Raw genomic sequence first — 124,723 nt, forward strand, 5'->3', positions numbered from 1 at the left:
TTGCAGCGAGTGGGGGCCACTCCCTGCCGCAGTGCTCAGGATTCTCATTGCGGTGGTTCCTCCCATTGTGGAGCACGGGCTCTAGGCACGCGGGCTTCAGTAGTTGTGGCTCACGGGCTTTAGAGCACAGGCTCAGTAGCCGTGGCGCACGCACTCAGCTGCTCCGAGGCATGTGGGATCTTCCCAGACCAGGGTTCGAACCCGTGTACCCTGCATTGGCAGGCAGGTTCCCAACCACTGTGCCACCAGGGAAGCCCCACTAAATTTTTTTTTAAAAAAAGAAAAGTGATAATGGAATTTAAGATGTTTGGCTCCAGTTTCAAAGGCCTCACCTTTTCATTTCACATTTCTGTCTTACTTAAATATTCATGGAGGATATTTTTTTATTCTTGAATTTGTTCCAACATCAGTGCTTAAATATAGAATCTCTGATGAGTAAGCATTTCACCACAGTTTACTCCTAAACAATCCCATATGCCCTTATTCATTTTTAACATTGAAGCTGGGTAATATATTTTTCTATTCCTTTCCTAACCAAATAAAATGGAACATTTTAAGCTAGAAAGTGTTTGTCCTTCACAAATACTTCTATTAGGGACCAATGTTGCAAATCACATTTTTTGAAAAGTTTTGCCTAGGCAAAATTTTCACTAGATGATCCATTCGTGTAGCAGGAATTGGTAAAGTATCTATTATCAGCATACTGTTAGGCATGGAGAAGCAAACAGAATAAATATAAATATAATCCCTATACATCAAGAGCACCTTATCTTACTGAGGAGAAAGAGGAGACAGGTAACAATAAAAGGCTGTCAGTCATTCTATGACAAGAGAAAGCATGATATGTTAGTTTCCTACACTTTCCTAACAAAAGTATTATCTCCTGGAGGAAATTTCCAGACTCCTCCTCTAGAGAACTTATTGATTAGGTCTGGGGAAGAGCCAGGGAATCTGAATTTACAAGAGCCAGATATTGATTATTATTAAGATAAAAACAAAAGCAAAGTAAGCTGGTGTGCCCAAGGAGTATTTCATTAAGAAAATAAGCACCCAACCAAAGCTAACCGGATGGAGAGGATTTAATTAGTTTTGAGAGGTGGAACAAGGTTGTGTGTGTGTGTGTGTGTCTGTGTGTGTGTGTGTATTTTAAGAAGTGTGCTAAATGATGTGGTTGGCTGGTGCAAGAGGACTCGTTTTACAAGTAGCAAGCATTAAAAGTAGAAAAGGATTTTATTCAGGCCAAGGACATTTTTACTTTGTAGATAATGCAAGGGTATTTGAGCTGAGGAATGACATGATGCAGTCAGCTTTTTAGCAATATTAATGCAACAGAGGCGTTGAGGATAAATACATGGTGAAAGCCAGGAGACCTAGCCTACTCATTCATTCATATAGCAAGTGTATACTGAACAACCAAATCATGTGAAATGCCCTGTGCTAAGTGGGAAGAATGCACAGTTGTAAACACGAACGGCCAGAACTACAACACCAATTCAGTGAGTTCTCTATGTTTAATCATTTTTGTTCACTAAAATTTCTTCTTGTAGCCCGACTTAATTTAGGACCATCCTAACAGCTTTCAGTTCTGTATTTATGCTAATTTGCCTAGCTATTTGGAGTGGCTGCATTTGCAATTAAAATGTTCTATGTGGTTGTTAGAAAACTACTCTGTAAGTGAGATGAAAAACAATTTTGCTCCAACCAAAATATACTTAAAAGACTCTGAGGGAAAAAAAATTAAAGCCCTATTGATCGGTAGCCAGATCTTGAAATACAGAGAACAGTTAAGGAAACTGGCTTAATGTTATTGCACCTATCAGAACAGAGAGGAATAAATCAGTATACATAATAATGATTACTGAAAAAGATTTCAGTTTAGAAGTTTGGTCAATCACATTCTGACTGGAGGTCTTGTCTCTGGGATGCAGCTTGGTAAATGTCATATATCTTACTGCAGAACTTTTGAACTCTTAGTAAGAAGAGACACCATCAGATACCAAAGTATTATTTGTGTTATGAGTTACTGTGAGTATCACACATTCCAACCTGTCAGAAATAGCAAATTTCTTCATTTTTCTTTCAATCAACTGAAATCTCTTCCTGAAAACCTCATCCCACCAAATGATGGGAAATTTAATCTGAATTATCTTTCCTGGTCAGTGTCAGAAGGTATTAAAGTCATGTAACTGAGGTCACAAACTGGTGCCCACAGACTGCCCTGGATTTAGCTCGTTGGTGTGTTGTATTGGCCTACAAAGTATATATATTATAAATAAATAAAATGTGTAACTACTAAAAAGTTTCTAAGTAGTCACCAGAATTAATACAGGAAGTATCGTTGTAAAATTTGTATTTGGAAAGACCTGGCAATATTTGGCAACAATTCTTGGCCACAACTGCCTGGAGTTGGAAAACCCCATCCCTCTTAGAAGCGGTATTTTCTCGTAATTGCCAAAAACCCGATCTTCTTTATGAGTTTACGCACAATGCTTCAGTCATTTTGTTTTACCTCTTGGCCCCTACAGGCATTTGATTTTTGCCACTCTGGCCCAGTGAGTTTTTTGGAGGAAATGTAACCTGAGTTCATTAACCCAATAAGCCCACTATGTTTGTGGTTAAGGTGGTCTGAAAACAGGACCCCATTGCATGAGAATTGTTTTTGAAATCTTTATGTTGTTAAAACACTGAAGTCAGCATGAGAAATGTCAGGATTGTACTGGGTTTTCTAACATCTATTTTACAGTTTAGGATTTTTAAATTTTTAGTTAAATGGAAAGGGGGCATGTCAATGGTTTTTCAGCACCAAGACAATAAAAATCATGACACGGACCCTAATTTGGGATTCAAGAATTTCCTCCCCCCAAGATTTTCAGCTATGTTGAATCAGAAATTATAGCCTCTACAGTTCAAATCACTTGGAATACTTTGCCAGAGATCACAAATAAAATTAGCACTGTAGCCAGTGAACTCTCATCTTCAGTGGTAAGGGTATAAAAATACCCAAGGGTTGGTGAGGGGAAGCTCCTAATTTTGTTCTTCGTTAATTGGGGTCAAAGCAGAATACATATGAAACACACAAAGCTATGGCAAATCCCTTTGATCTTAGCCTGTAGTCACTACCTTTCCTCATATTTTAGTAGGATTTGAAGTTCATTTTTGCTTCGTGCCCAGACAAAGCAGACCTCAGGGTGCAATAATGAGTGGTGAGAACTGAAACAAGTTAAAATATGCAAAAATAGAGACCTTAAGTTTATTATAAAACAAAACAAATATTAAAGATTAATCTCAAAATGAGATTAGTGGATATTAAAAGTACTTTTTAATTTTATTATTGTTATTAATTATTTTATTATTAAATGTATATGAATTAATTTAAGATTATATTAGAACAAGAGGAAAAGGAGGAAGAGGGGGGTGAAGACTGAACAACTTACTCTAAAACTGCTTGCCAAAAATAAAAAGGTTTCAAAAGATTTTGTCTCACTGTTGACATTGACCATTACAGAAGTATTGATTAACGACTGCTTTTGAAAAAAATTAGTGATCAATGGTCAGAGACCTGAAAAAGTATTACAGATGAATTTAAAAGAGCAGGTGGGCTTCCCTGGTGGCGCAGTGGTTGAGAGTCCGCCTGCCGATGCAGGGGAAGCAGGTCCGTGCCCCGGTCTGGGAGGATCCCACATGCCGCGGAGCGGCTGGGTCCGTGAGCCATGGCCGCTGAGCCTGCGCGTCCAGAGCCTGTGCTCCGCAGCGGGAGGGGCCACACGGTGAGAGGCCCATGTACTGCAAAAAAAAAAAAAAAAAAAAAAAGAGCAAGTACCCTACATCAGCAAATTTTAAGTATCTTTGGAATATTTATAAAATGTTCCTCTTAGGCCATAAAGAGACTCTCATGGTATAGGCCAACCTCCCAGTTCTAGAAGTGATAGCAAACAACTCAGGCTGCAAGCTCAGCTCTAAAGGAAAATGGAGCATTAAGACTAACAATATAATCAAGATACAATTCTTTTCTTTTTGGCAGCACCCCACAGCTTGCGGGATCTTCGTTCCCCCACCAAGGATCAAACCTGTCCCCCAAGCAGTGAAAGCGCTGAGTCCTAACCTCTGGGAATTCCTAAGGGAAATTCCAAGAAACGATTTCTTTCTTTTTTCTTTTTTTTTTAATCACAAGTAAGATCTTTTATCTGTCACCATTAAAAGCCTGAATTTTAAACAGATCCTTGGACTGGTGGCTCATATCCATCAGCCTGTTCAACTTTAGCACCTGTCTCATCCCCAGTAGCTTTTCCAGAACTGCTACCTTCACCATGTAGATCCGTGAGTTTTCCCATTCAAACTTGCCATGGAAATTAGTTAGGCAGTTTTTTCCCTGAACATCCTCAGTAATTAGCTTGAATTTTCTAAATGCACCTTTATCATTCTGCAGATTAGCAAGGCTCACTTCTCCCCTTATCCAGCGGCAATTCCACAGTCACTGTTATTATCCTCAAACACTTCATCCTCGGTTTCCTTGCCCTGCTCTTGCCCTGTGATTCCTGCTTGGTTAAATCACAACCCTGAGTAAGTCCATCAGATGCGATTTGGGTTCCTTGAGTTCTCGTGACTAGTGTTTTCCCAGTATTTCTTCCATTGAACATAGCTGGTGTTTCCGCATCATACCAACCTTTCTTAGAATATGGGTCAACCACTTTCTTCTTGGCTTCCTTTTGTCACCTTTCGTAAGGTGCTTGTTCTTGCCGACCGCTATGGTATTACTCAGAGAGCCCAAAGAGCCCAAGAAACAATTTCTAATGCCTTAAAAGATTTATAGCAATAACTGTTAGAATTACAGGGGGAGATTGATAAATTGATAAATGTAGCTGGAGATTTTAACAGACCCTCTCAGAAATTTAATGATAAAACATACCAAAAGTAACTGAAAATATAGATTCTTTAAGTAACATTATTAATAAATTCACATAAATAGCTGTATAACCAACCAACAAACAAAAGTTCTTTTGGAACATATGTGAAACTTGGACCAAAATTCCCCCAAAACACCTTCAGCATACTTTTGCCTACACCTCACTGACCAGACTGGTGTCTAATGGCCACTTCTAGCTGCTCAAAGTGTATAAACAAGCACTGGGATTTACCAGCCTCTGTTGGAGAGGCAGGCAGGGGAGAAGGATGTTGGGAATGGAAACGGGTCAGCCAACCTTTGGTGTCTATCACATCTTGGTTACGTTACTGTTTTGCCCTAACTTGAGTGATCAAGAGCAACAGGACCTAAAAATTCACGTCCCAAGTTTTTACACTCAGAATTTCGAAGGCGTTGCCTGCCAGCATCCAATCCATCTAAGAGAAGTCTTATATCTGTCTCTTCCAAACTCCTTTGTAGTTGTCCTAACTTTTTAGTCTCTGGAAGTTCTTAGGGTATTTATATTTATTTATTTTCATGTGTTCTGAAATTGCATATGAATGTGTCCAGAAGCGGGTCTTTTTAAAATTCCTCCTACTCAACCCTACTCAATGAACTCCTTTAATCTGAAGACTTTCCAATTCCAGAAGTTTTCTTCTGTGGTTTCTTTGACATATTTGATCCATTTTCTCTTCTTGCAACTCTAATTAGTTGCATATGTTGGCTCTCCTAGATTGTCTTTCACTCCTCTTTCTTGTTTCATAATTTTGAACTCTCTTGTTTTTAACTTCTATATCTATGGGCTTTCTACTCATAGTATGTCCATGGCCCAGCAGCACTGGCCTCACCTGGGAGCTTGTTAGAAATATAGAACTTCAGGCCTCACCTCAAAACTACTGAACTAGACTCTTTACTAATAAGATCCTCAGGTGATTCTTATGCACATTAAACCTTGAAAGGTAACATGGGATATTTTTCAACTTTATCTTCTAGTTCTATTGAAATATTTTTATTGTCACATTTGTATTATTATTGTAGCCCTTTTTTATACTGTTACTGTTTCAAAGGATTTTATTTTGTTTTATATGTATAATATTTTCTTGAGGCTATTTTATTTCAAGCCCTCTTTTGTTTCTTGAATTATCTATTTCTTCTGGGATTATTTTTTTCTTGTGTATCTTGGTCTAGCTCTTTCACATTGTTTTTTTCTCCCCGATGCATCTGTTGAACCTTGTTAGTTCCTTTATTTTTTTTATTTATTTATTTTTTTCGGTACGCGGGCCTCTCACTGCCGCGGCCTCTCCCGTTGCGGAGCAAAGGCTCCGGACACGCAGGCTCAGCGGCCATGACTCACGGGCCCAGGAGCTCCGCGGCATGTGGGATCCTCCCGGACTGGGGCACGAACCCGTGTCCCCTGCATCGGCAGGCGGACTCCCAACCACTGCGCCACCAGGGAAGCCCTAGTTCCTTTATATTTAAGAATAAAAGATGTGATGGATTATTTCATGTAGTTGGTATGAGTTTCTCCTTTTACTGCCTCCTGATAAGCCTCTTTCCCCAGATGGGAAGCTGTTATATGCTGGAGGGACATTTAGTGCAGATGCAGTATTTCCTCATGAGGAAGTCAAACCCAGTACTCGCCTTGGAAAACATAGGCCTTCAAAGTGTTTAATTTCCTTAGAAATCAGAACTTTTCCTCTTCTGTGATGCAGCCTCTGGTGGGTGAGGCAGGAAAGATGGGATTAGATTAGCACAGCTCTTCCGTATACTCAGCCCGACTCTGCATTCCTACTCTCTGATCTCCAGATTCTGGCTGGTCTCCTAGCTACGCTGCTATCTCACTGAACTGCAGTTTGAGCTCCATCTCACCTATTAACACACTTCTGTCCCACTTTGTCTTCCAGATTTGTTTGAAATTTCTTATCTGTGGATAAATCCCCTCATTAACTTCCCTCTTCCAGTGTTTACATAACTTTCTATAATTCCAGAGCATAATATTAGTGGAGTTTAAGAAGGAACACGAGACAAATATTTGTGTTCAGTCCATTATCTTGAGCCAGAGACCTCTAAAACATTTTTGTGATGCTGTATTTAAATCATAAAAGTGTGGCCTTTAACTGTAGGATTAAAGCTATGATACCCACTATGGAGTTGTACTTAAAGATGATTTATGAAACGCATACTACAGCATTTAGGGGGAGTGTCAAGCATTGCGCGATGCTTTTGTAGACAAGATGATGTAACGTGGGTGGATTTGTACTCAATGAAGTAATCAGAAAAGACTGAAACAGTGCTGTTTGATGTCAAGCTGGGAAAGTGCTTTAAAACTGAAGAACAGACTCCTTAGTAACCAGACTTTTTTTTGTAGCTATATATATAATGACATTGAGAGTATATTGATTAAACCTTTAGATGAGGTAAAACTAGAAGGCTACTAGATATGACAGAATCACAATCAAAAAGGTAGTAGGTTGAAATGATGGGCTTAATCTAGGAGAATCAAATTTAATATAGACAAATGTAATGGCTGGAACTTGGCCCAGGAAACCAACCACACAGGAGTACAGCTTAAGTGCAACAAATGCCATGTGATATAGATACTAAAAATAGCAAATGGAATTTTAAGTTATCTAAAGAGAAGTATAATAGAGGCCTTCATAGGTCAGATCCTCTCTGAGTTGGGCTGTCCTTATTTGTAGTATTTGAATTGTAAAACAATACTCTGGAGCTGATCTGGAGACAAGGGTTTGGCTGGTAGAAGATCATATGAAGAATGCCTAAAAGAAGTGGGAAAAAAGTATAGCTGTTTATGTCGAGTAAAAAACATGACAGTTTTTTAAAATGTTCTTTGAAAGATTATATTGTGGGAGAGGAATCAAATACACTTGGTGTGACTTTGGGTACAGGTCCGAGACAAGAGGGTGAAAGTACTATGGCAACATATTTAGGCTCATTTTGACATAGAACTTTATAGCAAACAGAGCTGAAGTCAATTGGATAATAAATTGGACTTCCCCATCACTGGCACCACAAAAGCAGAAACTGTATGACCCCTTGTCAAAAATCCACATAGGAGCTAAGCACTGGTGTATGCTTGCATTCTTTTCAACTCTGAGATTTTATGAAAAATGAGTGAGGGGGAAGGAAATATAGGTTTGATCTTTATTGAGTTAGAAATGAAAGAAGTCAACTTAGCTGTTTCTGGATAGTTAATCAGTACTTTACAAATCATGGCCTTGTTTTCAGCAAGGCCTAGGATTTGTCCTATAGCCTACCATTTTACTTCTCAGATCCCTTGTAAGGGAAGAAAGAAAATATAAAATGGTGGTTAATCGGATTTGCTATTCTGGTGTATCAAAAATTGAAAAGGCTTAAGCATCCAATGGAACACTTAACAGTTATCCAAAACTTTCCCATTTTCTGTGAATTTTAATTATTCATTCCATGTCTGTATTTGATACCACAGATTATGGATAATTATTTGAATGCTACAAGGGTGAAATTTCTTTTATGATTGATGTTGAAGTTTAAGAACAGAGTCTTTAACTATTGTTCCATTCTTGGCTATATGATAACTTTTGGGAATGGAAAAATGTTCAGGTTTGTAAGAATACTGTTAATTACGTTCTTTCATTAATTAAAATAATGAGGTGATCTCTTCACAGATTTATAGTTTGAAGAATAATCTCTCAAAAGCTAGTTTTACAATAAATTTTACAACGTAATTTTGATGTGCTATAGCTTATAAGACCCAAGAAAGGTCACAGTCCCTTGCCCCCTCCTGCCCTCACTTCTCCCCTTATCCAGCGGCAATTCCACAGTCACGGTTATTATCCTCAAACACTTCATCCTCGGTTTCCTTGCCCTGCTCTTGCCTTGTGATTCCTGCTTGGTTAAATCACAACCCTGAGTAAGTCCAGCTCTTGCGCCCTCCAAGCCTTTACCCACGTGGCTGACTGTGGCTAGAGAACCATGCACAGCCATGTTGACAGTCCTCACTGTGAATTCACAGTCACTATTCTTTTTTTTGTGTGTGTGGTACGCGGGCCTCTCACTGTTGTGGCCTCTCCCGTTGTGGAGCACAGGCTCCGGACGCGCAGGCCCAGTGGCCATGGCTCACGGGCCCAGCCGCTCCACGGCATGTGGGATCTTCCCGGACCGGGGCACGAACCCGTGTCCCCTGCATCGGCAGGCGGACTCTCAACCAGGGACTGCGCCACCAGGGAAGCCCACAGTCACTATTCTTGAATAGGCCCTTAGTGCTGCCTGCTATTAACACCACCGTCCCCTTCTCCTCTTAACACTGCCTTCCAGATCCTCATTCTGTGCAACTTCCTATTTCACTAAGAAAACAGGAGACTGTCTACCCCAGCCTACCATCGCATCTAGCCATTGAACTGCATCTAGGTGGGACACTCTGCCTGGCCTCCTGTTACTATGGGTGAGCTGTTTGTGCTCTTAGCCAAAGCCAATTCTTGAGGGCCTTTGAACTTGCCAATCCCTAGGTCTAGAACATGAACTGCATCCCTCACTTCATTAGAGTCTATACTAAAATATTGGTGAGTCTCTCCTATTTAAAATAGCAACCTCCAGCCCCACCTTCCAGTCTCCTTCCCTGCTTTATTTAGCACTTATCATCAAAAAACATTTCATATATTTAGCTTGCTTATTTTGATTATTGTCTATCTCTCCACAGAAGACTCAATTTCAAAAAGATGTCAGTTCTTTCTAATTTATTCGTAAATTAGTAGGATTCCAGTGAAAATATCTAAGGCTATGTATGAGAATAGGCAAATGGATTTTAGTTTCATATATAAAAAGAATCAAGAAATAAGATAAGAAATCTTTTCAACAGAAGAGCAATAAGATGGAACCAACTATACCATATAATAAAATATATCATAAAAGCCTAGAATATTAGAATAGTGTTATAGAGAAATATTAATAGACAAGCTGATAGAGTAGAACAACATGTGGGAATTTAACTTACAAGAAAGGTTGTAGCGCAAACCTTTGAGAAAAATATAAACTTTTCAATAAATGAGTTGGAGAAAATTCAGTAACCATTTGGGAAAAAATAAGAGTCAAATCCAGAGCAAAATGTAAATGTAATGAGAATCCCCTAAGATAATTTTGTTGGTTTTTGTACTATGTACTATGCTTCTAAATTCCAAATAAGAAATTAGATGAATTGGAATTGTCAAGAAATTTGGAAAAATAAGACAATTAAGAAAACTGATATTATCAGATATTAAAATAATATAAAACTATGGTAATAAAAAACTATGGACTTGACACATGAACAGACATATACATCTACATCCGTGCTCATGCCTTCCTAGAACATAATGGATTCTCTGTACAAGTTTGTTGAAGATAGAATATAATCCTCAATTCAGTACGGTATTATCTTTAAATTATCTCCTGCCGCATAACTTAAGTATTCATTATTCTATTGATATTTGCATTGTTTTCACTAATATAAATAATGTATCAGGACTTCCCTGGTGGCGCAGTGGTTAAGAATCTGCCTGCCAATGCAGGGGACACAGTTTCGAGTCCTGGTCTGGGAAGATCACACATGCCATGGAGCAACTAAGCCCGTGTGCCACAACTACTGAGCCTGCCCTCTGGAGTCTGCGAGCCACAACTACTGAAGCCCACGTGCTAGAGCCCATGCTCCAAAACAAAGATGAGCCACTGCAATGAGAAGCCCACATACTGCATCGAAGAGTAGCCCCGCTCGCCACAACCAGGGAAAGGCTGCGTGCAGCAACAAAGACCCAACGCAGCCAAAAATAAACTAATTAATTAATTAAAATTAAAAAAAGAAATCAGTAAAGTTATTAAAATAAATAATGTATCAATGAGCAAATTTAAAGATAATGCTTTATTGAGTTGAAGATTATATTTTACCTCCAACAGATGTGTATATGTATATGTACACACACAACACATACATACATATAATTAAGCTTAAACAATAAGGTATGTGTGTATACATACACATACACACACACTAGGAAATGCAGATATTAACATGGATGAGCATCACAAGCATTATATAAATGAAAAATTGAAAGGTACATTATTCTAGTTAGATGAAGTTCAAAACATTGCAAAACCAAAAATAAATTGTATAGGCATACATACATATAAAATACATCTGTAGGAAGAAAAGCAAGGTCACAGTAAATATTCATTAATATGGTGGTTACTTGATGGGTGGAGGGGAAGTGTTTGGGACTTGGGATGGGCATGAACAGGAAGTGGGTACCAGAATAAGTAGCAGGCCTGAGATGCTATCCTTAGAAAGACCTGCTTGTACGTTGAGACCTTGGCTAGTGTCTGGGAGCTTAGATTTCATCTTGGGAGGGTTCCCACCATTGCCTAATAAGAGTGGCTCACAGCGCCTAAACAATATGGTTTACGCCAAACACCTGCTTTCCATCCCGAAGTCTTGAATTTTGGTACATGCCAGGCAGAGGGAGCTGCATGTCCAGGTCCCAGCAAAAACCCTTGGCACCGAGTCCCTAAAGAGCTTCTCTAATAAGCAACACTTTACACATGTTGTCACGACTCATTGCTGGAAGAGTTAAACACGTCCTACATGACTCCCCTGGGAGAGGACTCCTGGAAGCTTGCACCTGATTGCCTTGTGCCTTTTCCCTATGCTGATTTTGTTTTGTATCCATTCACTGTAATAAATCATACTGTGACTATGACCATATTCTGAGACTATGAGTCCTCCTGGCTAATATCAAAGCTAGTGCTGGTTTTAGAAATCCCTTTCAGAGAGGGCTCTACAGGTGTTCTTTCAAAAATTTTTATATCTTTCATATATTATAAAGATTGCGTGTATTTACCAATTAATCAAAAGGAAAATCAAAGGTGAAATGAATAGGAGTTACCCAAATAAAGATGAGATGTAATTGTGTAGAAAGTGTTCCAGTAAAATGAAATAGCATGGCAATGTCTAGAATCAAACCACAGAATATCTCATTCAAGGAACTGAAATGATGAACAGAGGAATCGGAGGAAATGGTAAAACTGGAGAAGTAATCAGAAGTAGCCGTGGTTGTGATCTCCATGAAAAAGTCTTCCCAGTTCCCCCCGACCCATCTTCCCTCCATGCACTGCCCTTTCTTCTCCTAATTTTCATCTATGGTGTGACGCAAACGTTGAGACACCTTTTTCTCCCATATGGATCCCCTTTTTTCCCCCATATGGATTCCCTTTTTTCCATTGCCATTTATTAGAAAGACTAGGAACTACCTTGGTATGTTTTTGAAAGTGAATAAACTATATATGTGTGGGAATATATACATATACGTGTATATTTCTGGATTTTCTAGTCTTCTCTATTGATACATAGATTGATTCATACTCCACTACCACACCACATTGTCTTGAAGCTGTAGCTTTATAATAGTATTTTAGATCACATAGAAGTCCTTCCAATTTTCCTTAAAATTGTCTTAGGTATTCTAAATCCTTTTCATCCTCATATATTTAGAATCAGCTTGTCTATTTCTAAGGGGGGAAAAACCTGCTTTTTAAAAAATTGCACTGAACATTTAAAACATTTTGAGAAAAACTGACATCTTAACAATATTGCCTTCACGCCATGAATGAGGTTATCATTCTTGCTTGGATTATAATTCAGTAATATTTTATTTTGTTCAAATTGTTTCTGCTTTGGCACTGGGAGCTCTTTCAGTTGGTTCCTGTGCTGCTTTGATACACACCATCATTGTGTGTGTGTGTGTGTGTATGTGCCTATAGTTCTTCCCAGGTGTTCAGTGAGGATTTCTCCACTCTGGCTGATGAGAACTCAATATCTCCTAGTTCTGGGAATTGTTCAGCTTTGGGCCCCCAAGTGCTTTTCTTTTCCTGACCTTGTAGAATTTTCTCTAAGCATGTGCTGCTTTGTAGTCAGCCAAAACTCAAGGTGACCTCTATGATGATTTCTGGAGCCCTTTCTTTAGGATAGACATTATTTTAAAATATTTATTTATTTATTTACCTGCGCTGGGTCTTAGTTGCCATGTGCAGGACCTTCCTTGCAGCATGCAGGATCTAGTTACCTGACCAGGAATCGAACCCAGACCCCCTGCACTGGGAGCTTGGAGTCTTAATCACTGGACCATCAGGGAAGTCCCTGGAGCCCTTTCTCCACATAGCTCTCTCCGCTCTAGCATCTTGTCCTCCAAATTCCAGCCACCTGTCCAAAACCTGATCTCTGTCTCCTCAACTCAATAAGACTCTCATGCTCTGTTTGGGTTCCTCCTCCCCACCTTGTGGTCCAGAAAGAGCCACCAGGAAGAAAGTAGAGGTACTGCTGGGATACAGTTTTTATTATCCTTCTCTGTCTAGTGCCCAATATCTGAAAACAATTGTTGCTTATATTTTGTACATTCTCTAGTTGTTACTATAAAAGGCCAAGTGCAGTACCAGTATTCCGTCATAGGAGGAAGCACAACACCCTCTACTAGGGCTGGCCAAAAAGTTCACTCAGGTTTGTCCATAAGATCATACAGAAAACCCAAATGAAATTTTTGGCCAGCCCAATATTTTGGTTGCTATTTTACTTGGTAAATATTTCTGTAATCGATTACAGTTACTAATATAATTTCCATGTATGGGCATATAGAAATGCAATTGTCAGGAATTCCCTGGCGGCCCAGTGGTTAGGACTCTGCACTCTCACTGCTGAAGGCCTGGGTTCAATCCCTGATCGGGGAACAAAAATCCCACCAGCTGTGCGGGGAGGCCAAAAAAAAAAAAAAAAGAAATGCAATTTTCTTAAACTATTAATAATTCTATAACTTATCTGTAGATGTTTTTAAAGTTTTATATTCAGACAGTTGTGTTAAAATAATATTTTGTGTGTTTTTCTTTTCAGTTCTTAGAATTTTTATTTCTTTGTCTTGCTGCATTGGTTTGGGTTTCTGGGATAATGTAGAATAGAACTGGTAATAACGGACATCCATTCTTATTCCTGGTTTTAAAAGGAATGTTTGATATTAGCTGTAGCTATTTTTTTAAGATCCTGATTAAAATACAAGTTAAGTAAGCTGTCTTTTACAATTCCATTGTGGTTTGTTTTGCTGTATGCTGGAAGAATGTCCCCTCCCCCCAAGTTATATTTACTTCCTAATCTCTGGACCCTGTGAATATCACATTACACAGCAAGAATGAAAATTAATTTATATGGCAAATGATGTGATTAAGTTAAGGATCTTGAGAGGAATTTATCTTGAATTATCAGGGTTGGCCCTAAATGCAATCATATGTACCCTTAGAAGAGAGAGGCAGAGAGAGATTTTTATACAGACAGACACAGAGGAGAGGTCCAGGTGTGGATAGAGGCAGAGATCAGAGTGATGTCACCATCAGTCAAAAAACATCAGGAGGTGTGTCATACAGAGTGAAGTAAGTCAGAAAGAGAAAAACAAATACCGTATGCTAACACATATATATGGAATCTAAAAAAAAAAAAAGGTCATGAAGTACTTAGGGGCAGGATGGGAATAAAGATGTAGACCTAGTAGAGAATGGACTTGAGGACATGGGGAGGGGGAAGGGTAAGCTGGGACAAAGTGAGAGAGTGGCATGGACATATATACACTACCCAATGTAAAACAGATAGCTAGTGGGAAGCGGCCGCATAGCACAGGGAGATCAGCTCGGTGCTTTGTGACCACCTAGAGGAGTGAGATTGGGAGGGTGGGAGGGAGATGCAAGAGGGAGGGGATATGGGGATATATGTATACGTATAGTTGATTCACTTTGTTATAAAGCAGAAACTAACACACCATTGTAAAGCAATTATACTCCAATAAAGATGTTAAAAAAAAAAAAAACAGACATTAGGAGAAGCTGTGAGAGGCAAGAACTGACTCTCCCCTAGAGCCTCTGAGGGGAGCCTGACCCTGCTCACATTTAGATTTTTTATTTCTAGCCTTCAGAACTGTGAGAGAATTATTGCTTTAAGCCACCAAATTCATGGTAATTTGTTATGGCAGACATTGGAATCTAATATTGTTTTTATTTAGCTGTGATATTGAATCACATCAAATGCATTTTTTTGCATCCACTGAAACAGTCATATAGTTTTTCTCTTTTAATCTCTCTCTTTTTTTTTTTACTCTTCGTTTCAGTGCACGGGCTTCTCATTGAGGTGGCTTCTCTTGTTGCGGAGCACAGGCTCTAGGAGCACGGGCTTCAGTAGTTGCAGCGTTTGGGCTCAGTAGTTGTGGCGCATGGGCTTAGTTGCTTTGTGGCATGTGGGATCTTCCTGGACCAGGGATGGAACCCATGTCCTCTGCATTGGCAGGCAGATTCTTAACCACTGTGCCACCAGGGAAGTCCTTCTTTTAATCTCTTAAAATGTGAATTACATTAATGAATATTTCTAATGTTAAACCAACCCTATACTCCTGTGATAAACCTAACTGGTTTATGACGTATATGTGTATGAATGTATGTTTCATCTGTCTTTTCTGCTGATTCTCATTTATGGTATATAATCTTCAAATGTTGCCTCTAGAGCCTCCAGCTAGAAGAAATGCAGCCCTGCTGACATCTTGATTTTAGCACAGTGAGACCCACTGTGAACCCTGACCTCCAGAACTGTAAGACAATAAATTTGTGTTGTTTTAAAAGCCGCCAAGTTTGTGGTAACTTGTCACAGCAGCAATGGGAAACAAATACACTCATTTTCCTTAAGAATTCATTTGCAGGATTTCCTTAAGGCCTTAAAGGAAGGACCAATATTTCAGAGAGGACGTGTATTTCCTTCTCTTAGTTGTCTAGGGCAGGGGTCCCTAACCCCGGGGCCACCGACCAGTAGCTGTCTGAGGCCTGTTAGGAACTGGGCCTCACAGCAGGAGGGCAGCAGCGGTGGGCAAGCCTGCGAAGCTTCATCAGCCCCTCCCTCTCGCTCGCATCACTGCCTGAGCGAGCCCTGCGCCCTCTCAGCCCCCCGCATCACTGCCAGAGCGAGCCCTGCGCCCTCTCAGCCCCCCGCATCACTGCCTGAGCGAGCCCTGCGCCCTCTCAGCCCCCCGCATCACTGCCTGAGCGAGCCCTGCGCCCTCTCAGCCCCCCGCATCACTGTCTGAGCGAGCCCTGTACCCTCTCAGCCCCCCGCATCACTGCCTGAGCGAGCCCTGCACCCTCTCAGCCCCCCACCCCAGCTCCAGCTGTGGAAAATTGTCTTTCACAAAACCAGTCCCTGAGGCCAAAAAGGTTGGGGACCGCTGATCTAGGGGCACTACTAGCCCAGGAACACTTTGAACTACATTAAGGGCTAGAGGTAACATGATATTGAACTGCAAATCCGTGTAAAGGCTAGGCTGTGTTATACTTTTCACTATTCCCCTCTCTTCTTGTTCTGTAAGACAAGGAAAATTTTCTCAGAGTCCCCTGGGTGGAGAGAGATGTGAGTTTACTTCTGTTTCACCCTAATCCTGGGTTGTAACGCTTTGCAGGTCTAGCTCAGTGTAAAGAGACCCTCCTGTTAGACTTTCCAACTTGGGGGCTCCCAGGCTTTGATTTCTGCCCCTTTTACCCCAGAAGGCTGTCAAAACCCAAAGTTCAAGTTTGTCTGGACTGGAAAATGCACCCAAGGCAAAAGCAATTTCAGGGTCTCTCTGATTCTCGCTTTCTTTAAGTTTTGCCCTGTTTTCAGTGCTTTCAATGCTTTTCATATTTTTCTTTCTTTTAGCCAGCATTTGTTGTGGTTTTCAGTAATGGGACTGATCTGAATAACCTAGTCCAACATATTCCCAGGCACCTATTAAAAATTTTGTCTTCTGAATCTGTCGATTCTACCATCTAAACTTTTGGATGATCTGATTTTGCTGTCTTGTGTTTCTGTTGGCTCCCACTCATGATGTTTTGTTTTTCTGTTCACTTATTTGTTTGTTTAATTATAATCTCATTTTCAATAGACCTTTATTTGTCAAACTTCTTTGAAGGTTAGGTTGAAGTCACTTTCCCCCAGAAAAAATTGCAGTTGTACTTTCTGTTGCCTGGAGGCATGCCAACCCAGTACCAATTTAAAATAATTCCTTTGCTTGAGGTTTTTTACATCACCCAGATATTATGAAGTGGACCACAAACATGCATGAGGTCTGACTTGTGGTTACACACTCTTGTGGGAATTTCTTCCCTTTCTTTACTCAGTTCTGATGTTGATACAGGAATTTCTGTGCCGCTCCCTCCTCCCACATCCGCCAACACCTTTTGTTTTTGTTTTATTCTTCCCTTTACACTTTAACTACTTTGCTGATGGCTCCCTTTTGACATTTAGCTTTGTACAAGGTTCTTTTATAAGACTAAGAGAGTAGATCTTAAAAGTTCTCATCACAAGAAAAAACAAAATTTTGTAACTATGTATGGTGATAGGTGTTAACTAGACTTACGGTGGTGCTCATTTTGCAATATATACAAATATCGAATCATCATCTTGTACACCTAAAACTAATATAGTGTTATTTGTTTAATTATTTAAATTAAAAAGACCCCATAACTTGGCTATCTCATGTCCTACGTACATAGCAAAATCAAAGCTTAGTGACACCAGGGATTGGCAGGGTTCGGCCATTACAGTGCTTCCTTATTTCTCTAGATTTCTGCTTCTACTTTTTCTGGCTTCTAAGACTGCTTTTACTCTTTATCAACACAGCAATACATTTAAAAAGGAAATTTAAATATTTTAATGAGTATCGGTAGTTGCTATGCAATGGAGGTGTTTAGGAAACTGCTCTGTCATTCTGTCAGAAATTCATCATTTTAGAGTGTCAACAGTCTGCTGGAATTTAAGGGACTAAGGCTATAGTTCCTAAAGTAGGCATCATGGTGTCCTGACCTCCAGAAGTTCTCCCTGACCGGGAGGATAAGATTAGATCCCATTTCACCACCATTTTATGCCTTGAATGTGAATTCTTTCTGCCTTCATACTCAATTCTCTTTTATAACTCATCTTGATTACTAACCCATTCCTCTCTACAAACAGTTTATGTGAAGTAAGTCAAAATAACATGACAGGCATATGATCGTTAAGAACTTTTTGAACTTTACATAGCTCTCTTATCTCTTCTTATTAGAAGCAGAACAAAACAATAAAACAAAATCTTAACCCAGGGTTTCTCAGACAAAGATGGGCATTACATAGTAATAAAAGGGTCAAGCCAACAAGAGAATATAACATTTGTAAATATTTATGCACCCAACATAGGAGCAGCTAAATATATAAGGCAAAAATTAACAGACTTAAGGGAGAAATAGGCAGCAGTACAATAATAGTACGGGATTTTAATACTTCACTTACATCAGTGGATAGATCATGCAGACAGAAAATCAATAAGGAAACGTCAGTCTTAAATGACATGTTGTAGCAGATGGACTTAACAGATATATACAGAATATCCCCTCCAAAAGCAACAGAATACACGTTCTTCTGGAGTGCACATGGGACATTTTCTAGGATAGATCTTATGTTAGGCCACAAGACAAGTCTTAATAAATTTAAGAGGATTGAAATTATCTCAAGCATCTTTTCCAACCACAGTGTTGTGAAACCAGAAATTAATTATACAAAGAAAACTGCAAAATTCACAAGTATGTGGAGATTAAACAACATGCTACTGAACAACCAATGGGTCATATAATATTGTACATCAACTATACCTCAGTTTTAAAAATATATAAAAAAAGAATGCTCAAAAAATAAAATAAAAAGAGGGAAATCCTGCCATTTGCAACAACATGGATGAACTTGGGGGACACTATGTAAGTTAAATAAGCCAGACACAGAAAGACAAATATTGCATAATCTTACTTATCTGTGGAATTTTTTTTGAAAAAGGGTAAACTCATAGTAACAGAGAGTAGAATCTTTGTTACCAGAAGCTGGGGGTGGGGAGAAAGGGGAGATATTGATCAAAGGGTACAAAATTTTAGTTATAAGATGAATAAGTTCTGGAGACAACATGATGGCTATGGTTAATAATAATGTAATGTATACTTGAAATTTGCTAAGAGAGTAGATCTCAAGTGTTTTCATTTCCCAAAAAATGGTGGTAACTATGGGAAGCGATGGATATATTAATTAGCTTGATTGTGGTATGCATTTCACAATAGACATCTAAACATCACCTTGTACACCTTAAATGTATATAATTTTTATTTTTCAATCATATCTCAAGCTGGGATGCAGGGAAGACCCTGTCTCCAAATACAGTCACATTCTGAAGTACTGAGGGTTAGGATTTCAACATATGAATTTCGGGAGACACAATTCAGACTATAACACCACCCAAAACTGATTTTTAAAAAGTGCTTTGAAACCTTCTGACTTAGATTAAAATCTATACAAATTAACATAAAAGGAATAAACTCAAATCTTCAGAAAGCCATGATTTTGCTAGTCTTATTATAGGCTTCAAATTGAGCCAAAAGATATTAGCATAAAAACAAAATAGGTATCAGAGAGATGTTTGCAGTGTTTATTCAATATGGTGTAGGAAAAAGGAACACTGAAGCTTGGGTATATGTCAGGGGGAAGGATATAAAAGTTCTAGTCACTAAAAGTTTCTTTTTACAATTTAATAACTCAAAGCAACTGTCAGATTATTAGTTTCCCAGCTACCTTGGTGTAGAAGACTTTGCCTTGAATAGTAGACATGAGAATTCCAGTCACTTGAATGAGATATATTATACAGTAAATTAATAAACTTGCATTCTGGGGGGCATATGTCAGTATCTTGTGTTTGGTTATTATTGGTTTGTCCATGAGGCTCTGATCTACTCTGGATGAATTAAATTGAGTTACTAATCCATCAATATATGAGGAATACAGTGGTCACAATGTATCGTCAACATGTGAGGCCTTATTTGGACAGCCACGCTGATGCCACTTAGCACAGTGCCCTCAATTTATAACAGCTGTTTTTAGCAGAAAGGTAGACAGAGTTTAGGGATATAAGAACACGCCTTTTGGGTGATATGACCTCTTTCATCATACCCTGAGTCTTCTCTCATTGTATTGCAACAAAATAATTTGGTCTCCTTTTCAATGATCTGAAATGAATGAAAATTCCTATAGTCAGAAAGTTCCTCTGTCATTTCACAATAGCTGCATAAAACTTTAAGGCAGGCAAAACAGCTCCTTCTCACCAGCAACTTGAAGTTATGTCCATTTGGAAAGTCTGGGGAACAACTGAAGGTTGTGTCTGTGGGTTGGGCATAACTTTGGGTCAGGAGTGTGTGTGTGTGTGTAAGTAGTAAGGAAAGATTCATTGTGAAGGAGAAAGACACGAACCTGTTGGTTTACTCATTGAGGGGCAAAGGTTAAGTTTAAATCAATATTCAAACTACAAAGCCTGGAAATTTAGAGATTTTTTGTTTTAATCTTTGACCACTACTACTGATAACATGTGCTGTTTTACCCTTAGCTATTTGAAGAACCACTTCTTTAACAGAAAAACACATCTGCCAAACTCAAAATTCCTACTTAATTTAAGTGAAGCTGGTAGAAGTAAAATATTTACTTTGTACTTTTAACATCTTATGATTCTCTCAGGAAATATAGCTGGTTTTACTATCAAGTTTGGTGAGTTATATTGTGCTCATTTAAAATAATAAGATTGGGAATTCCCTGGCGGTCCAGTGGTTAGGACTTGGTGCTTTCACTGCCATGGGCCTGGGTTCGATCCCTGGTTGGGGAACTAAGATCCTGCAAGCCACATGGTGGGGTCAAAAAGAATAAAATAAAATAATAAGATACAAAATTACCAAATTATTGAAGTGGGGCAAAAATATTTTTTTAAAAACCCTCGCAATCCCAGCACCCAAATAGAATTATCTTTATTTTTTATATCATTTTTCAATCTTTGCATATATACTCTTAAAACTAAAATATCAATACATTAACAGTTTGTTTTGTATTTAATAGGCTAACATATGCATTTTCCCTTTCCTGTATTCCTAGTCTTATTCAAACCATTAAAAATATTTTTAAAATTGTGATTAAGCAAACATAACATAATATTTACCATTTAACTATTTTTAAGTGTACAGTTCTGTGACACTAAGTACTTTCATACTCTTGTGCAACCATCATCCCCATTCATTTCCAGAACTTTTTCATCTTCCCAAAATGAACTCTATGCCCATTAAACACTAACCCTCCATTTCCACTCTCCCCTGGCAACCACCATTCTACTTTCTGTCTTTATGAATTTGACTATTCTAGGTACCCCATATAAGTGGAATCATACAATATTTTTCTTTTTGTGACGGGCTTATTTCACTTAGTATAATATCTTCAAGTTTCATCCATGTTGTAGCAAATGTCAGAATTTCCTTCCATTTTAAGGCTGAATAATATTCCATTGTATGCATATACCCCATTCTGTTTTGTTTGTCCATTTATCTGTCAATGGACACTGGGGTTGCTGCCACTGCTTAGTTATTGTGACAGTGCCACTATGAACATGGGTACGCAGATATCTGCTCAAGTCCCTGTTTTCATTTCTTTTGGATGAATCCAGAAGTGGAATAGCTGAATCATATGCTAATTCTATTTGATTCTTGAAGAACCATTGTATTGTTTCCCACAGTCTAACCATTTTAATTGGCCATATAATATTCCATTTTGTTTCTGTGCCCTAATTTACTAAACCGTTCCCGAAGTGTTTCCTGAGGAATCTCAAGTTTTCATTTTTTTCACTGGATGGAAATTAGTTCTGGTTTGGATAGTGCTCCAGGTTTTTTGCCCTTGTTTGAAAACAACTCATATACATATATAGCTACTTCTGATAGCTGATAATTGTCTTTTGCTTACTGCCATCTCACAATGACTCCCCTTACCCAGGACGTGCCCTATCGATGGGACTAAGTCCTCTCTAGCTAGACCTCTGCTTTCCAATGTGGTGGCCACTAGCACATATTTAAACTTGAGCCAATTAGAGTGAAATAAAATTAAAAACCCATTTTCTCAGTTGCGCACGCCATATTTCACATGCACGATAGTCACACGGAGCTAGCGCCACTGAATCGGGCATCACGGATATAGAACATGTCCACCATCGCCAAAAGCTCTATGGCGAGGGCTGCTCCAGACTGTTTTTGACTCTGACCGTTTGGTCACGGCTGAATTAGAGCCTATGAGTTACTCCCCGAAATGATTAAGTCCTAGGGGAAAGGCCAATGATAACCGCACTTGGAAGAGAATGCCATAAACTCTGGAATGTGAGTTTCATAATTCACAACTGGGAATATTGCTCCCAGTGGCTGGGCTACTCCTGCCCACTATTTCCCATACTTATCTTCTTCAGAAAATGAATTATTGGTCTTAAGTTTCTTGGTGATGATCACCTAATCCAAGCTGGGTCAATCCAGTTCCTTACTTTCCTCTTAAGGAATTTAGAACTGGGAAGGAGAGGCTATCAGTCAGGTCCTCTAGGTGTTTAGAACTATAAAGCCAGGAGCGACAGTCATATCCCACTAAGTAAAACAGAGAGTTGGATAAAGCAACAGAAGGAAAACTCAAGCAGGTAAGCAGATAAGGCTGCTTTAGGCTTTCTAAATTCTGGTTTGGGTGCCTTCCTTAGGCCCATCTGCATTCCTGACTTTGGGTTACAGGAGAAAAATCTGCATCCTAATGATGAATTCTTTAATGCTTAAGCTAGTTCGAATTGGTTTGTTACCTGGGAATCAGAATCCTAATATACATACACACATAAACTACAGACATGGGCATTGACATGTTCACAACGTAGAGGTGTGTGTAGCTGTGCACAGACTTTGCATTTACTCTTTGCACTGGGCCTCCAGACTCCCCTTTACCCTCCTCTAACCTTTCTCTACTTTTCCTCTTGCTTTACTTCCTTCTCACTAAAAGAGTGTGCTTAGGTTGTCCTCTGCCTTTTTTTTTTTTTCTTTTCCATCCCTTGGTCCAAATACGCCTTCGGCAATCCTTCTGGCTATGGAAGCTTTATGAAATCAAGTCCTGTAATATGTTAACAACAGATTTAATTCTTTTCTAAAAATATAATTCTTTAGCTTGTATTGCATCTTAATCTCTCAGGCCTAAGTAATTCGGTCAACATTCATTCATGAATGACTGAATAAATAATCCCTCATAGGCCAGAGCAGCAAATGTTGAGTGTTAAAATCTGGCATGACCAGAACTGAGTGGGTACTTCCGCAAGTCACAGCATGCTACTGTAGATGAACTGATTAGGAGAAACCTCTGGCAGGAGGAAAGAGGATGAGGAGTCAGCTAGGAAAGAACGAGAGCAACAGCACCCCAGAAGGCAGAGGCACACAAGTGTCCTAGCTAGGAAAGCACTCAGTGTTGTCACGGAACAAAGGAGACCACTGTGGCCAGAGTAAAGAGGATGGGGAAAGTAGTGTGAGCTGAGATAGGTAGGACCTTCGGGCCATTATAAGAGGTTAAGATAATATCTGAAGTGCAATGGGAAAGTCTTAAAAAGATTTAAACAAGGGAGTGACCTGATCTGATTTGTGTCTTAAAAAATTCCCCTCTGGCTAGAGTCTGGAGGATGAATGATAGGGACCAGTTAGTTAGGAGGCTACTGCAAATGTTTGCAAGAGATCAGAATGGCTTGGCCTATGACCTTTGTGACACATTTGAGATTTTGAAAGTGGAAATATAAGCTCTTACGAAAAAGTTATCCATTTTACCTTCTAAGTAGCCAGCCACCGTATTAAAGCTGTCAATGAAATAGGCTCTAAAAAGCAGACCCTAAAATGTCAAGAAGCGCCTGCCTTCCCCAGTTTCACACGGCTCTGGGCTCAGCTCTTACATTAGTACCTTGATTCCAACAATCCTCTAGAGAAAAATTCTGCCGTCATCTTTCCCCCCTTTCCTTCGAGTGAACTTCGGAGAAGTGATTGCTGAAAAATGACTCCCAGTAAGACGACAGTGGTGTTTGGGGTTCAGTGATACACCCCTAACTTTTAATTTAAATGCTCGCTTTGAATTTGGTATCGGTTATCTTACACTGCACGAAGTGAGAGAGAAGGCATTTTGCTAGCAGCATCTATTTCATCTAGGAAAACGGTATTCACCCTCTGCCTCTAAACCTAGGGCAAAATTCCCTTAGAATAATTCATCTTTCATAAAAGATGGGTTCCCTTTCGCCTATGGAAATCTTGTGCGTTCTGGGCACTGCTTCCCGCTGTACAGACAAATGCACTCATTGTCTAGACCACGCCGGTCCCCCCGGATTTTATGTAGCGTGCATTTCCTGCACTGAGCTGCTTGCTCGCTGCAGGCGTGCTTCCCTCGTCCCCCGGCCCCCGCCCGGATCCAAAGCTTTTGTTTCTAACGTTTTCCCCCGACGCTATTAAAATGCTTGGGCACATCGTTACCAAATAAGTGACTGACTAGGAACTTTTCCGGCTGTTAACCTTTAGGCCAACGTCCAGTAAAGTTCTGAAAAGCAATTAAACCTCGTGTAAAGGGGCCAAGCCACATGGAAACAACGGAAACGTGTATATTATTGCCTAAACTTGCCGGGGGGACATTTGGGTTTTCTTAGAGCAGTGCTTTGCAGTGGCCCCAATGGCGCTCCAAGAGGCAGCAGCACTCGCTCCCGTAGCGGCGAGGAGGTGGGGTGCGGGTGAGGGGCAAGGGACCCCGGGAGCCGAGAAGAGCGGGGCCTCCTGGCGGCGACGCTCTGGCCCGCGCGCGCTCGATGGTTCCGCGCGGCGGCCCGGGCCTGCTCGGTCCCGCCGCCAGGGGGCGCGCTGGCGGGCGCCGCGGATCTCCGAGCTGCGCGGCCCGATTCGTGTCCGCCATATTGGATGCCGCAGCCGCTGCTGCCAGCGCTTCCTCCTCCGTCTTCGCCGTGCGCTGCTGGTTCCTACGGCCCGAGCGGCGGGGAGGTGAAACAAGAGCCTGTCGGAGGAAGAGGAAGAAGGGGGTGGAGAGTGTAGGGGACCGGGCTAGGGGGTGGAAGCCCGAGACCGAGCGGGGCGGAGAAGAGAAGGCGCCCAGCCCCTCCCCCGCCGCTGCCAACCAGCCCCGGCAGCGCCTCTGTTTCCCGGACCGGCGCTCCGCCCGTCCTAGCGGCCATGCCGGGGCCTCGCTGCCCCTAAGGGAACCCTTCCCCGCCGGTGCTTGCCCTTCCCCCCCTGCCCGGGGTCGCAGCGGCCCGGCCTCCCGCCGGCGCCCCCTCCTCGCAGCCGCGTCGCCGCCCCCGTCTCGCTCTCCCCACCCAGTGCAGTGGCCGCCGCCTCTTCCGCCGCCGGGCTCTGGGCCTCCGCACCGACAACATGGAGGCTGTGAAAACCTTCAATAGCGAGGTTGGTATTGTACTTTAGCCTCCCCTCCTACCCACGCTCCCCCCAACCCGGGACGAGGCCACCGCAGGAGGGTGGGCACTGGCCCGCTGGGCTTTTGAGGGTGGGGCGAGTGGCGGCCTAGCTGTGGCCGTGGGGGAGGGGTGTTTCTCTGCCCCGGCGCCCCTCCCCCGATTCCGTGGGCGGAGGGCTGGAAGAGGGCCGCCCCGGGGCGGAGGGAGGTTCCGGTGTCTCCAGCAGAGTACTGAGTGGCTGCGGGGCTGGAGGGAAGGCCCGCGTGGGCCCTCCCCCGGAGGCCTACGGCAGGTCTCTCTGGGTCAGTTCCGCGGATGCCTGGCCCGCCCATCTCTTTCCTGGGCCTGCGGGATTTTAACTGGAGGCCGGGCATCATTGCCCAGACCTTTCCCGGGTCCTTAATGAGGCAGGCCGTGATCGGGGGTAGTGCAGGCAAAGCACCTACAGGGGTGATAACCTGTGGTCACATTGCAAGTAGTGTTTGTTTATAATTGAGATATTGTTGGCTAGGTAACCTGCCAACTAGGGACTTAAGCTAAGGGCATGGTTGATCGGGAGGCGAGATTATTCTGCAATTTCTCCTATTCTTACTCCCCCCCTGTTCTCATCATCCGACATAAAGACAGGCAGGGAGAGTTGTGCATGCAGAGGGAAGATGCTGGAGAAGCATTTCCCACGGGCTCCTTCACGTGTCATATATAGGGCTAGATTTTTAACAAGCAGGTGTCCGGTTTTCACTATTTAGTTGAGTTCCCTAGTCTGAAGGGAGACAAGTTTTGGTAAAATCTTTTTAAACTCCGGTAGGAATAGACCTTAATGCTAACATTAAACAAGCATTTAACAAGTACGTATCTACACAACCAGAGTTATCCTTACCTGTATGCCTTATTTAAAAATATTTTAATGTGATGTTAACTAAATTTACATACATTTTATGAACTTTTCATGTGGAAGTGCTAATACTCTATTCAGTAGTATAATAGTGATATTATGAACAGGGCAATACTTTAAAAAGCTGTTTTACAATTTTATTTGTTTTCCAAAAGGAGAAAACTCGTTCCCTCCTCCCTCCCACCGTCCCTCTTTGCTCCCTCCCTCCCTCCCTAGAATTGACGTTTTGGAAACTTAGCAAAGAGGCTAAAAGTTAGATAATATGTGAATTAAACTCTCCATATTAGACTAGATAGCAGCGACACAGTTATATGAAAGCAAGCATTTTTTTTGGAAAGGATTTTCTTTTTGAATACTGGATTTTCTTTTCTTTTTTACCGCTTGATACAAATTAGAGCAGTAGACTTGGGAAGCTTTTCCATTTTATTTATGAATTTATAGCTGATAATTTGGGTCAAATTATAAAATTTGGTTCCATCCCACAATACTCTTATCCTTAAAATCTGGAATAAAAAGTAAGGATACTGTATGTTCCAATTTATTGCTAATAGTTTCCTGGCTCTGCAGGGGGGAAAAACAACAGGTCTGTAGCCTTTTTATTTGCTACACGTGGTGCTATAGCACTAAGAGAATGTTAAAGTGGTTTTTTTTATTATAAAAAAATCCTTTCTCTTATTTCCTTGCAATTATTTGATTTACCCTACGCCTTTTTGATGGGTGCCTCTCCTGTTTATCTTGGGGGTTCCTAATATGTACCCTCCTCCATTCCCAGCCCTCCCTGCCATGTGGTAGATACAAACTAGTGGTTAGTACACTGTGGTTGGTCACCGTAAAGCGTGGTGGATTACAGGAGTTAACAATTGGTTTTTCATTTTAGCATTGACGTTAAGGGTACGGAGCCTAACATTTAAATGGCTGGCTTGATGCTTCAGCTCCTCTCACCTAGTCTTCATAAGAACTTGAGATTTGTAGTAGTGTTCCCATTTTAGTTCATGTAGCACTCTCTCTTTTCCCCTTATGTATTTCAGAGAACTTAAAACATCTTTTAACTTCCTATTTACTAATACGCTCGCACTTCACCATATTTGAAAATGGGGTTGGCTTAAAAATTGTAGCAGTAACAGTCATAGAATTGAGGAAGGGCAATAGATTTTGAAGAAGATTCAGAAGAATATACTTTTTTTTTGCTTTAAACTCAAAGTACATAATCCTGTTTTTTTCTGATTTCTGAAAATAGTTTCTGTGAATATCTATAATACTTGCTGATGTAGTAAAAATGTGCTGTTGCAAGGAAGTATATAGTGGGAAATAGTTCAGTAATGATGTTTTTCCATTAAATCACGTGTTGCAAAGTGCAAAAATAAAAAAGGAATCTGAGTTACGGGACTAGGAGAAAAGGATGTTTTAGAATGTTTACTTGCAGTGAATTTGGCTTTTAAAGGCATCTATCCTTGGGCTGAGCCCAACAGAACTTTCTCTGGCAAGTTTAAAGGTATCTTTGAAGCACTGAATTGTCAAGAAGTGCCATTTGCTTTATAAGGCACCACAATTTAGCTCTGTATGTATAATGTTTAAAATAAGAAATGCTTAGCTTTTAGAACTTGCTAATTATTAGGTTTTTCAAGATTAAAAAAAAAGGGAAGACAAGCAAGCAGATCTTGGCTTGAAAACAGGAACGTGCCAGAGATTTTAAAGTTAAGAATATAGGTTTTTAATATGCAAATTGTGGCTAAGTCTCAGTCTGAAAGTGTGTGGTCTTCTGCAGGATGTGTCCGAGTCATGATGGCGTGTCCGCCTGCCTGCCTGCCTCCACCCCCCACCCCCACCCCCGGCCACCTCCACCCCCCAACCCTTTTCTCAAAGGGACTTTGTGCCTCCCTACCCCATTTTCAAATGCACTGTCAGAAGATCCTTTACGTGGTAAATACCTCATACTTATCATGAGTTAAATGAGATTGAGGCTCAAGAAGTGATATTTAAGTGCCCATTGTGCTAGTTTTGTGAGAAAACTTTAATTTCCAGTTAAGCATCATCCTGTGATAAAAGTTTATCCCATGACCACTAATGTCAGTTCTGAAATGATGAAAGAAAATTTGTCCAGGATGGAATATAAGATTCCCTGACGGTCAGTGCTTGACCTGAGCGGTTCATTCGAGAAGAATTATTATCATTACAAGGTATTATAGTTGCTGGTGCTCAAAGATGGTGGCATTTACTTGCTATGATGGTTTAGAGTTCTCACCTCAGTGGAAAGGGTCTCATCTTTATCTGTTTAAATCTGTGGATTACGTTAGGACCACAGTTGATTACTGGAATGCAGCAATTTTATGTGAGCTGCATATTTGTACTCTGTCCTTAAGACTCCTCCTGTATGGAGGTTATTGTGGTAGGGTTTTTGTTTTTGAAAAGAGGGAAAAGAGAATACCAATACAGGACCCTTTCCTTAGAAAATTATAACTTAATTGGAGAGGGCATTTTAGTAATATAGGAACTCTTAAAATAATATGTGGGGCTTCCCTGGTGGCGCAGTGGTTGAGAGTCCGCCTGCCGATGCAGGGGACACGGGTTCGTGCCCCGGTCCGGGAAGGTCCCACATGCCGCGGAGCGGCTGGGCCCGTGAGCCATGGCCGCTGAGCCTGCGCGTCCGGAGCCTGTGCTCCACAACGGGAGAGGCCACAACAGTGAGAGGCCCGCGTACCGCAAAAAAAAAAAAAAAAAAAAAAAAGATAAAATAATATGTGGAAAATATAAGAATCTCTTATGCATTATAAGAATCTGTTATGCATGTATCAGGAAAATTATTGCCGTTTAATTTTTGAATTTACCTTGGTTCTTAAGTTCTTTACTCATCTTTAGGACGTCTAAATTCTTCGTGTCTTTTGTTCTCAGGATCCTTCCGTTAGTCCGATAGCTTACTCTTTGTTTCAGGATGTAGCCCTTTCCAGAGTCACTTTAACACCCGGTACATTTTCCTCTTCTGTGCCTTGTCTTTCACATCAATAGTGAAATCCCATCTTCATTTTATTCCATTTCCAAGTTTGTATCCAGAGTGTTCATTCGGTTAACTACAGGACTTTTAATACAGTCTTTCCACCAATATCTAGTAGTAGGCATGGTTTGGTAGAGAACAGTGGGAAAGGTAATGGGAATAATAAAAGCATGTGGAATTTGTTTTTATATTTTCCCCTTGTGGTTCAGGAAAGGGAATTTATGTGAAGTAGCTATGAAACATTGCCTTTTTCTTTCTTTTTCATGTATGGGGGAAATCTCTCCTTTTTCTCTCCTGTTTTGATTTTCCGGTGGGAGTTCTAATTGTAACAATTAGTCTATCTTTTTTGTTTCTACCTTGTGAAAAATCCCTTAAAGACATAGCAGTCTTAGTGTTATAAAGGAAGGAAGCCTTCACTAACCCCTCCCTGCCCCCAGTGGTTTAGATCAAGGTTTCTCAGCCTGGACCCTATTGATATTTTGGGCTGGATAATTCTATGTTGTGAGGAGCTGTCCTGTGCATTACAGGATGTTTAGCAGCAACCCTGGCCTCTACCCACTAGCTCCCCCATCGTGACAACCAGAAATGTCTCCAGATACTACCAAATGCCCCTTGCGGGGCAAAATCGACCATGGTTGAGAATCACTGATTTAGGTCCCCTGTTAAACTGTCTTAAAACACTCTGTGCTTTTCCTTCTAGTGATAACTACAGTTTTAAGTAGTTAGCAGTAATCTTTCCCACCAGATTATAAATTCCATGAGGACAGTGACCACGTATCTTTATTGCTTCATATCCTTGGTACATAGCATAGTGCCTTAGTAGATAGTTCATGCTAAATAAAGATTTCTTCAATGGATAGGTTGATGTTATAGTAGGTAGCTGAATGGCCTGGACCAAGGCAGTTAACATTTCTGGACATTTGGTTTTCTCCTCTGTGAAATAAATGACTGAGTTGAGATTTTTAGGTTCCCTATTAGTTGGAAGATTCTTTGACTAAATATGAAATTAATGTTTTGGAGGACTTAGTATGTATAAGCATTATTTTGAACGTCATTTTATGGCACTGTAGGTGTATAGGAGTTTAGATGGGAAATTTAAAATCAAAACTGATTTGTTTATGGTTTCACTTCTTACTAAGAGGGGATAGTGGGAAGGGGACTATTCCATGAAAGTTCCAGTTAGATTAAATCCATCCTAAGTTTTATATTGTGTAATTATGCTATTTTCAAATCCTTTTTGCTTTGTTTTTCATTTTAAAACAACATATGGTAAAAGTTGTGGTTTTAACTAATTAAAAAAATTTAGAATACAAGGATAATTGAGACTGATAATAATGATTTTGGGGACTCTGATTTGAGAGTGTTTCAGTCATTCAGGATTAAGTATAAAAATTTTTTGGCAACATTGGGACTTCCCTGGTGGCGCAGTGGTTGAGAGTCTGCCTGCCGATGCAGGGGACACGGGTTCGTGCCCCGGTCCGGGAAGATCCCACATGCCGTGGAGTGGCTGGGCCCGTGAGCCATGGCCGCTGAGCCTGCGCATCCGGAGCCTGTGCTCCGCAATGGGAGAGGCCACAGCAGTGAGAGGCCCGTGTACCACAAAAAAAAAAAAATTTTTTTTTTGGCAACATTGAAATTCATGAGATATATATAGTTCAGCCGTTCTACTTTAGGCTAGCATTGAGTTTGTTACAGTAATTTTGATTGGCATTTAGGGCACATCTGTATTCCCCAGTCTTCTAAATAGTCATATTTTATGATCACTTGCTCCTTTTTTTTTAGAAGTATAGTGGGCTTAGAATTAGTGCTGACATTGCTGCTTGTACATGGAATTTTAGGTATTTCTTCTGGGCCGTTTTTCCTGTTACTGGACAACAACTAACTCAGTGGTTTGCGAGAATGTAATCAACCTTGACCTTGAACACTGGCTGAGCTCCTGCACTCATTTTATCTGGTTTTGTTTTCTCAACATCTTTCTCTACTCCTCTCTCTCAGGATTGTGCCTCTCTCCTCCTGCTTGTACAGACTGCTTTTCCAGCAGCATGGACACAAGAAGCATAGTAAGATGATTATAACCCGCGTAAGGCAGGCCCTTTGGAAAATACTTAGGGTTAAATTGGTAGTGAAATGATGTCTTGATTATATGGGAAGTACTTGGGAAGCAGAATAAAGTTTGTCACTTAGAGTATGTTGGTAATCTTAAAGAGAACATGTAGGGGATAAGTTGTATTTTTCACAAAAGATAGGTTAAGTGAAAAAAAAGTTACTGTGCTTAGTAGTGAGTATAAATCATATCTAAACTCTTGTGCATTTACTTGCATTCTGCTCCATGTAGTTTTTTGTATAAGAAATATTACTTATGTATATAATATGAGTAAATTGCAAATCTCTGAATTTGGTGGTAGGAAATAAAATACATCTTATATTTTGAGGAAGTTCTTCAAACTATAAGATGACAACAGATCATTGACAGATGTGTAGTAATGGAAAAACAAGACTAAATCAAATTTTTGATTTTCTAATTATAGAGGAGCAGATTTTGTTAGCGGTACTATTATGAGAAATAAATGCTGGTGAGAAATGTTTCTGTAGCTTCTGATTCCTTGTCTGAGTTAGTTCTAAAGTTTGATGGTAAACACGATGCATTTGATCTTTCTGATTCTGATTTTATGCATTTATTTCGTCTTTGTAATTCTGCTTTGCCAGTTTCTGATACACCATATTTTAAAGTCAAGGAAGGGTATGTAAATATGTTACGGTATCTACTGTAGGTCAGGAAATACGTTAGGAACTTTGACACTACTCTATTTAGTCAGAATGGGGAATATAGATTATTTGTTCATGTTTTTAAAAGACATTTGTGGCTATTAATTTAAAGTATGCCCAATTTGTTTTTAAAATAATTCTGCAACTTAGTATACTTTATAAAGGCTGACTAGTATACTTTATAAAGACTTAGGATTTCATTCATTTGTTTATTCATTTAACCAGTACTTAATGAATGCTTACCATACACCAGCCATTTTTCTGTCTGCTGGGATACAGTTGTAAACAAGACAAGCAAAAAGCATACCCTCTTTGAGCTTATGTTCTTGTAATCCTTTTTCTTTCACGTTATCAGCTTTGTGTGCAATGACCTTGCTGCAGAGCTAGTGAGGCTGGGCAGGCATTACTGACTCTGGGCTTGCTTCTTTGCTAGGAACTGGGTGAGATTGAGCAAGTAGACTTCTTAAACAGGAATGTGATCTTATATTTTCAACAATGGGGAAATAAGACAAGCTACCCTACTAAATTGTCTGTTGTATTAAATCTCCATTTGGCATTTTGGAATCATAACTGTTTTTAGAGAACACAGTTTTAAGGATGTTTTCTTTTGTGAGATATTAATTAGTCTCCACGTGTAAACAATTAAAAAATACTTTTAAGTGGTGACCAAACCCTTATGAACTTGGAAGGATAAATTAATGAATATTTTTATTTTTGAAACAAACTTTCCCTTGATTTGAGTGCATGAAAAAAATTTGGTGTCTCTCTTTTTCTCTCTTCTATAAACACTAATTTTCTGAATTTGATTTAATTCCTTGGGGCTTGTGAGTGAAGGATGAAAAGTTTGGATCATGTATTTTATGATCTTGGGAACTTGGGAAATGATATAATCTTTTTAATCTTGGTCACAGTATCTAAAAGATTGACCAGTACCCCTGTAACTAATACAAGTTGTATGTCAGCTGTATCTTAATTTTTTTTAAAAAGGTTGACAGAGTCCTGGTTAATGACTTTCTTTAGTAATGTTTTTGATACTGTAAAGTTTTATGGTTAAAAATGATACAGGTATTTGAATTTATTGAAATGGTAAGAAGAATGTTGAATAAGTTAAATTTTTTGCAAACCAAAACACATAGCAAATGTCTAGTTTCTAAAACAGCCACTTGCTATGGTGAAAAAAATGTCTGGCTTGTGTAATTTTGAAGTATTTTTTATTTACCAAGCATTGTTAAAAGTGAGCCACTTTATAATATATAGTGTTTTATGCACCTGTTTTCCCCAACCATTATTATGTTTCTGTGGATCTTTAGGATTAATTTATGAGAAAAGTAGGATAGGTGCTATCTTCATTTTACAAACAGGGGAACTGAGGCCTACCATTGTGATTTTACCGAGGAAAAGCAGCTTTGTGTTAGAGCTGAGACTAGGCTCTCAACTCCTGGTTGAGATGTAAAGGAGAACCATCTGTATAAAGGAGAACCATCAGTCAATTTTTCACACTTCTTTTTGCTGGTATAATGTCCAAATATAAATTAACTATTTTCCCCACTTTTTATACTTTATTTTTACGACTTCAGATTTACAGAAAAGTTGCAAGAGTGATAATTTTTATGTACACTTCATCCTGATTCCTCTATCTAGTTAATTTAATCATATTTGCTTTCTTATTGTTTTTCTCTCTTTACATACACATGAACAACACATGTAAACTTTTTTTCTGAACATTTGGGGAGTAAACTGCAATTAATGCCTTTTACTTCTAAATATAACTTATTTTCTGAAAACAAGGACATTCTCTTATGTAACCATAGTACAGTTATCAAAATCAGGAAATTAATATTGATATAATGCAGTTGTCTGCAGACCTTCAGATTTCACTGTCTCTACCAGTAACGTCCTGAATAAAGAGTAAATCTAAATCCTACATCACACCTTGCATTCACTTGTCATGTCTGTCTAGTGTCCTTTAATCTGGAGCAGTTGGTTATTACTTTGTCTTTTGTGACCTTTGATGATTGATGAGAATAGGCCAGTTATTTTTAGAATTCCCTCAATATGGATTTCTCTGCTGTTGCTTTATGATTAGTTTAAGATTATGCCTCTTGAGCAGGAATAATCCAGAAGTAATATTTTGTCCTCAGGAAACACATGATGTCTATTTATCCCATTAGTAGGGATGTTAACTCTTTTTTGCAAGGTTTCTCCATTCTAAAATTACTGTTTTTCCCTTGTGGCAGATACCTTTTTTTAAAATTTATTTATTTATTTTTGGCCATGCCATGCGGCTTGCAGTCTTAATTCCCCAACCAGGGATCAAACCTGTGCCCCCTGCAGTGGAAGCACGGAGCCCTAACATCAAACTTCACTCTTTTTTTTTTTTTTTTTTAAAGCATCCAGTTAGTTCTTGCCTGAATCAGGACTAAGATGGTTGTCAGATTTTCTAAGTCTATTGTTTATTTATTATTGGCAGTCCATAAGAGCTTTTCCTTCTCCCCATTTATGTATTTATGCATATTGGTATGAACTCAAGGATTCTTTTTTTATTCATTGGGGTGTTTTGATGTCAGGGCTCCTTCGAGCTGTCGCCTGTGTCATTTTGACATGTGCTTATCATTTTTTGAGTACTTACTTTCTTGTATAATAAGATATTCCCACCCCAGCTCTGGAATCAGCTATTTCTCTGAGGAACCCTAGTTTCTTCTGGTGGTTATCTGTTAACAGATTGAGCTACAAATTGGATATATGTCTGAACATGTTTATACGTATGTGTGTGTGTGTGTGTGTATATCTATGTTATATATAGATATACACACATACATACACACAACACAAATTTTTGTTGTTTATCCATCTACCTATCTAAAAAGGCTTGAGTTCATCCTATCTCTAATAACAGTCCAACACTGTAGGGTTCATTCTGGCCTTTCCCTTTTGCAAATCTGTAGTTCCTTTCTCTGACAGTGAGAAAACTAGTTCCCATTATCCACAATATATTTACTTACTGTTTTATCAATCCTAAAGTTACTTATTGTTTTATCAGTCCTAAAATACGCAGAAAGTAGTTTCAGAATTCTAAACCATAGGTCTGAAAACAAACCTATTAACTAGAATTTAGTATTTGTTTATAGTTCGTTTTTTTTAGCCTGAGGATATATAGTCAAAATGCAGTGTTCCAAAATTGCTTTGTTAGTTTTTTCTCCCTTAATGTAGTCTTGCTATTCTTTTGAAATATAATTTGGCTTTTTTTTTTTTCTGTTTGTATTCCTTTGTTTTTTCCTCCATCCGTTTTTGTGATGTTTTAGTATGTAAAATATTAAACATAAATTAACTTTAATCCTCCTTTACTTCTTATTAGTCTCAGCGTTATAACCACTTATGCTCTGGTGAAAAAAAAGAGAAATGAAACAAACGATTTCCTTAGTATTATTCAAATCATAGAACCCAAAATTTAGAGGTTTAGATATGGAGAAGGTCTTAGGTGAAAAACGTTTCTAGTAGCAGAGATTCAATTCATAGGTGAAAGTACATATTCAAAAAACTTTCATTCTCTTTTGAATGGAATCTCCATTCACGGTTTCTGTAGAGGGCCAGATGGTAAATATTAGGTTTTGTGGGCCGCTTATGTCTCTTTTGCATAATCTTGTTGGTTTCTCACAGTTCTTTTAAAATGTAAGACCATTCTTGGCTTGAGGGCCTACGAAAATAGGCCATGGGCCATACACTTATGGCCTTACTGCACTCTGAAACCTAAGAAGTTGATTAATAGCGTGCTACTTGCAAATCAGAATTGTAATTGAGCAGGAAGATATATTCTTTTATAGGCTTTATCAGCCTTTTCAACATCAAAAACAGAAACAAAATAACTGTAAAAGCTGCCTTAGTGAAAATATTTATTCAGCTTGTTTTTTGAGCACTTACCACCATGTGCAGATGTGCAGACACTATCCTAGGCTCTAGAGATGTAAGTGTACAAAACACACACACACACAAAACCTCTGTCCTCTTGGAGTTTACATTCAGTTTTTTTGTGTGGGTGTGTACTGGAAATGAACGTTTCTTGTTTTTCCACATTCGGTGACTTCTGATCGACTAAAAGTTTTTTTCGTATTAATTGCAGAGCGAGCATTCTTTCTTGAAAACTTGATAAAAAATGCAGCAAAGGGAGCAAACTTCTAAAAGCTTTGTTCATTTCTTCCTGTCTCCCAGTCACGATACTTTCATTGTGTAGCTACACTAACTCACTAAAGGAAGAGAAGAGAAACCTCATTAATTGGGCACAGAACCCAGACCTAATTTAGTGATGAGTACACATGTATTACAGATCCTTAAAAAGCTGTTCAGCAGTGTACATAACAGTAGATCAGCTACTCTTCCTTTACAGCTTTAATGAAGGAATGAAAATTTTTTAATTAATTAATTAATTTGTTTATTTATTAATTATTTTTGGCTGCGTTGGTTCTTCGTTGCTGTGCTTGGGCTTTCTCTAGTTGTGGCGAGCGGGGGCTACTCTTTGTTGATTGCAATGCGCAGGCTTCTCACTTGTGGTGGCTTCTCTTGTTGTGGAGCGTGCGCTCTAGGCGTGCGGGCTTCAGTAGTTCTGTTGCACGGGCTTAGTTGCTCTGCGGCACGTGGGATCTTCCTGGACCAGGAATCGAACCTGTGTTCCCTGCGTTGGCAGGAGGATTCTTAACCACTGCGCCACCAGGGAACTCTGAGAATGTTTTTTAAAGTATTGCCCAAAGTTAAGGACCACTGTGAAACTAGTTGCTTGTGTAGTTTTCTTGAAATAGGGAGAAAGTCTCCTGATAATGCTAATATGCATTTACCTAATAAAAGCTTAAAAACTATGTGCAGGTTATCTATCTTGTGCCTGGCTAAATACCAACACCTTTGAGTAAAAATCATCAAAATGAGTTTTTACCATGTTGTATGTTAGTTGCTGAAATGACTTATAGCTTTGAGTAGTTTTTCTGTAAGCATTTAATAAACCAGTTAGTGCCCCCCCCCTTTTAATGCTTTATTGAAATACAAGTGACTGCAAGGATTGTAAGGATTATTGTAAGGATTATTAACATGTTTGGCTTTGTTTTTTCTACACCAAGAAAAGTGGTTTTTATTTTTATAGGAATTCCTCTTATTGGGCAGAATTTTCCAAATTCTTGTTCCCCTTTTGTCAGAGAACTCAGAACCTCTTTTAGAGGCCTCTCTCTGCTTTGGTGGCAGTTACAAGAACAAGGGTTGTGACCAACTTAGCTGAAGAGGATTGATATCCCAAAGGAGTAGGCCAGAGGCTGCTACATCATTCCTAGTACAAAATCTCCCAGTCAGTACTTTGATTCATTTGCAAAATCAAAGGATTAGATACCTCAGGCATCTTAGAGCTGTTAACAGAGAGTGGTTCCAAATAATTCTGCGAGTGCTTCCTTTATCTTGCTAGTCCCTCAAGATTGTCAGACAATTTTTTCATTCTATTTTAACTATAATACAGTTTTCAAATTGCTAGAATGCAGTAGTAACCCATGAAGGTTCTAATGTAATAGCAACTAGTGGTTGGAAGGAATGCTGGAAAGTAGTGGCTGGTCCTTTGAGCCTTGTTATTTATGTGTATTTGCCATCTCTCAGGCATTGTATTCTGCAGAGTGGTTACCAGGTTAATCAGATACCTACGTCCTTTTTCTCAGACAGCTCATATTTTAACAGGGGTGGGGTTGGGAATGGACCACCACAAAGGGTAAACGGTCACGTGATATGAATACTGTGATACAGAGTAGTGGTGTAGACAGTTTATAAACAGTATGTGTATACTCTTCTGTGTATATCATGTTGTACACAGTACGATGGAGGAGACATTGTGTGAGGCAAAGGCTAGAGGTCATTTTCAAGGAAGTGGCAGCTTTGGGTGGGGGAGGTGGTTGGGAGGACTGCTGGAGGGTTAGGCAGGGTCTGCTGATGAAGGGTCTTTGTATACTGTGCACAAGACCTCATTTTTAATCAGAAGGGAATGGAGATTCTGAAGGGTTTTTAATAAAAGCACAAGTTTTAAATTTGTATTTTAGAATGATGATTAATATCTTTGCGGAACAGGGCAGGTCAGTGAGGGGTGAGATTGGGGGAAGGAAGGTTAAATTACTATAGAGAAGATGAGCTCAACTACAGTAATAATGGGGAAGAGATGACTAGATGAATGCAGAATAAATTCAGTAATACTAGGGAGCTGGATATAAGGAAGAGGGTGGAGCCACGGGGCTGTGGCTGAGTGACAGTGTATATAGAATGATACGGTACCAGTCATTAATAGGGCAGATCAGGAGGAGCAAAACACTGGAGGAGGAAGATAATTTGGTGGGTTGGATGAGGGATCATTTTTTCCACCTAGAATAAAAGAGTGTGGAAGGAGGATTGAAATCACCCATATCTCAACCACCCAAAGACAGTGTAACTAGTTTGTTGAATACAGTTGTAGTTTTGAGCATCTTGAAGATTTGGTGTCTGTGGGACATCAAGGTGGAGACAACCAGCTGGATATAGGTCAAGCACTTAGAGAATAGGCTAGAGATGGAGATTAGGGGGAGATGATGTAGAAAAAGAAGAGAAAAAGGCTTGGGGCAAAATCTTTTAGAATCTTTTATCTTAGTTTTTTTTTTTCTTTGTTGTTTTAGATAAGGATTGACCCTTTTTATCATATTGTATTTGTGAATGTAAGGACATTTTAAAGCAACTCTGCTTGGAATTTGCCTGATTTTAAATTCTGTTTATACAGCCAGATGTTCTTATATGCAATTAAAAGTTAAGTAGTAAATTGCACGGTCTATGAATAAAATTAAAGATTTAAATTTTGTTTAATGAAACTTTATTAGAATTCCGTAACATTGAGCCGACTTGTATCATTGAGTGTTTTCTTAGCTCCTCTTGGTCACGTAGTTTTTTTAATCATAACTCTGTCTGCAATAACCAATTTATTGTGAACATGGAATTGTGGTGAATCTAAATACTGTATTATTAGAAATAGAAGCCATATTTATTTGAGAAATTCCAGCTTATATGGTTTGTAATGAAGAGGATTGACAAATGAATTATTCTTTCTCTTGTTCTCATTTTGGCCATTTCACTGTTAATAGATTACTTATCAGTTATTTGGTACCTCTAAAATTAAGAGGAGGTAAAATTCACATCTTTTTATTTTAATGTTACAAAAAACATAGGAAGGAACTGAAATTAAAGGAAGGTGGTTGTTTGGATTCCTGGGAAAATTTAAACTGAAGACTTATTTTTATATATGTACATGTTTGTTTATACATTTTGTTTTCTCTCATGGAGAATCATTTCTGTTCTCTTTGATTTTAGAATGGGGTAGCTAAAGACCATTACACTCACGTTAAGCATTTGTAGACATAGGTTCTATGATTGGGTTTCTTGTTTACTTCCTTGTTACTGCTTAAACTTGATTTCCGGAAATTACAAATTTTAGACCTGAAACACTTGTGATAGTATATCATTTAATAGACAGGTGAAGAATCAAGTCCCAAAGGTGATGAAACTTGTTAAGAATCACAGTTTATGAGAGGCATATAGTTAGCAGCCAAGTTAGAAGAAATTTCTATTCTCTGCGTCTCAGTTCATTGTTTTCACTTTTTCAGTATAATTTTTTGAGTGAGATTTCGGTAGTGTTCGTGTATGTTGTAGGTGGAAGAGGAGTGGGAATTGGTGATTCTTAGTAAATTAATATCACTTTATGCTAACCCTGGACCAGAATGAGGAAGAAACTACTAGGCTGATGCTTCCCTGCTCATGAAATAGGGTGCCATAGGAAAACACGCATTCCTTGGCAAAGAGGTATTGTACAATAACAGCCACTTAGCCAGCAGTTTTCTAGCAACCCAGCCCTCTGCAGAAAAGTTAAAAAAAAGCCTTTTTTACTTACCTTGTACCTTATTTGTAGGAGAGGGATACAGTTACTCTATAAGCCTGTATCATTAGCATGTTTCTAATTTTCATTTTAATAATGGTGGCTACTCTGTAACCGCTTCCTTTAACTTTTCTTAGACTACTGTTTAGAAAGCTCCTGGCACAGGTATTTGAAGGCACAACAATGCTACAGGATTAATGTGGTTGCTTTCAAAGTACGATGTGACAATTGGCAAGCAAGGAGGTAGTTGTTTTACCATATTTATAAAATGTGATTAGACAAGATGACTTCTGGGATCTCTGAAATATGAGCCCTAACGAATACGTTGTCTAATTAATTTTTCTTAGCTTCAGGGTACTCAGTTTAAAAATAGGGATAGCGATACCTTCCCTGACTACCTCTCAGAATTGGTTTAAACATTTAAAATATTGGCTGGTTTGAAATACTCAGAAAAGTTGTTATATATAAAAGTTTAAATATTCAGAGAAGGTGGTTTTAATATATAAAATTGTAAAATAATTTTATAAAATACTTGGAAAGCTAAGGAACACTAGTTCTCATATTCTTAGTTTCGAGAGAAAACTAAAGAGTACTAAGAAAAGTAGTTTTTTTTTTTTTTTTAAAGCTGCTACTGGGAACATTTACGGTCGTTGTGGATCTCTCTTTTGCCCTGGAAAGTATTTTCATATTGTAACATTTTAATAATGGATAAAAGTTTTGGAGAGTATGAGCTGTAAAGAAAGTGCTTTATTATATTCAACATATTTTTCAAGTTGGAGGAATATTTAAAAGTTGAACAAACCTTTTGAATATCAGACAGTAACAAAATACAGACCATGATGTATTTTGGACCAGTATTATTTTTGGTCATCATTTATAAGAATTTCAGTGTTCTACTAAATTCAGCAAGGCTTTTAAGATAATCAATTTTAAATCGTCTCTAGGAGTATAATTTTGCACCAGATTGTATTTAAAGTATGTATGTCACATATATACATATGTGTACACATTTACGTTTATATATACACACACAAACACACATATAGATGCATATAGGAAATTCTGAAAAGTAGTCTACCAGCCTTTTAGCAGTGGTTGTTTCTTAAGAGAGAAGTCGGTCGATAGGGTGCAGCGAATGAGAGTTTTCAGTGTTTGGAATTTTTCATTCAGCATCTGTTACCAAACCAGTTTTGTAATCTTTCCCTCAAACCCAAAATATTATGTGTCTTAGCTTTGGGGAGAAAGGTGGAGTTGGTCTGTTTTAATGTTACTTGAATTAAATCCTTTAGAGAAAGTGAGCTTCCTTGTTAAGGGTTGGAAGACTCTTAAAACTTGGTCAGTAGGCATATAAGCTTCATAATCTGTTGTCTTTAAATCTTCTTGGTTATTATTATTAGTTAGGTTGATGCTATTACATGGTTGTCTCCACGGTCATCTACCATCTTAGTGACTCATTTGTGTATGTTTAGTTGGATGCTACTTGGAGGACTTTGCTTTGTTTTTGGAAATTGAGTGTTGGGGTAGCCAGAAGAACTGGGTTTGAGACATGGCTCTGTAGCTTAATACCAGTTTGAATTTAGTTAGGTCATTTACCCTAAGTTTATATATCTGTAAAATGAGAATAATAAATACTAATCTTACTGGGCCATCCTGAAGGTAAAAGTGATATAGCATGTATAATATGATAGTGCTTAATAGTTGACAGAGTTCCATAGAGATGAAAAGTAATATTTATTTTTAAAGATTTTTAAATATTTATTTATTTATTTATTTATTTATTTTTGGCTGCATTGGGTCTTCATTGCTGCGCGCGGGCTTTCTCTAGTTGAGGCGGGCGGGGGCTACTCTTCGTTGCAGTGCACGGGCTTCTCATTGCAGTGGCTTCTCTTGCTGCAGAGCACGGGCTCTAGGCACGCAGGCTTCAGTAGTTGTGGCGAGCAGGCTCTAGAGTGCAGGCTCAGTAGTTGTGGTGCACAGGCTTAGTTGCTTTGCGGTGTGTGGGATCTTCGTGGACCAGGGCTCTAATCCGTGTCCCCTGCATTGGCAGGTGGATTCTTAACCACTGTGCCACCAGGGAAGCCCGTAATACTTATTTTTATCTTTCTTCTTTATTATGCCACTGCCTATCTCTTTTTTTTAGTTTTTGTATTTGTTGCTTATATTTCTGAAATGATTTTACTGTAAGGCCTGCTAGTCTTTTGGTCTACTTATTCTCTCTCTGATATTTAGTCTTCAGTATTTTATTCTTCATCTCTTCAACTCTTAGCTCTTCGGGAAAGACTGTAATTTTGCTTTTCTATTCCGGGATTCAGTCCCATTATCTTCTAGGTATTATGTGTACATAAAATGGCATTGTTATCACCCCAATCTAAATTTGTCTTTCTTCTACAGACTTACTTTTAGACTTCCTCTTTATGCCAGTAGTAAAAGTGTGTTCCCAAACACTCAGACCTGAAAACTTGGAATTTTCCTAAGTGCCTCTCTTTTATTTGTATCTTTTCAGTCATGAAATCCAATAAATTATTTTAAAAAATATGTTTTTCATCCTTCCCTTCCCTTTTATTCTTAGTACGAATACTTTGGTCCATGTCTTCATAACTCCCCACTTGGTTTGTTATAGTCAGTTTTTAATTGGCTTTTAATTTATCATTCTCTGTTCTCTCTTGTTCATACAGTAGAACTACATTTTTTAAGATTACTAGATTAATTTTTACTAGGTTAATCTCTTTGAACAACTGTTCTGTTTGAACCACTTTGTGTTTTGAAAAACCGTGAAGATTCCTTTGCCTTCAACTGTGCAGATTTCTTAACTGTGGATTTAATGCCTTTTATAAGACTATTTTATAAATAAGTTATTTATAAATATTTATAAATAAATATTATCAATGTTTGTCATATGCATTGCATATTTGGAAATGCTGTGAAATAGGAAGATTTACTATATGCAAAGCTATACACTATGTATTCCCATCTTTGTGTCTTGTTTTTGGTACTTAGTGATACTCCAGTAGGAAAGCACAGCAGTCTGTTGAGATATTAATGCATTCCCATTAGGAAATAGCCGCTTCTCCAATCCTTTGTGAAAATTACTGCTTGGCAAGAGATTTATTGATGAGTATGCTGTATATGTAAATAGTGCAGAAGCAGAATCACAGCTGTAACAGGAATGCTCTCTTTTTCCAGTCAGTCCATTTCACTTCCACTTTCTTTATTAAACCTTTTATTTGTGGTTTCTAACTACATTTCATTTGTCTGAATACCTTCCCCAGTAGCATTTTTTATTTTGGCACTAAATTATGCCCCGTGTTCTTGTTTTCATGAGGCAAAGTCTTAAGGTCCTCATGGATCCCCCATTTTTAAATACTAGTTTGGTATGTTATTCCTTTGTTAAATGCGTATGGGAACGTGTGGGAAGAAAAAGATGCTCAGTCACTAATGGTTAAGTAAATTGTTTCCCCATACACCAGCTTTTTAATATACACACTTCGGATTAGTATCTCCCAAAAATTACCTGTGATTACATTTTAGAGACCTTTGGTATCATTAGTGAATTGTCACAGCTGACAGTGGTAAATCTCACAATGTGGAGAATCTGCTATATTAGAGTAATGATGTGTCTAGGACCCTCCCCTTCCACTTCTGTAGATTGTTAGATAGTTGAAGGTGAAGGTCTTTATGTTAGGTTTTATCCCCTGAAGGGCTTAATGTATTGTGCATATCTACAGTAGCTAATCAGTGGATGTTGGTTTGATTTAAGTCACCGACTAGCTTTGACCTGTTAATCACTTCAGTTTGGCTTTGTATTTCCCAGTTCTTTTTGTTCTATTTGTTTTTAGTTGGTTTTGTTTTGTTTTTAGTTGGTTTTACCTTGAAAATAAAACTTGATTGATCTGAGTAAGATTATTGCGTGAGTGCTTATGATTAACTCTCAAAGTAAATTTGAAAGTAAGTACACAAGGGTGATTGTTGTACGTCAATTACAAGTTATATTGAGATTATTTCAGAATGAGACATTCTGCTCCTTTGAAATAGTTCTTTATTTCCATGAATATTGGCATAGGATTATAGATACAGGGTTGCAGAGATTATTAAAAGTAAAGTTTGGGGGGGGATGGGAGTAAAGAAATGTATCTCATCACTCTGGCTTTGGCGTTCTGCTCCTTTGAGCACAATAGATCTGTTGCATTCAGGTGAATTTAGATATGAAGAAGCTGGATAGATTTATTTTTCTAGCTGTATTTGGTTACCTGATTATCTTTGGAACCTAGTAAGCTAATTTATCAAAGTTAAATCAGTTTATGTTTGAATAACTAATATGTGCAAGGAAGTTTTTGCATTTAATTCGTATATTTATGAAGTTGCAGTTATTGCAGATATTTTCTATTTGTCATGTAACATTAGACATTTCCATATTTCTGCATTAATAATGTGTATATCAGGTTTCTATCTCTTAGTATACCATACTAAATCTCTCTCCCTGGACATTTTTTTTAACTGCCATATAAAATGTTGATGTAAAAATAATCATGATTATGGCCTTCTGCTTCTTTTTTTTTAAATTTTATTTATTTATTTATTTATGGCTGTGTTGGCTCTTCGTTTCTGCGTGAGGGCTTTCTCCAGTTGCAGAAAGTGGGGGCCACGCCTCATCGCGGTGTGCGGGCTTCTCACTATCGCGGCCTCTCTTGTTGCAGAGCACAGGCTCCAGACGCGCAGGCTCAGCAATTGTGGCTCACAGGGCTAGTTGCTCCGCGGCATGTGAGATCTTCCCAACCAGGGCTCGAACCCGTGTCCCCTGCATTGGCAGGCAGATTCTCAACCACTGCGCCACCAGGGAAGCCCGCCTTTTGCTTCTTAAAATGTGTAAAGTCACTGGTGAAATTTTATAGCTCTTATATATAGTGCCATACTGTCTTTTTCTTCCAGACACTGTAGTTTTCAGTTCTAAAATTTCCATTTGGTTCTTTTTTGTAGTTTCTCATTCTGTGCTGAAAACTTCTGTCTTTGCATTTATTTCAAGAGTTTTCTCCTTTCCCTTATTTAGAATGATTATAATTTCTTTAAAGTCCTTGACTGATAATTCCAACATCAGCGTCATTTTGGGGTTGGCATCTGTTGATTATTTTTTCCCTTGATCAGTGTGGACAGATTTTCCAGGACAGTGAGAGAGAGAGAGAGAGAGAGAGAGAGAGAGTGAGTGAGTGTGTGTGTGTGTGTGTGTGTGTTTTGGTATGTCAAGTAAGTTTGGCTTGTATGCTAGACATTTTCAATATTGTATTGTAGTGTTTTATTAAAGTCCTCTGAAGAATGTTGTTTTTGTTTAGCAGGTATTCAACTTGGTTTGGTTCAGGATGCAAGTTCTGTCTTGCCTTTTTGGGTGGTTCCAGTGTCAGTTCAGTTTTCAAAGCATTTCTTTTGCTGTTTAGGTGTGCCCAGCATATGTTCCACTCAGTTGTCTAGGTATTGGGTAATGGTTTACCTAGATATTAGTTCTCAAAGCCTCTGCTGGGCTTCTTTGGGTCTGTTTCACACAGACACAATTTTAGGACAAGCCCAGGACTTACGTTGGGCTCCTCTCTCTCTCTCTCTGGGCTTCCCATACTCTCTCCAGATCCCAGGGCATCCTTTTCCTTGTTCTCTGGCCAAAAAGTCAGGTTTCTCTCCAGGTTTAACCTTCAGAGTGAAGTGGCAAGAGAGAGAAGAAAATGGTATTTTTGGATAGTAGGGGCCCTTTTCCTGTCTGGAGATGGCTTTTCTCTTGGCGTGTTTGGTGCTGGGGTGGCAACAGTGGCTGTCCTTTAACCTTTAGCAGGGCCTGGGAAGAAAAGGGGGAGGAGTTGTTTTTTCCCTCACCCCTGCTTCCCCAGTAGTGTGGACGATTCCTTTTACCTAGTCTTCTGACTAGATGAAGGGGGTTTCCCCTAGTGTTGTGTTTTTAATTCTGGTATTGGCTGCACCATTTAATAATGTGGGCTCTGGGATAAAAGCCTGGAAATAACAGAGGAACACAAAACACTGCGAAATTTTTTACCTTAACATCCACACACAGCTCTCCGCCCTGCTGTAACTGGTCATTATTCAAGTTTGACTCCAGTGGGCTTGGTGTTCCCTTTTACAGAGTCCTCAGGTAGTCGTTTTTTATATGTAGTCAGTAGGGTTTACTTGTAGTCAGTGTGAGAGAGGGAGGCTACAGTTGCTTACTCCATCTTGGCTGACTGTAACTCCTATGTACCTTTTTTAAGAGTGTTTTTTAACCCGCCTTTTCTAGGGACTTGGGAAGGTTGTATAAATTTGGATGTTGGATTAAAGGACCATGCAAATAAGTTCTTGTGGCCTAAATTTAGTTCTTTAAATGGTAATATTTTGGGAGGGAGAGATGATAGTTTTTCTTTGTTACTAACAGTTTTAAGCTATAACTTAGATTCTAAAATAGCTTCCTTTTTGACAGTATTTAAAACTGTAATATTAACCTTAGATGTCTGCCATGCCTGAGAAATGGCATATTCTGCTTAATAATATAAAAGGTTAATTATTTATGTGAAACTGCTTATAGCCCATAGCAAAAGATAATTTATGAACGACATAAACATTTGTATTTGTCATAATAATCTTGTTAGCACCTTTATATATATCAAATTCTGGCTTTTTGTTTTTCATTTTGTGTTTTTTTTTTTTTAATTAGAGGATCTCTAACCCACCCCTCGCCAAAGCTTGGTATATAGATTTGATCTTACTGGACAGATGTTTGCATAACTCAGATTTATAATTTAAAAAAAATAGGCATCATTTCCTTCTATAATATCTTACATTTTTTAAAAAGGGATTCTGGGGCTTCTCTGGTGGCGCAGTGGTTAAGAGTCCGCCTGCCAATGCAGGGGACACGGGTTTGAGCCTTGGCCTGGGAAGATCCCACATGCCGCGCAGTAACTAAGCCTGGAGCCACAACTACTGAGCCCACGTGCCACAACTAGTGAGGCCCGCACGCCTAGAGCCCGTGCTCTGCAACAGGAGAAGCCACCGCAATGAGAAGCCCATGCACCACAAGGACAGTAGCCCCTGCTTGCCACAACTAGAGAAAACCCATGGGCACCAACGAAGACCCAACATAGCCAAAAATAAAATGAATAAATTAAAAACAGAAAAATTAGAGAAGCTGCCGTCCTTTTAAAAAAAACAAAGGGATTCTAGATTTAAGATTCTGAAAAAGATATACAATTTTGCATGCTCTTCACCATATCACATTATTACCTTCATTATGTGCTTAACTGTACTCTGCAAAGTGTTTCTATTTATTAGAATGTTGTCCATCGCCAAAAGCAGCCTATTAGTTCCATGAGAATAGAGACTGTCTACCTGTTCTATTGGATCCATAGTGCCTCGTACTAATTGAGTATATTTGGAGTGAGTGATGAATTGTTGGATTATAGATGATTTGCATTTTCTGCCGTCTTCATGCTTTTTTTTGGCATTTTCCAGTTTTTCCATAGTAAAATATTTTTATAATCAGAAAAAAGTTATAAGATTTTTTTTAAGGTGATTATTTTTTATGTTCTCTCACTGGTTTTTAGGTATTATGTAACATTTCAGGTTTTGTGCTTTGGTGTTTGCAATTATTTATGCCCCCCCCCAAAGATGCATTTGAAACTTTGTCCTGAAACCGCGGAGTGGCTGGCACAATATTTAGTGTAAAATTGGGAGTTCTGCCTTTGTTAAAAGCCTGATCTGGTGGTCCTCACAGAATATCTGTGATGTATCTTTTATTTAGCCTTTGCTCTTTAAACATTCTGATTGCTCAAGAATATTGCTAGTTCAGTAGAAGTTAACCCAAGTTTATAAAGAGCTTTGTTTCAAATACTTTTTACGAAGAAATTTACTTTAGAAACCTTAGAAGGGCTTCCCTGGTGGCGCAGTGGTTGAGAGTCCACCTGCCGACGCAGGGGACACGGGTTCATGCCCCCGGTCCGGGAAGATCCCACATGCCGCGGAGTGGCTGGGCCCGTGAGCCATGGCCGCTGAGCCTGTGCGTCCGGAGCCTGTGCTCCGCAACGGGAGAGGCCACAACAGTGAGAGGCCCGCATACCGCAAAAAAAAAAAAAAAAAACCTTAGGAAAATGTCGATATTGGTCACATTATTCTTTTAGAATGTGCTTTCCTTAATGTTGGATCTACTACTGTTTTTCTTAATGTTGGATCTACTACTGTTAGTCTAATGTTAACATTCTCTGGTCACATTTTGTCATGTCCTGTGAGTCTGATTTTATATGTCACTTTGTTACATGCTCGTATTATCAGATAGTTTATATTGTATTCCAAACCAAAAGTAATATGGAGGATTGTGCTATGTAAAGAAAGGAGAACTCATGTTAGGGAGTGAGAAATTTTGGATATAGAATACTAGAATACCTATTTTTGAGCTGTTGAGGTAAAATTTGTAATGAGGTGTATTGGTTCTCAGGTATTAAAGTTGGTGAATATTATGCTCTTTAAAATGACTATCAGTGAAACAAGTCTCTTACTTTTTTTAAAATATAAATTTATTTATTTATTTATTTTGCTGTGTTGGGTTTTCGTTGTTGCACGAGGGCTTTCTCTAGTTGCAGCCAGCGGGGGCTACTCTTTGTTGTGGTGCGCGGGCTTCTCATTGCTGTGGCTTCTCTTGCTGCAGCACGTGGGCCCAGCTTCTGTGGCTCACGGGCTCTAGAGCACAGGCTCAGCAGTTGTGGCGTACAGGCTTAGTTGCTCCGTGGCACGTGGGATCTTCCTGGACCAGGGCTCAAACCCGTGTCCCCTGCATTGGCAGGTGGATTCTTTATCACTGCACCACCAGGGAAGTCCTCTTATTTACTTTTTATTCCTATGTGCAAAATACTGAATTTCTATTTTTAAAGTTAGGAAAAGACAGAGAACTGTTTTATTTTGAAATTTTAATTTCTGTTGAATACTTTGAATTATAAAAATGTTTTTTTCAAAAATATTTATGAAAAGTAGAAAAATCTATACAGTCAAGTTAGAAAACTAAGATAAATCGTTCACAGCTTTCTTCTACTTTATTCATTTTCTGTTTCTGTGTAACACATTGCCACAAACTTAGCTTGCGGCTTAAGCACCATGTACTTATTTCACAATTTCTGTGGGTCAGGATCAGGCACTGGTGAGGTGGGTCCTCTGCTGATGGGCTCACTAGGCTGAAGTCAAGGCGTCAGCCAGGCAGGCTGTGCTCTCATTTGAAATTTGTGATCCTCTGCCCAGCTCATTCAAATTGTTGGCTTAATACAGTTCCTTGCCGTTGTAGGACTGAGGTCTCCATTTTATTTGCTGGCTATGGGTTGGGTGTCTTTCGGAGTTCCTAGCAGCCACCCTCAGGTCCTAGTTGCCTTGTAGCCTTCTTATGTGTGTCTTCACATGGCTGTGAGAGGGAGCTAGTTCTCTGGCGTCTCTTCTTAGAAGGACAGTAATTTTATTGGATAAGGCCTTCACTCTTATGACCTCATTTAACCTTAAATACAATACCTCCATAAAGGCCCTATTTTCAAATACAGTTGACCCTTGAACAACATGGGTTTGAACTGTGAGGGTTCACTTATATGTGGAATTTTTTCAATGGTAAATACTACAGTACTAAACAACCCGTGGTTGGTTGAATCCACGGATACAGAACCGTAGATATGGAGGGCTGGCTATAAGTTATATGTGGATTTTTGACTATGTGGAGGGTCATCACCCCTAACTCCTGATTGTTCAGTGGTCACTGCACAGTCACGTTAGGGATTGGGACTTCAACATATGAACTTTGGGGGAGAGATACTGTAGAAGGCCAGGGTTGGCGAGTGGAGTTAAAACAAGATTGTATTAAAATATAATTGTTACATTTTTCAGAATAACATATGCATGTAGTTTCTTCTTAAGTACAGAAGAGATTGTATTGGAAGCTCTTTCTTCTCAACCTATGCTGGATCTCAAAAAAGAACTGTTTTAATTCATAACACTTCTGATGATAACCTTCATATCACTAAGCAATAATTTTATATGTGTTTCTTTAATGGTCAGTTTTAGACAGTGACATTTTACAACGGTAGGTGAGGCATTAGTTCACTTGTGCTGGTCTTGCCCTCTGAATACCTTGAATTTTTTTTTTTTTTTGTGCGGTACGCGGGCGTCTCACTGTTGTGGCCTCTCCCGCTGCGGAGCACAGGCTCCGGATGCGCAGGCTCAGCGGTCACGGCTCACGGGCCCAGCCGCTCCGCGGCATGTGGGATCTTCCTGGACTGGGGCACGAACCCGTGTCCCCTGCATCGACAGGCGGACTGTCAACCACTGCACCACCACGGAAGCCCTGAATACCTTGATTTTGAATGGTGAGACTGGATTTTTGCAGGGCAAATTATTTCCCTCTTTGGCTGTATCTGTGTGTTTTGGGGCTTGTGGTTTTCTCTTTGTTTCATCAGTTAACCAGTCCTCTTATCACGTTTCCATTTTCTGGAAATTTTCTTGTCTGCTTATTCTGTGCCCATTCCCATTCTACATTTTATTGTGAGTTTTAAATACCTTTAAAAAACTATTCCTTTTTTGTCCTGCCAATAAGAAGAAAAGGAAAAGGTGGTCAGCATGCTATCTTGAATTGAAAGTACCAAGATTGTGTTGGATCCAGGAACTTTTGTGATTGTCTTGATTTCTTACATTTGAAGGATCCTAACTCTAGTACTCTCAAGGCCCTGAAGGACCATTGTAGAGAAAAATGAATTGGGGGCTTCCCTGGTGGCGCAGTGGTTGAGAGTCCGCCTGCCGATGCAGGGGACACGGGTTCGTGCTCCAGTCCGGGAAGATCCCACATGCCGTGGAGCGGCTGGGCCCGTGAGCCATGGCCGCTGAGCCTGCGCGTCCGGAGCCTGTGCTCCGCAATGGGAGAGGCCACAACAGTGAGAGGCCCGCGTACTGCAAAAAAAAAAAAAAAAAAAAAAAAATGAATTGGATTGATTAATATTTTAGGTTCACACTTAAGGTTAATTCGTATTGGACATAGAATCAACCTTGAAGGCATAAGATTAATCTGTAAATGAGCAAGATTTTACCCCAATTTAATGGTTCTCTTGGGTTTGTCAGGTCACAGGTTTTTTTGTTGCACTCTTCCAGGGTCATGGTAGAATTCATTTAATATTGCTCAAATTGGGAAAGGCATTAAAAGTTTTGAAGTGAAGAGTTTGCTTGGAATAACAAGCATGAAGTACAACATTTTATTAACTTGGGTAATGAGCCTTATTCAGTGCATAGATGAGGAAAGGCCTGAATACACTTTGCAGGATGTGAGAGTGTCGTGTTTACCCAAAAACAAACAAGTAAACAAAGTTGCATGTTTGTAGGATTGAGAAATAAAGTTGCCCAATATCCGGTTGACCTGGTTTTGTAAAAATGTTATGTTGGAACACACCCTGCCCATTCATATACGAATTGTTTGTGGCTGCTTTCTTTACCCAGGGGTAGTGCTGAGTACAGGCATACCTCAGATGTTTCGGGTTTAGTTCTAGACCACCACAATAAAGCAAATTTTGCAATAAAGCGAGTCACATGAATTTTTGCTTTCCCAGTACATATTAAAGTTATATTTACACTATACTAGTGTGCAGTAGCATTCAGTCTATAAATAATATACATACCTTTGTTTTTAAAACTTACTGCTAAAAAATACCATCATCTGAGCCTTTGACGACTTGTAATCTTTTTGCTGGTGGAGGGTCTTGCCTCACTGTTGATGGCTGCTGACTGATCAGGGTGGTGGTGCTGAAGTTTGGGATGGCCATGGTAATTCCTTAAGACAACAGTGAAGTTTTTGCTGCATGGATTGATCCTTCCTTTTACAAACAATTTCTCTGTAGAATGCAGTGCTGTTTAAAAGCATTTTTCCATAGTAGAACTTTCAAATTGGAGTCAGTCCTCCAAAATCCTGCCTTATCAACCACGTTTATGTACTATTCTGTATCCTTTGTGGTCATTTCAGCAGTCTTCACAGCATCTTCACCAGGATAGAATTCTGTCTCAAGAAACCACTTTCTTTGCTCATGCATAAGAAGCAACTCCTCATCCTTTAAAATTTTATCATGAGATTGCAGCAATTCAGTCACATCTTCAGGCTCCACTTCTAATTCTACTTCTCTTGCTATTTCTACCACATCTGCAGTTACTTCCTCAGTGAAGTCTTGAACCCCTCGAAGTCAACCGTGAGGGTTGGAATCAGCTTCTTCCAAACTCCTGTTAACGTTGATATTTTGACCCTTTCCCATGAATCATGAATTTCTCAATGGCATCAAGAATGGTGAATCCTTTCCAGAAGGTTTTCAATTTACTTTGCCCGGATCCATCAGAAGAAGCACTCTTTATTGCAGCTATAGCCTTACGAAATATATTTCTTAATAAGACTTGAAAGCTGAAATGACACCTTGATCCATGGGCTGCAGAATGGATGTTGTGTTAGCAGGCATGAGAACATTAATCTCATTGTACATCTCCATCAGAGCTCTGGGGTGACCAGGTGCATTGTCAGTGAGCAGTAATATTTTGAAAGGAATTTTTTTTTTTTTTTCTGAGCAGTAGGTCTCAACAGTGAGCTTAAAATATTCAGTATGCCATCTTGTAAATAGATGTGCTGTCCTCCAGGTTTTGTTACTCCATTTAGAGAGCCCAGGCATAGTAGATTGAGCATAATTCTTCAAGGCGGTAGGATTTCCACAATGGTAAATGAGCATTGGCTTCAGCTAGTCACCAGCTGCATGAGAGTCAGCCTGTCCTTTGAAACTTTGAAACCAGGCATTGACTTCTCCTCTCTAGCTAGAAAGTCCTACATTGCATCTTTTTCCAACATAAGGCTATTTTGTCTACATTGAAAATCTGTTGTTTAGTTTAGCCACTTTCATTAATGGTCTGAGCTAGATCTTCTGGAGAACTTGCTGCTGCTTCTCCATCAGCACTTGGTGCTTCTCCTTGCACTTTGATGTTATGGAGAAGATGACATCTTTCCTTAAATCTCATGAATCACCTCTGCTAGCTTCACACTTTTCTTCTGCAGCTTCCTCTCCTCTCTCAGCCTTCAGAGAACTGAAGAGACTTAGGGACTGGCTCTGGATTTCGCTTTGGCTTAAGGGAATGTGGTGTCTGGTTTAATCTTCTATCCAGGCCACTAAAACTTTCTCCATATCAGCAGTAAGGCTGCTTTGCTGGCTCATCATTCACGTATTCACTGGAATAGCGCTTTTAATTTCCTTCAAGACCTTTTCCTTTGTATTCACAACTTGACTGTTTGGTGCAAGAGGTCTATCACCCTGCCTCCTTCACTGACACAGGGTTGCCACAACCTTCAGTGTGCTAAAAATACGCCGTCTGCAAAGCACGGTGAAATGAAATATGTCTGTTGTGCGATAGCAACTGTGTAGGCTCCAAAGCCTAAAATATTTACTGTGCTGACCTCTGGCCTAATCAATAATGGACAACTTAAAAACTCTTTACTAGAAATGAGTTTTGGGGGGGAGTAGCCAGCAGCCACTGAGAAATCTCCATTTAGGTTAAAGATTTCACAAACCTTCATTGAAGTCATTGGAAACTGATTTGATTTGAAGAAGTTGTTTTCACATCTAAAAATGTGCATTTCATGTGGTACCTACAAGTGATAGAATAGAAAATTTAGATGTTACTGGTTGAAAGAGCACTCTGCAGTGTAACTGAAAGGAGTTGAAAAACAAAAGAATGAATGAGTTAGACTGAAAGCCCGGGCTGTTGTTTAGTATCTTTCCTTTGAATCCCTAAGTCTTGAGTAGCCAAAGGAAGGACACATCAGGACTGGGACTTCACTAAACTTTAGTAAAGGTATTCTGTGAAGAATTAGATGAAGTGATCTATGCCTCTTTTCTGGCTGTCAGATTTAATAAAGAAATGAGATTTTAGAGAATCTAGATAAATTGTTAGCTGGAAGCACATATATTCAGTGGGCCTTTGAAAAGTACTTAATTGCTTAGTATTTTTCTAAGTAATACCTTAAGTTTCTGCAGTATTAAAAAGAGGGTCTCGGGCCTCCCTGGTGGCGCAGTGGTTGAGAGTCCGCCTGCCGATGCAGGGGATACGGGTTCGTGCCCCGGTCTGGGAGGATCCCATATGCCGCGGAGCGGCTGGGCCCGTGAGCCATGGCCGCTGGGCCTGCGCGTCCGGAGCCTGTGCTCCGCAACGGGAGAGGCCACAGCAGTGAGAGGCCCGCATACCGCAAAAAGAAAAAAAAAAAAAAAAAAAAAAAAAAAGAGGGTCTCTCAGACTTCCCTGGTAGTGCAGTGGGTAAGAATCCACGTTCCAATGCAGGGGACACGGGTTCAAGCCCTGATCAGGGAACTAAGATTCCACATGCCGAGGGGCAGCTAAATCCATGCACTGCAGCTGCTGAGCCCCCGCGATCTGGAGCCTGCACGCCATAACGAAAGATCCTGCATGCTGCAGTGAAGACCCCTAGTGCCGCAACTAAGACCTGACATAGCCAAATAAATAAAAGTAAATAAATAAATTTTTAAAAATAAAGAGGGTCTCTGATAAGAGCTGACTTTTCATGCTGTTGAAATGTTTTACAAGTCTAAGTTATATTTTTCTACCTCATTCTCCCAACCTCCCCCCTCCCCCAAAAAAAAGGAAGGAAGAAAGAGAGGAAAGCTTTTGATCTGCTACAATATGGACCAGTGCTTGACTGAAACCTTAGGGCTTTACCACACAAAATGAAAGAAGTAATGTATTGTCAACTATAGGAAGACCCTGGTGCCTCTTCATTGCCCCAGTCATATAAATTACTATGGAATGTACCTTCAGGTACCTGAATGAATAAATGTTTGATGCATACTTTAATATTATTCATTTAAATGGAGAATGCCTCCAAAGAGAAGGATTTTAATTTAATAATGGCTAACCCTGTTGAGTGACTTAAGTGTGTTCTAAAAGCTTTATATGCAATGTTTCTGTGAAATGAGTATTGCTTCTGTTTTCTAAAGGAGAAAACTAAGGTTCAGAGGTTTAGCAACTTTGTAATAAGGTAACATAGTTGGAATTAAAATCCAGGTCTTGGGCTTCCCTGGTGGCGCAGTGGTTGAGAGTCCGCCTGCCGATGCAGGGGACGTGGGTTCGTGCCCCGGTCCGGGAAGATCCCACATGCCGCGGAGCGGCTGGGCCCGTGAGCCATGGCTGCTGAGCCTGCGCGTCCAGAGCCTGTGCTCTGCAACGGGAGAGGCCACACAGTGAGAGGCCCGTGAACTGCAAAAAAAAAAAAAAAAAAAAAATCCAGGTCTTCCTGTGCAAAGCTTGTACAATGCTGTGTCTTATATGTATTTGTTCATTTTAATTTATTCTTAACAAATTCTTATTCTCAACAAATTCTTATTCTCTGCCAGACACTGAGGATACAGTTTGGACAAAGGGGAAAAAAAAAATCTAAGCAAGAAAGGCCGAGTTTCTCTTCTTAGAGCTTATTCTTTAGTAGGAGAGGGCAGGTCTGGATCTCAGATGGGCTGCAGTCTGGGCCTGCTAAGAACTTCTGGGAAGTTGACCTTTGCTTTACACAGCTTGCTGAAAACACTGTGTTGATGTTATTTTGCACCTAGTGAGGTGATTGGCATACAGTAGATTTTCTAAAACAGGTAGGAATTGAGGCCATGAGTATATTAAAATTCCCTGTGAGTTTGACAGAGGTAGCTTCTTAAAGGATCTGATGGGATCTTTTTTTTTTTTTAACAAATTTAATCAGTTATACATATACATATGTTCCCATATCCCCTCCCTTTTGCGTCTCCCTCCCACCCTCCCTATCCCACCCCTCCAGGCGGTCACAAAGCACCAAGCTGATCTCCCTGTGCTATGCGGCTGCTTCCCACTAGCTATCTACCTTACGTTTGGTAGTGTATATATGTCCATGCCGCTCTTTCGCTTTGTCACAGCTTACCCTTCCCCCTCCCCGTATCCTCAAGTCCATTCTCTAGTAGATCTGTGTCTTTATTCCTGTCTTACCCCTATGTTCTTCATGACATTTTTTTCCCTTAAATTCCATATATATGTTTCAGCATACAGTATTTGTCTTTCTCTTTCTGACTTACTTCACTCTGTATGACAGACTCTAGGTCCATCCACCTCATTACAAATAGCTCAATTTCATTTCTTTTTATGGCTGAGTAATATTCCATTGTATATATGTGCCACATCTTCTTTATCCATTCATCTGATGGAATCTTAACCCCGGTTGGGCAGTATCATCAAGTGGACACTTCTGTGGGAACTTAAAGGGAAAGAGGTTTATACTTCTCCCAGGGTTGATTTCAGTTTGGACAGCTCTTGGTGTTCAGTTAACATCTTATTGCTTAGACTGCATTAAAGGAACTTATATCCTTTGTCTGAAGGACATCAGTCTTCGTCACCCTTTGGGACAGTCCTTTTAAAAATCAAATATTAGTTAAATAATCATGCAAGTAAGGGTCAAATTCTGTGATGAATGCTTCAAAAGTGAGTGACAGTACAATGAGGGTATAAAAGGTGGTGTAGGGGCTTCCCTGGTGGCGCAGTGGTTGAGAGTCCGCCTGCCGATGCAGGGGACACGGGTTCGTGCCCCGGTCCGGGAAGATCCCACATGCCGCGGAGCGGCTGGGCCCGTGAGCCATGGCCGCTGAGCCTGCGCGTCCGGAGCCTGTGCTCTGCAACGGGAGAGGCCACAACATTGAGAGGCCCGCGTACCGAAAAAAAAAAAAAAAAAGGTGGTATAGCTCTGGTTGGGGAGCTGTAGGGAAGGCTTTCCTCATTAGGTGATGCTTTAACTAAGGTAAATGAGTTTGCAGGGAGGCCCTAGTTCTATTCCAAATAGAGGAAACAAGCCCATCTTTAAAGGCTCTGTGGCAGGGAGCTGAAAAAAGACCATTGTGCCTAGGGCGGAGAGCTGGGGAGAGGAGCATGGTGTGAGATGAGACTGGAAAGGTAGACAGGAATTAGAGCAGGCAAGGGCCTTGTATGTGTAGATTTTTGTGTATCTCCAAAGAGTGGGAAGTGATTGAACTTTTTAGGGTGGTAGAGGAAGCGGGTGAGTATCAGTCACCTGATCAGATTAGTGTTTGAAAAGATAGACATGCCATCTCAGTGTGCGAGATGAAGGTAATTTGGACTGTGGTCATGGTGGTGGTTGGAGGAAGAAGAGGCACACATGGAGGAAACTGGGTGAAAATCAATAGAATTCAATGATGAATAGGTTATAAGGGCTGCTGGAGCAAAGGCTATAGAGCAGCAGCCCCCAGCCTTTTTGGCACCAGGGACCGGTTTCGTGGAAGACAGTTTTTCCATGGACGGGGTTGGGGGTCCGGGATGGATGGTTCAGGCGGGAACAGGAGTGACGGGGAGCAGCAGATGGAGCTTCGCTCACTCACCACCACCCCCCACCCCCACCCCCACCCCCACCCCCCGCTTGCCTCCTGCTGTACGGCCCGGTTCCTGACAGGCCGTGGGCCACTGCAGTCCCGCCCCGGGGGTTGGGGAGCCCTGCTGTAGAGGACTCCCTAGTTGTTTAGCCAACCAGTGTTGTTTTGAGTTGCTTTGCAAGTCTGTTTAAGTTGTTTTTGTGATGTTCTGAGGGCCAAAGCTTAGTTTCCAGGCTTCTAGTTAATACCTTACAGCATTGTAGTTAAATTCCCAGCATCATTTAGTACCAGTTTTCATCAGTATTTATTTAAGCTTAGTTATTTGTCTTTTGCCTAATTCCCCCACCTTGTCTTCATCCTTTTTCTCTCTAAGCAGTATTATTATCCTTTGCGTATATGAGAAATCTTACAACAAAAATTTGGGGTGGAGGGGTGGGATTATTGCTAAATATTAGATCTCTTGACTTCTAAAAACAATTATATTGAGGTATAATTCACATACCACGCAATTAACCAATTGAAAGTGTATAATTCACTGGTTTTTAGTATGGTTGTGTAGTCATCACCACAGTCAATTTTAGAATATTTTTGTCACCTAAAAAACATGCTTTACTCATTAGTTACCACTCCTCATTTCTCCCCAGCTCCCCCAGCTCTAGACAGTCACCAGTAGATTTGCCTTTTCTGGACGTTTCATATAAATGCAATTCTGTAACATGTTTTAAATATGGCTTTTTAAACTGAGCATGTTTTCAAGGTTCATCCGTGTTGTAGCATGTGTCAGTACTTCCTTCCATTTTCATGGCTAACATTTCATTGAACGGGTAGAAGAAATTTTGTTTATCCATTCCTCACTTGATGGACATTTAGGTGGTTTCCACTTTTTAAGTGAATTTGTTATGAATAATGCTGCAGTGACCGTTTGTGTACAAGTTTTTATGGGAACGTATATTTTCACCTCTGTTGGGTATATCCCTGGGAGTGGAATTGCTGGGTCATATTACATATTATTTTTCATTTTTTGAAAAACTGCCGAAATGTCTTCTAAAGCTGCTGCACCATTTTACATTCCCATTAGTAATGTGGATAAGGGTTCGTTTCTCTACGTCCTTGATAACACTTGTCTTTTTGATTATAAGCAAGTAAGTGTAAAGTGATAATCTCATTGTGGTTTTGATGTGTATTTGCTTGATGGCTAACAATGTTGAACTTGATTTTTAAAAGAAAAGCAGCACTTTAATTTCACTAAGGATATAAAAATAGAAATGGTTGGTAATTTCATGTAATTGCTTAGAGACCAGTTTTGCTGTGTTTAAAATTTGTTCTTCTTTTTCATCAGTTGTATTCCCTGAATGACTACAAGCCACCCATTTCTAAAGCGAAAATGACCCAAATTACTAAAGCAGCCATCAAAGCTATTAAGGTGAGTAACACCTTTTATTCTTATGTTTTTCAAAGGAAATACTACACTAATATTTTGGAGGAGGGATGATTTTTATAGATTATATGTTGTCTTCCTCTTTTCAGAGTTAGTACATGTTCAAGGGAAAAAACACAAAAATGAAAATCTGTCACCTGCAAACTCTCTCACCTAGAGATAAACACTTAATATCTTGATAAATATTCTCCCATAAACTTGGAAGCAATCATTTTCCCTTATTTTTCTTAGGTAAGATTTTAGATGTAGCCACATTGTGGAGAATGTGTTTAACATTGTTATTTGTCACACTGACTTTACAGAATCTTGAAATACGAGTTAAGAAAAGGTTTCTTTAAAAAAGTTAATGTATTCTTTTTCTTATTGATTGTATTATAGATTTTAAAATGGGCCATTATGGAAAATAATTAGGCTTCATTGTACATAGGACATTTAAACTGTGGGAAGAGGCCACAGGTATTTAGCCATTGTTCTGATAACAGTGGTTTTGACTTATGGATACTTCTGAAAATCTCAGGAAAAGGTTGGGTCATCTCTAGAGAAATACACATATATACAGAATTTTGCATAAAATTTCTTGGTTTTAGGGACCTTATGAAGCTCGACCATAGACATCTCTCCAAAATGTTCTTGTCCTCAAAGCTAAGACTCCCTGCTCTAGTAGGGTTGTTAAAATTGAGAATGAGTGAGTGCTTATTTTTAATTAAGTAGGTATTAACCTATAGATATTTGGTGATATGTTTTCCTGCTCTGAGCATTAGCTCATAACCAGAAGCACCATTGTTTAAATAAGTCGTCTTTTTTGTTTTTTTGTTTGTTTTTGGCCACACTTCGCTGCTTACGGGATTTTAGTTCCTCGGTCGGGGATCAAACCCAGGCCCCGGCAGTGAAAGCGCCTAGTCCTAACCACTGGACCACCAGGGAATTCCCTGAATAAATTGTCTTTGACTAATAGCATTATCTGTTAGATTTAACAAATTCTTCTTTACAGAGAATCACTACTAGGAGAAAATTTAGGTAGTTGATTTTGCAGTGTTCTAATGCCCCAAACTTAGTTTTCAAACTTATAATTAATATCTGACAGTATTACAGTTCAAATCCCTGTATTTATGTGCAGAATATCAAAGAGGGGATAAGAACAGTGATCAGTAAACACACTTAAGATAGAGAATTCTTCAAAGAAGTGATTTTTCAGTTTATCTGACAGACTCAATATAGAATGTTAGTCTCTTCTGCTTGCTTTATACTCTTCTTCATTGTGATCTGATTTTTATGGTCATGATCCTGAGAGTATGCAAACGTGTATATTATAATCATTTTTATTCTGTGAAAATTAATAATTGATGCATTTAATATAACCTTTTGTTGAACAGAATACTTTTTAATTAGAAGACTCTTTAAGGAATAGGTATTAACATTATTTCCATTTTTTAGACGTTGGAAGGGTCTAAGAGAAGTAATTTGCAACAGTCAGAATAAAAACAGCTAGGTTTTGATTTTCTCTCAATTAAGAGTCTAAACATGTTATACTGTACTATTTTGATTTATTGGTACTGTCTTAATGTTTTTAATTTTGAAAAAACAAACATGTTGCATAATATAATGAGCAACACATAGCGTCTTAGATTCACCAGGTGTTAATATCTTGCTACATTTGGTTTATTTCTATACACGCGCGTGTGCGTACACACACACACACGCATACACACTGAAGCACCTACATACACATTTCCACGTTTTTTTGGCTGAATCATTTGAGAGTTCATTTCAGTGTTCATTCAGAATAGCACGTAGTCCCTAAATACTTGTATTTCAGTGTCCTAAAGCAAAGAGATTTCCTAGGTAACCAAATACACATATTTCACTTTGATATAATATTATTATCTAATATATAATCTACACTTTCATTTACCAGTTGTCTCAGTATTAACTTTACATTTTCAGGATCCAGTCGAGATCCTGTCATTTATTTATCCTGTCGCCCAGCCTTTTTGCTTTGTTTTGTTTTTGTTTTCTTTTTCATTACATTGACATTTTTTAAGACTTCAGACCAACTGTTTTGCAGTACTGTATTAATTTAAACTGCATTTGATACATATGTAAGTTGATATTTGAACTGCCTTTTAACTCAGATTTAGATGATATTGTGTTTCATATTAAGGTAAGTCATTGGCTTTCTATCAATGTTTAGAGACATGATTATTTTTCTGGGTGCTTGTTAACATTGCACACCACTGTCAACAAAACCTCTGATAACCTATTGTGGAAGAAGGCCTATGTGAGTTGAGAATCTTTGAATTAACAGTAAGTTGTTTTACTCTGAATTACATATAGTACATGAAGTAACTAGAAGCAAGAAGCAGTGCCAAGATGTCTTCCAGAAAAATTATTATTTAATAAAAACCACTCAGTGTGTAATTACTATTTTATATATTGATTTTAAATGTTTAGTTACTTATAAAGTGCCTAATAACTTTTAAGTAGTTGTTTGGCTTTTTTTTTAACTTGAGTAACTTAAACTGTAGCATAAACTGTTACTTTGTAGTAAGGAAACTTTTATTGTAGATTTTGATTTGGTGAATATGAATAATGAGATTTTCCTTTATTTTTTTTAAATACGCCTTTTTATATACATTTAGTTAGTTAGTTAGTTAGTTGGTTGGTTGGTTGGTTGGTTGTGCCAGGTCTTAGTTGCAGCATGTGAACTCTTAGTTGCAGCATGCACAGGGGATCTAGTTCCCTGACCAGGCATCAAACCTGGGCCCCCTGCATTGGGAGCGTGGAGTCTTAACCACTGCACCACCAAGGAAGTCCCAGTTTTCTTTTGTTTTTGACTTTATAAATGTTGGATTTCTTGCTGCAGTTCAGTTGAAAGTTCTTGTGTCTCTTCAGTCTAAGGGGATGTCCCTTAAGAGCATAATGCATGGGATCAGAAATATAAATAGAAGTACAATTCAGGATAGTTTTTTTTAAACAGAAATGTGCTGATTGTGCAGTTGCCATTGAGCTATTAAAATTAAATTAGGTACAAATTCCAGATAATTTTTGTTTAACCTGTAATTTTCATCTTATTTATTTTCACGTTTATTCATAATGTTGTTTCATAAAACTTAAATGTAAGTTTTCGCATAATTGATAGAAGCCCATTTCTAATTTTTAATGTGTGTGCTCACTTCTCTTCCTGCTGATTCATTTTGGCTGATCCTTTAGAACATTATACTTCTCTGTGTTTTGTTATATATACTTGCAGTTCCATTTTCCAGGAGAAGCAGAAGAAGATAATGAAGTTGAAAACATCTCCCTTGCACACATTTATTAATGCTCTTTATTTTCAGTTACTTGATTTTTCTAGTACTAACCTAATTTAGCCAATAAAACGATACTAAAGGAGATCTTTACTTTTTTTCCAGGTAGGAAGAATGTACATCTACCAGTGTCTTACCACCAGTATTTTGCTGTCAACCTAACTATTTGTGAAAGTTTGCTTTCTTAAAGACTGTAATAGAATTCTTTTGCATCTGTGTTAACGTAACACACTTTGGATATACTGATCATATACCTACTTGAAGAATCCCTTTACTAATCATAGCTAGTTTAATCATGAATTTAATCAAAATTCATGATTAAAATTCATTGCTTTGATAGACCTTTGAAGCTATGTTAAACCGTACGTTTAGCAGGAAAGTTCTAATCAAACATTTAAAACCACATTTCTTTTTTTTCTTTTAGTTCTATAAACATGTGGTACAGAGTGTTGAGAAATTCATTCAGAAAGTAAGTATATAATTTTCTATATATATGCTAAATGTTCTGTAACTATAGATTAATGGCCTGCACTCTTCTCTTTTAAATTGTTTAAATTGTTTTGATGGACCGTTCAAAAGTGATTCCATTTGTTTTAATATCTGATTAAGTAATAAAATGAAAGTGCTTTTTGGATAATTCTAAAAACAAAAGCTTTCAGATAGATGTTTTTGTTAATTTGCATTGCCATACTGAGCATCCGTCCCTTGAAGAAAATGTTTCAATATGATTGATATTTTCTAATTAATTAATTAATTAATTTTTGGGCTGCGTTGGTTCTTTGTTGCTGTGCGTGGGCTTTCTCTAGTTGCGGCGAGCGGGGGCTAGTCTTCGTTGCGGTGCACAGGCTTCTCATTGCGGTGGCTTCTCTTGTTGCAGAGCACGGGCTCTAGGCATACAGGCTCAGTAATTGTGGTTCGTGGGCTGTGGAGTGCAAGCCCAGTAGTTGTGGCACACGGGCTTAGTTGCCCCGCGGCATATGGGATCTTCCCGGGCTAGGGCTTGAACTCATGTCCCCTGCATTGGCAGGCGGATTCTTAACCACTGTGCCACCAGGGAAGCCCCCCAATATGATTGATTTTTAATGAAATTATAGATTCATTATTTTTTATAGCCTTTAAAGAAATTCTCCCTTTTATTTGAAGCTGAATGCTTAGAGAGCAGTCTTCCTTTTAGATAAGATGTAGTAAAATGTAGTAAAAATACCAGCCACTTTCCTTCTGCTGATTCATTTTGTCTCATCCATTAGGGCATTACACATCCTACATCTTATTATATAGACCTGAAGTTCCATTTTCCAGGGTAGGCAGAGGGAGATGAAGTTGCAAACAGCTGTTTGGCATACACTTAGTAATTTTTTTTGTAACCAGGGCCTGAGGTGACTAGATTATATTTCTTTGCCCCTTTGTGATCAGTGCCCTATTTGTGCCACGTTTTTTTGGCAGCAGTACATAACTTTTATAACTTGTAAACTTGTGCTGTAGTAAATCTGTAATGGAATTTAGGTTTTGTATTCTGCCCATTGTTCATACCTAGATGTAAGCAGAACCAGTTTGAGGATCCAGAGGTACATGGCATTAAGGACTTGGCAAGGTTGCAGTGTGTTTCTTGAACGAAAATAGTTGACTGGAGCATGAATCAAAGTGATATTACTGTGTCACTAAACTAGCTAGATAATCTTGAATAAATCAGTTAACCTTTATGTGGTTCAGCTTTTTTTCTCTTAAAGTCTTGTTCTCTCAAAACTTAAAGTATTGGTAAAACATATTTTGAGGTGAACAACTCGTGAATTGAAGCTTAAGGCATGGGGTAAAATAACACATATGCTGTGTTTTAGGTAAATCCAACTAGAAAATACAAATGTTGGTGATTGGAAAATTTCACTGTTCTAAAGCTTTTAAAAATCTTTTTTAAAAGGTTCAATGTCTAAACAGTGCTTCTTAAACTATTTTTGTGCACAGGAATTACCTAGAGATCTTGTTGAAATGCAGGTTCTGTTTCCCTAAGTGTGGGTTAGTTAGGCTCTGATAACCTTGGCAAGTTAGGCTCTGGTTAAAAAGATTCTCCTGAGAGAAGACCTTGTGAAGAAGTGAATGCTCTGGCTGTCTCAGAATGGTTCCTTTTCCTCTCCTTCTGTTGGAAGCATGCACTGTTCACTGTGAGAATTCGTTTGGTATTAAGTAGAACTGTTTCCTGAGACAGCCCTCTTTTCTTACATGCTACTGTCAGTATCATTTAGTGCTTTGTAAGTACAGCCACAATTGTTATTCAAAGTGTAAAAAATACCTCATGACATTGGAGTCTTAGGAATTCTTGTGTTTTCAGTACTGCTAGAACTTGAAAAAGAGATGGAAAACATTTCAGATTTTTTGGTCTTAATTCTCCTCTCAAGTTTCTAGTTGGTGACTTAGCCAAGTTTACCAAATGTTGTAATTTTAAAACTTCTACAACATTTAAATCGTACATAATTTTTTTTGGCCATTTTATGTGGCAGACACATAAAAATGCCTAGTCTGTCAGTGAAGGAAATTCTGTACCATAACATGTTAATATAGTGTTTCTAAAGATATCGTGGAAGAAGAATTATCTTTATAGCTTAATACTAAAACTGCTAACGTTTTTGAAGCTTTGGAATCTTCACAGTAGGTGAGGAAGACCCATTTATTGCGTTATGTACTCATGATTCTTATGTATTGTGAGTTTATAATCGAGTTTTTACTAAAAATCAAAGAAAAAGGTGTATTTGTTTAAACAAAACTCACTACATTAATCGCTTTTATTACTTACCATTCAGTATTAATTTTAATAACTCTTACCAGCAACTTATAAGTTTTATTTAGCCTTAGTCTCAAGATAATCATTTCTATAAAGTAATAGATTATATATCAGATTATTTTATCTGTGTTTATGGCATTGGGAAATAGATGATTTTTAACAGAGTTGTCTTGCTTTTCATTAAATCAAAAAAATTTTCTTTTTTTTTTTACTGGATGTATTATTTGCCTGGCTAGGTGAATATTTCTTTGAATGTATGGTAGTCAAAGGAAAATAACCTTGGCCAGATATATGAACTGAGGGACAGATATGCTAGATTTGGGGGGAACATGAGGGAAAAAAAACTATTTCAGACTTTTAAAACAGTAACTTTCAACAGAGCAGACAGGGTTTTTTTTGTTTTGTTTTTTGTTTTGCGGTACGCGGGCCTCTCACTGCTGTGGCCTCTCCCGTTGCGGAGCACAGGCTCCGGACACGCAGGCTTAGTGGCCATGGCTCACGGGCCCAGCCGCTCCGCAGCATGTGGGACCCTCCCAGACCGGGGCACCAACCCATGTCCCCTGCATCGGCAGGCAGACTCTCAACCACTGCACCACCAGGGAAGCCTGAGCAGACAGTTTTGAACCTTTTTGGTAGGTTAAACCTAAAACTTTAATGTCCAATCACCAGCATTACTGCCCTTTTATTAAATGTTTCAAGTACTAAACAGCCAGAACCTTGCAGTAGATATTTGTGAATTGGTGCTAAAGGTCTCTTCATTTTCTTTTAAAGTGATTTTTTTTTTTTTTTTTTTGTGGTACGCGGGCCTCTCACTGCTGTGGCCTCTCCCGTTGCGGAGCACAGGCTCCGGACGCGCAGGCTCAGCGGCCATGGCTCACGGGCCCAGCCGCTCGGCGGCACGTGGGATCTTCCCGGACCGGGGCACGAACCCGTGTCCCCTGCATCGGCAGGCGGTCTCTCAACCACTGCACCACCAGGGAAGCCCCCCATTTTCTTAATAATGACCTTAAAGAGAAGGTTCTTAAAAGGGATTTGAAGGAACAAATGAAGAATCATCTTGTCTTTTTGCAGAATGAAATCACTCATTGTCTTGACTGAAAATTCTGTTTAGAAACATGTATGTATGTGTTGGAGGTGGATTGAGGATCCTTTACCCACTGGTCCTTGGGTTTCCAGGAAGTTTTTCAAGAATGCAATTTTGATTTAGTCCATATATGATTTCTATGAAATTACTTTGGGTGAAATACTTACCTAATTACACCCAGAATTTGAACCTGCTTTTTGCAGCCATAATTTCATTTTAATCAGTATATGTTTGGGAGGCAGGTGTTCTTATGCTTCTGGATATGGAAGAAATCGAAGCAGTGAGCTTGATAGTGAAAGGATTCTTCCTTGTGCTCAGGAAAGTAGGAGACTTTCATATTCTTCACATTGGGTAATGGATAAGGTTGAGAAACATTGTCAGTGGAGTAGCTAAAGAATGTTTTCATAGGATACATTCCTAGACTCATAATGGTAGTGTCTTGTCTTTTGTATAGGTGTGGTATTTGAGAAAAGTTTTGAAACTTTGGGTTCATTGTGTTTGGAGTGTTACAATTTGTCATCTGATTTGTTCCTTCATTAGTACAGAAATCCTTTCCCTATATGTTTCAGACGAAGTCTAAGGCATGTTGGCAATGCTTTTACCAGTGCTTTTCTTTCCTGAATTTGCTGCTTCCTTTTATTTGGCTTTTCAAAATCATTAAACAATTTTCTTTTATTATAACAGTACCTTACCTTTTGTTTTTTATTGTTCAAGCCGGTTGCTCAGCGCTATTTCAGAACTTAGGTGATTGGCAGTTTAACTGAGTATGTAGAGTAGCCAGAGTAGATTCTTTCCAATGCCATTCCAGAGACAGACGGTGTGGAATAGTCAACCTCGAACGTTCATCCCCTCAGCAGGAGCGGTGTTTTTGTGTTTGTACAGGATTTATGGTGGCATTTGTATATCAAGAATTTTAACCTTCTCATTTGCTTCCCTTCCCACTCTTCTTTTTTTCTTCAGTGTAAACCAGAATACAAGGTACCTGGACTTTATGTTATTGACTCTATTGTACGACAATCTCGACATCAGTTTGGTCAAGAAAAGGATGTGTTCGCACCCAGATTTAGTAATAACATCATTAGCACTTTCCAGAATTTATATCGTTGCCCTGGAGATGACAAGGTATGCTGTCTTTTCTCTTTTTTTTAAGTCACTACAGTAATTACCTTTTTTGTCTTAATGAGACTCTTTACATTATCTTAATTTTATCATTTTATGTTATTGTTTACTCTTTGTTATTCCGAATTTGAATATTTAGTTATCGCACTCTCCATGTTCCGTTTTGTTATTAGACTTTTCTTAAACAGAGTGGAAAGATATAGTTGATTTTGCTACTTTTTAATTTATTGAAGCAGTTGGTGTTAAAGAAACTGGCTCTAATAAGCGTTTGGAATTATCCTAAAATCTTATTTATTTACACACATAACCAATTCAGAATTTTGATTATTTGACATGAGCTGATTTTTACCTATTTAGTGTCTGTGAAAAATGGATTTACCAAATAATTAATAGAAAATAACTGCATATCAAAATTCCTTTGTCATGGTAGAGTTTTCTTAGTGCTAGAAACCACACTACTGGGTCTGCACGATCTGAATGAATAAATATTCTGTCCCCCATTAAACAGAAGCTTTGGAACCTGAGGGAGAATAAAAAGGCGCTGTTTATCCTCATAGGTGCTCAAAGGTTACATATCTTGGATGCTGATTTGGAAATTTAGTGTCCTTTATCTGACAGAGTTAATTGCAATATTGATTTTGTAGGAACAGGAACGAACAGGTGAAGACTAACTGTTACTCTGAGGAAGAGCCACAAAACTTAAAAGCTCACCACAAATCTTTTACCTTCCCTCAAGTAAAAGATTAAGTAGTTTTTATTTTTTTATTTTTTATTTATTTATTTTTTTGCGGTACGTGGGCCTTTCACTGTTGTGGCCTCTCCCATTGCGGAGCACAGGCTCTGGACGTGCAGGCTCAGCGGCCATGGTTCACGGGCCCAGCCGCTCCGCGGCATGTGGGATCTTCCCGGACCGGGGCACGAACCCGTGTCCTCTGCATCAGCAGATGGACTCTCAACCACTGTGCCACCAGGGAAGCCCTAGGTAGTTTTTATTTTTAATAACTATTGTACAGTTTTGAAACAAAAAAAGTCTTGTTATAATAGATAGATATGGAGATAAATTTATCATTGTATCATTCTTTGTAAACTGTTCTTGGATATGCTTCTTGAAGCAGATTTTTTTCTTTTAATTAACTTCGGTATGTTGATAATTCTATGCAGGGAGAAAGAATGCTTCTAGTTTTAAAATAACCCATCACAGTTGAGACTTAAAGTAGATGCCTTAGAATCTCACATAAAATAACTCATTTGAAATTTTATATAAACATTTTTTGAAATAACTTAAACACTTTGATTTAGGAATTTCACTAGTTTGGACTTGGATTTCTATCAATTACAATGAACAAGTCAGTCTTGAATTTGTAGATTTCATAATAATAATGTTTCTCATTTATAATAAAGTTTAGTATATAGGGATTTTTTTAATAACCATAGTAGGAAAGATTACATTGCTACTGTAATCTCAGTGCATAAACTCCATAAAGGAGAGGCATTATTTGTTTGTGTGTAGGTAGATACATACAGTGATACTTAACCAAACGGGGACTACTTTTAGTGCTTGATGAGTATCTTGGGAACTGGAAGATTTTTTTATGTAAAGCAAAAAAATATGAGGTACTTTCTTAGTGCCCACATCTTCGGAAAAATAGTTAAATCAGAAGATATGAAGCATTCTTTGTTTAACTTTCTTATGCTTCATTTGAAATACAAAAATTTACATGTTAATTTAGCTTGGTCATAGTTTGAAAATATGTTGATATAATATGAGTGATTTAAAGGTGAACCAGATATTCTTAAAAATTCCTTATTTTACTATTACAAAATAGATTATTTAATAAAAGGCTCTTTTTAATACTAATTTCAGCCTCTGTCATTTAAATTATTCTACTGGAGTTAAGTAGCATTACAGTAGTCAGTAACTAATACTTACTGCTGTTTACAGAACTTTTATATGCTGAACAGTGGTGGCAGAAAGTAAATTTGGTTAAATTCTTATGTGAGGAAATACCCTTTCTTGTTCTTAGATAGTTTTAAAATGAAAAAAATTTTTTAAAGTCACATAAGATAGAGATTTTGTCTTGAAGTTACTTTTTTAAAAGATAAAATTAAAATCAACAGTAAATATAACTTTAGTGCTAAGCCTCAGAATCCTTAACACAGTTCTCCAGCTAACTGTAACCATCTCGTTAGTGTTCATGTAGAAGGTGAAAGCTAGTTACCATTCCTTCCTTCTTTCTGCTAAATATTGCTTTCATTAACTTGTATATTCATCAGAATGAATTTTTTTGCAAGTGAGTTAAAGTTAATAAATGCAAAATTGTAGAAACATAATATCAGGGCTGGAAAGTATCATAGCAGTATTTTAATCCATCCTTCCTATCTGTTGTCCAAGTGGCCTCTATGATATAACTGTGCTAAGGTTTTGAAAGCAAAAAAACCAAAATATCATTTTTCTTTTTTCCTGTAGAGTAAAATAGTGAGAGTATTAAACTTATGGCAGAAGAATAATGTATTTAAAAGTGAGATTATTCAACCTCTTTTGGATATGGCAGCAGGGATTCCTCCTCCAGTTGTCACACCTGTTTTGGCCAGTACTACTGCTGCTATGAGCAATACCCCAGGTATGTTGCTTTGATAGATTTTCTGAGTATTCTACTCATGCTTTTCAGGTGATTATTCATATATGAAATAATAATTTGACAGTGCATGAGAATTTGTCTAGCATTAGGTAAATGAAGGGAAATGCAGTTTAAGTGAAAAATAAAATCAGAAGTTACACTTGTGTGTAATTCTTTTCTAAAAATTAAAAAGCTTAGTTTTTAAAATCGCTAGAAACATAATCAGCTTTGGAAATTGGTGTGTCAGTTAAGTTTTTCCTGATTTAGACTGTAATCTTTTAAACTTGCATATATTATCATCTTGATATTCACAGTGAACTAAGACTACTAATATAAAGAGAACCCTGAAAAATTTATTTAATGGAGAGAAGAATGTTTAGTAATAATCTCAAAATCATGTGTGTGTGTTTTTTTTTAAGGTATTTAAATGACATTTGAAACTTTTTATCATAGTCCAAGAATTACATTTGTTAGCATTTTGGTATATATTTAGTTTTTGATGTGTGTGTATACATATACACACACACATATTTTGGAACAAAAATAGTTTTATGTTACGCACACTATAATAATTTTTTCATGAAAGATTGCATTTTGAATATTTCCTTATGTCACTGAATTTTCTTCTTTAGTAAGATTTTTAATGACTTGCAAGTATTATAGGCTCCTTTATTTTGTTTATTTTTTTAAGTTATTTTTTATTTTTGGCCATGCCGTGGGGCATGTGGGATCTTAGTTCCCTGAACAGGGGTTGAACCTGTGCCCCCTACATTAGGAGCGTGGAGTCTTAACCACTGCACCACCAGGGAAATCCCTGTAGGTTCCTTTAAAGTAGTAACTTAGTTAATTGAGAACAAGTATAGATAGCTCTTTTAGGTTGGTTTTTTTTTAATTGTTGTTTTTTTTAACATACCTAATTCTGTAATGGTTTTTCAAAATGGAGACAGTAAAATTACATTTATATAAATCTGTACATATTTTATAAAAGTGAGAGAACAAATCTCTCTACTTTTCCAAGTCTTATTTATGTACTTACATATTTATTGGGGTTGGGTTTGATATCTTTTCTAAAAGGAACTCCTGTGACACCTGTTACTCCAGCCAATGTGGTCCAAGGTTTACCTGATCCGTGGGTGTCTCAGATAACAAATACAGATACACTTGCAGCTGTAGCTCAGATCTTACAAAGTCCTCAAGGCCAACAGGTGAGCAGCTTTTTTATTATGTCAATGATTTAGGACTCATTATTTTCCTAATACGTTGTTTCATTATGTACCACCTAAGGAGTATGTGTTTTATTTTTTAAAAATGACCACACTACATATAGTACTGTGTAACTTGCTTTTTTTTTCATTTAGTAATGCATCATGAACACTTTTATGTCATTAAAGATTATTTTACAAATAATTCCTTCTACACCAAAATAGTTGATTCAGTGCACAGTTTGTGCCAGACGTTATTAGGTGCTATTGTTATTCCAGTAACAAGGCAGGGAAGTCTTCTACCTTGGAGAAGATACCTATCTATCTTAGGGGAGACAAACAATAAAGAAGTATAAAATATTATTTAGATAGTGATATATGACTTAAAACAGGGTAAGTCTTTACAGTGACTAAGTTTGGGGGAAGGGGTCAGAATTAGGGTAGCCAGCATCATCAAAAACTCTAGAAACAATAAATGCTGGAGAGGGTGTGGAGAAAAGGGAACACTCTTGCACTGCTGGTGGGAATGTGAATTGGTACAGCCACTATGGAAAACAGTATGGAGGTTCACTAAAAAAATACAAATAGAACTACCATATGACCCAGCAATCCCACTACTGGGCATATACCCTGAGAAAACCATAATTCAAGAAGAGTCATGTACCAAAATGTTCATTGCAGCTCTATTTACAATAGCCCGGAGATGGAAACAACCTAAGTGTCCACCATCTGATGAATGGATAAAGAAGATGTGGCACCTATGTACAATGGAATATTACTCAGCCATAAAAAGAAACGAAATTGAGCTATTTGTAATGAGGTGGATAGACGTAGAGTCTGTCATACAGAGTGAAGTAAGTCAGAAAGAGAAAGACAAATACCGTATGCTAACACATATATATGGAATTTAAGAAAAAAAATGTCATGAAGAACCTAGGGATAAAACAGGAATAAAGACACAGACCTACTTGAGAATGGACTTGAGGATATAGAGAGGGGGAAGGGTAAGCTGTGACAAAGCGAGAGAGAGGCATGGACATATATACAGTACCAAACATAAGGTAGATAGCTAGTGGGAAGCAGCTGCATAGCAGAGGGAGATCAGCTTGGTGCTTTGTGACCGCCTGGAGGGGTGGGATAGGGAGGGTGGGAGGGAGGGAGACGCAAGAGGGAAGGGATATGGGAACAGATGTATATGTATAAGTGATTCACTTTGTTATAAAGCAGAAACTCATACACCAAAAAAAATAAATAAATAAAAAGAGGGTAGCCAGGAGAAGGCATCTTTGACAAAGTGGCATTTGAATTGAGACTTTAGATGGAACTAGTCATAGCAAGATACGAGGATAGTCTAGCATGTGTTTGTTTTTTTTTTTAACTTATCCTCTAAAAACCAGATTAATTGTGATCTGAATAAGTAAAAAATGATACAGTTTTGGACTCTTTAAAAAGACAATCTCAAAAAAAATATGGAACCATTTTAGTGATTTACAAATGTAAAAAAACAATTCAATTATCGTCTTAGATTGGATCCAGTTTCTACATTTTTGGGACAGTTGGGAAACTGAATTGGGTATTAGATTAAATTATAGAATTACTAACCTTTTGTGATAATGATATTTTGAAAGTAATTCGTAAAACAAATGTCATTTTAAAAGACATCTATTAAAAAAATACTTTTGGCCAGAGTGTGGATTTTCTGGTAGAATAGTACAAGGAGTCAAGAAGACACAGTAGTCTCTAAGATATGAAGTCAGAGCAGAGGAAAAAGTAGGGTGTTGCAGTGTTTGAACCTGGGTGACTGAAAGAATAACAGTGCTATGGGGGAAAATGGAGATGTCAAAAGGAACATTTAAAATGTGTAAAGGAGAAATGTGATATGGCCTTACTTTCTTCTTTCCTCCCTCCCTCCCTCCCTCTTATTCATCCATCCTGTTTTGGAGCTTCCTCAGTGCAGTAGCTCAGCTATCATATGTTTTTGTAGTTTCTTTCCTATCACATTAGTAGTTTGTAGTAAATGTTGATATGATAGGTAAAGACTCTAGTTTGTTTCTTAATGTTGCTATTTCAGATGAAATTATTTTACTTACCGTCATCATGCATGTTTTTACCTTCTCCCACTGTAAACTGAACTTAAAGAGTGCAAATGTCTTATTTAGCAATAGCTTTTCTCTTTTTGTTTTTCTATTCTAAACTGATAATTTTCAGATTTAACTTGGGTGTACATCTTGAGTAGGAAAGTATTAATTACTACTAGGTTATATATAGGGTTTACTGAACTGAAATATCTTCAGCATCTTACTACTGTTTCTGTTTTTTAAGAGGGATGGTGAATGGGGGGACAGGGGTTGCTTTCAACTCTTGTTGACACTATTCACCTTTAATTTCCTTAGTTTCAGACTGCTCCAAGGGACAGATTTCTTATTTTCTTAGCTGCTTTCAAGAATGTGTTATCAGATGGTAAATCTGAATGATGGTAAAAGCAGTTGTAAGTGCTTGTCCTTTTACAGAGATTGAGTTAATTGAAGAAGAGATGAAAAAGCTTAGTGAAAGATAGTCTGCTTGTGCTGAGTTTTTTTTATCCGTTGGTCATGGTGTGATCATTTTATTTTGTTTAAACTTCCCTGACTTTCCAGAAGCAAGACAGATTTATTAAGGACTGTGTTATATATGGCACACACAAAAAGGTCTTTTTTTAAAAAAAAATTGTTTTAAGTTAGTATATATTTTTTCTTGGTCTCTAGACTGTAGAATGGTAAATTTTATTGACCAAAAGTTTTAGATGAGTATTCTTATTACAAACCCAACACCTGTTTGTAGTAATTTTCTTTTTTTTTCTGCCCCCCTTTAGCTTCAGCAGTTAATACAGACTTTACAGATACAACAGCAGAAGCCTCAGCCTTCCATCTTGCAAGCCCTGGACGCCGGCCTTGTGGTCCAGCTGCAGGCTCTTACAGCACAGCTCACAGCAGCGGCTGCAGCAGCCAGCACCCTTAATCCCCTAGAACAGGGAGTGTCTTTTAACAAGGTAAAGACTAAGATAAGAGATCTGTTCTGTATGAAGAACTGTATTTTCTGTACTATCATGTATATTCCAATTCTGTAAATTACATTTTACCATAGCACTATTTTATATTTTAACATCCATCATACTCTATAAGATATAAGTTTTAGAAAAAGTTCAAATTTCTGAAAGAAATTAAGTAATTTTATAATTCCACTGGAAACATTTAGAATATTTTCTTTTGACTAATGATAACTGGTCAGTAAAATTGTGTATTCACTATTTTTAAAAAAATAAATGTATTTTTTAAATTTTATTTTTGGCTGCGTTGGGTCTTCGTTGCTGCGTGTGGGCTTTCTCTAGTTGCGGTGCATGGGCTTCTCACTGCGTTGGCTTCTCTTGTTGTGGAGCACAGGCTCTAGGCCCACGGGCTTCAGTAGTTGTGGCACACGGGCTTAGTTGCTCCGTGGCATGTGGGGTCTTCCTGGACCAGGGCTCGAACCCGTGTCCGCTGCATTGGCAGGTGGATTCTCAACCACTGCACCACCAGGGAAGCCCCCTGTATTCACTATTGAGGCAGATGATTATTTTTTATACTTCCTAGTCTATTTTATGGATGTTACAAATATATTAGTTATGGCGTCCGTCCTATAATTTTAATCTGCTAGAAATTAAAATTGTAAAGTATGTGAAAGTTCAAAGGAAAGCTTCTTTACAAGTTGTTACTATGCTGTGATAAATTGAGGTCTAACTAAATAGTGTTTTTAAAGTTGAAAATCTTTTATGTTTAACTTGTGTGATATGCTTAATATTCTTGCTATTTATGGGAGTATTATAATACTTTGGAAGTGTTATCCGTATTATTTTTATTTCTGCTGTTATTTTCATAGAAATATAAATATTGATTTATTAGATTATTACTTAGACTTTTTTAGCCTGCAGCTTCCAAAACGTCTTTAAATTGACCATTTAGAAGAGAGTGGAGCATGCTGAGAGAACTGCTCTAGTAACAGATCTGTTGATTATAGTTCTAGATTTTTTTTAATCAAGCTATGTTACTATTGACAAGCCACTTAATTATTTTAATCCTAATCCTCTCTTTTATAAAGTTAAGAGTATTGGTATTTATCCTTTGTGTCATGATTGTTGTGCTTCATAAGGCAATGTCTGTCAAAATGCTCTGAAGAAGAGTAAAGATTCGCTCAAATAAAATGTTTTATTGGAGTATAACAAAATGCTGTGAAACATTTACATTTTAAATGATAGAGATAAATTAATGGGATGTCAGTGACCTTCAAAATAGCATTTGCAACTTTTATTTGTGCAAAGCACTTTTAAATTTGTCTCTTTCTCTTTTTTTTTTTTCCCACTTAGAAGTTGATGGATAGGTTTGATTTTGGGGAAGATTCTGAGCATAGTGAAGAACCCAAAAAGGAAATTCCAGCTTCTCAACTGTAAGAGTCGTTACGTTTTTCCTTATAAACCATAAATTTTTTCTGTTACCTTTATAAACATTGTATGGGACGTTGCCATTGAGCTACTAAGTGTACTTTGAGTGAGTTGAGTTTTACTATTTCAGGCTCTTGAGCTCTCACATTACAGAAAGATGGTGGAATTGCTGCTTGTTGCTTCCCTGTGTTATTTTGACTCTTCCTAAGAACTTTGCAAATAATTGGGAAAGAACTTTGCAAATAATTGGGATATATCAAAATTCCTTACTGGAAAATTGATGTGTTGATAAATCTAGTTGTGTTATTTTCTGTTGTCTATATTAGGCTTTAAGTTATTTAACTCCGTTGTAAGAATATTTAAAATAATAGGAAAGACGTTTGCTTCTAGTGCCAGTGGGCACTACTAGGAAGTATACTAAATTCTGGGAGTAGATCAGACTAATTGGAAGTAAGGAATAGGGTTGTAGGGATTTTGTTTGTTAAAGAAATGGATTGTATGTTTTTCTTTAAATCAGTGATACAGTTCTGCAGAGCCTTAGGTTCAGTGAGGGTTCATGAGAGGACCAGTGGGAAGGAGGATGTTGGAGAGGAGGGGTGGAAGGTGGGAGGATTGGAAAGGGATGATGAGTGGGGAAAGCCTCTAGATATCTTATTTCAGCGGTTATTTAGTTTTCTGTATTGTGATAATATATTAAAAATATACTTATGTATAAAATTGCAGTTATATGCTTATGATAGAGATTCTACTTGAAAAAAATAAAAACTAATGTTTTAGATTATGAATTCTAAAGTTATAAGAAGCATTTGAGATCATGTAGGTTAGTGTCCTGAGCAATGTAGCAATCTCCTGTAACCGTCTATATAGGTTATTTATCCATTGTTTTAATGCCTTCTATGACAAGAAGGTAATTGTTAATACTGTATGATCTTTTGTTACTGAATCTTACTTGATTTGCTTTCTGTACACTGATCCATTTTGCTTTCTGAAGCAAGGAAACAAATTTGCTCCATTTTCTTTGGAGACATAGCCATTCTACTATTAAGATAGGTATCATTCTTCCCCTTAGGTTTATTTGCTCCAGATGAAGTACACTTTTTTCCAACTGTTTCAAGACTTCTCATCATCCTGATTGCCCCTTTTGGGGTGCCCTCTTTTTTGTTCATGTCTTGCCTCGTGGCACCCAGAATTCCAGGTGTATACCAGGTGTGAATTTCCCAGAGTATAGTTAAATTATTAATTCCTCTTATCTAAACACTGTTTCTGTTAACATACCTAATAATGTGAATGTTTTTCTAAAGAAAGCAGATTAGGTTTTTGTTTTTGTTTTTGTTTTTTTTGCGGTGCACGGGCCTCTCACTGTTGCGGCCTCTCCCGTTGCGGAGCACAGGCTCCAGACGCGCAGGCTCAGCGGCCATGGCTCACGGGCCCAGCCGCTCCGCGGCACGTGGGATCTTCCTGGACCGGGGCACGAACCTGTGTCCCCTGCATCAGCAGGCAGACTCTCAACCACTGCACCACTAGGGAAGCCCCAGATTAGTTTTATGCAGTGTATAATCAATTACGATGGTAGATTTCACATATGCTGATTGATGGAACATTTTTCCCACTGTCTCATAGTTTAAAGAAGGAGTTAGAGTGACAATGCTTAAGTACTTTTAACTCTTTTTATAAGTGTTTTATTGAGATTTTCTTAAAATGCTGTAATGTAAAAAGTACTAATTTATATGTATTTTAATACTGTGAGGCAGTAATATCAGATCTTCGTCAGAGTATCTCTAACATGTGATCCATCTATTGAAACACTATTGAAGAGTATATTTCTATTTTAACGTATTAATGTTCTGAGGTATTCTATTTTCTGTGTTAATATTTCAAAAGTAAACATAGTAGGGTATAATAGTAGAGTATGTTCCACTTAATTGCATTTTGGGGTGTTCTTTTCAAATATTCAGTTATTATCATATTATCTTTATTGGATTTTAATATACATTTCCACTTGTTTTTCCTTTTAGTTCTCATGTTTCAGAATCTGTGAACAATTCCATCTTTCATCAGATAGCAGAACAGCTACAGCAGCAAAATCTTGAACATCTCAGACAGCAACTCCTGGAACAGCAACAGCCTCAAAAGGTTTATAACCCCATCTTGTGGTCTTTAGAGTTACTGCTATGTACAGTCTGTCATTTGGTGATTTTTTTTCTTCAGCTATTCATTACTAGGGAGATTAGTCTTTTCAGGACCTTTACAGTTTTTGTTTGTTTTTTTGTTTCATTTTGTTTTTTGGTAATCAGAATGTTTACTGGCAACTTATGTATCCATTGAGAACATTAATTTCAGTATACTGGAATTAGAGAACAGAAGACAGAGATGGTGTTTCAGTATTACAGCCGAAAACTTTCCTTTCCTCTCAATTCCCTGTCGAGCCAAGATAGTGATGATTTTGCTGTTGTTGGGGGTGAGGATGACAAAATAGATTGCTGTCTTTAATTAGACTGTTAGTATGTGGCAAGAGCTTTATTAGGCCTGATTGCAGTTAATGCTTATGCGATAGGTGTTTTGAATGTCATTTACATTGTAGGAAATTGAAGCTTAGTGAAATCGAAACATCCACTATTAAAGTACACAGTTAGTATCATATATCATCAGTCTTAAGACCCACCATTATTTTATGTATAGCTAAGAATTTTTAGATACTTGTATATATAACATCCCTTGGAGTTTTAAGAATCTTCTAAATTTCAGGGTGATAAAATGTAAAGAAAAATCATACCTTAGAATTGATAAAATATGTCAAATTGTTGTGAAGCTAGGGTTAAATCCATTACAAAGCCTCTTTTTGCTCTATATGAGAAATACTTATGGATGTTAAACTGTTTGGATATGAGTTTCTGGGAATTCCCTCCACTCACACTTCTTCCTAATCAAACCTTTTTGACTCTAATGAATTTAATACAATACCACAAATATTTTTGAAGTATGAGCATTGTTAGGTAATACATACAGAGATGCACAGAGAAGTGTCTGCCTCAAGTAAGCTCTTCTCTAATGGAGTGCATATATCTATATGAACACAAGGCAGAATCTTGGTTTCTGTAATAGAGGTATATGTGAAGGACTATGGGAATATGGAAGAGGGAGGATTACTTTAGAAGGGATAGTCCCTGAGCTTGTCCTTTTAATGCAAAGAGTAAATGGAAAATGGATTTTTTTAAAATATAAATTTATTTATTTATTTTTGGCTGTGTTGGGTCTTTGCCGCTGCACATGGGCTCCCTCTAGTCGCAGCGAGCAGGGCCACTCTTGTTGTGGAGCCTGGGCTCCAGGTGCGCGGGCCTCAGCAGTTGTGACACGCGGGCCCAGCCACTCCACGGCATGTGGGATCCTCCCGGACCGGGGATCGAAACCGTGTTCGATCCCTGCAGTGGCAGGTGGACTCTCCACCACTGCGCCACCAGGGAAGTCCTTGTAAAATGGATTTTGATGATATTTGTATGTTGGAACTTGGACCTGGAATTATGAGAATGGAATTCCATACCTTGTTTTGTAGAAATAATTCTGATAGAAGTAGTTGGGTAGGTGCATTATTTTACGTCAAGAAAATAAAATATATCTGCCTGAGAATTCAGAAACTTGAAGACAAAGCACAATAAAGAACATTTGGGGACTCCCCTGGCAGTCCAGTGGTTAAGACTCCACACTCCCAATGCAGGGGACCAGGTTCAATCCCTGGTCGGGGAACTAAGATCCCACATGCCACACAGTGTGCCCCCGCCCCTAAAACACTGGATGTTATTGAAAGAAAAACATAAGTTGTGACTCAAGGAAGAGAAACAGGTTGTCAGAGCTGTTACAGAGGCAAGAGGTAGTGGTAATGGAAGAGTTTATCTAAACAGCTTTGTTCAGCTATAGATGTGACACTTGTGAATTGCCTTAGTTCCAGTTTCATTTCAGAAGTTTTAGCAGAAGCAGTAGAAGGAAGGTTTAGCAGAGACAGTAAAGGCGTAGTACTCTTGACCTTGATCTTGATCTTGAGGTTGTAATTAACACCAAGTTACTGAAGTGAAAGTTACTAAAAACTTGAGAGTGATTTTGTTGTAAGAATCTCACCAACCAACAACAGAAAAAAGAACTCTGGTCTTCGTTGATTACTCTATGCCATCTCCAAAATTTTAGAAGATACAGTAATAAGATCTCTTTGAAAGGAGTAGATGTTCTTAAAACCTTCCTTATTCAAAAATAAGCAGTGAAGAAAAGGGAGTAGTGAAGGAAAAAAGAAACTTTTCTAATGCGTAAGGTGAATAGTGTTTAAAACCTATCACACATTTAAAATTGAAAAGTAAATATCAACAGAGTAACAAATTTAATAAGTTGTGTAATTGGCTCTATCAAACCAGTTGCCTTTAGTGTATTTAAGATGGGGTGAAACATGCAGAAGAATTAAGCATTTTTGTTTACCAGTAAACTCCGTGTGGCTGCCTAAAATTTATTAGAGTGCCTCAGAGAAAAGAATAGGTTTGCTAGTGCCGCTCTGTTCCTTGCAGCCTTGACCACGCTTAGGTGTGGGTTGAGGTCTTTTATGTAATGATGGAAAACCAGTGGAAAATGGGAGCACTTTCTGAGAATGGTTGAATTGTGAAGGGACTAACAATCATATCATAAGAGGAATGATTTCTGTTGTCTTGAGTAAGTTGGAGTTGTGATTTTGATCATTGTTTTATCAGGATATCCAAAAGATGTCAGAGTCATAACTCAGAATGAAATGCTGATGATGAAAATGATAAGACTAATAAAAGGGCTTTAAAAAGAATGTTAGGAATAAAAAGATTATTGAAGGTTCAGCCACTTAATAAAGAGCTGTCAGTGGGATATCAGAAATATGTAACTTATTTTGCTTCAGTAGTTTTTTATAGAGGAGAATATAATGGAAAGAGGAGAATTGAACATGATAACTAAGGTGGGTGATACATTAAGAGACTTGAGTTGCATTTCAGGGTACTGAGGTTGATGTTGTAAGGTTATTAGACTCATAAATTAGGAAAATGCTGTAGGTGTAGCATAGCATGTGTGGATTTCAGTAAGGTTTTTGACAGAGTCTTTCCTGCCACTTATACAGAAAAAAATAGAGGAAAGTAGATTTATAAGGGATCAAAATGTAATACTTAGTGAATGTTAATCCAACTTTGAAAAAAGTCTCTGCTAGCTGCTGTTATCCTTGTCTTCTATTTTTTCCGATATTATCTTTATTTATTTACTTGGCTGCGTCGGGTCTCAGTTGTGGCATGTGGGATCTTCGTTGCAACACGTAGGATCTTTTGTTGTGGCACGCGGGCTCAGTAGTTGCGGTGTGGGCTTAGTTGCCCCGGAGCATGTGGGATCTTAGTTCCTTGACTGGGGATTGAACCCAGGCCTGTGCATTGGAAGGCGGATTCTTAACCACTGGACCACCAGGGAAGTCCCTCAGTATTATCACTGTTGCTTTGCCTGAAGACATTGTTGAAGAAACTAAAGATGAATATACCAGGATGTATACTAAGGACGTGTATCAGTATATCAGGGTAAAAAGTCATTTGCCACCTGGGTCCTATGGAGACTTTTTGGTTTTTTTAAAATATTTTTTAGTCATCTTACAAATAATTTAAAAGCGAAGCGAAAGGGATAGGGGAAAATAAACATAATTAGGAATTTTAATATAGTTGAAATATAGCAAACCTTTTTATGACAACTAAGTTCAAATGTCACATGTTCTTTTAACAAAACAGAACAATCCAGCTTCTTATTCCAAAATACTATAAGATGAAGTCCTTCCTGTTGAAAGACTAATTGAATGAAAATACACTTAGAGATTTTTGTCCTTAGAGATACATTTCTCGCTCATCATTTCTTGAGTTTGAGAAATACGTTTGGGATGCAGTCATTTGAAAACTCACCATCTGATATTTCACTTAAACATTAAATTTCACCGTTACTATTAGAGTCTAGAATGCTGCTGTCTTTTTTTTTTGCATTCGTCATCTGCTTTCTCTAAGTGATGTGAAATATTGGGAATTCCTGGTGGTCCAGTGGTTTGGACTCTGCGCTTACACTGGCAAGGGCACGGGTTCAGTCCCTGGGCAGGGAGCTAAGATCCTGCAGGCTTTGCAGCCAAAAAAAAAAATTTTTGTGAAATATGTTTCTTTGTCAGTTTTCTTCTCTTTGCCATTATGGACAGAAAATGAAACATCTAAATATCCATTGTCCAAGGAAAGCTAAAAGCAGACTACAGATATGTCTCCAGTCTTATTTATACCTTCTTGAAATATAATGCAGTATTTTTGGTGATGCAGTAAAACTGAATGATGATGGTTTCACTGTTGAATCACCCTTCTCAACAATTCCATTTTTTTGTTGTTATTATTTTAGTCTTTTTGGCTACAGTTGGGAGTAATTGATGAGTAATAATGGAATAATTCTTAGGATGATGAAATGGCAAAATGTTTCAGTATATAGGAAAATAAGACCTCTAAGATCCCGTAACATATCTTAGATATAGCTAAGGGTCCAGTGGACCTAATTAATGCTAACTGCAAGATCATAAGATAAAATTTGGTAGAATATTAAAAGTAGATTTTCTCTTTGTTCTTCATAAGATTGTTAAGAAAGAATAAAAGTCATGAATCACAACCTTTTCAAGTAGGTAAAACTGCTCAAAAAAGAACCTCCAAAACTAGCATTGGTTGCAGTGGATTCTGCTGGTTATACCAAGGGTTGACCGTTAAATAGAAAATCAAAGGTGAAAAACAAGTGGGTGGATGGTAGGTAGGATGCTCAAGGTGAATGGTGAGGTAAGAAGTAAATAATGTGAAGGTTGTATGAGTACTGAATTAGGACCAAACAGTACAGCTCAGGATAAAGTTGAAAATTATCTTGCTGTGTTGGTAAGAATTTTATTTTTATTGTACCATTTTAAAGGCATAAGCCAGGACTGTGCTTTAAAAACATTTTGATTTGTTCTCAAACGTATACTTACTTACCAACTTTTTGGTCAGTTTTGTGGAATAAAGACTAATAGAACTTTAATTCTAATTTTAGCTTTAATTTATTTCTAAACCTTGAAAATGTTACTTGTCTTTGGGGAGCCTGTTCCTTCATAAATTAAGACACTTGGAACAGTTCTTTAATGCTCTTTTTGGCTCTTAATTTTTATGCTGCTTTCTTTTCTTTCAGTTTAAATGTCATTAGAGTAAGAGTAATTTTTAAAAAAATTTTATTGAGATATAATTGACATATAGCATTGAGTAAGTTTAAGGTGTACAACATATTGATTTGATATGATTATATATTGGGATATGATTACCTCTGTAGTGTTAGCTAACACCTCTATCATGTCAAATAATTATCATTTCCTTTTTGTGGTGGGAACAGTTAAGATTTAGTTTCTTAGCAACTTTGAAATTTACAATACAATATTGTTCTTTATAATCACTGTGCTTGTATTCCTTTTACACATAGGGAGACAAATTCAGAGTTGGAGTAACTTGGTTCACAATCACAGAGTTTGTAGCAAGGGAACAGTAGGTTTGAGTTGCTCTTTTCTGTTATTATAATAGTTCCCAACTTGTGTACCACCAGGAACTCTTCTTACTAATCCTCAACACCTGTGAGATCATGTTTTAGGACTGTTTAACTAGGGAGTCATTTCTTCATAATAATCAGTTTCTCAATTTTAGTTAACACCATAGTATATGTAATTGCTAGTCAAGTTCATACTGATTAGCACCATTTAAGCAGTATCCCTATAGCAAGTTGCTGTAATTCTAGTCCTAGGGGGGCAAAAAGGTTTAAATTTTAGTTTTTCCTATAATTAGGCTGCATTGCCTAACTTTTATTCATCTTTCTGAAATATTTTACATATTTGAGTACTTCCTAATACTCTTTTGTGAATTCCTAGAGGTGGAGGTTGAAAAAGACCCAAGTTGAGAACTGATTTTGCAAGATCAGTGATTTTGATATTGGGGTTTGAGTTTCGTTTTGCTTCTACACGTGCAGTGGGTGACTTAGTTCTTTATATATCATTCATGATACAGTCCCTTTATTCTTGACAGTTTATATTTTCCACAATATAAAATTTGTTTGGAGACCTACTTTATCTTACCATTCTTTTCTAGTGTTATAATATCTCCCTTTTATGGAGGTATTCTGTGCTTTTAAGTAAACTTGGATTTATACAAAGGTGCCATTTTAGATTGATCATAAAAGATGTAATGGAATTTCTTTAGGTATTGGACTCCTTTTTAAAATTGTAATTTTGATGTTTCATTTGTAACAATATTCATAATATTCATTATTTCCCAATGTTTGTGTGTTTGTGTACATTCTCAATAGGCAACTCCTCAGGATAGTCAAGAAGGCACATTTGGGTCAGAGCATTCTGTGTCACCATCACAAGGGAGCAGTCAACAGCATTTCCTTGAACCTGAAGCAAATTTGGATGATTCCATAGATATTCAGCAGCAGGTAAAAAGTAAATGTTTTTCTGGGGCATAAATTTCTAAAATTAATTACAAAAAAAATCTTAAAATATAGTAATAATTTTTATTGTGTGTAGATAATGTAAACCTGAATGGTTTTTTCCTCCTCATTAAGCTCCACATTCTAACCATTTTACTATTAGTCATTAATGCTACTATGGTGAATATTTTGTAAGGCAGAATTACCAATACACACTGAATCTCAACCAGGCATTTTGTTTGCTGTTCTTTTGATTTTCAAGGATATGGATATAGATGAAGGGCAAGATGGAGTGGAAGAGGAGATCTTTGAACAGGAAGCAAAGAAAGTGGCTGTTCGCTCAAGATCAAGAACGCATTCACGATCTCGTTCAAGGTTCTACAATACTATTTAAGAATAGCTGTGTGCGAACATTTAAATTGTTGGCTTTACTTTTTTGCATCCTTTATTTCTTTGGATCAAGATTAAAGAAAATGTTTTTTGAGAGTGACGTTCTCTCAGGAAGAAGTAATTCAGAACTTCAAAAAACAGAAAATATGTGTTCTGTTTTTAATTGGGCGTGGCTGTGGCCATTTATTTGAATAATTTGCACGAGTCATGGCTGTATCATGAGACTTGGATTTGGGGTTATATCTGGTTTTAGTTAATAACATCATGACAGTCAGCTTAGGGTATTATTGCCTCTGAACAACAGTTAAATCAAGCTGTACAGGACCAGTATTAGAAACTCCATTGTATTTCTCACATTCCATTTCATCTCATAATACCAAAAATGATTATAAAAATAAAACTACAAAAATTATTTTTATAAACATTAAGCATATCAGACTATTACAAAACATATCCTAGAAATGGTTTTCTCTGTGGGCTGTTCAACATGGCTGAGGCTCATTAATGTGCATGCTCATTCAAATTTGAGTTGAAGGTGCCTTATTCTTTACCTGGTAAATTTTCTTGTAGCATGTATATATTGTTTTTGCTGTAAACTGTCTTACAACTTAAAGTCATTAATCTTTAACATTTTAATGCCCTATTTTCTACACACAAATACCCAGAAAATCTGAACAGTGAATGCTGGAAGAGAGGCAGTATCCTTGATGACTTTTTCAGTCATTTCTTGTGTTTCAAGAACTTACTTGTGTTTACCTCTTGCAAATGAGAGCCTGTCAGTTCATCTTTCTCTAAGCTGACCTCTCTTCAGTGAATTACAGTGTTAGTGCTGAAACTTCTTTGTCTTAGCAACTTCTTTATTTGTCTTAGCAACACCTCCTTACAAAGTATTTTGAAGAGAGTTCAATGGCATGTGACTGACAGGAAAAAAGAAACAGTATTTCAGTATCACATTATATTGTAAAGTCAAGCACCAGAGATTTTAGAAATTGAAAACTTGTAAACAGAATTGTATAGTGGCCTAATGTTCTGTTGAAAACATTCTTTGTTTCTTAACTTTAAGAATGTAACATCTTTGTCACCTAAAGAATCTTTTTGTTTTCTTCCATCTTTCCTCCCTGTTCTTGACTCTTGTTTGAAAAATGAGTTGGAAGACCCTAAGAGAAAGTGAGGCCTTACTAGAATCTCTTTCTCTTATTCTTCCTTGTGGTTGTGAATGATCACCCAGATTCAGTAAGAATCATTGCAGACAAACATCTGTGACTAGTGTGGACCTAAGCAGTATAGAGATTTGAGAAAATACATGTTTGGTACTTGATTATGCTTGAATGTTTTTTAAAAGGTAGCTAAATACCAGACAGTCTCGCCCCCGCCCCACCTACAAGTGAGAAATTTGATAGAAGAATAACTTTGTCATTAGAAGTAAAATAAGATTTTTTTTGTAGATCACCAAGAAAACGAAGGTCTAGGTCACGATCTGGTTCTCGAAAGCGTAAACACAGAAAGCGATCACGCTCTCGCTCTAGAGAAAGAAAAAGGAAATCATCACGTTCATACTCAAGTGAAAGAAGAGCTAGAGAAAGGGAGAAAGAACGACAGAAGAAGGGATTGCCTCCAATTAGATCTAAAACATTAAGTGGTAAGTGACGTACAGCTTTGGTTTCAATAACATTGAGAAAACAGTATCTGCTACAACGTCTCCCAACCTTATTTTCAGACTAAGAGGTTAATAACTGGTTTGGTATATGAGTAATTATATTTTTGGGTTTTGTAATGTGATAGAGGAGAAAAGAAAAAGGAATAGCTGGTTCTACTCAAGTACTAAAGTCATTGTGAGTTTTTTTTTTTAAATGCTAGTTAGAAAATATGACTTGACTAATGATTTATAAAGTGTCCTAGGCCTTGTGTCTGTTTCATGGACACCGTGACTTCTGTGCACAGTGTCCTAACCAATTATGAACACTAGGTCTGTAGGAGTAATTATTATAGGAAGCATGCAAATTTTAAAGCTAATTATAAATTTACTGGATCAGTACTGAAGGAGAGATTTCTCTTGTAAAAACGTTCCCTCCTTATATGTTAATCTATAATGTATGATTAGAACAAATTTGGTAGTAGTGGGAGTTTGTTTTGGGAGAGTGCTGCAGCAGAGTTGACTTGGTAGGCATGTGAGGTATAGGAAAATAAGTTGTAATTAGTGCCAAATTCTGCCTAAATGATTCTTAGCGGGTTATGACTTTTAAGGTGAATCAACAGACTGCAGATGGATAAAGTACATAAAACGAAGCAAATTGTCATTCTTCGCCAAGAGCGAAACACTGATCAGGTTGTCTGATTTCTGAATGTATCCAAATAAACTCCTTCTGCCACGGAGATAGATGAATCACTGGTATAATTTATAATGCTGAAGCATCCTAGAAATCTAGGCTTAGGATTAAAGGCGACAGCCATCTTACTAAATTCTAGCCATTTGAACAAGCCTTGGCTATCTTTCCAGAGTCTTACCTGATTGTGAGAGCCGTTGTTAGTTTAATAATGTTGACATTCCTAACTCTGAAAGTTTCTATTTATCCCTTAGGGTGAGGGACAGAATTCAGACATTGTAGTGCTGTCTGATAAATACTGTCAGAAGTCTGATCGTAAAATCTCAGCTACGCCTCCTCCCGTGATTACCATTAGGACATTGAGAGTAACGAGCTTTATGACAGGCTTTTATGTGGAGTCTCTCGTTTAGTTCCTCACCTAACTGGTCATGTTTTGTTGCCACCGTTTACATAGTTATTGACCGTGGAATTTTTTTTCTGTTGCTGTTTTATTTTCATGGGTAAAACACACAATTAAAAAATTTAGAAAGGACATAAGAAAATACAGTGAGAAGTGTATCTTGTCTTTTACCTCAAAACAAATCTCTTTACTGAGAAGCAATAACAATTTGATGTGGTCCCAACACATTTTAAACACATATGGTAGTGTTTCTCTGCCCACTGGTTCTTAGAACATGAATTTTCATGAATAGTCCAGGGGCTGTGAAACATCAACAAACAGTAACATTCTAAGAATCAAGTGTCCCCTTCTCATGGGATGGAGGAGACTCATTATTACTTTCTGGGAAGGAAAATGGAGTTGTCCATGGGAAAAATTTGTAGAGAGACAATATCAAAAGAGTAGGGGAAACATGGAACAGATTTTGGGGAGATTAAGGCAGCTGTAATATGTAGAACAGAGTAATGAAGAGATGGGAACTATTCAGTGAAAGAGGTCCAGAAATTTGCTAAGGGTTTGTGGTAGGTTGAATAGTGGTCACCCAGAGGTGTCCATGTCCAAATCACTGGAGCTGTAAATATGTTACCTTACATTTGTAGATCTGATTAATAAGGATCTTGAGATGGGGAGATTAACTTGGATTATCCAGAAGGGCCCTGTGTAATCCAAGGGTCCTAATAAGAGGGAAACAAGAGGGTCAGAGAGAAAAGGTGATGTGAATGTGGAGAGGAGAAAGAGATTGGTAAATGCTACACTGTTGGCTTTGAAGATGGAGGGCTGGGATAATGAGCTGAGGAATGCAGATAGCTTGTAGAAGCTAGCAAAGGCAAAGAAACAAATTCTCTCCTAGGGCCTCCAGAAGGAATGCAGCCTTGTTGACTCATTTTAGATCACCAGAGCTGTAAGAGAATACCTTTTTGTGTTTTAAGGTACTAAGTTTGTGGTGTTTTGTTACAGCAGCAAAAGAAAACTAGTATGTTGCCCTTTGAGACTTCGGTTGAATATTAAGTTATTTATGCACAGGGTAAGACTGCATGAGGCAAAGAACAAAGAGCAGGGAAAGAACAATTTCCAGGCATCTGTTAGCTGAACGATTCCTAAAGCTCACACAGGCCTGGAAGACATTAAAGTTCTGACCAGCCAGAGTAGAGAGATGGAGACCTGATTGAAACCCACAGTCAGTAGAATGTAATGTGAAACTCACATTGCAATGATCACACCTTAGTGTGGGGCTGAATTAGCTCTAGAGTAAAACCTGCTCTAGGCTGTGTTGTAGATGAAAGATAACCCAAGAGCTGGAGACTTCTTTTTTTTTTTAATGACATTGACGTAAATCCAAATATATTAAAACTCTGCAAATATATCAGCTGTAAATATTTTTAAAGTCAGTGTTTTCAGGAAAAGGAGATGTTCATGGAGACATGAACAGTGCAGCTCAAAGTAGGCAAGATGTCTCATGTGTAGCATTTATTTCTTAAAGGGAAGTGGCTTCCAGCCCTTAAGTATCCCTAAGTCTTTCATGATAACGAGTTCTAAATTAGCCTTTTCCTTTTTGTATATATATTTTTTGTATATAATTATTCTTTCCTTAAGGATAAGATACTGTTTTCAGATTTAACTGTTGATTTAGGAGAAACATCCATTTAATCATTCCAGCACAGAAAGATACTTAAAAGGTACACAGATAGGATTGCAGTGAGAAGTGGTTTTGAAACTTTGTTGCGTATTAGAATCACGTACAGCATTTTAAAACTCCCAGTTCCTGATCTGTCATACCCCATACCTTCCATCATCTTTTAGAGTGGGTTCCAGATACCCACAGGTGATTGATGTGTGCTGCCACGCTTGAGAACAGGTGATAATGCAAGAAGTTGACTTGGCATAGATGTGAATGGGTACCTGGTATTTTAGTTGATTTTAAACATAACATAAAAATGTCCGTTAACAAGTATTTAAAATATACTATCTGAAATTTTAATTTATTATTGTTACTAGTGTTTTTTCCTCAGCTACTTGAAAGAAGTATCTGTCTATGTGATTTGGGTTATTTGTCTCTTATGTCTTGACAGTATGTAGTACTACTCTGTGGGTTGGTCAGGTAGACAAGAAGGCAACACAGCAAGATTTAACCAACCTGTTTGAAGAGTTTGGACAGATTGAATCCATTAATGTAAGTATCAGTTCTTAAATAATTTAAAGTTAAGAAAAAAATAGGGAGTTTTCAGAGTCACTTTGTCCCTTTGGTTCCTAATTAGCCCAGTAATATCTGCCTTTAATCAAATTTTAAAAGGATTGTTTGACTCTAATCGTTTTTATGTTTACTCTGCTGTTGTTTATCTCTGCTTAATTAATTTTCCTTTTTTAAATGGAAGTCTAACAAAATATTCTTAGGCGTTTTATAGCAATGTAATAGCACTTGATTCCTAAAAACATCGAATGTTTGAGTTAGCAGGAACCGTATGTGTGATCTTGTTTAATTTCTTTTTTTTTTTTTTTTTAAATGAAAGTGAAGAAACTGAGTTAGAATTGTAATCACCTGCACATGAGCACATAGGTAATGGTGGAGAAACAACTGGACTTGAGGTCCCAGTCTTTTGCCAGCCTCTTCCCACCCCTTCCCCTTCTCTTCCTCTCAGAGCAAACCCGAGGCAAGAAAACCTGTGTGGCCACAGCATAGCTCTATCACTCCTCAGCTTGATTCTTTCAGTGTACCCAGTCTCCACCTTTGAGTATTTTCTTCCTCCTGCAGGGCTATTGGTTTTCCTTGAGGCTAAAAATAAGTAATGGAATAGTCATTTGAGGAGACTTATTCCTTAACTCTCTGATCTTATTCACTGTTATTATACTTTTATGTCTTTTGGACCTTTTTATCATTATTTACCAGGAAATTGGCTGGTTTTCCTTTCTAGTCTTAGATTCCTTATATTCTCAACATTCCTTATATGGCCAAACTTGACTTTTTGGTATTAATAACAGCACTCTTTATTTAAATTGAATTTGACCATTTTGTATTTTACTTTCAACTATGTATGATCTCATTGGAGCCTCACAAGAAGCTGGTTAAGTAATTCAAATATTGTTATTTTACCGGTGAGGAATCTAAATGATTTGTCTAAGTTACACAGATAATAAATAGCTGATTGATTGGTTAATTAATAGGTATTTGGCTGAGTGTTTCAACTTAGGTATTTCAGATTCTTCTTTTTACACCATGAAAGTGTTGTAGGCTTCTCATTTTGTCTTTTTAAATTTCACCTGTCAGAACATAAGTAATCTCTGAGTCTGTGATCATATAACCTCTGAAATTTTTTCTGATTTTCCGCTGCCTTTAAACTAGTGGTTCTCAGCTCTAGCTGCATATCAGAAATGGGTTGACATTTGAAAAAATAGGGATGCCCATGATCAGTTCCTTTAGATTCTTATCAAAGGTGCCATAATTACACAGGTGATTTTGATGCAAAGCCAGGAATCACTGCTCTGAACAGACCCCGAATCTAAGTAGCATTTTGTATTTTCACGTTGCTTATGACATTTGTAGTCTTTCTTATACCACAGTCATTGGGACATTAGTTTGCCTCGTCTCCCTCTTCTTCTGTATTACCTTTTAAGAGTGTCGTACTTAAAAGTAATAGGCACTAAGTTACTTTGTGAACTGAAGTGTACTGAATGGCTAGTGATAAAATCCAGGATTTGGAAAATTAGTGGGAGATTTATAAACCTTTCACTTCGTTTTGGGGGAGTTTGAAGACTGAGAAAAGTCCATTAGATTTAGCATTTAGTAGGTCATTAGCTTGAAGAAAATATTTTCGGTGGGTTGGTAAGGGGTTGGATCTACACTGCAAGAGATGAATTATATAAGAGGTTAGATAGACTTCTCTTTTGAGAAATTTGGTATTAAAGTGACAGCTATTAGCAAGACCGAGGGAAACGTTATTTTGACAGCTAGAGCTTATTAGGTATTAAGCACTAACAAAGTGATAGAATACCTTTTGAGTTCTTCCTAAAGAAACTGAAATGCTCTGTGCATTTTTCTGAGTTAATACATTAAAGATAATTTTATGATCTGGTAGTTTATAGAGGAGTTAAATGCTTTGTAAATAAACCTCTTGAGATCCTTACACTGAGGCTATCTTCTTATTCATATTAAAATCTTCGTCCAGAAGTACTTGGACAAAGTTAAGTTTTATAAAATTGAAAAGCTTTAGTTTTATTATTTGTTGTAGATTTTGGACTTTACATTAAGGATAAGATACTTCCCCAAAACAAAAATCCTTCTCACATTACTCAACATAACATTTGGCAGAATTTAAATACTACTGTAAATAAATTGTATGCCTTCAAATATGTTGGCCATACGGTGTTGTTTTCCTTTTATCTGGTGGTATTATATACACATCTTGATACATTGCTTTGTTTTAATAGTTCTTCATTGTGTGTTAAAACTTTAGTTGACACGTGATATTCAAGATTTCACATATATCATGGCTTAGAATGAGACCCAACTAGCGTCTGAATTTTTTTTTTCAACTGATAGTGCTTGAATCGTACCAATAAACAGATAGCTGGAGGAAGAAAAGGGGAAACAATTCAGTATTAATAATCAATGTTCTGGGGCCTCCCTGGTGGCGCAGTGGTTGAGAGTCCGCCTGCCGATGCAGGGGATACGGGTTCGTGCCCCGGTCTGGGAGGATCCCATATGCCGCGGAGCGGCTGGGCCCGTGAGCCGTGGCCACTGGGCCTGCGCGTCCGGAGCCTGTGCTCCACAACGGGAGAGGCCACAGCAGTGAGAGGCCCGCGTACCGCAAAAAAAATAAAAAATAAAAAATAAAAAATAATCAATGTTCTGTTCCATTAAAACCATAAAATGCCAGAAATGACTTGCCCTCCTCATACACCCTTTCTAAAGAAAATAATTTTTTTAATAGATGATTCCTCCCAGGGGCTGTGCTTACGTCTGCATGGTTCATCGACAAGATGCATTTCGGGCTCTTCAGAAACTTAGTTCCGGGTCATATAAAATTGGGTCCAAGGTCATTAAGGTGAGATTGGGGGGCATGTGCTCTTATTTTATTGGATTGTTAGAAAGTTTCCTGTATTTAATTCATCTTCTTTAATGTTATAGGCAAACCTTGACAGAAATTTATTATCTTAGTATTGTTAAATTATAGAATTTGGCTATAGGTAAAACAATAACCAAAACTTTATTCAAGCAGTTCTTCAGAATCACACAGGCACAGTACTCTTAGTCAACCAGGGCACCATTTTATGAGCGGAACGTTTTCATTTTTACAAGTTTGTCTTTCATTCACTCCTTCCCAGTGCTTCCTGATCCTACCCCTTAATTATATTATTAATGTCTCCTTTTTAACATCTTGTCTTATACAACTCAGGCCCTTGTGAAGGGTTTATTTATGTATATTTGTTTCCTCTTAGTCTTTGAGTATTTATTGTGTATTTTTCCATTTTTTACTTCTTATAACTAATTTACATTTTATTTCTGTTATTTGGAGTTAATTTATTCCATAGTTTCAGCAACTGAATTAAAAAATTTTAAATTACTTTCAAGGGAGTTAATATGCCTGTGCTTTGTCATTTTATGGCAGAGAGTTTCTCTATGTAACTTTCAAGGGAGTTAATATGCCTGTGCTTTGTCATTTTATGGCAGAGAGTTTCTCTATGTAAGCTAAAGTGTCACTGGTCTCTTGGAGTACCAAGATTTTGTTTAACTATTCTAATTATCGCTAATGTAGGTTGACATTTTTATGATGAAAAGTAGATTTGGTTTATTTCTGGAAGTGTGTTGTTTTAAGGTCATAGTAGGAAGTGGAAATAAATTCCATAATATAAACACCACCGCTATCTATTGCAGGTTTTGTTTTACAAACAAAATCAGAAAATACATGGAAAAAATTTCATTGGCTACTGTTATTCCAGCAGTGATGCTTTGCCTGACCAGCTGATTTTTAAAACCAATTTTATTCATCTTTACATTGTTAGCATATAATTTTGTATGTTTTACCTTGTTTTTACAGTAAACATGAGCTTTCTTCTTTCCTCTCCTCATTCCTGATAGATTGCTTGGGCTTTAAACAAAGGTGTAAAAACAGAATACAAACAATTCTGGGATGTGGATCTTGGAGTAACATATATACCATGGGAAAAAGTTAAAGTGGATGACTTGGAAGGTTTTGCAGAAGGAGGCATGATTGATCAGGAAACTGTAAATACTGGTAAGAGCCCTATGGGTAGTTTTATTGTTTAAAAATATGCTTAAAGGGTTGTAATTGATTAGAGTTTTGCATGTTGGGGTGAATTGTGTTTATTTCCTGGATTCTTCCCCATAGTGCAAAAGAGGGGAAAAAGTGAAACATTACCCTGTTCAATGTGTATACTTAATGGGATCTGTTTCGTAAATGTCAGAGTATATCGATAGTGTTCTAAAACTCTAAATGTAGCATTTTTTATATATGTCTTTTAAAAAGTTTCAGTCTTTGAGAGCGTTGTATATATGGAGGCTTCTAAAGACTAATTTTTTCAGTTACTTGAGTTTAAATGAGAACTGAGGATTTAGGAAATTTCTTTAAAAAACTTCCTAGATTATTTTGATTAGTATCTATGTTGAGAATGCCAGGAATAGAATCTCAGAGAGCTGTAGTTCAGATCCATGCTGCTCTAGAAAGCTTATAACCAAGTGATAATCCGGCCCATTCTTCTAAAAATTTGTCTTTTTGTTTTAAAAATTTTCAGTTATAAATTCAGAGAATAATGGATGCTTGGGAAAGAATTGAAATATGTTATACTTATTTCTTGACATCGTAGCTCTTCTACCAAAATTAGCTAATTTTCAGAATAGTATTTTTGTTCTCAGGCCGATGTACATATTTTCAAACACTTTTTCAGTTGTTTTCTTCTTGTCATTCTCTCTCTCGCTGTCTCTCTCCTTTTTGGATGGATGTTCCTCCAGAACATTTATTCATTCAAAAAATATTTCAGTTCCTACTGTGTGCCAGGCATAACTTTAGGAGCTGGGATTATAGCAGTGAGACAGACAGACAAAAATCCTTCCTCTCTTGGAGTGCACATTGTAGTACAGGGGTTGACAACAGCCCATGGGCCAAATCTTACTGGCAGCCTGTTCAGTAAATAAAGTTTTATTGAAACACAGCCACACTCAGTTGTGTTTACCTATTGTATATGACTTTTTAAAATTCAACAACAGTTGAGTCATTGTAACAGAGAACACATGGCCCGCACAATCTAAAATACTTACAAATAGGAAGAGTTTGCCAACCCATGTTCTAGTGGGAAAAAATGGATAATAAATACGATAGATAAACTAGGTAGTGTTTCAGTGTTGGTTAAGTTCTAAGAAGAAAAAACAGGGAAAGGGGATAGGCAGTATGGGTGTGGAGCTATTGGAGTTTTAAGTGGTTGAAGAGGGTCTAATGGAGAAGGTGGTATTCAGAGGCGTGAGACATGCAGCTATCTGGGAAAGAGTGTTTCATACAGAGAGAACAGCAAGTGCCAAGTCTATGAGAAAGTCGTGAGACCAGTATGGCTTGAGCATAGTGAGGAGTGAGTAGTAGGAGATGAAGTCAGAGAGATACGGAGGGGCGAAGTCGTGTAGTCTTACTAGTCATTCTCGTGACTTTGATCTTTAAGGGAGGTGAACCTTTGGAGGAACCATTGGAGCTTCTTTGTTCTGTTTTTGCATTTTTCTGTATTTTCAGAAAGATCTTTCTGTATTGGGTTAATACTTGTTGTTTTCCCCTTATACCTTGTGACAAAATATAGAATAAGGTTGGCTTGTCTTAAATCAGACAGCCTTTGAGATACGTATCTATGATATCCCTTTTAAGTGTTTTCTCTAGACAGAATATTTTAGTGTCTTTGATTTGTGCCTCATGTCGTGCTGCTTTGAACTCCTTAGTACCCTAGTCAGATTTATCTCAGCAGAACCAGATAGGTTGGCACCTATAGCTGTGGACACATCTTAAAGTTGTGCCAAGGTAGATGAAGGACTATTCAGACGTGAAATAAATGCGTACATAAAAAATGAAAAACTGCACCTATCCAGAGGAAATCAATTTCAAATATTTTGTTTAGAGTGGGAAAGTGTGAAAAGCTCAGAACCTGTTAAAGAGACGGTCCAGACAACTCAGAGCCCACCTCCAGTTGAAAAGGAGACAGTGGTCACAACCCAGGCAGAGGTGTTCCCTCCACCTGTTGCTATGTTACAGGTTAGTGCTGGGTGTTTTTTTATTGTTTAATGTGTGGTTTTATAGTTTTGTTTTTACTCACGTCTTTACTTCATAAAACTTGGAAGAAATTGTCCAAAATAGATTAATATTAAATACAAGCATTTTTGAAATTTTCCTTTTAGAAAAAGTGTAATTCATATTTAAATGTTTATTTATTGAACAAATATTTATTGATTGCCTGCTCTGTGACATTCACTGTTCTAGGCACCTGGAATAGGGATACATCAGTGGGAAAAAAAAACAAACACAAATCCCTTCCCTTATGGAGAGTTTGTTCTCAATAGGGGAGACAGAAAATAGAAAATTAATAAGTTTATAAGATGCTGTGGAGGGGAGAAGGTAGTACAAGGATCATCAGGAGTACCTAGGTAGGTGTTTAAAATTTTAAAATAAAATGGTGAGGTAGACTTAATTGAGAACAAGACATTTGAGCCACAACTTAAAGTTGCTGAGGCAGTTAATCATGTGGCTATCTGAAGAAAGCGTTAGAGGCAGAGGGAGCAACCAGTGCAAAGGCCTGCAGCCAGGAGCATGTTTCGTGTGTTCCTGGAGTAACAAGCGGGCAAGAATAAAGTGAGTGAGAGGCAACTTAGTGTAAGTGAGACCTCTGGGGGGACTTTGGTTTTCACTCTGAGATGAGGAGCCATTAGAGGACTTGGAAGAAAGGAGTGACTCAGTCTGGCTTAGAGTTTTAAAGGATTGCACTGGCAACTATTTTGAGAATAGAATAGTGGGCATTGATAAAAGCAAAGAGACCAGTTAAAAGTTGCAGCAGTCCAGGTGAGAGATGATGGTGGCTCAGACTGGACTGATGGCGGTGAAGGCAACAAGAAGTCGTCAGATCCTAGGTGTATTGTCGTGGTTTGGCCAGTGCGCGTGGTTCGATTTGAGTTGCGAGGAAGAGCAGAGGCAAGGTTTTTGGTCTGAGAAATTGGAAAGATGGAGTTACCATTATCTGAGAATGAAAAAGACTGTGGAAGTGTGGTTTGGGAAGGACAGCTGGGAGTTCAGTTTTATGCGTGTGAAGTTTGAAGTGTCTTTCTAGACAGCAAAGTTGAGATGTTGAACAGACCATTGATACAATGTGAACTTCAGGAGAGAGGTACAGCCATGCCATAATACAGATAAATATTTGGGAATTGTCGTACCTAGGATGAGTAAAAGAATTTATGGTTAGGAGTAGAAAACAAACTAATGAGAAATTCAAGCCATTTTAAAGCTGTTAGTGACATGCTTCCTAATGGTGATTAGATCGCATAACATAGCTAGGTATTATAAACTTAGTAGGAGGTGGCAGTGTAAAATTGAGCATGGTGTTCACTGTTGAAGTAGGTGCCCACAACTTTACATCACTTGAATGTAAGGTAGATTTCACAGTCTCTGTTTGTTGAAAAATACTGTCTTGCTTTTACCTCAAGTAAGTTCACTTGTAAGAATACAAAAAGGAAGGAAAAAAAACCCAAAACAACTTAATATAATGATATTTGTTACCTTCCTATAAAAGAAACAAATAATTTACCTTTGGTTGTCCTAAGATGTAATCGTTGCAGATGGATAAAATGATACATGGACTTTTTATTTTCTATCCACAAAAGATTCCAGTAGCTCCAGCAGTGCCTACAGTTAGTTTAGTCCCACCAGCATTTCCTGTGTCAATGCCAGTTCCTCCTCCTGGATTCAGTCCAATTCCTCCACCGCCTTTTCTCCGCGCAAGTTTTAACCCTTCACAGCCACCTCCTGGTAAGGAATTTTCATCTTATCGTTTCAACTCTATTTAGAATATCATTTAAAATGTTCCTTTTCCAGGTTTAAACACTGTAGAGCAGTGATTCTCAAACCATAGCTTACATCCGAATCACTTGGAGGGCGTGTTAAAGTACAGATTGCTGGCCCAGCCTCCTTTGGAGTCAGTGGAACTGAGGTGGGGCAGGACAGTTGCATTTCGAACAAGTTCCCAGCTGATGCGTATTGTTGGTGGACCACACTTTAAGAAGCACTGACAGAAAAGAAATGGAATCCTTTAAAATCATTGAAATGCCTTAAGATAATTTAAAATTTATGTTGAAGTTTTTATATAAAAGTTCTCTATAGTTATCACCCATTCATCAAAGTATGCATTAAATTATATAGATTAGTCCTCCTAAAAATCATTAGATTTCCATTTTGACATTAGAAATTATAGTATATCTTAATATGCTAATTGAATTCATAATACTTTTTTTGACCTAATTATAGATAAACAGAAGTTCCTTGACTCATTGTTTCTAGGTAAAAACTATAGGTTACTTAACACATATCGATTAAATATAAATAATTGCTTACATAGGTTAGAGATAGAGCTTTTCATATTAGATCGTGGAAGGTTTAGACAAAGGAGAGAGAGAATACAAGGGATCAAACGATATATGTTGTTTTTCAAAACTATTTATTTTTTTTGAACTTCATGAATTATTTGTGTACTATAGAAAAGAATTACTGAATTGACTTCTGTAATTTAAGTTCTTAGTCATTGAATAGAGTTCCTAAAAACTGTCAGCAAGGCCAAAAAGTAAATTCATTGTCTGAAAATGGTTGTAATTTGTCATGTAATGTAAATTTTTTAAATTACAGTTTAATACATAATTTGAAATTGATGCAGATTTTAATAAGAACTTTATCTTTTTATATTTTAAATATTGGAAAACTATTCATCAGATACCTTCAATCACAAATCTGTATTTGTGATTGAAAATTAAAATTTTTTCTCAGAAGGTATTTTTAAATGATTTTTTCAAAAACCATACCACATGGATTTTATAGTCTTTAGCATTCATTTGTTGAAAATCACATATCTTTTTTTCCCGTTATTCTTAGCCACTATTTTCCATTGGAATTTAATGGTAGCTCTATATTTTAAAAATGCAGGGAAGCAGGTTTATAGTTTGATCATCTGATATTTAAAATCATAAAACAGCCAATATTAAATTTATTTTATTTATTTCTTATTTTTTATTAAGATTTGTTTCAGTGCTCAAAATAAAATATAGTAATATCCAAGGTTAATAGAAGTATTCTGATATAGTGGGGTAAACAGCATCTACATCAAAGAAGTACCATGGCACATTTTACAGATGACATCATTGCATATAATGGTATCAGCAGCTTGAAGTAATACAATGTTTGACTTCCCATGCAGTCACCATGCTAACATATAAACAGGTTGCCTGGCTTGACTTAATCATTGATCTTACAGCATCATAGAGCGTGCCAAGTAAATAGATAGTATATATGCTCATGATAGGGGCCTCTGTGCTTTACTTAGCTTACGAAGGATCAAATAAGGTAGTGTATATAGAACTAATTTTTGAAATGGAAAATATGTTCATAAATATGAGGTAGTAATGACTGTTTCAAGAATGCAGGATTTCATTTATAGCTGTTGGAATCTTCGATTTAAAAGAAAGTGACACTTTGTTATTTTATTTTTGGTCTTTTTTTTTTCCCATGTAGGTTTCATGCCACCTCCAGTTCCACCACCTGTTGTACCACCACCTACTATTCCACCAGTAGTACCAACATGTGAGTTTTCTACTTTCAGAATTTTCTTTCTTTATGATAGTGATAATGTGTTGGTTCTCATGTTTGTTAATTATTGTTAATTTTTTTATCATGGAAGTTTTCAGACAAATGCATTTTTTTGGTTAAATGATTTCTAACACGTTAACAGTATCATATGACAGTTCAGATTTGCTCTGTTGTATCAAATTTGTGTTTTTTGTTTTATGTATAAAATGTCTTAATTTAGAGCAGCCCCACCCACACACCCCTTTTGAAAAAGGGTTCATGTCTTTGACTTGTTGAAAAGCAGTTCACTTCTGTATGCAAGATCCCAAATAATGGGTTTGGTTTTTTTGCTTCTTTGTGGTATCTTCCTTGAATCTCCTGCAAATAGAAAGTTTTTAGTTTAGAATATGCTTCAACTTTTTTCGTAAGAATACTTAACAAATGGGGTGCTATGGACTTGATATTATATCACATCAGGAGCCATGCAGTGCCTTCTTGTCCCACTTTTAATGATGTCATAATGGATCAGAGCATTCAGATAGTGGGACCTGGTCATTTTAAAAAGTTGCCCTTCAAATTTTCATCAGATGGTTTCATCTTTTGATTATTCTTGCTGAATCTACTTTTCATTAGTTGCAAAGTGGTGACCTTCCGAATTTTGTAATTCCTTCCACATTTCTTAGCAAGAATTTTTTCTGTAAAGAAAAACTTTCTCTCATCAACTAGTGGTGTTTAGTTACCTTGAAGTACAGTTGTACAGGAGATGCTAAATTCTTTCCTGTAAGTGCAGTTTTTCAGAGTAATGAGTTCTATGGATATCACCTGTGATATCCAGTGACTGAAGGTGGGGGAGGATTTCTCTTATTTCTCCTTCTCCACTCCCTTCCCTCTACTTTTTTCTCCTTCACTTTTAGTAGTGTTTATGGATTAATGGATTTTTACTTCCAAGTGGTTGCATTCACCTTTCTTTTTGAAGTTCAGTTTGTTCATTTTTGGACAGTAAGAGCCTTTCATGTTACTTCTCTATTCTTTTGAGATGACTGCATCAGTTTTTGAGAGCTTTTTCGCCTAATACTAGACCAAAGGACTTTATTGTAAAGAGAGTGTATATGATACAGAGCTTTACATTTTGGTGTTACATAACCCACTTTTCTTACATTTTTAAACTCTATTCTCTCCTTCAGTGTTTAGACAACATTAGGATCCTTTTTGTGTTACTGTTGGTTAATTAGGAAGAATTGTTTATTCTTTCTGAAAATTAGAAAAGTGTTCAGAAGCCGTTTCTGAATTCACCATTCACAGAGAGACCCACCTTACTTAGAGCCTCCCTCCCAGTTGTTTCTCCTTACACTGTTCATTTTGGAAAACCGGGGGTCAATTAAAGGAGAAAGAGAAATAGCACTGTGTGCCAGCTGCTCCCCTAATTGTTCACACTGTCTTACCTAATTCTCATAATTCCCATACATGATCCCGGTTGATTTTTATCCCTATTTTACAGCTCTGTTCTGTGCTAACAGTTTGTCTAGGTAGTCCAGAGTTAAATGTGAGGATAAAAGTTTCTAAAATCCCAAAGTACATGATTTAGTAGTGTTGTGAAATAAGTTTGACTAGAAATTCTGTTTGTGATTTTTATATTCCTCTAGCTTGGTTTTTTAACATATAGATGACATACAGAAGAGTTTTTCTACCCATTCTTTATGCCTTTTTTGTATCTTTATAAAAAGGAAATGTTTTTACCTTTTTATTTGTAGTTCTCATCTGATGAGTTTCCTACTTCATTTGACAAAAAGTAGTGAATGTAAAGACCCTAGTACTTACAGTTTCAGCGGGATTGGGCAGATTTTCACTCTCATATTTGTTGGTCTTCACCAATCATTTCTCTATATTTATTCCCATATTCCCATACTGGCATCCTTGAAAAATTATGATTTTTTTTAATTGCTGGGATTTGTTCTTAAGTATGGATCCTTATTTTACCAAACATTTCTCTTGAAAATATTTCTAAAAATTGTTGTTTTTCCCTATTTTTAAAAAATGGGGCTTCCCTGGTGGCGCAGTGGTTGAGAATCCGCCTGCCGATGCAGGGGACACGGGTTCGTGCCCCGGTCCGGGAAGATCCCACGTGCCGCCGAGCGGCTGGGCCCGTGAGCCATGGCCGCTGAGCCTGCGCGTCCGGAGCCTGTGCTCCGCAACGGGAGAGGCCACAACAGTGAGAGGCCCGCGTACTGCAAAAAAACAAAAAACAAAAAACGAAGCTTTCTAAATATAATTTAGCTTCTTCAGGATGACTCATTTGTCATTTTGAGCATCAGTTATTATATAATGTGCTAGGTGATACAGAGATGCCATTAAGTGAAACACTCAAGCTGTCAGAAGTTAGTTTTCATTATAAACGAAATAAAGGGACCAGAAGAGAATTCACATATGTCATGTTAACTGAGCAGTCTTACCAAATAATTGGGGAAGGAGGATAGGAAGTCATTTAAAACTTTGGCAAGACCAGTGTTGGTCATACTTAATATTTTAACCTAGCACATGAATTGATTAGCTAATTAAATCTGAAATATATATTCTCCTTCTTTAAACAGCTTTAGTGCAGCCGCCATTATCTATGACTCCAGAAACTGTGAAAGATGTTGGATTTGGTAGCCTTGTTTTGCCAGGTGGTTCTGTTGCCAGCAGTCTTGCTACTTCCACTCTGCCAGCTGGAAGTGTTTTTAATCCTCCAACTAAACAAGCAGAGCCTGAAGAAAAAGTACCTCATCTTATAGACCACCAGATTTCTTCTGGTGAAAACACCAGATCAGGTAAAAAGAAAAAAGAAATCCCCAGAAATACATAGCTAAATCATAATCACTACTTCTCTATATTGGTGTTTAATTCTTAGGTGCCATGAATGTGTAAAACATTTATCTCCTAAAATTCCTGTTATAAAGAAATTTGACATTCTCTTCAGGATAGTATAGATTTTGACACCTTTCCATTAAGACTCCTTCTCCTCCTGTTTTTGGCCTATTGGAACTGTTTTAATCTGTTATCAAAATAAGATTGCACAAAATGTGTATACTTACAGAAAGATTAAAACAAACAAGTATTAGTTATAAGTAACTACTACCAGATATCCAGCTAAGTCTAGAAGATAAATATAGTTTTGAAAGCAGCGAGTCCTTTTTTTTTTTTTTTACTTCCTGCAACTGTAAAGCAGTTTATTTACTTGGATGATGCCACACACAACACAGGCTTTAAGTAGCAGAGCCAGGAATTAAACTCTCTTTTTTAGTTTTTTTAAACCTGCAAGCTCAGTGTTCTTTTGGCTACACTATACGTCTTTTTTTTTTTTTTTTTTGACATCTTGGAGTATAATTGCTTTACAATGGTGTGTTAGTTTCTGCTTTATAACAAAGTGAATCAGCTATACGTATACATACATCCCCATATCTCCTCCCTCTTGCGTCTCCCTCCCACCCTCCCTATCCCACCCCTCTAGGTGGTCACAAAGCACTGAGCTGATCTCCCTGTGCTATGCGGCTGCTTCCCACTAGCCATCTATTTTACATTTGGTAGTGTATATATGTCCATGCTACTCTCTCCCTTCGTCCCAGCTAACCCTTCCCCTTCCCGGTGTCCTCAAGTCCATTCTCTACGTCTGTGTCTTTATTCCTGTCCTGCCCCTAGGATCTTCAGAACCAAAGTCCTTTTTTTATGGCACCACTGTTAGTATATTAAGAATTGTTTGTACTTTAGAAAGACTTTTGTTAAAGGTGGAGAATCAGTATAAAAGCTGATATTTTTGTTTAACTTAAAAAGATTTCATGTAAAGATTTTAGGTAGCAGCCCCACTTATGTTTTAATATTTAAATTTCACTACATATGGTATTAATAATTTCAGCTTTAATTTTTTAATATCTAGTATACCTGGATTCTTGGGGGGATACAAGTAGCTGATTAAGCTAACTACTGGCAATTATAGCGTTAATAATTATAAACATAGTTTCCTTTTCACACCAGAATGATTGTTTGTGTTATTTTTCTTCTTTCCATTTTAGTGATTCCAAATGATGTTTCAGGTGGCTCTGCGATTTTAGGAGGACAGCCGCCAAATGTGACGAACAATTCTGGAATTCTGGGAGTCCAAAGACCAAATGTATCAAGTAATAATGAAATTCTTGGAGTCCGACCATCTAATGTTTCCAGTAGTTCTGGGATTATTGGAGCCCAGCCACCAAATATTCTAAATAACTCTGGAATTTTGGGAATACAGCCACCAAGTGTGTCGAGTAGTTCTGGACTTCTGGGCATGCTACCCCCAAATATACCTAACAATTCCGGACTTATAGGAGTACAGCCACCCAGTGTTCCAAATACTTCTGGACTTTTGGGAACACAGCCACCAGCTGGGCCTCAACATTTACCCCCTTTAAATCTTTCTAATCAAAGGATGCCTGCAATGCCGATGTTAGACATTCGTCCAGGACTAATACCACAGACACCTGGACCAAGATTCCCTTTAATGCAGCCTGGAATTCCACCTCAGCGGGGACTCCCTCCCCCAGCGGTGCTTGATTCAGCTCTTCATCCACCACCCCGTGGTCCTTTTGCTCCAGGAGATATTTTTAGTCCACCTGAAAGACCTTTTCTAGTTCCTGGAAGACAAAGTGTAGACAATGTTGCTAATCCAGAAAAAAGGATACCACTTGGGAATGATAACATTCAACAGGAAGGAGATAGAGATTACCGGTTTCCTCCCATAGAAACCAGGGAAACCATTAGTAGACCTCCCCCGGTGGATGTTAGGGATGTGGTTGGACGGCCTGTAGATCCAAGAGAAGGTCCTGGAAGGCCTCCATTAGATGGTAGAGATCATTTTGGAAGACCTCCTGTAGATATTCGAGAGAATCTTGTGAGGCCAGGCATAGATCATCTTGGTCGAAGAGACCACTTTGGCTTTACTCCAGAGAAGCCCTGGGGGCATAGAGATTTCGACGAGAGAGAGCATCGGGTTCTACCTGTCTATGGTGGTCCAAAGGGCTTACATGAAGAAAGAGGTAGATTTCGGTCTGGAAACTATCGGTTTGATCCTAGAAGTGGTCCTTGGAACAGAGGATTTGGACAAGAAGTTCACAGAGATTTTGATGACCGCAGAAGACCCTGGGAGAGGCAAAGGGATAGGGATGACAGAGATTTTGATTTCTGCAGAGAAATTAATGGAAATCGTTTTGGACGAGATAGAATTCAAAACACCTGGGTCCCCCCTCCTCATGCTCGGGTTTTTGATTTTTTTGAAGGGGCCACTTCTCAACGAAAAGGTGATAATGTGCCTCAGGTTAATGGTGAAAATACCGAGAGACATGCTCAGCCACCACCTTTACCAGCGCAGAGTGATCCTGAACTTTATGAAAAACTGACATCTTCAAGTGAAATAAACAAGGAGAAGAGTGACACAGTTGCTGATATAGAGAGTGAACCAGTGGTAGAAAGCACAGAAACTGAGGGGACATAATCATCACTCAGTAGGTAAAAGATACATTTTGTAAAGTTGTCATCTCTCTGTAATAGATTAATGGCTGACTGGACCATAGTTGTTCACTTTTGTCTGCCAGAATTAAGTTAATCTGATGTTCATGTTCACCTTTCTCTTAATATAATTGTACAACTGACTTGTATAGACATTGTTCTTAATATGAACATGGTAGGTAAACATTTTTTATTTTTCTGATAAAATATAAATGTTGCCCCCAGATTCTTTTAACTTCAAGGAAATGAATAACAGCTTGTCAGAGACTTCCTATGGAAGAAAGAATTTTTTAGATACTACCATTAGGTTGGATATGGTAATAGATATATTTCAAAATAGCAAGCGGTGGTATATCTTATCCATATCTTTAGGCTGCTGCAGACTTTTAAGGTAATAGACAAAGCTGTGATATTTTATGCAAAGACTGGCTCTAGATATTTGAGGAGCACAATACAGAGATTTTAAAAAGTGATTTTGTAAAATCTACACTATGGTCTCTGTTTCTCCAAAGTAAGTGTTTGTGATTTGTTCCTCATACTGCAGTGAGTAAAAAAGAAAAAAGAAAAAAAAGAAAACAACATAAATATTAAAGTACGTTTCAATGTTGGGTGAATTTTGTTTTTAGATGCCAATAAAACTTATTTGTTTGATAACAGTGTTCTAGGAATTGTATTTTTTTAACCTACAGATTCTTAAAACCATGGATCATTAGCAGCATGTGCTTAGTTGCAGAATTTTTCTATTACTCGTAATAACAACAAAGAACCATGTGGTTGAAAAAAAGCATGTACTTTGATATAAAAATCATGCAGTCTCATTAGTATGTGTATAATATCTGTGTATATTTATTGCATAAGTCATATGTAGAGTTTTCTTTCTCTGTACGTCTATTTTCATGCACATACAGAGAAAAATAGAAAGTTGGTAGTTTAGATAATAAAATATTCTTTAAAACTGGATAGAAAATAAGAGAAATTTGGCTAATTGACATTGCTCATAGTTACAGCTCTTAGCCTTTATGATGGTAAAATAAGAAATATTGTAAAGAAATACACTGGCAGTTTGACAATTCTCTTTTAATACAGTTAAGCATGAAGCCAGATTTAGCATCAAGCTGAATCCATGTAAATGCTTGCATTGCTTTGTTTCACACTATTTGCTATTCTGCATAGATAGTGCTTATACTAAAGTACTTACTGGTCACTTGCCTGAAGTGAATTTCTCAATTGCACAAAATGTAGAGTAGTGTTGGTGGATTTTAAAACATTAACTTGTATACCAGAAACAATGTGTCCGTCATGTGTTTTGTAGGCTCTGCATAACGCTGTTGAGATTAGCTTCCAAGGTAAACTGAGTAGCAGAAAAATTTGGGATAAGTTTCCTGTTTTATTTATTATTATTATGTTTTTGCTTTTGCTTTTCATTTATTTGCTGTTTGTTTCTCCTTTGGGTTTTACATATATACACATATATATAAAACCATTGGTGTTTTTCCGTTTCTAATGATGGCTTTCATTTGGTCCCATGAACAGTTGCTTTGTCTCCTATTCCAGTAATTCCTCATTTGTTCTATTTACCTAAAATTCTTAAGTTACATTTGTCAAGCCCCCCACCCCACCCCGCACCAAAAGAAATGATGGGTACACCAGCTATTGAACATTGGGTGGTTTTTGCTTCCCTCTGATGATCTATAGATCTTTAAGGATTCTCGCCAAAAATAAAGTCTTTTCTTCTTGTAGGTTCTGAAATAGAAATAGTACGTTATTTATTTTGGTTTTTGGAAAAGTGGATGAGAGGGGGAGTTTGGTGTTTATTTCTAGGGTAATTGAATTCAGTCCAATAATTTCGGGTTGGTTTCAGATCATTTCCTTGGGGTAATGGGAAAAACTGTGACATTGGTACAAAGTTTTAATATTCTGGAAAGATTTAGCCTTGTCCTTAAGGAAATTATATTAACTGGAATTTCTCTCGAACTACTTTAGTTACATTTATCATTATCAAAATTAAGTGACATTCACTTGGATTAAGTAGCCATAAAAAAGAAAGTGAGACTTTTCAGTGACTTTTGATCCCAAGCTTTTTATCACCCTTGGGCCTTCATGTGCAAACTTGAAGACAAAATGTGTACAAGTATTGCACTGGTTTGACGATTCTGATGGTGGAAGTTACCTAATCAGTTGTTAGTACTGTCTCCTAGAAACCCATCTTGGACATGTGTGACACTGGAAATGTCACACATTCCAGTGTTACATTGGAAATGTAAAACAGCTGAAAAATAATTATGTGTAGTTAGGCTCCCTTTATCCTTGTATTGTTGTGTAATGTTTGAGTGAAAGGATATTATTCATCCTCATACTGAATTTCCAAAATTGATATTTACGTTCACTATTTTCTTTTAAACGGTGGAGAGAGAAGTTAATTGTCTTACTTTGCTAAGTTTGACATAAGACCAATCACACTTTTGATGCTTTGGATCACAGTACGGCTGTCACTGGAATGCTAGCAATTAGAACTATGCAAGGAGTACCTAGATACTGTAATAAAACAGTTGAAGTGCTGCAGGCAATAATTACGGTAGACAGGAGGTCACATAGTGTTTTGATATGGAGAGAGAGAGAATGATAGGACTTAGTGTGGTATGAGTAGATTGCAGCGTTAATAGACATTAATTTCTAAATTTTTTTTATGTGTTTAAACATTTCGTTAAACATTGGCTTCTGTTCTTAGCATGAATGCATATACTGTACTTTGATCATTTTATATTGTAGGTAGAAACTTATTTTAAAGCAAGGTAGTCTTTATCTACAGCATATCATAGGTGGAATGTTCCTTTATTTTAGTTTTATTTCAATGTGTAGGGTGTACAGAATACTTAGAAAGCATTGGAAGATGGAATCGTATAAAATTATTTGTTTAAAACTCTGGAAATGACTTCATACAATATTTAATACAATTTGTTTATTATTTAAACTATTGCATTCTTACCAGAGCAGTTGCTTTTGTTCTGATAATTTAGTTGCTTCACCAAATTTATTGGCCATTTTTCACAAATTTGGGGTTGTTTTGGGAATGGGACAGTTTCGTTACATTTAAAAAGAAAGTTACCTCTTTTAATTTGAAAAAGTATTTTTTTATAAACACTAGTTCATCAGATCTAAGGTGTCATTGATTGTAAGAAGCACCATTCAGAAATTTTTAAATGCTTCCAATATGACATGCTAGCGATTATAAGACACATTTGTAATTCAGAAATGTCAAAATGTAAAATGTGTCTTAGGATCAAAGAAATATGGTATTTCTTTGGTATATATATATATATATATATATATATATATATATATATACATACTCCATATATATATATATATATATATATATTCCCTTACTCAGTAAGTGATTTAGAAAAATTCTGATTTTTTTTGTCATTGTATATATTTTAGATGGGCACAACATTTAATGAAAAAAAAATTTAACATTTGATTAAAAATAATTTTGTTATACCTTATGTGCCTTCATCGTTATTATTGGGTGCTATATTAATAAAATGTTTTAAGGGCTTTTAACTGTTTCAAAGAAAAAAAGCATTAACATTTCACTCTTTAAATATTTTACATAATGAAGAAGAGGAGAGCAAGTGTATATTCATTTTTAAGATAGGCACAATAAATTAAAATTATGTAAGAAATCATAAATATTACAGTGTGGCAGAGAATTATAAATGTTTCCTTAATTGATGATGCTGTGGTTTTATAGGAACCATCTTTTAAACTAACTTAAGTTGTAGGCTCTAAAAATTTTATTTTCTACTTCTGAAAAAAAGTCAGGTTGCTACACTTTTTAATGGGAGATTAAAAACAAGATACCTTGATCCAGCAAAACTTTCTAGAACTAGAATTTAAAATTAATGGCACAAATTGTTTTCTTTGGGGGCATACTTTAAATGAGGGCATGTGTATTGAAAGCTGTATGAAATACACTTCCTCTGTGGTTCTCAGCCAGGAAATGTGTGACAGAAGAATCACCTGTGGAGCTTTTTGAAAATATGGGGGGGATGGTCACCACAGACTTACTAATACAGAATCTCCTGGGGAGATACATATTCATGTTCATACACCAACACACACACACATACCTTCCACATACCACCACTTTAGATATGTTAAAATATGCAAATATTTAATGTACCATACACTTGAGATTTTTTTACATGTTTTTAAAAGTCGTGATACAAAATTATTTTTAATGTTTCAATAAAGTATACAGTTAATTGTGGTAATTGGTATTGGAGGGTGAATAAAAAAATAGAGAAGTCCATCAAAGATGTTTTAAATTCAAGTGTTAATCTAAAAATGAATTATTATAGCAAGAAAGGGATGGAAGGATAACCCATATGGGATGGTTTTGTTGGAAGTATTTTTGACCCAGGTGAAACTTTGTTATCGGATACCTCAAAGAAAAATTTCCTGGATGTATCAATGTAATTAAATGCTTTGATTATAAAAAGGGTCCCTTTGGGCCCAAAACTGCAAGCATTAAGCTTATCAGGGATTAGGAGTAATGTTACTAGTAGGACTACTTAGATGTGGGCTGCACATCAAAGACTAATGCAGGTCAGTGGTTTATTCTGGCATGAGCTTTGCTCAGACATTTTTCTTCCCCTCTACTTAGATCTTTTTTTTTTCCCCCAGGGGGCTCTTCACCTCATATGTACTTAGAATTACTCTGCCTTGTTCTAGTCAAGATATAGAACAAATATTCTAAGTAATCTGTAAAATATGTGTAGTATATCAAGGGGTAAGTGGTGCTAAATGGGCTAACTTTATATTGTATGAGAAATGTGAGATGCTTTGGATAGTAGGGTGACCTGTAGTGAAGGAAGCTGAGGGCATGCTTATGCAGAGCCCAGTAGGTGGTAGAGAGTGCGCTTGGAACTTGTGACCTTGAGCCCTGAGTTTAGTGAGAATTAGATGAGTTAGTTTAATGAGCGTATTAAGTTCGCACAGCAGCGGCAGAATGGAGCACTTGGTTGACCTGTGTTGTTTGTCCTCCCACCTCCCACCACTATCACTCAGCCCATGGGCGGCTGTCACTGTTTTAACTTATTTTTCTGCCTTTCTCAGAATTCTCATCACAGCACCTCCCAGCCTCCTTTTTGACCTATCATTCCAGGCAGAGGCTATCAGTTGGATTTGTCTGTTGAAAGCAATTTGCTATTCCTTTGCTTAGTGATTTCTAAGGTCGTTTCCAGCATTTAAGTACCGTGAGTCAATGAAATAAGTTCTCTCTTCTGTGAAAGACCAGCTGAGGGAGCAGGAGGAACAGAGGGAAAGGCTAACAATATTGGAACACTTTTTAAGCGAGCATAGGTTTTATTGCCTTTGGGTTTTCAAAACTAACATTTCTAAATATATGTCTTCGGACAAGTTACTGCACCTTGAAGCATCATTTCTTAAAAGCTGGCCTGCAGGGCTGCTTTTTTGTTGTTTTTTTTAATTGATGATAATATTAGCTAATGTTTAATAGGCATATACTGTGTGACAAGACCTGGGATGATTTTATTACCTGCATAATATAATTCTCATGACAGTCCTGTGAGGTAGTTGTTGCTTTAATATCTCGTACTAAGAGAAACCTGAGTCACGGATTTAATATCCTAAGATCTCACCACTTGTAAATATTTGAGCAAAGATTGAAACCCAGGCCTGTCGGATGAAAAAATTAACATGTACCACTTAATAAAGTGCCAGGCACATGTGGCAGAGGTTCACCAACTATTAGTTTCTCTTCTCTTTAGAAAAGGCAAATAAATTTGTGCAGAAAAAAGTAACATGCGTACCAGGCTTATCCTTACAGGGTAAGGCTGCAGTGAAACACTGAACTTGTGTTTTCACTGTTACAGGCGTACTTGGGACTATCTTCCTTTCCAGTGTCTGAACATTCACTGCAGCTTCATTTTCTTAGATTCTACTTTCAGGATATGTTTTTTTCTTAAAGTGATACCATAGCATAATATTGTTAACTTTCTAAATAACTTGCTACTTCGGAGGCAGGTTTGTGTTGCATTGACATTAAATAAGATTTCTTTTTGAAAACACCTTTTCCCACAAATTAAATAAAATTTCAAAACTTTTTTATTCTTTAAAATGTTTTAATACTTGTAAAGCAGAGCCAGTGATAGCTTCCAAAGTTATATTTTTGTGGCTTTGGCAGCTCCTTTCTAAAATGTGGCGGTTATACACTATATTTAGCCAAAACTTAGTACTCAGTTTTCTTGTGTATAAAACTCATATATTAGGAATATTGCGTGGCTTGAAATAAATGAAATATGTAAAGTTATCTTTTCACACAGTAAGCATTCAGTGTTAGTCATTATTCTCCACTTGAATTCAAGCAGTCTGGAGGTTAGCTGTTGTCTTTGGTAGTAGTGAATAATTTACAGTTATTTTACTTTATTAGAATATATAACCTGATTCTAGGCTTTCTTCAAGTCACTAAACTTAGATTCATAAGAGGTTTAATCCACAGCATGTCATGGTGCTGGCCTTTGATCACCTTTTCCAAAGTCTTTGGACAGATGACTAAACATTGTGGCCATATTACTGCCTAATCCACACATCAGGGGAAATGCTTATCATATTTGTGAGTTATACTTCTATTTCTACTAATCTTGCCAAAGTTAATTATTATTTGCTTATGTTATTATTACATGAAATAAAAAGTTCTTGCATTTGAACAGTCGCTTTTTAATGACATGAGTCTTGTGTTTATTACTGAACTTGGGTCAGTTTACACATTAGTAAGAATATTAGTAAAATCAGAAGACTTGTATTAAATAATCTTTGAAAGTATAAAAGATAACTTGTTTAAGAATTGACCTTCTCTGGTTATTGAAACTACTTTGAGCCTTTTTAGGTAGGCAAGGGTAGCATTTACCTTCTTAGAAGGTTCTGAAAAACATCACATCACAATGCACTGTGGTCATACCCAGGGTAAAGATTTAGAGATTTCTAAGTAGTAATGCTATCAGGGCTTCATTCAGGACAGTGTTTTTTATAAAATTTATTTAATAATATTTGAATTACAGTCCTCTTTTTATCATATTACTTTCTGAATTGTTAGCCAAATAGTGTCTGACCATATGTTAAAATACATTCTCATTACAGGGAGAGGGGTTTGAGAGTGGATAGAGAAAATTTTTAACCTCTGTGTCATTGACATTCTATATCATTTATCTTCAGAAATACACTGTTTGGTAGGGTTCATTTTCCCTTCTTTACAAATAAGCAAACTCAAATCCATGGTCACACAGCCTTTGATTTGTATAGGTGCTTGAACCCTGGGTTTGCTGACTTCAAAGCTATGCCTTACTTTAAAAAATGCTCTTTTGGACAGGTAGATTCTAATTATAATATATGGTCTGTATAATTAATTTCATAGAGCTGCTGTAACAACATACCAAAAAGTGGGTGGCTTAGAACAACAGAAACTTAATTTCTCATAGTTCTAGAGGCTAGAAGTCTGAAATCAAGGTGTTGGCAGGGCCGTTCTCTCTCTGAAGGCTCTAGAGGAGAATCCTTCCTTGCCTCTTCCCAACTTCTGGGAGTTCTCAGCAATCCTTGTTCTTGGCTTGTAGATATGTCACTTCAGTCTCTGCCTGTGTCATCACATGGCTGTTTTCCATCATGTGTCTTCACATCATCTTCCGTCTATGCTTGTCTGTATCTAAATTTTCTTCTTAAAAGCACACCAGTTTTATTGGATTAGGGACCCACCCTACTCCAGCATGACCTCATCTTGACTAATTATATTTATAATGACCCTATTTCCAAATAAGGTCACATTCTGTGGTACTGGAAGTTGGGACTTAAAATGTTTTTGGAGGACACATCTCATAACAACCTATGACTGGATTCTGTAACTATTTAAGATCTAAGTAAATACACTTGTGGAACAGTTTAAAACACACAGGGGGGAAAGATAGTCACATTTTAGAGTGATGAAACACATCTTTATAGAATTCCATTTGTAAATTACTTTGGGTGTTATAAACAAATTTAAAACCTTCATACAAGTATTGCAAATTGTTAAATACGATAGCCACTGCCTAGCTTTTAAGATGAATTTGTAATGCCCATACTTTTATGTATTTTAGTCATACTTCAACTAACAAATCGGCAAAGAAAATCCAAAAGCATTGGCATTATGTAGCAAAGAATCTATTTACTGCAAATTATTCTTGCACTTAAAAAAATTCATGCTGACTTTTAAAAGTGAAGGTTTTTAAGACTTCATTAAATACAGCTACACTGAAAACATGCAATCTGTCTTTCCATTTCATTTATATTGTTTCTTTTTTATAGTATATTAGCATTTGTTTTGTCTGCTCATTAAAATTTCCTGTTAAGCAAGTGATACAACTATCATTTTGCTGTTTCAGTGGTTTGTTAGAAATAGATTCTTCATTTACCAAATAAATTAACAATTTGTTCACTATTTTTATTTATCTAGTAGCATAACCTTAATATATTTCTCTATTTTTTCATACAATTATCCAGCAAAATCTTTGAGTGAAAGATGGCTTTGTAGCTGACTGAATCCAAGTTGTATAAAAATATAGGTCTTTACTAAATAGGTGTTTTAACAAGGTCCCCTATAACTTTTGTAGAAATTTGAATGGAGAATTCTCCTGATTTTCATTTGAAGAGCACCAGAGCACTTAGAACACTGCCTGGCATGTAGTATACCTGGGTGTTCACTATTGTTATAATTGTCCAAAGTGGCTAATAGAGACTTCGAGGGCATGCAAATCACTGTTGTATATTAATTGCACATAATTAAGGGATAATTTATGCAGATTTGAATATTAACAACCTCACATCAGGGGCTAGGGAGAGGGGATGGCATGGAGTTATGTGTTCTTGGAACTTTAAAGCTCTGAAGTTTTTTTTTCTACCTCTACAGCTTACTTAGTTATTTGAGCTGTTTTTGTGTTTCTGGTCCTCAGTACCAGTCTTTAAACATAGGGAGTTTGATTTGTTAGGCTAGTGGCAAGCCTGCTGGCGTACCTGGCTTGCTGGTAATAAAGAGATGGCTGTGATCTAATTTCAGGAAGAACAATTAGACGGCTTTCTTCCTTTTGTTAATTGTCTGAATATGTCCAGATAGTAAACAGTTTTATGGTGAAAACATAGTATTCCTCATTTTCTTATTCAGCAAAGTAGGAACTCAAGTTTTAAGGGTAGAGATTTTTCCATGGGACTTGAAAAAGGCTGATTCGATTAAAATGAAAAAAAAAGATTTATACTTTTCTCATAAATACACTCATACTAAAAAGAAAGTTGTTGGGACTTCCCTGGGGGTCCCGTAGTTAGGACTCCACGCTTTCACTGTTGAGGGTGAGGGTTTGATCCCTGGTCAGGGAACTAGGATCCCACAAGCCGTGCCATGCAGCCATGTGGGGGAGAAAAGAAAAGTTGTTAATCACTGAAATAAACAAATTACTTTTTAAAAATTGTGTCTGACTCAATCCATTGTATGGGAAAAATTGTCTTACTCAAATCATTTAGAAAAATGCTTAAAAAAATTTTTATTAGACCTCCCTATATGACACTGAGAATTTGAAAAGCATATTTAGAGTTATTTTATCCCAAATTAAGTCTGTCAAATAAAATTTGAGGTCTCAAAAGATATTATCTACTTGGGAGAGAGAAGTGAAGTTATTTAATTATTGTCCATTCTGGACTATCTAGTCATTCATAGCAACCAGTTTAAGAAGACATAGTAGGGATCTTGGTTCCATTGGAAATCATGAAATGCCACAATAACTGTAGTTACCTGTATTTCCAAATGTAAAACAGTAATTTAATTTCTCATCAGAGCTTTAAAAAAAATAATAGCTAGACTCTTTCGGGGATAATGTAAAATTTAATTGTTACCTTGATATAGAAAGCTAAATTTGGAATTTGGCAATCCCTTCAACTGTGTTACAACTGTACTTTTTCTTTGCCACATGCTGTAGATGCAGTACTTTAAATGGGGAGGTGTAAGTACAAACTGTACCTGTCTCCAGATCCACAGTTCAAAGCCTTTGTTTTAATTTGAGCTCTGTGTTGAAAGTTTTCTTCCTAACATGACTTCTATACTCTGAGCAGATAAACTCAGCAGTGTACATTTTAATTAATGGCAGACAAAGAGTGACCTCTTAAATTAATATCAGTTTTCAAAGGGCCAAAAAAGGATTTCCCTTACACCAGCAGCATTTTCATTTAACTGTTAGTAAAAGTAGGGAATGTGGGAATGTTTATGGATGAAGGAAAAATTCTAGTGGAGGATTCACCTGAGAAACTATGAGAATAAAGGCACTGACTAGCCTTTGGATCTTATCAGCCTCCAGCTATATGATTATTCTAACTATCCAGGGGTTGTAGATGAGGGTATGGCCTTGACTCTTTTCTAAAGCACTAAACCTCAGATAGAAATGATTTTCAGAGCATATAGGAATAGTATAACTAGGTCTTGAAATCAGGATGACATCTAAGTCCAGAGAGTTGAGTAAGGCTGACATTTTGTGATTTGTCATTGAGTCCTTTCAAGGTGTGATTTTCTCAGTTTCTCCAGGGGAATACTTTGCTACTTTTTCCCTTTGTTCTTAGCAGTTTAGACAGCTCTCTATCCATTGTCATTAACTCCAGTGGTTGATGGTCTGGTGGAAAAAGGAAGTCGCTATTGACTACTTAACGCCTTTTGTTGTGTTTTGTTGTCAGATATCTACTTTGGCATCTTAAAGCATCTCTTCTGGCTGGAAGTGGTTGAGCCAGGTTGATTTTTAATGGAATATATTTTTTCTGTTGCTCAGTGAGTAGTCTTTGCTTTTGTTTCTTGACTTCACATTTTTAATTTAACATTTCAAAATCGTTTCTGATAATCTAATACAATTTATAATACAATTTATCCACATAGATGTATATATGTACATGCATATGTGTATATATCAGGCACCTTCTCAACCTTTAGCAAGCTTTGTAGATTTTCTTTTGATCTTTTTATGATCGTACTTGAATATTCTCTCAGGAATCAGACAACTTAAAAGCAATATCTTTTCTTTCTCTGCTTTGAGTCTCACACATGATTAGCAAACTTGTAGTTCCTAGGAATTAGATCCTTAAAGGCTGATATAGTCTCATCAGGGCCAACTCTGTCTTTATTAGAAAAATGACTCCTCCTGGGCTTCCCTGGTGGCGCAGTGGTTGAGTCCGCCTAGGGGGACGCAGGTTTGTGCCCCAGTCCGGGAGGATCCCATGTGCCGTGGAGCGGCTGGGCCCGTGAGCCATGGCCGCTGAGCCTGCGTGTCCGGAGCCTGTGCTCCGCGACCAGAGAGGCCACAACAGTGAGAGGCCCATGTACCGCAAAAAAAAAAAAAAAAAGAAAGAAAGAAAAATGACTCCTTTAAATGCCCCAATAACTGGAAATTAAATAACTGGAAATTAGTTTGTACTCAGAGAATGAGAGCGAGCAAGAGAGCTGCCTTTAATTTTTAAAGCAGTAATATTTCTGATAGCTGGCTAAAAAAAAAGTAGCTTTAAATGATTTTTGAGTTATGATTCATCTTCTGATTTATTATAGCCTAATAGTACTCTAAAATTACTGTCCAGTGCTCTCAATAGTATCAGTACTATGGTTCACTTTGTGGATTTTCTTCAGCTTCTTTCTTTGCACCAGCTGGTTCCAAAGACCCCAAAAGTTAATTGAGACTGAATAAGAAAGACTTCAGAGAGAAGACAGAGATGTGAGATGAGTGAGAGGGATACAGCAGCGGGCAGGCATGTGCCCCTTTGTGGCCTTTTGACTTGTTTCATATTCAGTGTTCTACCCAAAAGAAACCTTTCTTGTTTTATTTTTATTTTTTGTAAATTTTTTGAAGGCTGTCTTATGGGCGTCCTCTTGGATGTTCTAATTAATGAACCACCATTCTAAACTCCTTTTTATCAAACCTTAATTCAAAGTGAAGTACATGATTTCATTGAGCCATTGTGCCTAGAATGGATTGATAAAAATAAAAGCAGTTTGTTTGGCTCATCATGTATTTAGAGTACATATTTGAAACCCAAGCAGTAGACCTCTTGGGATGATGATAAACAAGCAAAAAACCCAGATGTTTATATGGTTTTGGAATTTAACCCAGGAAAGAACATTTCATGGGTGGTCCTGCACAGACAGGCTGATGTACACCCTTGGGCCCTCTTTAGTATTACAACCTATCGTAGTAAATGAGAATTAATAACGTTCACAATGCCTTTGCGCCAACATGATTGTTCCTACACCCTTCTGCTCTCTAAGCATTTTATGATCTGGAATTCACTTCTGTTAACAGGACTGCTGAGGCCCTAGCACCATTCTTGCTTCTGGCTTTCTCATATTCTTCTGAGCTTATAGCTTTCATCTTTAATTTAAAATCTTTGAAGCCCCAGGAGAGGGACTCACATATTTTAGGGTGCTGTTTCTCCTATAACTTGCACAGTAGAAAGAACCCTGAGTCTGGGCAAAGTTAGCTTTGTGGTACCCATCAGTAACGGAATTTGTTGCCTTGTGCTAGTACTCTGATTTTTACCTAGAGCAAGGTTCAGAAATACGGAAGGTGTACCAGCATTTTCCTTCTTCCCTCAAAAGATGTATATACTTTACAGGTCCAACCATGACAGGTACCATTAATCTATCCAGGGACTCCTTCTTGCTAAGCCACGAATTTTCCACATTTCTCTAGGTGGTCAGTGCTAGTCACAGTTATTAGTCTTAGAACTGAAACCTCTTCATTCTGGCCCTGAAGCATTTTACCATTTAAAATTGTATGCCTTTCTTAAACAGTTATCCCAGCATCTTCTCAGTTCGCAGTGTATAGTTTTTTCGTTCTTTTTTTTTTTTTTTGCGGTACGCGGGCCTCTCACTGTTGTGGCCTCTCCCGTTGCGGAGCACAGGCTCCGGACGCGCAGGCTCAGCAGCCATGGCTCACGGGCCCAGCCGCTCCGCGGCACGTGGGATCCTCCCGGACCGGGGCACGAACCCGTGTCCCCTGCATCGGCAGGCGGACTCTCAGCCACTGCGCCACCAGGGCAGCCCGCAGTTTTTTCGTTCTTAAGGTGACATTACATGATGTTACTTTCCGTTGATTAACACCATTCACAGTTGGTATTGTGCTGTCTGTGCCTCACCTGAGGTGCAGTCACATCTTGCATAACTCAGTTAATTAAGGGTTCTGTTCCTGAACTCTTTTAAGTATTGTAAAACAAAACTAGTAATATAGTTAAGATTATTTATTGACTCTTAATTTTATAGATGTCACAATGCCCCAATTGTGGTTTGGCCTTATTTTCAACTTTTTAGGGAAAAGAATCCTTAATGAAGATGTTAAATGGAATAATTACATCCTTTGCCATTTGTTTTAGGTTTACTTTAACCTTGTCACTGAAACTGTTATAAGTAATTATTAGAAACATGCTAAGGCATGACCTTTGAACCCAGTTAATTTTTGTTTCCGATATTAAAACTTTTTGTAAAAATATTAAGGGGACAGTTTTTTAAGTTAAATTACATTGGAGGAGGAAAATTGAAAAGAACTCAGAAAAAGAGAATAGAATTAGGACTAGCATACTTGCATTATTTCCCACAGAAAATAAAGCCAGTGAGAGGCCAACACAGATTGTTTAAGAAAAGAACGAGCATTGTTTAGCACCTAAATATACCCAGATTTCTTTTTGAAATGAGAAAGTTAACCTTTATGTCAAGGTTTCATGTTTATGTAATCCAAATATGTTAGAATAAAATATTTTAAGATTATGAGTCATCATGGAAATCAGTGCTTATGGCCTTTTTTGACTTTTTAGTATTGAGCACCCTCAGAGATTGGATCCAATTTATATTAAGAAAAATAAGTCTCAGAAGTTTGTCCACTTTGGAACTTGACTGAACTCAGTACTTTGTTGATTGAAGTGTCTAGTGAAATTTTATTTCCTTAATGTTGGTTTTGAAGTAATTTGATTTACTAATTTGCAACAGTAAATAGACAACAAGAGTTGTTTTTTTTAATCAGTAGCTTAAAATGTGGGCCAGGTATTGAAATCCTTAGATTTGTTAAGCGTAATTGAATTATTTATGTCTAAGTTGTTCTTTAACTACACTTAACATTCCCTTTCTCAATTCTTACACCTTTTAACATGTTTCCAAATCATGTGCACTTTTCATTTCCTTTGGGAAGAATAAAGACATAACCTAACAGCTTTAGAAATAACCCTGATTGCTGTAAGAATGTGTTTGCCTTCAGTAAATTCTTTCTCATTTGATAACAGAGAAAAATGGCCTACACACCATTTTGTAGTCATTTTGGGTGAAGTGCCTGGGCTTTTCCTGATGATATAATGCCCATTATCAGAGCTCATCTTATAGAGGCCTCAAGTGTGCAGATCACGTTGCAAATTAGAAATGCAGTTGAATGATGTTGTTCACATTGGTCTTTAGAATATGGAATTTCAGCTTAATGTTTTGTCCTTTGATCAGTACATGTAGCAGATCGGAAAAGGAACCCAACTTGAATTTTCTTTCTTTGAAAGAGAAGTGGTAACATATCCAAAGTGCTTATCATTCAGTATTGAGAACAGCTTCAGATGGTTGTGGAGCCGAGAGGAGTTCTGTTTAGGCAGTGAGACTAACCATAGTGAGATTATAGCCACCGCCGAGGCTTCTCTCTCTAGCTGAAAAGAGTCATACTTGTGAACATACGCTTATGCTGAGGTTTATTTTAGCAGGTGAGAATCTTTGCCTGTTACATCTGGAATTATTGTTTGAGCATATTTTAATGTGCTAGATATTTGTGTTGAGCTGCAGTCTCTTGAGGGAGATTTGCAGTTCTCTTAGCTGCGCATGAAAGTGCTACAATAAGTTTATGGATCCAGGAAAAGGAAAAGAGAAAAATTTCTGGGGCAAAGTTCCATATCTTCTTTTTTTTCTTTTTTTTTTTTGCAGTACGTGGGTCTCTCACTGTTGTGGCTTCTCCCGTTGCGGAGCACAGGCTCCCGACACGCAGGCTCAGCGGCCATGGCTCACGGGCCCAGCCGCTCCGCGGCATGTGGGATCTTCCTGGACCGGGGCACGAACCCGCAGCCCCCTGCATCAGCAGGCGGACTCTCAACCACTGCGCCACCAGGGAAGCCCCCATATCTTTTAAATATGTATTTTGGGGAGATTCTTTTTTTTTTTTTTTTTTTGCGGTACGGGGGCCTCTCACTGTTGTGGCCTCTCCCGTTGCGGAGCACAGGCTCCGGACGCTCAAGCTCAGCGACCATGGCTCACGGGCCCAGCCGCTCCATGGCATGTGGGATCTTCCTGGACCGGGGCACAAACCCGTGTCCCCTGCATCGGCAGGTGGACTCTCAACCGCTGCACCACCAGGGAAGCCCTGGGGAGATTCTTAAGTGAGATAAATTTCTTTGCAGATTACTTTCCTTGGAAATAATGTTGACAAACACTGGAGGTATTATCATACATCTGGCCTGTTTTCACTTGTATAAGGGCAACTGCCTAATGTGTACTGTGAAAAGTATACTTTCAACATTTTCAGAAAATTAGGTTGTTAAAACATAAACAAGATTTTCAGGTCATAAAGACTGTTTTTAGAAGATAAGTTTAAGTGAGGTAGCTAGTTACAACATCTTCTGACCAGTCACTTTGTAAGTATGCAGTAATTAAGATTTGGGGACCTAGATATAAATATTAAATTTTTCTCTACACTGAGCAGAAATATTAATGTGGACTATACCCAGCATATGGAAGTTAATATGACAGTTTTTCAAAGGTGATGCATCATTTAAAATATTAGATTGTTTTACTTTTGTGTCTTAAAATAAAAATCAAAGTATTGGTTGTAATGGATAGGAGTGCGAGAATAAAACAGAAGACTTCCTAATGAAGACTTTACAAAACTTTGATAAGATTGTATATTCTGAAAAAATGATCAATTCACTTTTTACCCCTAAATCTCTATTCTGGTAAACAAGAAGATGGTTCTTCTAAGAGTCGAAACACTTTTCAGAATGATTCACTTCCTTAAATTTTTAAGAATATTTTGATAAAGATCTTTCAGTGCATTATTCAAGCTCATGTCCTTTTGTGTACTGTTTTCTGGAGAGCCCATAAAGGGAAGTGTACTTGCTTTTTAGGCCTAGGAGAATAGAAAAATCTCTAATACCCAGGTGATTTTGTTTCCTTGCTTTTGTGCCTCTCCCATTCCCCACAAAATCACTGCAAATTTTTTCTCACCCACAGCAATGCATACTTTTCCCCCCCTTTGAGCAGAGGACCCTCCTCCTTTCTCACGGTACAACTGGTAGATGGAAACCACTTTGTTTCAGTTTCCCTCTAAGCTTTGTCAAAATGATCTAGTCCGTGCCTCTAGGCCAGTAGTTCTGAATCAGGAAGGTTTTGCTCCCTCCTTCCCCCAGGGGACATTTGGCGATGTCTGGAGACATTTTTGGTTGCCACAGCAGGGCTGCGGTTGCTATTACTACTGGTATTCAGTGAGTATGAGGGGCAGGGGTGCTGCTGAAAGTCCCGCAGTGCATAGGGCAGCACCCCGACCCCCTCTGGCGACAAAGAATTCTCCCTCCAAATTCAGAAGTGCTGAGACTAGAAACCTTACTCTCTGGTCTTAGGAAGAAGTGTCACTCCTTAGGTCCAAAGCGAATTTCTTGGTATTCTCTTCATCCTGTTTTACTTAGGACACCACTTCGTCAAATATCATCTCTTTCCTGTGTTTTTAAACTTTCTCTCTTCATTGACCCCAAGTTTTCCTGTTTAATGTGCTCAGGTGTCTCACATTTATTAAAAAAATGAAAACTTGCCCTTTTTGTCCTTTTCCAGTTACTGGTCTCTTTATTTGCTTTATAGTAAGATCTTTGGAAAGAGTTTTCATTTGTCTCAATTTCTTCTTCCTTTTATTCTCAGTGCACTGTCGTCTGCTTTTGACCTCACCAGTCCACTAAAGTTGCTTTTTCTAAAGTCACCAGTGGCATGTTGGACTCCATGATCTAATAACTCTGTTTACCTTTCCCCAGTTACCTATCTGTTCTCTACCACAAACACCATGTGTTCCGGCATTTTGATGTAATCTGCAGTTCCTCCAGAGTGCTTTACTGCCTGTCTTGCTGTTTCTTCTGCCTGAGATGGGATCCTCCTCTTCTTCACTCTGTGGACTCCCCTTTATCTCCAAGACTCAGTGCGAGAGCCACATCTTTAGCCTTTTCTGCTCCCCCTAGGAAAGTGGCCATTCTCTTCCTTGAGGGCTGAGATCAGATCGTATTTATGCCCCTAGTGAAATGCCTGCCTCATAATATACCTTCAGTAAAAATTTGTGGAAAGAATAAGTGAACATTAAAAAGAAATTAGAAGAGTCCAAAGAAAGTCACAGATTTGGAGAAATTAGTTCTTAGCTACACAAAGCCTTAGACCAGCAATTTCAGCATCACACCTGGCAGCTTGATAGAAACTCAGAATCCCAGGCTCCATCCCAGACCTGCTGAGTCAGTATCTGCATTTTAAAAAGATCCTCAGGTGATTTGTAGGAATGATAAAATTTGAGAAATAAGATTCTACTTCGTTTCTTCCCCAACTAATGTGGGTTTTCGTATGTTCAAATGAAATATATATGTATATGTTTATACACACATACACATATATATATATACACACATATCTATATATACATACATATCTATATATACACACATTTTTGATGTTTTTAAGGACTAGGATAGCTACTTTTATAAATAGGCTTAATGGTAAGAAAAAAAGTAAAATGGAAATTTAAGGCAAGGGTAAATTTGATGATGTGTTACATATTCTTTATATTTCTTGGGCTTCCCTGGTGGCGCAGTGGTTGAGAGTCCGCCTGACGATGCAGGGGACATGGGTTTGTGCCCCGGTCCGGGAAGATCCCACATGCCGCGGAGCGGCTGGGCCCATGAGCCATGGCCGTTGAGCCTGCGCGTCCGGAGCCTGTGCTCCGCAGCGGGAGAGGCCACAACAGTGAGAGGCCCACGTACCGCAAAAAAAAAAAATTATATTTCTCATAAGACAACAGCAGAGGCCCTGTGTGATACTCGTTTCTGAAAAGAAAGAGATCATTTTTTAACTAGAAGGACTTGGTGTATTTAAGAGTTGTATTTAACACCATCTCTGATAATGTTTGTAAACAAGAGCCTTGAGTACATTTCTCATGTGACTATTCCTATTTTGTCTATAAGTTGAATTTCATTAATTCTTGGGATGGGGGTGGGGCTATGGATTTGGATCGAGGGCATGAATTCCTAGATTTCTTTTGGCCGTTTCTGATTGGGGAGGGGGAGGTCCCAAAGGTTATCTTGGCCTCACTTTACCCCATAGATACTAGCAGTGTGCCCATAAAGAGTGAATATAATTTAATAAAGTATGAAAGGCTAAAAAGTCATTGATAAATGAGATGAAAAGAGTGGGAACTCTCAAGGCTTTATTATTTAAAGTTCCTTTAGGCAGTATGACTCAGCTCTGCTTCAAGATGAACATATAAGGGTGAATGGTATTATATGACACAACTTTTGTGTGATGTAGGATTTCAGTTGTTAGTACTAAAATTTTTATAACAATTTCCAGAAGCATGGGAAATCTGATTTTTTTGACTGAGTCTGAAAAAACAAGACAGCTCAAAGTTACATGTTTTGATCAGACATTTAAACTTCCAAGTTCCCTGCCAGATTCTTTGAAACTATTTACAAACCTTTATTTTAAATGCTAAGATTTAAATTTGATTCTAAAACTCAAATAAAGATGCTTGAGGTATAAGAGTTGGAAAAAGCATGTTACCACAGGGGTTTATCCTTGGAATAGAGAAACAAATTCATAGTAAATTCAGCAAATACTTATTGAAGAGTATGTCTATTTCAAGTGCTTTGATACATAAAAGTTGGTGGTAGCAGGTGGTTGAGAATGATGGTGAGGAGTTGACGACACAGTCCCTGCCTTCAAGGAGTTTACCTTTTAAGTGGGAAACAGCCAGTAAACTACATTTCAGTGTGATGTGTGAATTGCAGTAACAGAAGGATATACAGGATGCAGCTGAATCACAGAGGAAGGGCACTTGTTGCTAGATTTCGGTTAAGGACGCATTTTTATTTCAGCAACGTAACTCCCTAAGTCTCAGTATCCTTATCCATAAAATGAAGATAATAAATACATCTATCTGAAAGACTTGTTTTGAGGATTAAATGAAAATACATGTACGGTGCTTAGTACAATATCTAAAATGGACTGATTGCTTAATAAATGTTAGCTATTATGACTAAGTGGCCGTTCCTGTGTAACCGTAGAGAATCTTTCCTTCTGGCTTTGTGGGTTCTGCTTTCCTTCTTCCTTTCTTTTTATATTCAGAGCCCTGGCGCATGGATTTGAAGGAGGCTCTCTAAAATCTTGGAAGTCAAATTCAGATTCTTTGGAAGTTTATTTTCCCTCACTGTCCTTCTTCAGTATGAATACCCCAGTCTCTCTCACTTTTTAAAGTTTCCAGAACATGAGTGGTGTGGCTCTTTTACGGCATGTTGCCTCTCATTCAACATCTGCACTGTTCAGTAAGGAACTGCTTAGTCACATATGGCTATTTAAATTGTTAAAAATTCAAAATTCTGTTCGTCAGTCACACCACCCACACTTAAAAATGCTCAGTAGCCACGTGTACTTGTGGCTCCCCAGTTGGACAGCACAGATGCAGAACACTTCCTAAAAGCTCTGTTTTGTAGCGCTATTCTACAACAGCGATTGCTGGTCTTATAGGACCCAGAAAGTGGGCTGTTTACCTGAGCAATTTTATGATTCAAAAATCCTTTCTCCCCCACTATGTTAAAGCAAAAAACACCTATCACCTTTGGTTATTTTCCATTAAAGAGTTATAATGCTTGCACAATTTAAAAATTTTAAAACAACATTTTTAGACATCTTTAAAATGCTGTTTCTGATCAAAGATAATATTTGATTAGATTAAATATATTCAACACTGCTTTAATCCCTTTCTTCAATCTTTTATAACTTGTATTTGCCATTTGTTTTTTTCTGAGCAACTCAGCATGTATCTTCCATATACAGACAGTGTTCATTCAGGGTTTTCATACTGCAACTGCCATTTACATCTACATTATTACTGTGGCAGACACACCAACAAATACGCTGACAGATAATTTTGAATAAATCAGCAAAAAACCAAAAAAGGCTAAAAAGTTTCTCTACTGACTGCTCCTGGCAAATTTACAGTGAGTACAAGTGTTCAGTTGTACAAACGTTCCATACTGGTTTGCCAAGAACCCACCTATAATTCATCCCATAAAAGTCGACATGTGTGCCTATCAGGATCTTTCCAGAGTGACCTTTTTAGAAAAAATTCTATAGTCCCCAAAACTGATGTTCCTTATTTTCTGGTTTGTTGCTATAAAAACAGATTGGATTTACAGATATGTAAGTAAATGCTGAGTTTATTTTTATAATATGA

The 124,723-nt window shown here is 37.7% G+C and overlaps 1 protein-coding gene across 1 annotated transcript; it reads left to right on the plus strand.

Moving 5' to 3' along the window:
* Positions 1-24,730: 24,730 nt before the first annotated feature.
* SCAF8 (SR-related CTD associated factor 8) lies at positions 24,731-105,522 on the plus strand. The gene is given in 25 exon segments (XM_081251343.1): positions 24,731-24,814; positions 24,817-25,087; positions 25,090-25,191; positions 25,194-25,246; positions 31,134-31,142; positions 31,145-31,198; positions 58,555-58,638; positions 62,383-62,427; positions 66,776-66,937; positions 69,402-69,555; positions 70,627-70,757; positions 73,606-73,782; positions 75,133-75,212; positions 77,223-77,340; positions 83,572-83,703; positions 83,960-84,072; positions 85,533-85,726; positions 88,920-89,020; positions 91,776-91,889; positions 92,924-93,080; positions 94,957-95,090; positions 96,707-96,851; positions 98,601-98,669; positions 101,243-101,461; positions 102,701-105,522. Coding segments are annotated over 25 exon segments (4,341 nt in total). The 5' UTR covers positions 24,731-24,745; the 3' UTR covers positions 104,155-105,522.
* The last annotated feature ends 19,201 nt before the right edge of the window (positions 105,523-124,723 follow it).

Source organism: Mesoplodon bidens, assembly GCF_964165515.1.
Source record: "Mesoplodon bidens genome assembly, chromosome: 12".
NCBI classification, from domain to species: domain Eukaryota; kingdom Metazoa; phylum Chordata; class Mammalia; order Artiodactyla; family Ziphiidae; genus Mesoplodon; species Mesoplodon bidens.